At 41.4% G+C, this 144179-nt stretch overlaps 3 protein-coding genes, 1 long non-coding RNA gene and 2 pseudogenes across 5 annotated transcripts in view; 4 read left to right on the top strand and 2 right to left on the bottom strand.

The window, feature by feature from the left end:
- The window catches only part of LOC132099119 (gastrula zinc finger protein XlCGF8.2DB-like), a 7399-nt gene extending 7042 nt beyond the window's left edge, over positions 1 to 357 (top strand). For both annotated transcript variants that reach the window (XM_059505573.1, XM_059505572.1), the window contains one exon: positions 1 to 357. This exon is cut by the window's left edge and continues 1340 nt beyond it. The gene's annotated coding sequence lies outside the window, so the exon portion shown is untranslated.
- Positions 358 to 61859: 61502 nt separating this feature from the next.
- On the top strand, positions 61860 to 77092 carry LOC132099249 (guanylate-binding protein 4-like; annotated as a pseudogene).
- Positions 77093 to 81250: 4158 nt separating this feature from the next.
- LOC132099122 (guanylate-binding protein 6-like) lies at positions 81251 to 81840 on the top strand. Its single transcript, XM_059505576.1, has one exon. It carries the CDS (start codon positions 81319 to 81321, stop codon positions 81763 to 81765), a length of 447 nt encoding a protein of 148 aa, XP_059361559.1. The 5' UTR covers positions 81251 to 81318; the 3' UTR covers positions 81766 to 81840.
- A 24476-nt stretch (positions 81841 to 106316) lies between these two features.
- On the bottom strand, positions 106317 to 106946 carry LOC132099123 (uncharacterized). Its single transcript, XR_009423021.1, has 3 exons — positions 106844 to 106946; positions 106537 to 106696; positions 106317 to 106454 (listed from the first exon to the last, which is right to left on the bottom strand). It is a non-coding gene; the product is annotated as an uncharacterized LOC132099123 (long non-coding RNA).
- Positions 106947 to 110103: 3157 nt separating this feature from the next.
- LOC132099120 (uncharacterized) lies at positions 110104 to 111091 on the bottom strand. The gene is made up of 2 exons (XM_059505574.1): positions 110723 to 111091; positions 110104 to 110634 (listed from the first exon to the last, which is right to left on the bottom strand). The coding sequence occupies exons 1-2, from the start codon at positions 111060 to 111062 to the stop codon at positions 110276 to 110278; spliced, it is 699 nt and encodes a 232-aa protein (XP_059361557.1). The 5' UTR covers positions 111063 to 111091; the 3' UTR covers positions 110104 to 110275.
- A 17485-nt stretch (positions 111092 to 128576) lies between these two features.
- On the top strand, positions 128577 to 130690 carry LOC132099248 (uncharacterized; annotated as a pseudogene).
- The last annotated feature ends 13489 nt before the right edge of the window (positions 130691 to 144179 follow it).

Below are 144179 nucleotides of genomic sequence, written 5' to 3'. Positions count from 1 at the left end.
GTGTAGTAATAATTTATTTAGCCATCATATTTAGAAATAGACCTAAAATATCATGTGCAAGACCCTATTTTTGTTTTTGTGTGTGTGTAAAGAGTTTTAAATGGTTTTGGACAGACAAAATAGAAACCGTAAAACAGTGATCTGTTATGTTATAACCTCTCTGTTGTAATTGGTCTTGCTTTTAGTTAGTTTGTCCTTTGCTTTGTCTTATGTTCTCATCATTAATTTGTTGCTATGGTTTTTAATTATGTTTTGCACCTGTTTCTAGTCTAACCCTTGTGTATGGTTCAAATTAATAACCCTTTCATTATGTTCGGGATGAAAACATTCACTAAATTAAACTGCTGTTAAAATGTATCAGATAAATATTATTTATTTATTTATTTATTTGTATAAATCTATTAATCAAGCTCAATCCTGATCCATTATAACAAAATTTTTTGATTGCAAAGCCTTGACACCATAAAATAATGCATTCTTGATGGTTGGTGGTTTTCCCTGTTGGGAAGAGGGTAAAATTTGTAATTTTTACAGTTGATCACTAGGTGGGACCAGTAACCCTTTAGATATTCCTGTGAAAAAAAAAAAACGTTTCTGGCTGTTATATGGAGTATAAAAGCATATTATTGTGTGTGTGTGTGTGTGTGTGTGTGTGAGAGAGAGATCTTTGCGCACTAACCTTGATGTATCTGAGAAAATCAAAATATGCACCTCAGCTCTCAGAACTACATGGAGTAAACAATAACTAAGTGTATTTATACATCTACTGCCTTTTGATGGTGAGAAGTACAGACCAAACAAAAACAAGGTATGTGGATTGAAACACTTGCATTGCCATCCTGCTGGTCATTTGATGGTGAGAAGAGCAGCAAGCAACACGAGAAAGGGCATGACTTGTACCAAGGATTTAGAAATAATTATGCAGCTTGCTCCAGCGAGCTGCAGCTTATTTGAAGTTGTTGTTGTTGCAGTTTGGTTCATAATAAATGATGTTCATAAATCTGATACAGAGCAGATATTTTACAGAATATTTGTTTTAAATTGTATCACTAATAGATTTAAAGGTTTTAAACTGGTTTTACCATCAAGAAAAGACAAGCATTTTACACATAGGCCATCCGTACTTCTCACCATAAAAAGGCAACAGGTGCATAAATACACTTTGTTTTCTTTTTTACCCCATGTAGTTCTGAGAGCTGAGGTGCATATTTTCATTTTCTCAGATGCATCAAAATAGGCGGCGCAAATGTCTCTCTCTCTCTCTCTCTCTCTCTCTCTCTCTCACACACACACACACACCTCTGGACCCTTGCAATGTCATAAGGCATGCCTCTGGCAGGCTGAATGAAGTGAGTTGAAAGTGAGTAAAACAGAGAGAGTAAGAGCTAAGGGAGTGGAAAGGTAATGACATCTAGTTTTATCAGCAATTATTATTTAACATCAGCTCTCAACAGGTTTTATTAATTAAAAAAAATGTGGATTCTGATTGATTGGAAGGTGTGCATTAAAAATGAGTGTAATAATGTAGATAATTACAATCAGTTCAATCACCATTCCAAAATTACAGGACTAAATGACTACAGGCCTGTGGCTCTAACGTCTGTAGTCATGAAGTCATTTGAAAAACCAGTGCTGGCCCACCTGAAGGACATCACTGGACCCTTGCTAGATCCTCTTCAGTTTGCCTACAGAGCAAACAGGTCTGTGGACGATGCAGTAAACATTGGACTGCATTATGTTCTGCAACACCTAGACAGACCGGGGACCTATGTGAGGATCCTGTTTGTGGACTTCAGCTCGGCTTTTAACACGATCATGCCAAACCTCCTCCTGCCCAAACTAACTCAGCTCTCCGTGCCCACCTCCGTCTGTCAGTGGATCAACAGCTTCCTGACAGACAGGCAGCAGCTAGTGAGGCTGGGAAAATACACATCCAGCACCCGTACAATCAGCACCGGAGCTCCCCAGGGCTGTGTTCTCTCCCCACTGCTCTTCTCCCTGTACACTAATGACTGCACATCTAAGGACCCCTCTGTCAAGCTCCTGAAGTTTGCAGACGACACCACACTCATCGGCCTCATTCAGGACGGTGACGAGTCTGCTTACAGACAGGAGGTTAAAGAGCTGGCTGTCTGGTGCACTCTCAACAACCTGGAGCTTAACACGCTCAAAACAGTGGAGATGACTTTGGACTTCAGGAGAAACCCCCCTGCACTCCCCCCACTCACCATCATGAACAGCACTGTGACTGCAGTGGAGTCATTCAGGTTCCTGGGCACCACTATCTCTCAGGACCTGAAGTGGGACATTCACATTGACTCCATTGTGAAAAAGGCCCAGCAGAGGTTGTACTTCCTTCGCCAGCTGAGGAAGTTTAACCTGCCACAGGATCTGCTGAAACAGTTCTACTCCACCTCATCGAATCCATCCTCTGCACTTCAGTAACTGTCTGGTTCAGCTCAGCTTCTAAATCTGACCTCAGAAGACTAAAGAGGGTAGTCCGGACTGCTGAGCGAATCATCGGTTCAACTCTCCCATCTATTCAAGAACTGTACTTATCCAGAGTGAGCAAAAGGGCTGTTAAAATCACTCTGGACTCCTCACATCCAGCACACTCCCTCTTTGAACTGTTGCCATCTGGTCGACGCTACAGAGCACTGAGCACCAGAACGACCAGACACAGGAACAGATTCTTCCCTCAGGCAATCCATCTTATGAACAGCTGATACACAATGAACACACTGAACACACTACACTTTATATTTATATACACATACACTTAATTTATCTAACACACATACTTAGTATACACTTAAATTTTGCACATAATATACATGTACATACATAACTGCATTTTTGTAATATACCTGCCTACAATTGTCAATTTGTATATTGTCATTCCTTGTCTACTTATTTGTATTTTTTGTATTTTTATATTCTTTTATTATGTGTTTTATGTTCTGTCGCTGTCATTCTGTTGTACTGCGGAGCTTCTGTCACGAAAACAAATTCCTCGTATGTGTAAACATACCTGGCAATAAAGCTCATTCTGATTCTGATTCATTCTTTTACTGTAGCACACACGTACAGTCAGAATGCTAGATCTAATGATCTGTAAACAAACAAATTCATGAAATTCACTTAGTTCTGCCCTTCCAGTCAAATTGTACTTCACAAACATTAAAGGTTTAGTTCACCCCAAAATTCATTAATTAACCAAAAAACCACACAAGGGTGACTAATTACTGACATAATTTTAAATTTTGAATAAGCTATCTCTTTAAGGGCAGCTTTAACTTAACTTTTTAACACCTGCAAAGGTTTCCTGAGCCTTCAAAATGGTATGGTATATATATATATATGTTTTTTTTTTTTTTTTTTTTTTAATTTCATAATTAACTGGACTGCCAGGGAGCATGCTGCTTATTGATGCTGCTTTTGATTAAAAGCCTACAGCAAAACTGACTTATAGCACTGTAGATAATAGCACAGTTTATTTTGCAACCTCACATAAAAATTATTAATGGAACAAAAACATTTTTGGTGTAATAAAAACTGCAACTTTTTTAAGTTGTTTCTTAAAGGGGTCATATACTTTTACAAGTTGTTTGAACTGAAATGTGTGTTGGCAGTGTGTGTACACAACCACCTTATAATGATAAAAATCCACCAAGTGTTTTTTTTTTTTTTTGTAATCTCATTCAATGTTTTCCCCTTTCTCAAATCGAGCCGTCTGACTGTGTGACGTCACATGGTCGGAGGCCCCTCCCATGATTGTTTGATTGACAGCAGCGTTTCAGCACAGACTGGACTTGTGTCTTACCTCAGACCCGCCCTAAGTGAATCGTCATCAGTCCGAGATGCAGATGAGCATGACTCCTCAGTGATTGAGGTGTTTTGTTGTTGGATGTAATAAACATAACAGTAGTCATTTACTTCCGACATCTGAGCCACTGAAATCGCAGAGGATTAACTTATGTTTGGATCTGAAGGGAATGCTTCCTTGATCTACTTAAATGCGTCTATGTTCGCGCTAATCATTCATGAACCAGCCTCACCTATAAAAGCAGTGAGTATAATGTATTTAAATGAATCAATGCAAATCGCCTTTTCTAATGTGTTAATTAGCAAGTTTCACTATGAGTGTGGCTAAAGTAAACAGTTTCTCAGATATGGAATTAAATTTGTTTTAATAATGATGAACGAAACTTTATAAAACTGAACGTAACTTTTTCAGAAACTATCAAAAATATGCCATTACAAAAGAAGAAAAACAAAATGAAAATGAAAAAAAATGAACTCAGTCGCAGAATTTTAAAAGGCTCTTCAAATATGCTTCATTCTTCGTTAATGTTTTTCAAAGATTCGTTTTCGCTAATCGTGGATTCTGAATGCATTTCCACAGATTTCGCTTACGTTTCGAAGTTTTTCGTTTGGTGTTTTGACACAAACTTCTCGTGGGGGCGGGCTTAACAGTGATCTACTCTGATTGGATAGTGAGCTTTTGATGGACAGGTGCTCTCTGACCGGGAAGTACAGACGTCACTCAGTGGCGCGCATATTGGAAAGACACCAAAATTATGTTTGTAACACACTGAAGTAGGAAACTGTTACAATTATAAGTTAGGTATAGCACTTTCAGCTGTGAGTCCCATAACGGGGGTTCAGGTTAACAGGTTTAAAAAGGCCAGATAACGAATAAGTATGTATGACCTGCTGAAATATGCCAGGAAATTATTAAATGTAATTTTCAAGCCTTGCATGACTTGTGACATTAATGTGACTATAATGCCAAAATATGTGTTCCTGGCCTAACCTATAACATTCCTATGTGAACTTGGCTTAACATATAACACTCAACAATAAGCCACCGTTCAATCATTTAAGTTTTTATGGCATAATGCACACCTCCTTAAATGTAATATAAACATTCCATGTCAATATCCTACTTTTTGTACTATTTCTAGTTTTTCATGCCACAGTTTTAGCTTATTATTCCTGATTCCTCACAAATTATTTTGTTCAAGGTGAGTCAGAGTAAATTGCAATCTCATGAATGTGTAGCCTTGTACAGAGGACCCACGGCCGAGGTCAGGATTTTTTATTCAAAAACTTTCTTTAGACTGTAGATTGAAATGAAACCCACTTAATACCACATAAGGAAATTGTGTAGTTTCAATGGGTTTCATAAAGACTGTTTAATACCCATAACATGCATTAAGAGACTTTATTTAAATATTTATTTATTTTTTTAAGGCTGCAGCCTATACGACTCACATTTTGAAAGTAACTTTCTAAAAATGTATTTTAAATTAAATTTCTAATGATTTTTAAGAATGTTATAATGCTAGATTATAAAGTTCCTCTTCAGGAACTCGAGCTGTGTCGAGAACGAATGGGGAATGCGTCCAGCGTGACGTCTCTGAATAACGTCTATAATCAGTCCAATGGAAGGGTGAGACTTCATAGGCGGGTGGCGTCAGAGACCAGGAAGCATAAAAGCATGAGCGGCGAAGCCGGTAATCAGCCTTCTGTTTTCAGCCAGCGCTTTGTGTGTGTGTCAGTCGCTATCTGTTTGTGAGTCTTATTTAGTGTCGTTTGTCCACTGATAAACTCCATTGTCAAAGCTTCAATCAAGAGAAGTTTTGGACGAGAGCAGGCAGCGTTCAGGCTGTGTGTTTTTCCTGCCAAAAAAAAAAAAGGTAGGGACACATGCAGCTCGTGTGTTGTCTGCTTGAGAGTAAAGCGCAGTGTCAGCTCTCGAGGGAGTTGACGGCTGCGATGCGAGCCTTTGCTTCACTCTCAGAAGGCTCTCTTTGAGGAGAGAGCTTTCACTGGCGTCTCTCGCAGTGCCAGCCCCGCTTTCGCCAAAGCGGAGCGGTGGTTGTGCTCGCGGGATTCGCTTTCGGATCTGCTGAAAGGAATGTAAGACGGGCAAGTCCCTATCTTATTTCTGCCACCAGATCCGGCAGTTCGGAAGCCCACTGTGACGAGTGGGGCGGGCCGAGGGATGTGGGAACACGAGCGAGGCCGGTGGAGTGATTGGGAAATCCGCGACACCTGCGACCCACTGCCGGTCTCGAGTCCCACAGAGGAGATGGAAGGATATAAAACTGGAGCGACGACAGTCAAGGACGAGAGAGGACCAGGCCTGGGCTTTATTTTATGTTTTGGTTTTATTTTGTGCGCATCAGTCGTCCGCGAGGGGCTGATGCGCTGTTTTGTGTTTATGTTGATTATTAAAGTTTAATTTTGCTTGTCCGCCGGTTCCCGCCTCCTTCCCGATGATTATGGAGTTTTTGTCATTACACCCACGTTTGCAGTACTTTCTCCCCGATGAGAGGGCGCGATGTGCTGCCTTTCTTTCTCTGAGGAGATTGATTTGGAAAGGCACCAGCACCAGTTACACAAGCATATTTATGCATAATATTATAATAAGCTGCGGTTTCTTCGTTCTCGGAGGCAGAGCTTGCTGCAGCATTCATCTTTCTCCAAGGAGATTGATGTTGTTTGTGTGACTGAGTAGCATAAAATAAAATATACATAAAAAAAGACATGCGCGCTGCCGAGGCAACACGTGTATACATTGTTTCGTTTTTATGTGAGTTTTTTCTAGAGCAGACCGTGATGACTCGTGTGGTTGTTGACTACATTTAATTCTAAGGAATAAAATGACATATTTATCTGACTATGTGAAGTTAGATGTACAGAGGCTCTAGGGATGTAATTTCTTGTGTGAGAACACGTGTGTACCTCTCTTCCTCTGAGGAGGTTGAGGTGGTCAGGGGCTGCTGGGCGGAGCAGTCCCAACCGTGTTCCAGCCCCTCGTGCCGGGGGTGTCACTTTTGTACTCCGCAGACGCTAGAGTCAGAGTGGCACTCCCAGGCTGAAGGCTTCTAGTGGAAAGCAGTACTGCCGACCGTTGTTTTCGCTGGATAGCCTTCATCATAACGTCCTGACGCCTAAGGCCTAGGACGTTTTGAGGGCCAGCTCCCTCTGGGGAAGAGTGGTGTACACTGCATTACACGGTGCCCGTCTCTCCTCAGTGCCCTCAGGAGATCGTTCTGCCAACCCTGCCGGTGTTCCAGGGCGCAGCGGTCTCCAGCAAGAGCTTCTCTCAGGTACCCCACGGAAACATAGCGGTGCTGAGAGGCTCGCAACCTACTGGGAGGTTTCCAGAGCAGTTAGTTCGGCCGTCTCCTGAACGGTGCGCCTGCCGGCCGTTGTTTTCGCTGGATAGCCTTCATCATAACGTCCTGACGCCTAAGGCCTACGACGTTTTGAGGGCCAGCTCCCTCTGGGGAAGAGTGGTGTACACCGCATTACATGGTGCCCGTCTCTCCTCAGGCTCTGGTAATGGAACAGAAGTAAACTCTCTCTGAGGACGGAGGCCATCGAGGTGGTCCCTCCTTGGGTTGCAGAGTCCGGGTCCTACAGCCGGTACTTCACTGTTCTGAGGAAGGATGAGGTGTTGTGTCCTTTTTTAGATCTGTGCTTTTTGAACCGCTCAGTCAGGGGACTGAAGTTCAGCACGACTGCACAGGCCAAGTCCGAGGACTGGTGTGTCACAATCTATCAAAAAGATGCACTTATCTCCATCCTTCTTCATCGGAAGTTCCTGTGGTTTGCTTTTGGGGGAAAAAGCCTACCAATACGGATCGTCCACTGGCCTTGCACTCTCACCCCACACTTTCACGACTCAATCACATTGACGATTGGTTGATATCAGCTTAATCTGAGCAGATGACGGTTCGGCACCAAGGTGTCATTCTCGCTCACATGAAAGAGCTGGGATTAAGACTTAACACCAAGAAAAGTGTGCTTTCTCCAGTACAGAGAACCACTTATCTGGGCATGGTGTGTGATTCGACCACGATGCAGGCACATATGTCACCTGCTCGGATCGAGTCGATCCTCACTGCAGTCATGAGAGTGAGAGAAGTCCGGTCACTCACTGTCAAGCAGTCACGGAGATTGCTGGGTCTGATGGCAGCTGCGTCCAACGTGAATACTATTGGCCTGCTGTACATGAGACCCCTACAGTGGTGGCTCAAGACCAAGGGGTTCTCCCTGAGGGGAAACATTTTGAAAATACTTTTGAAGTAGCTAGCTACACTGAAACTACTTTTTCACAACGACATGCAGTAGTTTAAAATAATTGAATAAGTGTTCTTGAGGAATGTTTTAAGTAAAATATTTGGTATTTAAAACAATGCAATTGTCAGGATTATGGACCTGTTTTGTACCCGTTTCAGTGTTCCCTTATTTGGTCATGTTCTCGTTTTCTCATTGATTCCCTGCACCTGTCTGTCCCTCATTAAGTTTAGTTTAAATGTGCAGTTTATCTCTTTTTTTCCGTCGGGTCTTCAGGGTTTTTCCTTATTCAAAATTGGTCTTCGGTGGTGGCTGACTGACATGGTCATCCACACACAGCAAAGAGTACCCTAGTACCCACATGATCCGCAAGTCCAATATTGCCAATAAATGTTAAATTTAAAAATAATATATCGCAGTTCACTTTATTTTGCTATACTCACCTGCATAATTGTATTTTAATGTCCTGCACCTACTAGTAAAAAAATATATATAAAAAAATATATGGTGTCTGAATAATTGCTGGTTTGACTGTGCATTAATTCTTGTTAAAACTACAAAGTAATTCAGTCAAGAGCAGTGTGTGATTTTCTTTCTTTAATTTTATTGGATTAACATTACAGCAGCTATATAGCTAAATTAGGCGCGGTCACTTTAAGAGACAATGAATCCATCCAATATAAAACACGTCAAATTTTTTTCTAAACTTTTTACTTTCATTTAAGACATAACCGACAGTTTTTTACGAACATACTTTCCAAGACGATATGAATTTGACGGTATTTGTATTTGATGGTACAAGAGCAAAATAAGGCAAATTCAGTGTTCAAGCGTTTTGAGACGCCTCTCTCTGCATGAGCTCTGAACACTGCGGTGCTGAAATGGGCTCTTTCACATCCTTTTCTGTTTGTTTAAACTGCGATTTGTAGTTGTATTTTCAGGTGCAGGAGAAAGTTCGAGGAGAACTTCATGAAGGAGAGCTCAGTTCAGTGTTGCTGTCTGTGAGACGCATCTTGTGATTTGCACCGAACACCGCGCGCGAGTAACAGCTGGTAAGTTGAGCTTTTCCGCGTCTTGTGTTTGAATGCTTTAAACTCTTTTTAATGTTTAAATCAACAAGTGGCAATGCTTAAAAACACGTGAAAATGGTCAGCTTTTGTGACCACAAGCAGCAGTGGCCTGTCAACTGTCCTCAGCATCTTTTTAGGCTGGCCTCAGCCAGACGGTTGAGATCGCCAGGGGCACCCCCTCAGCCGTGTGCCCCTAAAATCGTCAACACCTTTCACCCCACTAGCGACGACCCTGGGATCAGCTGATTTTGATGTGAGGGAGAGAGCAAAGACAGAACTGAAGATGGAGAGTGCCGCGTGGGGGTGGGGCGCTGTGCTCATTCTCTCCGTCACTCCGTCAGTAGCCTGCTTCACTCACAAAACCCAATGACAGATCAAATAAGGCTTTGGCGGGACAAAAAAATCGTTTTGACGGCCGCCAAAAATTTTTCTTTTTTTTTTTTTTTTTTTTATAATTTTTATTTTCAAAGGTTTTCTGCATAACAGTCACAGACAGACACAAGCCAACAAGGCAGGACACAACAATACAAAACAAAACAAAAACAATAACAATAACTGCCAGTTCTTATAAAAGATACCAGCATGTATCTATAATCCAGTCCAAGAACTGAAAAAAATGTCCACAGGTTCTGAAGAGTAAGGGTTCCATGGTTTTGGGAAGAAGTGAGGTCAAGGAAGCCCAAAGTTAAGGGCAGAGTCCCAGCACTTGATTGATGGCTTGAAATGAAAACAATTCACATAATGAAAATAGGAAAATAATACATAATAATATCAAACTTCCACCTGAGATTCATCCTGTCTCTTAATATAGTCAGTGAAAGGCCCCCAGATCTTGCAAAACCTGCGCTGGGTGTTTGACAAAGTGTAACGCAGCTCCTCCAAGTATAAACAGGATACCATATCATTCAACCACATCTTAAAGCAGGGAGGGGACACAGATTTCCATTCCCTTAAAATAATCCTCTTTGCTATAACCATACCAAACATGAGGGCCTGCTGTAGGTCTATAGAAAGAGTTAGTGAATATGGGGTACAACCCAATATTGCAAAGAGGCCATCAGGTTTCAATGGAGTTTTATATATGACACTGTACAAGTTAAAGATTTCACCCCAAAAGGCTGTGAGCTTGGGACATGCCCAAAAAAGATGACCCAAGGTCCCATCACTGGCCTTACATTTATCACAAGTGACAGAGACAGAAGGGAAAATCCTATTCAGTTTGGTTTTTGAAAAATGCAGACGATGGATAACTTTAAACTGAATAAGCTGAAGTCGTGCATTGATAGAACATGCTTTGATTCTCTCTAATGCTATTGACCAGAGCCCATCATCAATCTCTTCTCCTGTACCAAAAATTTTTCAATGTAGGAAAAACCCTGGCCTTGAATGCCTTGAATTGTGCTTTGTGTTTCCCTGTTGGAGAATCTCTTCTCCTTCCCTTGCTCCGGCGAATCGTGACAGAAGACCCGACCAAAACAGTTACCGCCGCATGTCTACCCTCCATTTTTGTTCCGGTTATTTTTCCCTTTTTCTGTTTTTTTTTTTTCCGTTGTGTTTGTGGTGTGAGCATGGAGAGGAGCTCCACCCCCTGCAGCATGGTTGAGAGTGAGCTGTGTTTGGCGTGGCTTCTTTTCCTAAGTTCTGGCCTCCACCTCCTCCGCTGTTGTCTGCCATCCCCTTTTCTCGCCCTCAGCCCACCATATGATGTGAACACTGTCTCTGTGGTCCACCTGCTATGCCGCCTTTGGTCGCCCACAACCCCCCCCCCCACCCCCCCGGAGTCAGTGCCATCCCCTCCTCCATGGCTCCTCCCTTTAGTCGGCTCCACCATGTGCTGCTGTTATTGCTGTGGCTTGGGTCCTGCTGTTCTTCTCCTGCCCCAGGCCCGTCCTGTCTCCCTCCTTCATCGCCTCCCTGGTCTCTGTCTGCAGGCCCCCTCCCAGGTGCCTGTACTCCTCCTGAGCCTCCTCTCTAGCTCCCACCCATTCCCCCCTCTGTTGTTCTATGGCACGAGGATGCACCTCAGGGAGGGTCAAGTCAAGTCACCTTTATTTATATAGTGCTTTAAACAAAAAGTATCGCGTCAAAGCAACTGAACCACATTAATTAGGAAAACAGTGTGTCAATAATGCAAAATGACAGTTAAACGCAGTTCATCAATGAATTCAGTGATGTCATCATCTCAGTTCAGTTTAAATAGTATCTGTGCAAACATTTGCAATTAAGTCAATGATATCTCTGTAAATGAAGTGTCCCCAACTTAGCAAGCCAGAGGCGACAGCGGCAAGGAACCAAAACTCAATTGTTGACAGAATGGAGAAAAAACCTTGGGAGAAACCAGGCTCAGTCGGGGGGCCAGTTCTCCTCTGACCAGACGAAACCAGTAGTTCAATTCCAGGCTGCAGCAAAGTCAGATTGTGGAGAAGAATCATCTGTTTCCTGTGGTCTTGTCCTGGTGGTCCTCTGAGACAAGGTCTTTACAGGGTATCTGTATCTGGGTCTCTAGTTGTCCTGGTCTCTGCTGATTTTCAGGGCTGTAGAGGTCCTTTCTAGGTGCTGATCCACCATCTGGTCTGGATACGTACTGGATCCGGGTGACTGCAGTAACCCTCTGATCTGGATACAGACTGGATCTGGTGGCTACAGTACATCAGGTGTTATGGGAAGTGTTTCCGGTTCCAGTTTACCTTATTAATCCAGCCTAAAGGGCCGTACATACCGGGACGAACATCAGCGTGCGTTATTCGCCAGCGTTTTTCAATGTGTTTTTTGTGTTCACACCCAAGCGATTTTTACTGAAGATGAGCTGAGTGAACATGTAAATTTATTCCCTGACATTAGATGGCACTTAATGTAAAACAGAAATACCCCGGTACACAAGGTGGCACAGCGCAACTTTATGCTTCTGACATTCGCTTGTCACTCAGAGGAAGAGAGCAAGTATTTACGTGCTTGTTGAGATCATACAAAGAAAACATGGATATTTCAAGCACCAGTAGCTCCAGCTCCAGCGATGAAGAAATTATTGGTCCATTGAATGAGGAAAAAAGACGCCGGAAAAGACGCCAATATTGGATACATCCCATAGTTATGAGAAGAGAAGAACATGGGGAGTTTTATCGACTGGTACAAGAGCTGAAAATGTATCATGAGCATTTTCAGGGGTATTTAAAGGGTTAGTTCACCCAAATAGCAAAATTATGTCATTAATAACTTACCCTCATGTTGTTCAAAACCCGTGAGACCTCCGTTTATCTTCAGAACACAGTTTAAGATATTTTAGATTTAGTCAGAGAGCTCTCAGTCCCTCCATTGAAGCTGTGTGAACAGTATACTGTCCATGTCCAGAAAGATAAGAAAAACATCATCAAAGTAGTCCATGTGACATCAGAGGGTCCATTCCATAACAGTTCTCTTTTATCAAGATTTGTGTAGACGCTGTCGCATTTGTCATATAGTTCTTTATGTTTTTCCGACACCAGCGAAACCAGCAGCTCTGTACTCACCTTGCCTTGCATCTCCCTCGTCTTATTTCTTCCCGGCAGTGTAGATGCTACTTGGCATATATCTTCTTCGCCGTTACGTAAAACACAAGTTGTGTTTTACTGTAACTTCTGAAGTTCCAGACACATGAGCAAAAGCCCCAATCTCTTTGGTCAGATAGTTTTTGACGTGGCGCGTCAAACCAAAAAAACAAACCTCAGGCATTTAAAAAAAAATAACGCTTTTACGAGTGCCGTTTTTCGCGTGGGTGTGCAAATTGCCTGAGTTTTGAGAACACAGTGGACGTGGAGGATTATAATATAACCAGAGCTCATTCCAAAAACTGAGGTGATAAACCATTCAGGGCTTTATAAGTAATAAGCAAGATTTTAAAACCTACACAATGTTTAATAGGAAGTCAGTGCAGTGTGGACAGAACAGGGCTAATATGGTCATACTTCATGGTTCTAGTAAGAACTCTAGCTGCTGCATTTTGGACTAGCTGTAGTTTGTTTACCAACCATGCAGAACAACCACCCAATAAAGCATTACAATAATCTAACCTTGAGGTCATAAACGCATGGAGTAACATTTCTGCATTTGACATTGAGAGCATAGTCCATAATTTAGATATATTTTTGAAAAATGCCGTTCTACAAATGCTAGAAACATGGCTTTCTAAGGCAAGATTGCTATCAATTAGCACACCTAGGTTCCTAACTGATGATGAAGAATTGACAGAGCAGCCATCAAGTCTTAGACAGTGTTCTAGGTTATTACATGCAGAGTTTTTAGGTCCTATAATTAACACCTCTGTTTTTTCAGAATTTAGCAGTAAGAAATTACTCGTCATACAGTTTTTTTATATCGACTATGCATCTTGTTAGTTTTTCAAATTAGTATATTTCACCAGGCCGCAAAGAAATATAGAGTATCATCAGCATAACACTGAAAGCTAACACTGTGTTTCCTGATGATATCTCCCAAGGGTAACATATAAAGCGTGAAGAGTAGAGGCCCTAGTACTGAGCCTTGAGGTACTCCATACTGCACTTGTGATCGATATGATACATCTTCATTCACTGCTACAAATTGATGGCCGTCATTTAAGTACGATTCAAACCATGCTTATGCACTTCCTTTAATGCCAACAAAGTGTTCAAGTCTATGCAAAAGAATGTTGTGGTCAAAAGTGTCGAATGCAGCACTAAGATCCAATAAAATTAATAGAGAGATACAACCACGTTCAGATGATAAGAGCAGGTCATTTGTAACTCTAAGGAGAGCAGTCTCAGTACTATGATACGGTCTAAATCCAGAATGGAAATCCTCAGAGATACCATTTTTCTCTAAGAAGGAATATAATTGTGAGGATATCACCTTTTCTAGTATCTTGGACAGAAAAGGGAGATTCGAGATTGGTCTATAATTAACTAGTTCTTTGGGGTAAAGTTGTGTTTTTTTGATGAGCGGCTTATTAACAGCCAGTTTGAAGGTTTTGGGGATATATCCTAATGACAATGAGGAATTAATAATAATTAGAAGAGGATCTATGACTTCTGGAAGCACCTCTTTTAGGAGCTTAGATGGTTTAGGGTCTAACATACATGTTGTTGGTTTAGATGATTTAACAAGTTTATACAATTCTTCCTCTCCTATAGTAGAGAATGAATGGAACTGTTCCTCAGGGGGTCAATAGTGCTAGTGTAGTCACAATAGTGTAGTCTGATGTGATACTGTAGCTGATGGCTGAATAGTTACAATTTTAGATTTTAGAAGTAAAGTAGTTCATAAAGTCATTACAGCTGTGATGTTGGGAAATGTCAACACTTGTTGATGCTTTATTTTTCATTAATTTAGCCACTATTGAATAAATACCTGGTGGTTATGTTTGTTTCCTACTAAAAGAGACAAAAAGTAATCAGATTTAGCAGTTTTTAATGTTTTTTTTCTGTAGGATAGATTATAATAAGAAAATAATTAGATAATAATTGTAGCCTGATAACATTAATAATTTTGATTGCCTTTTTGAAGTCTTGACTTCAGGGTTACAGGGTTAGTGTACTGTTGCTCAAGGCCAACCATTTTCACATCATGATGGATGATTTCAATGATAGACATTTCAAAATATTAATCCCAGTGTAATTTGGGTTTATTAATAAAAGTCATATATTATGCAAAAAAAAACTGTCTATTATTTTCAGTTATATAAATAACAAATAAATGCAGTTTGAGTACTGGAGTGGTTACTCGACCTAGCTCTGTTTAATTGATAGAGGAGTGTACAGAGAGACAGAAGAGGGACTGGGACATGATGCAGGTCAGACTCAAACCTGCAGGAGCACAACAACACTTATGTGTCGTGAGCTAGCGCAATACCACTGTTTCCAGTGGTGACTAACCAGGGGAGGCACAATTTCCCCAAAATCTTGAGGTGAAAATGGGAGGAGAACATTTTAATGTTAATAAAATTCACAATTCATTTCAGCTCAAATTGTTTTTTTGTTTTTGTTTGTAATTTCACAACTGTGATTACATAACATGTTACTGAAGTTCAAAAGTGCTGCTTTTCTATTGTGAATGTGCCGAATTTGCCGATGTAATTACAACTGCTAAATGACAGAGAAGGAGACGGGGAGGGCAGAGCTGACCTCTTGTGCCTCCGTTGGTAAATAAAATTAGTCAATCAGCATCGAGTGTTCACTTTAAGTGCTGAGGAGTGTCAAGAAAAGAACCCTCGTAAGGGAGGCTAACCTCCCTTCTGGTATATCAACCAATTATCATAGAGATATAATTATGTGATATTAGTTTGTACATTCCCCGCTGCGCCGATAATGTACTAAGTACTTATGAGTAGCGACATTGAATATTTAATCGTCAACAGATTTACCAAGCTGTCCTTTAAACAGTATATATACAAATTAAAATTAATACTTAATTAAATTAATAATTAAATTATACTAAGCTAAAGTTACAGCAGTCAACTCTTTTAACACAGACTTTTAAGAAGGGATGGATGTTTACTTTAGGTGATAGGCCAGGTAAGTGAAATTATATTATCTTGTCGTTTTCTTTACCTTTTCTGACTAAAAGCAACCAAAGAGTCATTTGAATGACTTTTATAGAGTTTTTGACACACATTGTCACTAGGGGGCATTATTACATGGAAACTGTCTGGAGACACTCTGAAGCTGTTCGCTAATAGTTTCTGCTAAATGCTGTTTGAGATAACACAGGCTTAGAAAACCAAGCATAGACATTAAAGGTGCCATCTGTCATGTCTGGCAAAAAAAATCAAGTCATACTCCACATTCCATACCAGATGGGGGCAGTATGCCTCAATAAAGTGAATTGGTCTACTCTAGAGTAACAAACGAGATACGGCATAGTCTCTATGCTCCGCCCCTACCTTCACAACAACCCTAGAAAGCCTAAGAGGACGTTTTGCCTCCAGAGGAACGTTGGGTGATGTCAAGTGATTTTGAAACATGACATCTTCAAGCTACTCCCCTTCACCTTTACCAGTGAATATGTTCATATTCGTTTTGTTCATATTGCATATTGAGTTGTATATACACATTATTTGAATTAAATTAATTTGACAGACAGCATTCTGTCAACATCAGACATCTGATGTTGACCAAGCTAGCGCCAACCAATGTAACCAGAGCTGCCAAGCATTCACCGTGAGACACGCGCAATTGACTCTTTTCACATGCTTTCACGCCACACATCAATCTTTTCATGCACAGAAAAACCACAAAGCAAAGAGGACACGGAGACCAACAGACTAGACAGAGCAGGTTAGGTATGATATAAAAAAATATCAGATTCTGTCAATTTTATTACGCAATTCAAACAATACCGTTTTGGCACTTGTAAATGTTACACGGCAGATCCCTAGCACACGTGAACCGATCATCTCTACTATAGTAACAAACGCAGCTACGGTTAGCCATCGCTAACATTAGCACGTTTATCGAACAGCCTTCAATACATTTCTATGTTATAACTTCCCGAAATAAATACGCAAACATATAAAACAAATTTCTAGCGAAATACTAACAGCATCTTACTTACCAATCCAAAAGAAATGTTGCAAGTTCGGTGTCGAACCTCATTTCTTTCAGGTGCATCAGTTGTCTACAGTGCGATTGAAAGCTGTGCCGATGTTTACTCTGGTTCGGCTCCTTTTCTTAATGGATGGATTCCCTGTAGCGGGTGGTGGTCTCTTGCCAAGGGCTTCAGTCATCCTTCTGCTCTCTTCCCTGAACTGATATGAAGTAGTGGGCTGTACTTTCCACACGATTGACATCAGGTATAAGTACGCCCACAAGCCGTGCGAGTTATTTGTGTATTGCAGGTTGGCTGGTGGTTATGTTGCCCGCATACGCCTCCCATGGCCGAAACTGGTATTACGACACCTGTCGGGCCGTGGCTAGTAATGCTAATGCTAATTAAGGTTGATATCTCTGCAGCACTATAACTTGACATTTTTTTAATGACATCATCGCCCTTATTTCTTCTCATTCTTTTGGTCATTTTTTGGGATATTTTTACCTCAATTTTTACACATGGCACCTTTTAATCAAACTTTTCAGTTTTCTTTTCAATTTAAAAAAGAACGAAGAAGAAAAAAAAAAAGATAAATAATTTTGAGCCTGAACATTAAATTTCCAAATGTACACAATACACAGTTATAAAATCCTGTCTAAGATCCAAGATTCATCCTCAGAACCAGAATTAGCTTTATTGCCAGGTATGTTAACACATACTAGGATTTTCTTTTTCATGCCAAAAGCTTCCGCAGTGCAACAGAATAACAGCGACAGAACAAAAACAGACAGGAGATTGAAAAAAGGACAAGTAAATAAGGAATAACAATATATAAATTTACATTTGTATGTGCAGGTATATTCCAATACATAGTTTTGTATGTACAGGTAAATTATTTGCACATTTGAAGTGTAGACTAAGTGTTTGTTACGTAAATAAGTGAATAAAACATTCTGCTGATTGGTCCAGCAAAGATGAAACTGGGGGATTGTTTGGTTCCTTTTTTCTTGGTTTTGGCCATTGCCCTTTAAAATGTCTGAGCTTAGCCATTGTCCCATCACCAAAGTCACTGCAAAATCAAAAAAGCCAACAATTAAATTTGGTGACAGAACAAATAAAAAGGTATTTTCAGAAACAGGTGTTGTTGTAGAGGTAAACATAAAGTGTTTTAATAACTATAAATATAGCATTTCAGAAATTGTTCATTCTTCCTCTATATTCTCTGACAAACATAATTTTCTCTGCCTCTGAAAAGCAACATTCTCTGCACGTCCCAACGTGTAAACCATAGCAAACTAAAATGCAAGTCACAATGCAAGTGAGTGCAGGCATACAAAAATGTAAAGACATTTTAGAAGGTGATGGTAAAGAGATAAAAGTCAATTACAAAATGTAAACAGATTGTAGCATGGGTTTTTATTAAGGGTTTTTATTACAGATGTGAAATCATCTTGAGACAAAAAAAAAATGTAAATACAACTAATAGTCACTGGTATGCTGCAAAGATGAAGGTTTATGACGTCTTTAATCCATCACACAGGGCAACGTTAAGGAGACTGGACAAAGGAAACATTAACTAATTTACACCTGATAAGACATGCCTACACAAAATCAAATGAATAACCATGACAACCAATAAACTAGGGCAGGAACGATTAAAAACACAAACAGAGTCCAAACTAACAGAAAATATGACAGTACGCACCTTCCCGGAAGGCACAAACTTACGTCATAGAGTGAAGAATGAGGCAGCGAGGAGGATGAGGAGAGGGTGAAGGGATGGTGAAAGGGGCTGGCAAAGGGATGGCAAACAGGCAGAGTTATGCAGGAGGTGGTTCTGAAGGAAGACAGATAACCGGGAATTGGACGACAAAGTTTGAACATTCCCCGCTGTGCTGATAATGTACCAAGTACTTATGAGTAGCGACGTTGAATATTTGATCGTCAGCAGATTTACCAAGCTGTCATTCAAACAGTATATGTACAAATTAAAAATAAAGGAAGAACACGGCTAAGCTGGATATAGGCTAAAGTTACAGCAGTCAACTCTTTTAACACAGACTTTAAAGAAGAGATGGGTGTTTGTTTTAAGGTGATAGGCCAGGTAAGTGAAATTATATTATCTCGTCGTTTTCTTTACCCTTTCTGACTAAAAGCAACCAAAGAGTCATTTGAATGACTGTTATAGAGTTTTTGACACACATTGTCACTAGGGGGCATTATTACATTGAAACTGTCTGGAGACACTCTGAAGCTGTTCGCTAATAGTTTCTGCTAATATAATAAGAAGTGCTGTTTGAGAAAACACAGGCTTAGAAAACCAAGCATCATTAGCTCTAGACATTAAATCAAACTTTTCAGTTTTCTTTTTAATTTAAAAAAGAACGAAGTAATTTTGACTTGAGTTTACATTTTGAAATTTAGGGGTAGAAATGGATCATCAGTCTGAATATTAAATTTCCAAATGTACACAATACACAGACATAAGATCCTGTCTAAGATCCAAGATCCATCCTCAGAACCAGAATCAGAATTAGCTTTATTGCAAGGTATGTTTACACATACTAGGATTTTCTTTTTCATGCCAAAAGCTTCCGCAGTGCAACAGAATAACAGCGACAGAACAAAAACACACAGGAGATTGAAAAAATGACAAGTAAGGAATAACAATATATAAATGTACAATTGTATGTGCAGGTATATTCCAATACACAGTTTTTTCAGAAACAGGTGTTGTTGTAGAGGGAAACATAAAGTGTTTTAATTACTATAATTATAGCTTTTCAGAAATTGTTCATTCTTCCTCTATATTCTCTGACAAACATAAGTTTCTCTGCCTCTGCAAAGCAACATTCTCTGCACGTCCCAACGTGTAAACCATAGTAAACTGAAATGCAAGTCACAATGCAAGTGAGTGCAGGCATACAAAAATTTAAAGACATTTTAGAAGGTGATGGTAAAGAGATAAAAGGCAATTACAAATGTAGAAAGATAACTTAATACTTCATGTACTAATAACAATTTGTGAGAATCTGAAGCCAGTAAACAGATTGTAGCATGTTAAGGGTTTTTATTACGGATGTGAAATCATCTTGAGACAAAAAAAAAATGTAAATACAAGTAATAGTCACTGGTATGCTGTAAAGAAACTCACAAAGATGAAGGTTTAGAAAGTCTTTAATCCATCACACAGGGCAACATTAATGAGACTGGACAAAGGAAACACAAACTAATTTGAACCTAATGAGACATGCCTACACAAAATCAAATGAATAACCATGACAACCAATAAACTAGGGCAGGAACAATTAAAACACAAACAAACTAAAGTCCAAACTAACAGAAACTGTGACACCTTAGTGTAAAGACATGTCCTCGCATCATAGAGTGAAGGATGAGGCGGTGGGGAGTAGGGATGCAACAATATCATTTTTTCAGAACTGATCCGATCCCGAAAATTCTGAGTATCTGCTGATACCGATCCAATCTGACACCAGCTCAGTTTTTATTTTTAAATCAATGTAGAATTTCTATACTTCTCTGTGTTGACCTGATCATGACTCTTTTGTGTGTTAAACACAATCTACTGCATATACACCATTTCATTTGAATGAAAAGTGACAAATAAAAAAATATATAAAGTACTATTATAAACTAGGTTAGTGGATAACTCAGCAGAACAAATGTATTCTAGATTCTAGAAAAATCACGGGTGCACAATAATTTTATAAAATCTACTAAAATATTTATTTACAAATAAAAGGGAATAAGTCTAAAATCTGGTATAATGTTACACATTGCTCTTTGTATTATTTTAAAATGCATTCAAGAAGAAACAAGTATATACATTTATATAGAAATATAAAAGACGTTTTTAAATATTTAGCACAGTAATTAAGGCAGCAGCATATGATAGATAGGACAGAACAAGAAAGTCTATTATTAATCTTTGATTGTGCATAAAAGTATTATAATACTAAATACACCAGAGCGCTTATGCACATCCTGTGTGTAGAATGATCATCTTGAAACAACACGGAGTCACAGTGTGCAGGCTGAGCAGTCCTCCGAGTCCACATAGAACAGTTAGCATAACACATAAGCTGCTCGGCTCGTGTTCACCTTCAGTTCTCTCTTTACAGCAGTTCAGTCAGTGTAGTGTTTGAGTAAATGAATTAATCTGGGATACTGGTTTATTTAGACTCAGAGAGTGTTAGCCACGTTAAAAAGGTAATTAACCAACTAATTTGTGGATTAATGCTAACTGTGGATGTGAACCGGTTCAAACAATTCAGTCTGATTTGGTTAACTGGTCCACTAAGAAGAACCGGTTAAATCAAACGATTCATTCGCAAACCGGACATCACTAGTACAAAAGGGAAGATAACTTGATACGTATTATTATATCTGTGCGTATATTTATTGAGCCTTTTCTTTGAACAGTTTTAAACCTCAGTTACTGTGTGCTCTTGAAGAGAGTTTCATAGTTTTGACAGTAATAACCGATTGTGACACGCAGTTTGATTGCTGAATGGCGGATGACAGGCAGCCGTAGCAGAGAGAAGACTTAAATATTAATCTGTACCTCACATGAAACTATGGAACAGCTTTAGAAAACATGAAATATGCTCTCAAAAACGATTTGGTGCTTTATAATGTTTTTGTGCCTTCCGTGTGGCTCAACAATAACACAGAATAGTATATGCATAGTATCGTATTTGGAACGATACCCGATCCGCAGAAAATGCCTGGATCGGAGCCGATACCGATCCCGAGTATCAGATTGATGCATCCCTAGTGAGGAGGATGAGGATAGGGTGAAGGAATAGTGAAAGGGGCTGGCAAAGGGATGGCAAACAGGCAGAGATATGCAGGAGGAGGTTCTGGAGGAGGATGGACAACTGGGAATAGGACGACAAACTAAAACCAGGGAGGTGCAGGTGGAGGAGATGACCTTGAGCAGGAGAGGGCAGATGAAAACCCAGGCAACAGCCAGGACTGTGCTCCATGGTGGTGTTGCTGGAGGGAGGGCCCAAGGCATGATCAGAAAACACACTGCCATGTGGATGACTGGAGGTGACAACAGCGATGGAGGTAAAGCCCATGGTGCAGATAGAAACCAGAAGAGGTGGAGCAATGCCAAGGATCCAGACAGATGCAGCGACGATCGCCCGAGATTTAGGTTAGGATGCGGAGGCCAGCGGGTGAGCTGAAGCAACCAAGGAATGAAGTGGAGCCTAAGGGAGGATGGAGTGGAGGGCTGGAGAGCCAAAACTGTGGAGGGCCGGAGAGTAGTAGATGGCCCCCGAGTCCACAGCGGAGGCGTGGCGAAGTCCGACCCAGGTGGAGCTGAATGATGGTCAATGGTCCACGCTGGATTCAAGGGTGGGAGGAGCACAGTGTCTTGGCAGCGGGCTCCTCAGGTCCAGAAGATGAAGACTCCCGGCAGGCCCGAGAGGCAGCCCCACAACTGAGAGAAAATGTAACAGAGGAACAGATGGGGGACAAAGATAACTGGACAAGGCAGAGGAAGGTAATTTGGAGAGAATGTGGGAGACAGAGGCTGGGCGAGACCAGTGGGTCAAACAAATGAACAGAATCAGGCACGCAGTCTTCAACTCTCCACACTAAAAACAATGTTCATGCCAGCACGCTCTCACTCTCGGAGGCAAGAGGGTGGCTGGGCATCCATACCCACAAATTCCATGAGTATTTCCTTGGCAATGGATGAGACAGTCGGCACACACAACTGTTCAGATGCGGTTCCCTCTGGCTCGCTGATGGTGTCAGCTCAGGCTGTCTCTCCTTGCAGCGGGGTGGTGACTGGCTGGGCACTGTATTGGGAGGGGATCTGGCATCTTCATTCATAAGGCCGATGGTGAAGACAGATCTTCATAAGCTCAGCACCCACTCCACATAAGTGACAAAGCAACAACTGCGCTCATGTCGCTATGTTCAGGTTGGCAGGAACATGCAGGAACCAGCAAAGGTGGTCTGAGGGGCAGAAATTCATCCATGAGAGAGTGATCTCCCTGCTTAAAGGGTTAGTTCACCCAATAATCAAAATTATGTTATTAATAACTCACCCTCATGTCGTTCCAAACCAGTGAAACCTCTGTTTATGGAACAGAGTTTAAGATATTTTAGATTTAGTCAGAGAGCTCTCGGTCCCTCCATTGAAGCTGTGTGAACGGTATACTGTCCATGTCCAGAAAGGTAAGAAAAACATCATCAAAGTAGTCCATGTGACATCAGAGGGTCAGTTAGAATTTTTTTAAGCATCGAAAATACATTTTGGTCCAAAAATAGCAAAAACTACGACTTTATTCATCATTGTCTTCTCTTCCGTGTCTGTTGTGAGAAAGTTCAAAACAAAGCAGTTTGTGATATGAATCATTCGATGCAATCGGATCTTTTTGAACCAGTTCACCAAATCGAACTGAATCGTTTTAAACGGTTCGCGTCTCTAATACGCATTAATCCACAAGTGACTTAAGCTGTTAACTTTTTTAATGTGGCTGACACTCCCTCTGAGTTCAAACAAACCAATATCCCGGAGTAATTCATTTACTCAAACAGTACACTGACTGAACTGCTGTGAAGAGAGAACTGAAGATGAACATCGAGCCGAGCCAGATAATGAATGTTGTTGAAGACAACATTGTTCATTCATTCATTTTTAGTAAAGGCCTACTGGATGATTGTTTTAGCTGCAATAGTTACATATCTAATTAAATTTTTAGGATGAAATAGGTACTGTTAAGTGATAAACAATTATTATTTTAGTTAGATTTACTTGTTCTATGTTGTTACTGTGTTCACTCTTTGTCAGTGTAATGCTTTATTTTTATGAATTATTAGTTGTAATTTGCATTTTTTTAATCATTACCAATCTATGTTACATAAATTGTCAATCAATCCAATAACTTTAATTTGAACAATTTTTGATTCATTCAAAGCCTGAGTTGTCTTTTTCCTCTCCTCAGATAATCCAATAGGCCTTTACTTTCTTTAAAGATGTTTCTCAAAATTTCCCAGGCTTATGACTAATAACTGTAATTCGGCTTTATGCAAAATTATGTATCAATCCAGTCAATCAGAGTCTCACTAACATTAAGTACAGGAAAGCAATTACTTTTCTGCATTATCTGCATCAAGCTACTTACAGTTATCCTTAAAAATTACATTTAAATTTACAGGAGAACTATCCCTTTTCACCAACTGTATGTGAGATCAGATGTACCAGATGGCAAAAGTGCCATTAATTTTTACAACAGTTTTTTTTACATTTTAAATGTAGTCTACATTTTAAACAGAATATTGTCAAGTGAAATAATGAAATAATAGTTCCAATGAAGTTTGTATCATCTGGTGTGCATCCCCAAGCAACATACAGTGGTGTTTAGTAAGTGAACAAATCTGTGGCTTTGGATGAATTGGATAGTCGATTAAAAACCCAATCATCACTACAGCATTTTCCTCCGTTAATGAATGAATGAATGACGCAACCCCTGGCTCATTTAGACACTGACTTGCCGCCACATATTTGCGGTTTTATTTTTAAATCTACAAGCATCACTTCGATTTGCTATCATTTATTGCCTTATGTATTCTATTAATAATACACTTAGTGTAATGTTAAGAATATGAATAAGTATTAAAGAATACTTTAATAAATTAATAGAAAAGGTGTGACTGCACTCTAAGTGAAAGAGAGGGGGTATGCAGAAAAATTTTAATAGTTAATAGTAATTTTTTTAGGTTAAAAGTATATTTGGTGATCAGTTTTCTCAGGTGTAAAATTAACTTCCAATTTGCAGCTGTTTTGGTGAAATCATTAATGATAGAGCTCTTATATTTTTATAAATACCTTTTGACAATGTTGAAATGTAATAGAGAGAGAATAAAATATAACAGGATTCAAGAAACAGCATTTTATGTTTAAGAGACTTTTATTTTCTGAGTTGACAGAATAAAACAGCATTTGTTGTCTCTTACGCAGCATAATATGAAAACAAAATCCTTTTTAAAATTTCATGCGTCAAACAGGGGAAATACAATTCCAAATCTGTACTTTATTTCATATATTTACTGATAATGATTACTATAGATGTATAGCCAAAGCCAATTAAATTGTTCAATAAAAAAATCACCACTGTTACAGAATATTTGCCAAATTAACATACACTGTATAACGTCAAACAGATATCTGTAGTTGATAAGGTTGAGTTGAATTGCCTAAAGTTTCTTTGTTATTGTTGGTGTCACAGTCACAGTTTCTTGTCAGGATCAGTCTTTCCCCACGACTTGCCTTGTTCTTTCCAAAAGGGTTCCGGTTCATATTCAGCTGCAGAAAGTGAATTTTGAATGATGCTGTCTATGACTTCGGCAGCAAGGGACGCACATGGCTGGCCATATCATTGAAGGAGAGCGGAACATAGTTAGGAATTTGTTCCCCAGGGAAAGAAATAAGCTGGGAACCCTTACGATTGACATGCTCATAGAGTATCCAGACACCACTTTTCACTCTATGGGAAGATGCGGTGTCACTGAAATTAATCTCGTGAAGATTGGTTTCAACGCGCAGGACCACACTTCTTCCTTGATAGTTCACATGCTCAAACAGCCGGATTTCAGGGTTTTCCAGGTTATCTTTGATCATCTTAAGGGAAGAAAACCTTTTTTTGTCATCAAAAGTAGCATACTCTCCTTCTTGAAACAGTCGTTGCTTTCCACCAAAATTCGTGTCATAATATGCTACCCATGGTGCACCAATGACTTTGAGAGATGAGATGACATTGTTGAAGTTGTCTTCTTCTAAGTCACAGACATCGTTCTTGAATTCAGCTGTTCTGCCCCCGAAGCCCTCTTCGGTAAAAACAACAATCTTGCTCATTTTGAACAACGACTAGAGGAGATCAGAGTCTGGAGGTTTCAAGTGATTGTTAGTAAGCTTCCCGTGGCTCTGCAGGGAAAAGTGACTTAAATGGTGTGCAGAGCTGCCTTTTAAACCCTAAAAACACAAAAGTGGGCGTTGACAAGTTGTAGACATGTAGATCTGGCAGCTGAGTGACACACAGCTCCTAGGCTGAAAAGAAAATGTCATGTGTTCACTTTGATTAGTGCTCTATACAAGTCTCATTCCAAAGCTATATGGTAAAAACAAAAATACTTTTTAATGTGGAAAGTTTGTTTATGCATTACTTATTTGCAGTTTTACTCAACCTAATGTTACCCTAACTTGTGATTGTCATGACAATGGTGAGTTAATGGCAGCTACATGCAAGCTTGTTGGTTCCAGTGAAATAGTCATGCTATTTTACCAGAAATATTTTTGTTTATTACTTTCTGGTGGGGCGTACAAGTTCACAAAAGTAACCATGTTATTATTTATTGTTCCTTTAAAAATAACATATCTCACTTCCTAATCCTTTATATCTTTATGACACTCAAAATTAACACCTTTTGAAATTAAAATAATTATCCCCCTTTTTACGAGGGATTGGACATGAGCTATAAAATATATTTTTAAAGACAAACTTCTTAAATTTTTCATGTTCATTTGTAATTGCATTTTTTCTCTTTACCATCACCTTCTAAAATGTCTTTTACATTTTTGTATGCCTGCACTCAATTGCATTGTGACTTGCATTTTAGTTTGCTATGGTTTACACGTTGGGACGTGCAGAGAATGTTGTTTTTCAGAGGCAGAGAAAATTATGTTTGTCAGAGAATATAGAGGAAGAATGAACATTTCCTGAAATGCTATATTTATAGTTATTAAAACACTTTATGTTTTCCCTTTACAACAACACCTGTTTCTGGAAATACCTTTTTATTTGTCCTGTCACCAAATTTAATTGTTGGCTTTTTTGGTTTTGCAGTGACTTTGGTGTTGGGTCAGGGCTGAGCACAGACATTTGATGGGGCAATGGCCAAAACCAAGAAAAAAGGCACCAAACAATCCCCCAGTTTCATCTTTGCTAGACCAATCAGCAGGATGTTTCATTTCCTTATTTACATAACAAACACTTAGTCTACACTTCAAATGTGAAAATAATTTACCTGTACATACAAAACTGGGTATTGGAATATACCTGCACATACAATTGTAAATTTATATATTGTTATTCCTTATTTACTTATCCTTTTTCTCTCTCTGTGTGTGTTTTCTCAAGCAGCATTTCTTATCATATTAGCAGAAACTTTTAGCGAACAGCTTCAGATTGTGACAATGTGTGTCAAAAACTCTATAACAGAGTCATACAAAGAAATAAGCAGCATTTCTAATCTATTTCATTAACACACTAGTTAACTGTACGTGTTGAACATCAGAACTGGGAAACAGTGGCGACTCGCAGGTTTTAAAATAGAGGAGGCACAGTAGTTGTATTGGTCTGGGGATGCCTGTCGATTATTATTATCATTATTATCATTATTATTTGCTTAACCACTTTGAAATCACTCTTTGGTTGCTTTTAGACAGAAAACGTAAAGGAAACGACAAGATAATATAATTTCACTTACGTGGCCTATCACCTTAAAGCAAACACCCATCTCTTCTTAAAAGTCTATGTTAAAAGAGTTGACTGCTATAACGTTAGCCTATATCCCGCTTAGCTGTGTTCTTCCTTTATTTTTAATTTGTACATATACTGTTTGAATGACAGCTTGGTAAATCTGCTGACGATCAAATATTCAACGTCGCTGCTAATAAGTACTTGGTACATTATCAGCACAGCGGGGTATGTTCAAACTTTGTCGTCCAATTCCCGGTTATCTGTCTTCCTTCAGAACCACCTCCTGCATAACTCTGCCTGTTTGCCATCCCTTTGCCAGTCCCTTTCACCATCCCTTCACCCTCTCCTCATCCTCCTCGCCGCCTCATCCTTCACTCTATGACGTGAGGTCGTGCCTTCCAGGAAGGTGCGTGCTGTCATAGTTTCTGTTAGGTTGGACTATGTTTGGGTTTTCATCGTTCCTGCCCTATTCTATTGGTTGTCATGGTTTTTCATTTGATTTTGTTCAGGCATGTCTTATCAGGTGTAAATTAGTTTGTGTTTCTTTTGTCCAGTCTTGTTAACGTTGACCTGTGTTGGATTAAAGACTTTATAAACCTTCATCTTCATCTTTGTGCGTTTATTGACAGCATAGCGTGACACATATTAGTTGTATTTACAATTTATTTATTTTTTATTTTTTGTCTCAAGATGATTTCAAATCTGTTATAAAAACCCTTAATGTGCTACAATCTGTTTACTGGCTTTACATTCTCACAAGTTGTTATCAGTACATGAAGTTATTTTTATACATTTTGTAATTGACTTTTTTTCTCTTTACCATCACCTTCTAAAATGTCTTTTGCATTTTTTGTATGCCTGCACTCACTTGCATTGTGACTTGCATTTTAGTTTACTATGGTTAACACGTTGGGACGTGCAGAGAATGTTGTTTTTCAGAGGCAGAGAAAATTATGTTTCTCAGATAATATACAGGAAGAATTAACATTTCCTTAAATGCTATAGTTATAGTTCTTAAAATACTTTGTTTACCTCTACAACAACACATATTTCTGAAAATACCTTTTTATTTGTCCTGTCACCAAATGTAATTGTTGGCTTTTTTGGTTTTGCAGTGACTTTGGTATAGGGTCAGGGCTGAGCACAGACATTTTAAGGGGCAATGGCCAAAACCAAGAGAAAAGGCACCAAACAATACCCCAGTTTTATCTTTGCTAGACCAATCAGCAGAATGTTTTATTTACTTATTTACCTAACAAACACTTATTCTACTCTTCAATTGTAACCAATATAACATTTGGAATATACCTGCACATACAAATGTAAATTTGTATATTGTTATTCCTTATTTACTTGTCCTTTTTTTTCTCTCTCTCTGTTTTCTCAAACAGCATTTCTTATCATATTAGCAGAAACTATTAGCAAACAGCTTCAGATTGTCTGCAGACAGTTTCCATGTAATAATGCCCCCTAGTGACAATGTGTCAAAAACTATAACAGAGTCATTCAAAGAAATAAGCAGCATTTCTAATCTATTTCATTAACACACTAGTTAACTGTCAGTGTTGAACATCAGAACTGGGAAACAGTGGCAACTCGCAGGTTTTAAAACAGAGGAGGCACATTAGTTGTATTGGTCTGGGGATCCCTGCCGATTATTATTATCATTATTAATATAATTTTTGGCTTAACCACTTTAAAATGACTCTTTGGTTGCTTTTAGACACAAAACGTGAAGGAAACGACAAGATAATGTGATTTCACTTACGTGGCCTATCACCTTAAAGCAAACACCCATCTCTTCTTAAAAGTCTGTGTTAAAAGAGCTGCTTGCAGTAACGTTAGCCTATATCCCGCTTAGCCGTGTTCTTCTTTTATTTTTAATTTGTACATATACTGTTTGAATGACAGCTTGGTAAATCTGCTGACGATCAAATATTCAACGTCGCTGCTAATAAATACTTGGTACATTATCGGCACAGTGGGGTATTTTCAAACTTTGTCGTCCTATTCCGGGTTATCTGTCTTCCTTCAGAACCACCTCCTGCATATCTCTGCCTGTTTGCCATCCCTTAGCCAGCCCCTTTCACCATCCCTTCACCCTCTCCTCATCCTCCTCGCTGCCTCATTCTTCACTCTATGACGTAAGGTCGTGCCTTCCAGAAAGGTGCATACTGTCACAATTTCTGTTAGTTTTTACTCTGTTTGTCTCAGGTCCCCGTGGACTCTCCAGAGTCGATACAGGTCCACGTGGACCCTCCAGAGTCGAGTCAGGTCCCCGTGGACCCTCCAGAGTCCAGTCAGGTCCCAGTGGACCCTCCAGAGTCCAGTCAGGTCCCCGTGGACTCTCCAGAGTCGAGTCAGGTCCCTGTGGACTCTACAGAGCCGAGTCAGGACCTCGTGGACTCTCCAGAGTCTAGTCAGATCACCATTGACCGTCCAGAGTCAGATCAAGCCACCATTGACCGTCCAGAGTCAGGTAAAGTCACCGGTGATTGTTCAGAGTCAAGTCAAGTCACCATTTACCGTCCAGAGTCAGGTCAAGTCACCATTAACACCCATGAGTCAAGTAAAACCACAGTTAAACCTCATGAGTCAAGTCAAGTCACCGTTGATCGCCGTGAATAAAGTCAGGTCACGTTGATCTCCGTGGACAGGGTCAAGTCACGGTTGGTCTTTATGAGCCCAGTCAGATCATCACCGTTCTTCCAGAACTTCATCACGTCTCAGTAGATCTTCCAGAGCTTCATCATATCACAACAGATCATCCAGAGCCTGGTCACGTCTCAGCTGAACTTCCAGAGCATCGTCACATCCTGTATGTTGCCCCCAGTAATGCTCTCTTAGCCCGTTTTAGTGCTGTCAAGGAGACTGTTACGGCGGTGGAACCTCCAGAGGTGGCGGCAACTGCTGCAGAACCTTCAGAGGCCATCTACCCTCTCGTCATGGCTATGGAGGCCGCTTATGAACTAATTGCCTGTCCTGTTATGGCCATGGAGGCCATCTATGAACTCAGCACCTGCCCTTTCATGGCCATGGAGGCCATCTACCATCTCATCATGTTCAATGTTCAATTTATTTATAAAGCACACAATAATACAACAGAAGTTGACCACAGTGCTGTACAAAGAGTAAGCTAGCAATCATAAAAACACATTTAAATTCTAAACATTGCCATAGACAACCTTATAATCCAAGCGGCATTAATAATTACCTATTACACCACTAGCACAGCACTCATAAATGATCAAATGCCAAAGTGAAAAAGTAAGCTTTCAGTTGTCGTTTAAACTCTGTAAGAGAGGAGCATTCTCTGATATAAGGAGGTAAACTGTTCCACAGCTTGGGAGCAGCGCCTGTAAAAGAGCGATCTCCTCTCATTTTCCTATACGTCCGCGGGACTACCAAGAGGTTTAATGACTCGGAGCGCAGTGCTCTCTTTGGTTTATTCACCTGGATTAGATCAGCTATATATATCGGAACATTACCATGTAAGGCCTTAAAAACAAATAAAAGTATCTTAAAATTAATCCTATAGAAAACCGGCAACCAATGTAGTTCTCTTAATACAGGGGTAATATGCTCATTTTTCCGGGTGCCTGACAGTAACCTTGCGGCCGCATTTTGGACTAGTTGCAGTCTGTTTAAACTTTTATGTTGAATACCATAATACAATGCATTCCCATAGTCCAATCTTGAGAAAATAAATGCATGAACTGTCTTTTCCAGGTCCTTCCGTGTTACAAAGGGCTTAATTTTAGTGATTAATCTTAACTGGAAAAAACTCATTTTGACTACTTGATTTATCTGTTTATCAAATTTCAGTGCACTATCGCAGATTATACCCAAGTTTTTTACTTGAAGCCTCAGATAGGGGGATAGTGTGCCCAATTTAATTTTAGATGTGTCAGTGGACTCTGAGGGACCAAATAAAATCATTTCAGTTTTTGATTCATTTAGACACAAAAAAATTGCAGACATCCACCTTTTAATCTCCCCAAGACACTCTGCCAGTCTTTCAACAGCATCAGGGACAGTTGGTTTTAAGGGTATATACAACTGAGTATCATCTGCGTAGCAGTGAAAGGAGACGTCATATTTACTCATGATCTGACCTACAGGAAGCATATAAAGAGAAAAAAAGACTGGTGCTAAAATAGATCCTTGTGGAATACCGCATGATAAAGGCGCTGAGCTCGATGTACATTCTCCCATTTGCACTGAAAAACTTCTATTTTGGAAGTAGGACTTAATCCAATTTAAGACAATACCTCGAATACCAACATAGTTTTCTAAGCGTGAAATTAAAATGTTGTGGTCAATTGTGTCAAACGCTGCTGTAAGATCTAATAGTAGAAGTAAGGTCACGTCCCCAGTGTCTGTGGCCATAAAAACGTCGTTAAATACTTTTAATAATGCAGATTCTGTACTATGTTGTTTTTTGAACCCCGACTGAAAAACTTCACCGATAGTATTGTCAGTAAGGAAAGACTCAAGTTGGATAAAGACTGTTTTCTCCAGGATCTTAGCTAGATAAGGTAGCTTTGAGATTGGTCTATAATTGCACAGCACACTCTTATCTAAGTTTGCATTTTTCAGCAACGGATGCACTATAGCATGTTTACAATAAGTTGGAACAATTCCAGACAATAGACTCTTATTAATTATTGATAATACAAATGGACCAATCAATTCAAAAACCTTCTTAAATAGTGATGTAGGAACAATATCTTGTGGAGAGACTGTCGGCTTTAACTTACAAACAATATCTAAAAGTGTGGATAAGGAAATAGGCTCAAAATCAGACAACACAGCATGAGTTACAGGTATATCCATAGGCTCATATGAACACTGTTGTATATTCCTTCGGATGTCCGATATACGTCTATCAAAAAAACTCCAAAAGATTTTCACATAAATCCATAGGTATAACTCCAGGGACCTCTAATCTAGGGTTTAGAAATGCATCAATTGTTGAAAAAAGGACTCTTGGGTTTTGACGATTCTTCTCAATAATATCTGAGAAAAATCTGAACCTAACAGTTTTCACAGCCTGTTGGAATTTACCTAAGGAGTCTCTAAACATTTCATATGAAATTTGTCTTTCTTCCATTTACGTTCACATCTTCTACACTCTCTTCGCACCGATTTAACATGTTCATTGTACCAAGGGGGAGACTTATTTATTTTTTTGCTCACCTGTCTCAAAGGTGCAATACAGTCTAGTGTTTCTGTGCATATAATATTGAAACTATAAATAGTTTCTTCTACATCAAGATGTGGAGATACTAGGTCCACTTTCCTATACTGCAGCTTCTCCACAAAAGACACATTAAAATCTACATGTGAATTAGGTATTAGAGGACGATGCAAGGTTTTAGCTGCACAAAATTTTCTTGGCTGACAAGGAAGAGAAACCGTACATAAAATCGGATTATGATCAGATAACACAAAATCATCAATGATAATGTCCTTGACAACTAAGCCAAATGATAATATCAAGTCCAAAGTGTGGCCATGATTGTGAGTAGGGCCATTTACCATTTGTTGAAACCCAAAGGAATCAATGAGATTTATAAAATCTTTTGTTAAAGGGTTTGATGGACAACATACATGAATATTCAAATCCCCCATTACTAGAATATGATCGTATTTTAGTCAGATAAGAAAGCAGCCAGTTCTGAAATACAGTCCTTATTTGCTCTCGGTGGTCGGTAAATAACCGCACACAGAACAGGTGTTGTTGATTGAATTTCAAAGGCTTGAAGTTCAAAGCTTGAAAACTGCTCAAATTGAAGTACGGTACAAATAAAATTGTTCTTAAAAATAGAAGCCAGTCCTCCACCCCTTCCTATTTGTCGAGGAGAATTAAAAACTGAGAAGTTATTTGGTACAGCTTCTCCCAAAACGTATGTATTTTCAGTGTTCATCCAAGTTTCCGTAATAAGAGCAAAATCTAGATCCCGAGTTCTAATAAACTCGTTTAGGATAAAAGACTTGTTTTTCAGAGAGCGTACATTCATCAAAGCCAACCTTATAACTGATCTCTCGACATCCATAATCTCCAACGGCTGTCCACGTCCAAATGGGACAGGGCGAAGATTCTGCACGTCAATTCCATTCCGGTGGAAATATCGTGCACGCCGAAGATGATTCGTCACAGGCCCCTCCGGCGCAATAGGCCGAATCCATCGAGACACCGCGCTTTCCCGCACGCCAACACAGCACCCGACCGCCGCTCCAGCCCCACAGTGGCACATCCGCAAGTCGCGGCACTCCCGGGAAGGAGATCAGGTATGCTTTTAGTTTGACCAACCTTCCTCCTCGCTTTCCACGGCGACGCCATCTTTTTTTCGGCAAAGGGGACCAGGGATTATGTTGCAACCACATAGGAATCCTTAGCGGCGGTTTTATAACAAATGACTGGATTTCCTGCTGAGCTTCCTTGGAATGTTTCTCAAATATATTTCGGATATTTAAAAGTGTAGAACGATCATACACCAGTGCAGTGCTAGAGTCATGTATAAACAAACACATCATGGCCACGGAGGCCGCCATTAACCTGTTCATGTTCTCTCTTTCAGTCCTAGCTGACTAGACTCGCTTTCCTGTGCCATCGACTCCACTGTGGTGGTCCTCTGCTCCGCCCTTGTGGGTTTCTGTCTCATTTCCTTGGCTGTGGTTGTCCTCTGCTCCGCCCTGGTGGGCTTCTGTCTCGTCTGCATGGCTGTGGTTGTCCTCTGCTCCGCCCTTGTGGGTTTCTGTCTCATCTGCTCAGCTGTGATGGTACTCTGCTCCACCCTGGTGGGCTTCTGTCTCGTCTGCATGGCTGTGGTGGTCCTCTGCTCCGCCCTTGTGGGTTTCTGTCTCATCTTCTCAGCTGTGATGGTCCTCTGCTCCACCCTGGTGGGCTTCTGTCTCGTCTGCCTGGCTGTGGTGGTCCTCTGCTCCGCCCTTGTGGGTTTCTGTCTCATCTGCTCAGCTGTGATGGTCCTCTGCTCCACCCTGGTGGGCTTCTGTCTCGTCTGCATGGCTGTGGGGGTCCTCTGCTCTGCCCTGGTGGGCTTTTGTCTCGTCTGCTCGGCTGTGGTGGTCCTCTGCTCCACCTTGGTGGGCTTCTGTCTTGTCTGCTCGGCTGTGGTGGTCCTCTGCTCCACCCTGGTGGGCTTCGGTCCCGTCTGCTCGGCTGTTGTGGGCTCCAGTTCCGCCTGCTCCACCCTGAATTCCTGCTCTGTCGGCACTGCCCTGAACTTTCTGATCCGACCTGGCCCCCTGAACTGTCTGATCCACCCTGGCTACCTGCTAAGATATCACTTTCTGTCCCTGTTACCCTCTATGGACCTGGCCCTCTGTCCCTCCCCCTGATCCTCCACCATTCCACCTCCCTTGTTATCATATGTATATTAGTTTAGTTCTGTTTGTTTCCTTTGCTAATCGTGTTAATGCTAACCCATGTGTTGGATTAAAGACTTTATAAACCTTCATCCCATAGTATGAGAGAAGATCAAACCTTAAAGTATATGTTAAGCAGTGTTTATTTTGTTTATTTTTGTTTTATTCGTTTTCTTTGGCTAGCTTTTTTCCTGCTACGGACCTTTGCCATACTCCTCCTGTGTCTTAAGCAGGGAGATCACTCCCTCATGGAGCACATGGATGAATTCCTGCCCTTCAGACCACCTTCCCGGAAGACTGCCTTTGCTCATTCTTGCGTGCTGGCCTGAACAAAGTTGTCCAGGGAGGGTCCTTGAGGGAGCTTTGTCGTTTATGTGGAGTGGGTGCTGAGCTCCTGAAGATCTGCCTTAACCATCGGCCTCATGGATGAAGATGCCAGATCCCCTCCCAATACAATGCCCAGCCAGTCACCACCCCGCTGCGAGGAGAGACAGCCTGAGCCCACCACAGACGTAGAGAGTGCATCAGCCTCAACATCATGTCCATTTCCAGGAGGAGCGACCAGGCTTGACACCATCAGCGATCCACGGAACTGCATCTGAACAGTTGTGTGTGCCGACTGTCTCATCCATTGCCAAGGGAATACTCATGGAATTTGTGGGAATTAATGCCCACCAACCCTCCTGCCTCTGAGAGTAAGAGCATGAACATTGTTTTTAGTGTGGAGAGTTTAAGACTGCCAGCCTGATTCCTCCTTGACCCTCCTTGACCCACTGGTCCAGCCCAGCCTCTCTCTCCCACATTTTCTCCAAATTGTTTTGCCTCCTCAGCCCTGTCCAGTTACCTTTGTCCCCCATCAGTTCCTGTTTCACCGTCTCTCAGTAGTGGGGCTCCATCTCGGGCCTGCCGGGAGTCTTCATCTCCTGGACCTGAGGAGCCTGTCACCCAGACTCCTTTGCCTGTGCTCCTCCCACCCTTGTTTCCAGCGTGGACCACTGACCATTTGGCCATAATTCAGCTCCACCTGGGTTGGACTTCACCATGCCTCTGCTGTGGACTTGGGGGCCATGTACTAATCTCCAGCCCTCCACAATTTTGGCTACGTCCGCTTAAGGAGGACCCCTCAGGCTCCACCTCCTTCCCTGGTTTCTCCAACTCATCCTCTGGCCTCCAGATCCTAACCTAAATCTCGGGTGATTGTTGCTGCGGCTTTCTGGATCCTTTGCGTCGCTCCGCCTCCTCTGCTTCCTGTCTGCACCGTGGCTCCACCTCCATCGCTGTTGTCACCTCCAGTCATCTCCATGGCAGTGTGTTTTCTGATCACGCCTTGGCCCCTCCCTCCAGCAACACCACCATGGAGCGCAGTCCTGGCTGTTGCCTGGGTTTTCATCTGCCCTCTCCTGCTCAAGGTCATCTCCTCCACCTGCACCTCCCTGATTTTAGTTTGTCGTCCTATTCCCGGTTATCGGGTCTCCTCCAGAACCACCTCCTGTATATCTCTGCCTGTTTTGCATACCTTTGCCAGCCCCTTTCACCATCCCTTCAGCCTCTCCTCATCCTCCTCGCCACCTCATCCTTCACTCTATGACGTAAGTTTGTGCCTTTCCCGGGAAAGTGCGTACTGTCACAATTTCTGTTAGTTTGGACTCTGTTTTCATCGATATTGCCCTAGTTTATTGGTTGTCATGGTTATTCATTTGGTTTTGCTCAGGCATGTCTTATCAGGTGTAAATTAGTTTGTGTTTCCTTTGTCCAGTCTCGTTAACGTTGCCCTGTGTGTTGGATTAAAGAATTTATAAACCTTCATCTTCATCTTTGCGCGTTTATTGACAGCGTAGCATGACAAATATTAGTTTTATATACAGTTTATTTTTATGTCTCAAGATGATTTTACATCTGTATTAAAAACCCTTAACATGCTACAATCCGTTTACTGGCTTTACATTCTCACAAGTTGTTATTAGTACATGAAGTGTTATTATTTTTATACATTTTGTAATTGACGTTTATCTCTTTAACATCACCTTCTAAAATGTCTTTACATTTATGTATGCCTGCACTCACTTGCATTGTGACTTGCATTTTAGTTTGCTATTGTTTACACGTTGGGACATGCAGAGAATGTTGCTTTTCAGAGGCAGAGAAAATTATGTTTGTCATACCTGCACATACAAATGTAAATTAGTATATTGTCATTCAAAGAAATAAGCAGCATTTCTAATTTATTTCATTAACACACTAGTTCACTGTAAGTGTTGAACATCAGAACTGGGAAACAGTGGCGACTCGCAGGTTTTAAAATAGAGGAGGCACACTAATTGTATTGGTCTGGGGATCCCTGCCGATTATTATTATCATTATTATCATTATTATTATTATTTGCTTAAACACTTTAAAACGACTCTTTGGTTGCTTTTAGACAGAAAACGTAAAGGAAACGACAAGATAATATAACTTCACTTACCTGGCCTATTACCTAAAGCAAACATCCATCCCTTCTTAAAAGTCTGTGTTAAAAGAGCTGGCTGCTGTAACGTTAGCCTATATCCAGCTTAGCTGTGTTCTTCTTTTATTCATTAAGTGTTGTTATTTATATACATTTGTAATTGACTTTTATCTCTTTACCATCACCTTCTAAAATGTCTTTACATTTTTGTATGCCTGCACTCACTTGCATTGTGACTTGCATTTTAGTTTACTATGGTTTACACGTTGGGACGTGCAGAGAATGTTGTTTTTCAGAGGCAGAGAAAATTATGTTTGTCAGAGAAAATACAGGAAGAATTAACATTTCCTGAAATTCTATATATATAGTTATTAAAACACTTTATGTTTACCTCTACAACAACACCTGTTTCTGGAAATACCTTTTTATTTGTTCGGTCACCAAATTAAATTGTTGGCTTTTTTGGTTTTGCAGTGACTTTGGTGTTGGGTCAGGGCTTAGCACAGACATTTGAAGGGGCAATTGCGGAAAGCAAGAAAAAAGGCACCAAACAACCCCCCACAGTTTCATCTTTGCTTGTCCATTCAGCAGGATGTTTTATTCACTTATTTACGTAACAAACACTTAGTCTACACTTCAAATGTGCAAATAATTTACCTGTACATACAAAACTGTGTATTGGAATATACCTGCACATACGCATGTAAATTTGTATATTGTTATTCCTTATTTAATTGTCCTTTTTCTCTCTCTCGCTCTGTGTTTTCTCAAACAGCATTTCTTATCATATTAGCAGAAACTATTAGCGAACAGCTTGGTCTGGGGATCCCTGCCGATTATTATTATCATTATTAATATAATTTTTGGCTTAACCACTTTAAAATGACTCTTTGGTTGCTTTTAGACACAAAACGTGAAGGAAACGACAAGATAATGTGATTTCACTTACGTGGCCTATCACCTTAAAGCAAACACCCATCTCTTCTTAAAAGTCTGTGTTAAAAGAGCTGCCTGCTGTAACGTTAGCCTATATCCCGCTTAGCCGTGTTCTTCTTTTATTTTTAATTTGTACATATACTGTTTGAATGACAGCTTGGTAAATCTGCTGACGATCAAATATTCAATGTCGCTACTCATAATTACTTGGTACATTATCAGCACAGCGGGGAATGTTCAAACTTTGTCGTCCTATTCCCGGTTATCTGTCTTCCTTCAGAACCACCTCCTGCATATCTCTGCCTGTTTGCCATCCCTTTGCCAGCCTCTTTCACCATCCCTTCACCCTCTCCTCATCCTCCTCGCTGCCTCATTCTTCACTCTATGACGTAAGGTCGTGCCTTCCGGGAAGGTGCGTACTGGCACAATTTCTGTTAGTTTGGACTCTGTTTGTGTCAGGTCCCCGTAGACTCTCCAGAGTCGATACAGGTCCCCGTGGACCCTCCAGAGTTGAGTCAGGTCCCAGTGGACCCTCCAGAGTCCAGTCAGGTCCCCGTGGACTCTCCAGAGTCGAGTCAGAACCTCATGGACTCTCCAGAGTCTAGTCAGATCACCGTTGACCGTCCAGAGTCAGATCAAGCCACCATTGACCGTCCAGAGTCAGGTAAAGTCACCGGTGACCGTTCGGAGTCAAGTCAAGTCACCATTTACCATCCAGAGTCAGGTCAAGTCACCATTAACACCCATGAGTCAAGTAAAACCACAGTTAAACCTCATGAGTCAAGTCAAGTCACCGTTGATCGCCGTGGACAGGGTCAAGTCACGGTTGGTCTTTATGAGCCCAGTCAGATCATCACCGTTCTTCCAGAACTTCATCACGTCTCAGTAGGTCTTCCAGAGCTTCGTCATATCACAACAGATCATCCAGAGCCTGGTCACGTCTCAGCTGAACTTCCAGAGCATCGTCACATCCTGTCTGTTGCACCCAGCAATGCTTTCTCAGCCCGTTTTATTGCTGTCAAGGAGACTGTTACAGCGGTGGAACCTCCAGAGGTGGCGGCAACTGCTGCAGAACCTTCAGAGGCCATCTACCCTCTCGTCATGGCTAAGGAGGCCACTTATGAACTCATTGCCTGTCCTGTTATGGCCACAGAGGCCATCTATAAACTCAGCGCCTGCCCTGTCATGGCCATGGAGGCCATCTACCATCTCATCATGGCCACGGAGTCCGCCATTGACCTGTTCATGTTCTCTGTTTCAGTCCTGGATGACCAGACTTGCTTTCCTGTGCCATCGACTCCACTGTGGTGGTCCTCTGCTCCACCCTGGTGGGCTTCTGTCTCGTCTGCATGGCTGTGGTGGTCCTCTGCTCCGCCCTGGTGGGCTTTTGTCTCGTCTGCTCGGCTGTGGTGGTCCTCTGCTCCACCTTGGTGGGCTTCTGTCTTGTCTGCTCGGCTGTGGTGGTCCTCTGCTCCACCCTGGTGGGCTTCGGTCCCTTCTACTCGGCTGTGGTGGGCTCCAGTTCCGCCAGCTCCACCCTGGATTCCTGCTCCGATGGCACTGCCCTGAACTTTCTGATCCGACCTGGCCCCCTGAACTGTCTGATCCACCCTGGCTACCTGCTAAGACATCACTTCCTGTCCCTGTTCCCCTCTATGGACCTGGCCCTCCGTCCCTCCCCCTGATCCTCCACCATTCCACCTCCCTCCTGGTTTCCTTGTTTTGTTTTTGTTGTTTTTCGCTTCCTGTCCCTATTCCCCTCCATAGACTTGGCCCCCCATCCCTCCCCCTGATCCTCCACCATTCCACCTCCCTCCTGGTCTCTTTGGTTTGTTTTTTTGTGTTTTCAGAGGAGCACCTGGAAGCTGCTCCTTAGAGGGGGCTGATGTTACAGTGTCTGGTCTGTGTATCCCTGGGTGTCCACTACAGGTCTCACTTCCCCTCATCGTCACCCCACTTCAGTACTGCATTTCTTTACTGTCACTTTGTGACATACGGTCACCGCTTCTGTTAGTTTGGACAGTGTGTTTATTTCATCATTCCTGCCCCTAGTTTATGGTTTGTTTTGGCTTTTAGTTTAATTATGTTCAGGTTTGTTGTTATCATGTGTACATTAGTTTAGTTCTGTTTGTTTCCTTTGCCAGTCGTGTTAATGCTAACCCATGTGTTGGATTAAAGACTTTATAAACCTTCATCCCATAGTGTGAGAGAAGATCAAACCATAAAGTAAATGTAAAGCAGTGTTTATTTTGTTTATTTTTGTTTTATTTGTTTTCTTTGGCTAGCTTTTTTCCTGCCATGGACCTCTGCCATACTCCTCCTGTGTCTTAAGCAGGGAGATCACTCCCTCATGGAGCACATGGATGAATTCCTGCCCCTCAGACCAGCTTCCCGGACAGTGTTGGGGAGTAACTAGTTACATGTAATGGCGTTACGTAATTTAATTACAAAATTAATGTAACTGTAATTAGTTACAGTTACTAAGAAAAAATGAGTAATTAAATTACAGTTACTTATGAATTTTTTAACGATTACAAAGGGGATTACATTTGAATATTTACACACATCCACATACAGATTTAACTGATTTCTTTCCCAAATTGCACTGACTATTATGAGACATACGCCCTAATAATTTCCAGGATGCGGAAATACAGTCTGGTTCATAGAATCCAGTCATAAAAACGGAATGCCTAACGTGGACGGAATGTGTCACATTTTGGATGACTATATCTAAAGTAAGTCAGTACACTTGAATCAAAACATGACATGGACTAGTGTCTGTGAATATTAAGCTCCAAAAATGCAATATATGACTCCTGCACGTTCCGCGTGTCTGTGGAAATCAGGCGCGGACTGGACACCGGGAGAACCGGGACAATTCCCGATGGCCTGGCAGCCGATTTGGCCCTCTATTTTAATATCATTATTGTATAATTGCCTGCCGAATGTACTAAAGCGATCATTTGCGAATCCGCCATTTAATAATTAAATCTCTAAAAAGTCATGAGGTGTTAATCATGACTCGCGCGCTCTCCGCGCCTCCGCCAAACGGTTTGGATCAGACTCAAGAGTAATCAATGGAGAGAGAGAGAATAGAGTGGACTGTGGAAGCGCACAGCTGGAGCAGAGAAGCAGAACTACTGTTCAGGGTTTCAGGTCAGTTTCTTCTGTAAAGATGCTTTTTTGTCTCTGTTTTTTTATTTATTTGATCAAGCAGCAGCACGTTGCTCATTAGTCATCACTCAAAATACTATTTAAAGGACATCATTATTATAATTGTTATTATTAACGTTTTATTATTTTACTATAAATCCAGAGAAAATGTTTACTATTGTTTAACTGTGGTAACCAAAAATTTAAAATTATTTTACAAATTTATTTATTTAAAAATAAATATAAATCCATTTGCAAAACAAAAAACAAAACAAGGTTATTTTATTTTTATATAGGCTAATAAAAGCATGGTCAATTTTTGTAAGGGAAAAACATGACTCGTGTAAAGTATTAGGATTTTTCTATAAACATATTGTTGTTACAGAATGCTGTGTGCTAACGAAGGACAAACGTGCTAGAGGAGGATAGTGATCAAAAAAAGGAGTTTACTGGATGACGAAGAAAATTAAGTTACATTTACATTCAGGATAGGTTACCATAGACATTCACAATACATTCAACAACGATCAACAATCACGGACCAGGGAGAACTAAACAGACCAGGTATTTAAACACACAGGTAATGAGGGAACTGGGGACAGGTGAGGATCAATCAATTAACTAAAACAAGAAAAGGAAGATGACCAAATAAGGGAACCAAAGTTCATTAACGTGACAGTTCGCCCCCTCCCGGAACGGTGCGTCCTCGCACCGCAAGAGGAATACCAGCGGAGGGAGGGTGGGGGTTCTGGAGGTGGGCGAGGAGCAGGCCAGCAGCAGGTGACGAGGGAACATGGAGGTAGGGACCAGGGCGGAGTGGATGGAGGGAGGAGCCCGGAGCAGGAGGAGCCAGATGGTCCACCAGAGACCAGCCAGGATGGAGATCCATGGTGGAGTCAACGGCGGAAGGAGCCATGGTGAAGGGGCCGACAACACCAGGGGGCTGACAGGCAGAGACTGCACCGGTGGGTGAGGAGCCCAAGATGGAGCAGCACAGCCGCAGAGCCAGGGTGACGTCGAGGATCTGGAGGGCCTAGGTGGAGCAGAAGGCTCAGGCGACCAAGGCGGAGGTGGGGTCCTGGGAGACCGCTGTGAAGCCGGAGCGACCGAGGATGGAGGTGGAACCAGAGGGAAGGAAGAGACTGACAGAGCCGGAGGGATGGAGTGACGAGGTGGAACCAGAGGAATGGAGTCCCAAGGCGGCGGATGGTCGACGACTGACCAAGGTGGAGCCGGAGGGACAAGGGAGCCCGGTGGAGCAGGTGGGATGCCAGGCCACGGTGGAGACGAGGGAGCTAAGAGCCAAGGCGGAGCTGCTGGATCGAAGGACCGAGGAGGAGTCCAGGGCTCGGAGGCTGGAGGTGGAGACAGGGCCTTAACACGCCAAGGCGGAGCTGGAGACTGGCAGTCCAGCGGCGAACCATCGCGCCCAGATGGCGCGGACTGAGGGTGAGCTGCGGGACTGACTGGCACCAGCAGGGATGACGAGGAACTGGCTGGTCAAGGAGGAGGAGGAGAGAGAGAAAGGATAGGAGGAAACACAGAAGGATCAGGGCTGGACGGAACCAGTGGAAATGGAGCAGAGGTACCGGCAGGTCCAGGAGGAGGTGGGAGAGGGAGGCCGGGAGGGAACACAGGAGACACAGAAGATTCAGAGCTGGGCGTAACCAGCGGAGACACAGAAGATTCAGAGCTGGGCGGAACCAGCGGAGAAACAGAAAATTCAGGGCTGGAAGGAACCAGCCGAGAAACAGAAAATTCAGGGCTGGGCGGAACCAGCGGAGAAACAGAAAATTCAGGGCTGGGCGGAACCAGTGGAGAAACAGAAAATTCAGGGCTGGGCGGAACCAGCGGAGAAACAGAAAATTCATAGCTGGGCGGAACCAGCGGAGAAACAGAAAATTCAGGGCTGGGCGGAACCAGCGGAGAGACAGAAAATTCAGGGCTGGGCGGAACCAGCGGAGATGGAGCATAGGAACTGACTGGAGGAGGTAGGAGTGGGAGACTGAGAGGGTACACAAGGGGAACCGGGCTGGACGGAACCAGCGGAGAAACAGGAAAATTAGGGATTACCTCCATTGACCAGTCCATAAGATCCATAAGTTGCTCCATATTTCCCGAGACAGAATACAGCTCACCCTCAGTCGCAGGAGTGTGGGCAGGGCTTTCCTCCACGCCCTCGATCTCCACGAGGACTGCCACGATGCACGGTGTTGCAGGTTCGCACACCTGGTCAGTCGCACTCTCAAGATCCTGCTTCCTGTCAGTGGATGGCTCGGGCTCTGCGGCTGCGGTGGGCTCTGGCTCCGTGTGTCGAGATGGTGGCTGGCTGGGCTCTGGGTAAGGAGATCACTCTTCGGCGGTGCTGATGGTCCACGAAGATCCATTTTTCTCCAGCACCCACTCCACAAAAGCGGTGAAATCCTCTCGGGGACCGTTCGCTGGTAGGCGTGCCTTACTTCGCTCGCTCAGGCCGGTATAGAAAAAGTTAGAGAGCGAGCGGTCGGGGAAGTGAGTAAGGCACGCCAGATCTAAAAAGTCCCTGGTGTGGTCCTCCAGCAAACGGTCTAGTTGCTCCAGGCATAGGAGACGGACTGCTGGGATGGCCATTCTGGGAGAGGAGGGAAAAAAAAGCAAAAAACTAAATGAAAGAAAAAACGCCGCTTACTTAACTATACTGTTTAGGTCGGTGATTCTGTTACAGAATGGTGTGTGCTAACGAAGGACAAAAGTGCTACAGGAGGATAGTGATCAAAATAAGGAGTTTACTAGATGACGAAGAAAATTAAGTTACATTTACATTCAGGATAGGTTACCATAGACATTCACAATACATTCAACAACGATCAACAATCACGGACCAGGGAGAACTAAACAGACCAGGTATTTAAACACACAGGTGATGAGGGAAATGGGGACAGGTGAGGATCAATCAATTAACTTAAACAAGAAAAGGAAGATGACCAAATAAGGAAACCAAAGTTTATTAACGTGACAATTGTAGTATTGTAGAGTATTGTATTGTAAAGTATAGTTTTGTTCAATCTTGAGTATTAAAGTCATGAGAGAGATGGATAACAGGGCAAAATAAAGAGACTGAAGAGAAAAATGGAAGTGAAGGTGCAGTTCAGGAGATAACTTTTAATTATTTTGCATGTCCCCAAATTAAAGATTTAAACCTATTTTATGTCAGGTCCATAAAAAAATAGTTTTGTCCATGAATTTTTTGTATGAGTTTGAATTTTCCAGTCTGAATCTTTTTCCCAGTCCGCCCCTCCTGTAAATTAATGGCAAAGACATGGTTTCATTTACTACACATAGGCCTACTGAAGCTCGCAGACCTCTGCCGCCTCAATATAGGAGTACACGAGCACATAAACATAATTTCTAGAACTGCTCTGTGTCACTTCATGCATTTTACTTATTTTGAGAAAACTATCATCATATCATATACAAAGAGACAGCAGCTTAAAAAACCACCAATGTTTCAGGAGTTTATTATACAGAATATGACACATGCTTACTAGATAACTGTATTTGAGTTGATATATATGCTTTTATTTATTATTATTTAATTTTCACAAATTTAGACAAGTAATCAAAAAGTACTCAAAAGCAATTAGTTACATTAATAAAGTAATTGAAAAAGTTACACTACTAATACATTTTCAACAGGGTAACTTGTAATATATAACCTATTACATTTCCAAAGTAACCTTCCCAACACTGTTCCCGGATTACTGCCTTTGCTCATCCTTGCGTGCTGGCCTGAACAAAGTTGTCCAGGGAGGTTCCTGGAGGGAGCTTTGTCGCTTATGTGGAGTGGGTGCTGAGCTCCTGAAGATCTGCCTTCACCATCGGCCTCATGGATGAAGATGCCAGATCCCCTCCCAATACAGTGCCCAGCCAGTCACCACCCAGCTGCGAGGAGAGACAGCCTGAGCCCACCACAGACGTAGAGAGTGCATCAGCCTCAACATCAGGTCCATTTCCAGGAGGAGCGACCAGGCTTGACACCATCAGTGAGCCAGAGGGGACAGCATCTGAAAAGTTGTATGTGCCGACTGTCTCATCCATTGCCAAGGGAATACTCATGGAATTTGTGGGTATGAATGCCCATCCACCCTTATGCCTCTGAGAGTGAGAGCATGCTGGCATGAACATTGTTTTTAGTGTGGAGTGTTAAAGACTGCCAGCCTGATTCCTCCTCGACCCACTGGTCCCGCCCAGCCTCTCTCTCCCACATTCTCTCCAAATTGTTTTGCCTCCTCAGCCCTGTCCAGTTACCTTCTTCCCCCGTCAGTTCCTGTTTCACCTTCTTACAGTAGTGGGGCTCCATCTCGGGCCTGCTGGGAGTCTTTATCTCGTGTACCTGAGGAGCCCGCCGCCAAGACACTGTGCTCCTCCCACCCTTGATTGTAGCGTGGACCATTGACCATCATTCAGCTCCGCCTAGGTTGGACTGTGCCACGCCTCCGCTGTGGACTCGGGGGCCATCTACTACTCTCCAGCCCTCCACAATATTGGTTACGTCCGCTTAGGGTGTACCTCTCAGGCTCCACCTCCTTCCCTGGTTTCTCCAACTCATCCTCTGGCCTCCGGATCCTAACCTAAATCTCGGGCAATCGTCGCAGCGGCTGTCTGGATCCTTGGCATCGCTCTGCCTCCTCTGCTTCCTGTCTGCACCGTGGGCTCCACCTCCATCGCCGTTGTCACCTCCAGTCATCCCCATGGCAGTGTGTTTTCTGATCACGCCTTCGCCCCTCCCTCCAGCAACACCACAATGGAGCGCAGTCCTGGCTGTTGCCTGGGTTTTCATCTGTCCTCCCCTGCTCAAGGTCATCTCCTCCACCTGCATCTCCCTGGATTTTGTTTATCTGGTCTCCTCCAGAACCAAAAAGCCCCTTTTGACCCTGCTTGAGATACGTAATGAAGCCATTCTTTGGTCAATGGAAGAGAGCAGGCCGATTAGAGTTGCAAATAATCGACCCATCCTTTCAGAAGTAATTAGTGAAACTAAGGATAATGCTGCCGGGTCTGAGGCTCAAACATCCACTTTGTTAAATGATATTTTACAAGTGATTACACGGCAGGACAAGCAAATAAGTGAGCAAGAGCAAACCATTTCAGAGCTCATTAAGGCGGTAAAGGAGTTGACTGCACAACGGTCAGTGGCAGTTCCGCAAAATTTTGTGCCCTTATCAAAGTCCCCTCCCAGGTTTACAGAGGAGGGAGAACCTATATGTTTCAGATGCAGTGAGGTTGGGCATATCGCTAGGCACTGCACTATGAGACGGGGTGGGAGTCCCAAGAGTAGTGCCAGGACCAATGAAAGGCAAGAAAACCCAGGTCCTTCCATGGCGCTGAGTCAGGCAACGCAAGGGGCAGTTTCTGGTTCACCGCCTGAGGGAACCAGTCGAGATAGGTTCCTTGAACGAGCAGTTGGAACGTGCCCAATGGTGGACTTGAAAATCAGGGGTGTGCTAGTGTCATGATTGCTTGACACTGGTAGTCAGGTCAGTACTATCACAGAGGGATTCTTCCGAGAGCATCTGTTTGGTAATGAGAGTGATGTGTTGTCAACTTCAGGATGGCTGACGATCACAGCAGCCAACGGTTTAGACATTCCTTGTTTGGGTTACATGGAGCTGGCCGTGGAGGTTATGGGGATGACTTTGCCTGAGTGTGGCTTCTTGATCGTTAAAGAAACTCCTAGTCCATCGTCTATGGCTGTGCTTATCGGAATGAACATTATTAGTAAGTGCCGACAGATCGATCATGCTGAATTTGACACTGCATTAGGTGGGAGACTTGACTCCAGCTGGAGGGTAGCCTTCCAGCAGGCCCAATCGGTTGAGTTAGTGGAGCGAGTTTCATTCGCTCGTGTCGCAGGTAAGACTCCTGCCCATGTGCCTGCTTGGTCTGCAGCCACTGTCCTGATCAAGGGTTTGGAATCTGGAAAAAAAGGGATGGCTCTGCATGGTTGGTTGAACCAGTGAACACACCCTTTCCAGGAGATTTGGTTGTAGTACCTACCTTGGTCACATCAGAGTTACCTTTGTATCCAGTGAGAGTGCTTAACCTGTCTCAGGAAGACCTTTGGCTTCAGCCCAGAGCCCGTATGGGTATGGTGTCTCTGATAGATGGTAGCAATGCGGGTTCATCCTGCGAAGTGAAGTTTCAGCAAATCTCCGCAGACACAGAACGGGTCACTGTTGGTGTCGGTCAGGGTTCTGAACCCCCCATCCAATCGGTCTTGGATCATGTTGACATGGGAGGCACGCCTGAACAGCAGGTTCAGTTAAAAACCGTTCTTGAGAAATATTTAGGTTTATTTGCTTTGGACGATGATAATCTGGGTTATACAAGGATACATTTGACTGATGACGTTCCGGTGAATCAGCCTTATCGACGCATTCCACCCAATCAATACCAAGAGATTAGAGAGCATATCAAAACTGATGGGTCACTACGTTTGTGCGTAGATTATAGGAAGCTCAGTGCAAAGAGAAGGCGTGATGCATTTGCGTTACCTAGAATTGACGAGAGCTTTGATGCCCTCCGGGGAGCAAAGTTTTTCTCAACTGTGGACATGGCCTCTGGTTATCATCAGATTGCAGTGAGTGACCGGGATAGAGCCAAGACTGCGTTCACGACACCCTTTGGTTTATTTGAGTACCGGAGGATGCCGTTTGGGGTCTTTAATTGACCATCGACCTTTCAGCGGCTTATGCAAGCTGTCATGAGCGATCTGATCTTTCAGGTGTTGATAGTGTACTTAGATGACATCTTGTTGTTTTGACAAACATTTGAAGAACATCTAGAAAGACTGGAGATGGTGCTGAAGCGGTTGGCAGAGACCGGTTTAAAGGTGAAGCTGGAGAAGTGTCAATTTATCCAAGACACTGCATTTCCTTGGTCATTAGGTGTCAGTGCAGGGGATTTCTCCTGACCCTGACAAGGTTGCTGCAGTTAGTAATCCCGGAGACTGTCAAGAAGTTGAGGTCATTTCTGGGGTTCTGCAGCTATTATAGGAAGTTTATCGAGGGATTTTCAAGTATAGCTAGACCCTTACATGACCTGGTCAATTTTTGACTGAGGGAAGGCAGGTATGCCAGAAGTGGTCGTCAGTTTAGTACTCTGTGGTCTAGTGAATGTGATTGTGCATTCAATCAGTTAAAGGATAAACTGACAACAGCCCCGGTACTCGGTTTCGCAGATTTCAGTTGTCCTTTCATCCTTGAAACAGACGCGAGCCAGAATGGGTTAGGTGCCATCTTATATCAGAAACAGGGTGATGAGAAGCGGGAAACACTCATATACTTCCTGGCTATACTAGGGAACAGCTGGTTGAGTTTCAGAAAAGCGACCCTGTTCTGAAAGAATTTAGAAGATTCTGGGACAAGAAAACAAGACCAGTGCACCCAGAAAGAAAGTCGTTATCTACAACCCGGATTCCGGAAAAGTTGGGACGTTTTTTAAATTTTGATAAAATGAAAACTAAAGGAATTTCAAATCACATGAGCCAATATTTTATTCACAATAGAACATAGATAATGTAGCAAATGTTTAAACTTATAAATTTTACTTTTTTATCCACATAATTAGCTCATTTAAAATTTAATGCCTGCTACAGGTCTCAAAAAAGTTGGCACGGGGGCAACAAATGGCTAAAAAAGCAAGCAGTTTTGAAAAGATTCAGCTGGGAGAACATCTAGTGATTAATTAAGTTAATTGATATCAGGTCTGTAACTTGATTAGCTATAAAAGCTTTGTCTTAGAGAAGCAGAGTCTCTCAGAAGTAAAGATGGGCAGAGGCTCTCCAATCTGTGAAAGACTGCGTAAAAAAATTGCGGAAAACTTTAAAAACAATGTTCCTCAACGTCAAATTGCAAAGGCTTTGCAAATCTCATCATCTACAGTGCATAACATCATCAAAAGATTCAGAGAAACTGGAGAAATCTCTGTGATTAAGGGACAAGGCCGGAGACCTTTATTGGATGCCCGTGGTCTTCGGGCTCTCAGACGACACTGCATCACTCATCGGCATGATTGTGTCAATGACATTACTAAATGGACCCAGGAATACTTTCAGAAACCACTGTCGGTAAACACAATCAGCCGTGCCATCAGCAGATGCCAACTAAAACTCTATCATGCAAAAAGGAAGCCATATGTGAACATGGTCCAGAAGCGCCGTCGTGTCCTGTGGGCCAAGGCTCATTTAAAATGGACTATTTCAAAGTGGAATAGTGTTTTATGGTCAGACGAGTCCAAATTTGACATTCTTGTTGGAAATCACGGACGCCGTGTCCTCCGGGCTAAAGAGGAGGGAGACCTTCCAGCATATTATCAGCGTTGAGTTCAAAAGCCAGCATCTCTGATGGTATGGGGGTGCATAAGTGCATACGGTATGGGCAGCTTGCATGTTTTGGAAGGCTCTGTGAATACTGAAAGGTATATAAAGGTTTTAGAGCAACATATGCTTCCCTCCAAAAAACGTCTATTTCAGGGAAGGCCTTGTTTATTTCAGCAGGACAATGCAAAACCACATACTGCAGCTATAACAACAGCATGGCTTCGTCGTAAAAGAGTCCGGGTGCTAACCTGGCCTGCCTGCAGTCCAGATCTTTCACCTATAGAGAACATTTGGCGCATCATTAAACGAAAAATACGTCAAAGACGACCATGAACTCTTGGGAATCTATATAAGGCAAGAATGGGACCAAATTCCAACAGCAAAACTCCAGCAACTCATAGCGTCAATGCCCAGACGTCTTCAAACTGTTTTGAAAAGAAAAGGAGATGCTACACCATGGTAAACATGCCCCGTCCCAACTATTTTGAGACCTGTAGCAGAAATCAAAATTGAAATGAGCTCATTTTGTGCATAAAATTGTAAACTTTCTCAGTTTAAACATTTGCTATGTTATCTATGTTCTATTGTGAATAAAATATTGGCTCATGTGATTTGAAAGTCTTTTAGTTTTCATTTTATTCAAATTTTAAAAACGTCCCAACTTTTCCGGAATTCGGGTTGTAAGTCAGCGAAGTCTCCGCTGAAGCAGTGGAGTTTTATCAGAGAACGTAATGGGTTAGTAGATTTTTCTTCTGAGTAGAGCTGTTGGCAGTTGTTGTTGCCAGCGTGTTTGAAAGAACGAGTGCTGCAGAGTGTGCATGACGATATAATAATAATAATAATAATTCATTACATTTATATAGCGCTTTTCTAGGCACTCAAAGCGCTTTACATAGTCTGGGGGTATCTCCTCATCCACCACCAGTGTGCAGCATCCACCTGGATGATGCAACGGCAGCCATAGTGCGCCAGAATGCCCACCACACACCAGCTTACTGGTGGAGAGGAGACAGAGTGGTGAAGCCGATCAGTAGACATGGGGATTGTTAGGAGGCCATGATGGTCGGAGGTCAATGGGCGAATTTAGCCAGGATGCCGAGGTCACACCTCTACTCTTTTCGAAAGACATCCTGGGATTTTTAATGACCACAGAGAGTCAGGACCTCAATTTAACGTCTCATCCGAAGGACAGTGCTTGTTGACAGTATAGTGTCCCCATCACTACACTGGGGTGCTAGGACCCACACAGACCACAGGGTGAGCACACCCTGCTGGCCTCACTAGCACCTCTTCCAGCAGCAACCTAGTTTTCTCAGGAGGTCTCCCATCCAGGTACTGACCAGGCTCAGCCCTGCTTAGCTTCAGTGGGAAACCGGTCTTGGGCTCCAGGGTGATATGGCTGCCGGCTGGGGTTGATATGGGGCACCAGGGCATTGAGTGGACTGTGGGGTTGTTTAAGCAGAGATGCTTTTGGTCTGGTATGCATGAAGATGTGGACGAATGGGTAAAGAAGTGTCAACAGTGCATCCTCACAAAGATGCCGCAACCCAAAGTCCGTGCCCCTGTGAGAGCATTTTTGGCTTCCAGGCCCCTTGAAGTGATTGCGGTGGACTTTACTGTCCTAGAGCCTACTTCTGACGGGCGTGAAAATGTTCTGGTTGTCACAGATGTTTTCACAAAGTTTACACACAGGCATTTCCCACCAAAGATCAAAAGGCCGATACCACAGCAAAGGTCTTGTTGAAGGAGTGGTTTATGAAGTATGGCGTCCCGGAGAGGTTGCACTCCAATCAAGGCCGAAATTTTGAAAGTGAGGTAATTGGTGAGCTGTGCAGACTCTATGGGGTGAAAAAAGACCCGTACAACCCCTTATAGGCCACAGGGAAATGCCCAATGTGAACGATACAACAGAACGCTCCACAACCTGTTACGTACACTACTCCCAGAACGGAAACGGCGTAGGCCAGAGTACTTGCCAGAGTTAGTCCATGCATATAATGTGACGCCACGTGCTACTACCGATTTTTCCCCTTATTATCTTCTTTTTGGGGTACAGCCACATCTGCCCATTGATGCATTGCTGGGTGGTGAGGAAGTCTCTGAGGGGAAGCAAGACTGGTTATTTGTTCATCAGGAGAGGTTGAGGTATGTCCATGAGAAAGCTAGGGAGTACTCAGAGGAAAAAGCTCTAGAGAGAGTGACTCGGTTGAATGAGAAGGCATTTTGTCCCCAGGTCGGTGTGGGTGAGTTGGTGTATTTGCGTCAGCGGTTTCCAGTAGTGGAAATAATAGGCACGACTTACACTGTGGAACCTTTAGAGGGAGGGCCCTCAAAAAGGGTTCACCGGTCAGAGTTGCGTCCAGGTGCTGTGCCTACTCCTAGGCCTAGGAGTAGGGACAGATCTCAGCCAGGTACACAGCAGGTTACCATGTTTGAGAATGACACTTCTGAGCCAGATTTTGTGGTAGTAGAGGAGGTGGTGCAACCTTCTGTAAGAGGGGCCACAAACATTCAAGTTAATTCAGAGGCACCCGGTACTTTGGAGTCGGGGGATGACAGCTCTGAAGGTAACCAAGTACCAGTATCATCTGACACTGGTAGAGATTTTGCAGAATCTGATGGTATGGCCTTAAATGCAGAGGTTACAGATGAGGTTGTTCAGTCTCTGGGTTTTGAAACTGGTCATTTGTGTGACAGAGTTCAGAGAGAAGTACCCGTTCCAGCTGTGCGCAGAAGTAAGCATGCAACTGCTGGTGTTCACACAAATCCTTTCCATGCACCTAGGTCTGCTTGTAATGCAGTAAGTGTCAGCACAGATATGGTGTCGCAAGTGCTGACCAGTATTGGCACTACGTTGTTTGAGAAGGCATTACGAGGTGCCATGAATACTGAATTTATAACGGAGTGAGTCATCGAGGATGCTGACTTATTGCAGGGGAGAATATAACCGAGTGGTAAAAAGTATAATAGTTAATTTCTCCCTTTGCATCGTTAAACTTATTTTATTTTTTATTTTCTGTTTTCTGTAAATTACCATGTCAGAAGAAACAGTGAATACCTGCATTGAGTCGTCAGTAGGTGGTGCTGTGTGCATTATGCATGGGAAATGCGCATGTGCTGTTTTCAGACCTTTTTGGGTGATGCGCAGGGAGTAACGTTGGGGAGATGCGCACTCACTGTAATCAGTGACATATTTAAAACCATCCAAGGTACAGCATTTTGTTGAGGATTTCAGCCCTCATAAAGTGAATGTGAGGTGTAAAATAGGAGCTCATAATTTTTATTCCCACTGCCGTACTGTGTCGTGTAATACCGCATGTGAATTTAGTGTGGTAGTTTCTCTGTAGCGTCTCAACATTTTGTTGTGGTATTCCTTTTGTATTTCATTATTTACCTTTTGTATTTTTGTGTGGCGGCTGTATTTTTGTTGGGCCGTGTTTGCGATGGTTAAGAGTTCGTTTTTGCTTACAGCAGCTGGACTGTGAAACAAAAGCTGCAGAACATCAGGAATAATTATACAGTCGTGGCCAAAAGTTTTGAGAATTACATAAATATTGGAAATTGGAAACGTTGCTGCTTAAGTTTTTATAATAGCAATTTGCATATACTCCAGAATGTTATGAAGAGTGATCAGATGAATTGCATAGTCCTACTTTGCCATGAAAATTAACTTAATCCCAGAAAAACCTTTCCACTGCATTTCATTGCTGTCATTAAAGGACCTGCTAAGATCATTTCAGTAATCGTCTTGTTAACTCAGGTGAGAATGTTGACGAGAACAAGGCTGGAGATCATTATGTCAGGCTGATTGGGTTAGAATGGCAGACTTTACATGTTAAAAGGAGGGTGATGCTTGAAATCATTGTTCTTCCATTGTTAACCATGGTGACCTGCAAAGAAACGCGTGCAGCCATCATTGCTTTGCATAAAAATGGCTTCACAGGCAAGGATATTGTGGCTAGTAAGATTGCACCTAAATGAACAATTTATAGGATCATCAAGAACTTCAAGGAAAGAGGTTCAATTCTTGTAAAGAAGGCTTCAGGGCGTCCAAGAAAGTCCAGCAAGCGCCAGGACCGTCTCCTAAAGAGGATTCAGACTGAACTGTTTCTTGTACACTCTTGTTAAACATTTCAGAACATATCATTCTTTTGAAAATACTAAATGAATAAACTACAAAGTAAGTGAACCCGCCAAAAGTGTTTCTGGTGGTCAATAAAATTCCCCGGTCACATTTAATTGTCTCAAGATGATTTCACATCTGTAATAAAACCCTTTACATGCTACAATCTGTTTACTGGCTCAATTGCATTGTGACTTGCATTTTAGTTTACTATGGTTTACACCAAGGATCCTCAAATCTGGCCCACAAGATCCACTTTCCTGCAGAGTTTAGCTCTAACCCTAATCAAACACACCTGAGTGTGCTAATCAGTGTCTTTAGGATCATTAGAAAATCACAGGTAGGTGAGTTTGATCATGGTTGGAGCTAAACTCTGCAGCGCATTGGCCCTCCAGGTCAAGATTTGAAGAACCCTGGTTTACATGTTGGGACATGCAGAGAATGTTGCTTTTCAGAGGCAGAGAAAATTATGGTTGTCAGAGAAAATACAGGAAGAATGAACAATTCAAGAAATGCTATATTTATAGTTATTAAAACACTTTATTCTTACCTATACCACAACACCTGTTTCTGGAAATAGCTTTTTATTTGTCCTGTCACCACATGTAATTGTTGGCTTTTTTGGTTTTGCAGTGACTTTGGTGTTGGGTCAGGGCTGAGCACAGACATTTGAAGGGGCAATGGCCGAAACCAAGAAAAAAAGCACCAAACAATCCCCCACAGTTTCATCTTCGCTTGACCAATCAGCAGGATGTTTCATTTACTTATTTAGGTAAATTAAATTTGCACATCATTTACCTGTACATACAAAACGTGTATTGGAACATATCAGTCATTCAAAGAAATAAGCAGCATTTCTTATCTATTTCATTAACACAGTAGTTCACTGTAAGTGTTGAACATCAGAACTGGGAAACAGTGGCGACTTGCATGTTTTAAAATAGAGGAGGCACACTTATTGTATTGGTCTGGGGTTCCATGCCAATTACTATTATCATTATTATTATTATTATTTGCTTAAACACTTTAAAATGACTCTTTGGTTGCTTTTAGACAGAAACCGTAAAGAAAACGACAAGATAATATAATTTCACTTACCTGGCCTATCACCTAAAGCAAACATCCATCTCTTCTTTAAAGTCTGTGTTAAAAGAGCTGGCTGCTGTAACGTTAGCCTATATCCAGCTTAGCCGTGTTCTTCCTTTATTTTTAATTTGTACATAGACTGTTTGAATGACAGCTTGGTAAATCTGTTGACGATCAAATATTCAATGTCGCTACTCATAAGTACTTGGTACATTATCGGCACAGCGGGATATGTTCAAACTAATATCACATAATTATATCTCAATGATAATTGGTTGATATACCAGAAGGGAGGTTAGCCTCCCTTACGAGGTTTCTTTTCTCAACACTCCTCAGCGCTTAAAGTGAACACTCGATGCAGATTGGCTAATTTTATTTACCAACAGAGGCACAAGAGGTCAGCTCTGCCCTCCCTGTCTCCTTCTCTATCATTTAGCGGTTGTGATTACATCGGCATATTCGTAATAGAAAAGCAGCACTTTTCAACTTCAGTAACATGTTATGGTATCACAATTGTGAAATTACAAACAAAAAATACACATTATGAGACATGAGCTGAAATTAATTGTGAATTTTATTAACATGTTCTCCTCCCATTTTCACCTCAAGATTTTGGGGAAATTGTGCCTCCCCTGGTTAGTCACCACTGGAAACAGTGGTATTGCGCTAGCTCACGACACATAAGTGTTGTTGTGCTCCTGCAGGTTTGAGTCTGACCTGCATCATGTCCCAGTCCCACCTCTGTCTCTCTGTTCACTCTCCTATCAGTTAAACAGAGCTGGGTCAAGTAACCACTCCAGTACTTAAACTGCATTTTTTCTCATTTATATAACTGAAAATAATAACCAGATTGTTTTCTTTTTGCATATAGAATTTATAAATAAAACCCAAATTACACTTGGATCAATATTTTGAAATGTCTATCATTGAAATCATCCTTCATGATGTGAAAATGGCTGGCCTTGAGCAAAAGTGCTTCAAGTGCGACCCCTGTAACCCTGTAGTCAAGGCTTCAAAAAGGCAATCAAAATGATGAATATTATCAGGCTAAAATTAGGCTATCCAATTTAATATTACAGCTTATTTGTTTAATAATATTTCTTTTTACGCATTTTTATAGTGTTGCATCTTATAACCATTAACCAGTGTTAGGTAAATTACTTTCAAAAAATGATAATTACCTTTACTAATTACATCATCAATATTTTATTTAAATAATTTATTAATTACTCTGTCTGAAAAGGAACTCAAGTAACTTTATTATTCAAATAGCTAATTTGGCTACATCTTAAAATCCCTTTAAACCTTCAAAGAAATGAAACTCTTTATTCTTTCAATTTAAGTCAAACATAGAATAGATTAGTCTTTTACAGTAGTTTTAAAACAACTTTAATACTTAAACATTTTTATAAAAAATTTAATCTTTTTTGGTTAACCAATAGAAACACTCTGAATAACAACATATCTGAATAACAAAAAGGCTTAGGAAAAGTTAAAGAAAACATTTAAAATTGGCAAGAAAATCCCAACTAGTAAAATCTGTACAGGTTTATGTAAAAATAACACTTTAACTAATGCAGGTGAGAATAAATTACATAAATGCCCATTGCATTCCTAAGATTGACAGAATCGTGTGTGATTTGTTATAAGGCAGCAACGCTGTACAAACACGTCTATCTCTGGCTCAGAGCCAATAAAAGTGCAAAAGCAGATTTGAATTTAGCAGCTGATGCTGTGCCGCACTGAACGATCTTAAAACGTATTTGTTTAATCAACACTATGTAATGCCATGCCAGCAGAGAGAGCCCTCACCCAAGTACTGACTGTTCACTGCTCCCTCTGCTTCTTCATTCATTTCCTCTTTGGGACTATATAACACAATTCAGCGTGTTCATACTTTGCAAAGTATTTCCAGTTAACCTGCCTTACCAAGCGTTTATCCATTGTTTATTGTGACTGACTATTTGTGTATGATTCTGCCTGTTTTCACATTCTTCCCTCTTGGATTGCCCCATTGGATTTACTGCCTGATTGGACTGATGTTAGTGTTTGACCTACTCGCCTGCCTTATCGTCTCCGCCTTTTGGATTGCCCCTTTGCATGATGAAAGATCGGATTGCCCTTACGGTGCTGAATATCTGCCTGGTTTTCCTACACTGTCTAAACTGTCGTTCCCTAATAAACTTCTGCAAATAGATTCTAATATTGCTTCAGCCTCCTCGTTTCAGGCTATCACTAATTTACATTGTGTATTAGTCCGTTTTGTTTTCTACAGTAGGTAGACATCCAAAACAGGTGTGTAAAATATGTGCAAGATTTGCACTGCGCGTGTGATGCATGATGTGCATTTATTCTTATTTGTTTTATCTTCATTACAAATCTTGTTTGGTTTTATTTTGGATAATTGCATGTAAAAAATTATTTACGTTGTAATGCATATCCATAATGTTTATTAATATTCATATTCAAGTGTATTTTAAACAAAAACATTGTGTAATCGGTGAAGGTTGCATTTCTTTCGTCGGAAAGAGCCAGCAGTGTGAATTTCATCTTGCAGCCGACAAGAAAACATTTGTTTATTAATAAATAATTAAAATGTCTAATTTTTCACAATTATTAGGCTACTTCTGCATGTGCTTTGTGGCAAACTTAATGCATGTGCTTGAGCGCGGAATATATTGAGACTTTATTATGCAAATTTACTGAACTGTAACTGCAGAAACATGCCTACACTCATAGCAACCTTACACTTGTTATTCATTAGTTTCTCACAGACCATATTATTATTTTCACAAGACCATAATGATAATAACAAATTATAAATTGATAACTAATAATTATTTTATGAAATGCATTGTTATTTGTGACCGTGGGTGTTTGAGTTTGCGGAATCCTCTGTTCCCGCCTCACAGCGTGCGGGACTCCGCTCACTGACGCAGCTTCACCGTCAGCGGTTTGACTTTACTAAATCAGATTGAGGCGAGTACAACTTATTGATCATGAGCCCAACATTTAGCAAGCAGGAAAACATTCAGTTTGAGAGAGAGAGAAAGAGAGAGAGAGAGAGAGAGAGAGAGAGAACCTTAAACTTGTTGCTCATTATAGAAGTACAAATCCGAAACGTTATGCATTTTATGAATAATGAAATGTTATGAAAAGTATTCATTTTATTTATTCACATGCTGTATGGTTGAAATAATATTTTTGTTCACAACTTTAAGTTCCATTGTTTTAAAAAAAATGCTTTATTGGTTAACGTTTCATAAACCTTCAGTTGTTATGCTCTAAAATCCAATGGCATTTGTAATTTCACAGTACTTTCACCTCCTAAATCACTAACCTTTAAAGTCACAATTCTATAATGGTCAAATTTAATTTGATTGGAGACCAACAGCCAATCACAATTGACCTTTAATTTTCCGATTGGTTGATTTTATTACTGCATGTTAATATGGATAATAGCAAACAAGCAAATACATTTATTGAGAACGGAATTGTTTTTTCTCTGCTCAAGCAAATTTTTTTTTTTGCGATTGTTAATTTCTGTTCAAAATATAATTTAATGTGCTTGAAAAATATAGTTCTCTGTGCTCAAAACGTACAATTACTCGCTCAGGATTGAGGCACAAAAATAACGCCATAGAATTCAGGGAACAGGAGATCAAACTGGCTTCCATAGCCATCTGAGGATGTAACGCTTGGCCTAAAATAAGGCTGGCTGCACAAAATTGTTCGGTTACCTCTTAATAGTGGGGTTTGAAGGAATGCAGGCACAATAAATAACCAAAATAAAGAATGGATGCCGACTTTTATCAGAAGCGTCAAATCATCAGATCGATGCGACCTCATGGGTATTCCCTGGCACATCACGAGCAGAAACGGGATCCACAACACTCGACGGGGAAATACAAACAAAGTGATAATAACAGCTGTGACACATCAACAATCACATTAGCCTAAAATCAACAGCTTTATAAATATATCCCTTTTATGTGGCCATGCTACAAGGATAGAGCAGACTCTTTACCCTATACTGGAGCTGGAGTGAACTCATGATCGAACACTGAGACTGGACTGAACTCAGGGACTGGAGCCATCTCTGTACTCCACTGTCGGCATGGTCTCAGTGACAAAAACTGGAGTGAATTCTTGGACTGGAATAACCTATGGAGCATAAGAGATAGTCCAGATGTCCAGGGTAAAAGATGGTTTGGTGGCAAGCTTGGGGTGAGTTAGAATGCCAATGCACTTTCGAGATGGAACTGGATGAGGGCAATTCTTAACTTCTTTAAGAGTTTTCTTTATTTTCATGACTATGAAAATTGTAGAGTCACACTGAAGGCATCAAGGGCTATTTGACCAAGAAGGAGAGTGATGGGGTGCTGCGCCAGATGACCTGGCCTCCACAGTCACCGGACCTGAACCCAATCGAGATGGTTTAGGGGTGAGCTGGACCACAGACTGAAGGCAAAAGGGCCAACAAGTGCTAAGCATCTCTCGGGGAACTCCTTCAAGACTGTTGGAAGACCATTTCAGCTGACTACCTCTTGAAGCTCATCAAGAGAATGCCAAGAGTGTGCAAAGCAGTAATCAAAGCAAAAGGTGGCTACTTTGAAGAACCTAGAATATGACATATTTTCAGTTGTTTCACACTTTTTTGTTATGTATATAATTCCATATATAATTCCACATGTGTTAATTCATAGTTTTGATGCCTTCAGTGTGAATAGTCATGAAAATAAAGAAAACTCTTTGAATGAGAAGGTGTGTCCAAACTTTTGGTCTGTACTGTACATACATACATACATACATACATACATACATACATACATATATATATATATATATATATATATATATATTTGTGTGATGTATTAATGATGAAGCACTAATTTAAGTAATAAATAAGGTAATTTATAATTCTAATATGGTTGTTATTTATGAAAAGTTATTTGTATAAATCATAAAACACTATGACAAGGTCATGTTTAATTTATTACATTATATTTATTTATTACATATATTATCATCTCTAAATGTCTAAATTCTAAATCTAAATACATATCTGATATGACTTGATATAATTAGCATTTAACCTTATAATTCATATTCTTAGGATTAGGATTAAAGGTTGAATGGAAAACAATTATTGCAATACCATCATTTAGGTGGCGATATGCACTAAGCATGTAAATAACCACTGGAGAAAAGAAGAAGAAAGAAACAGCATTTTATTTTCTTAGTGTCCATTTCCATAGTGACTTAGCGATTTCTCACTCTGTTGAGAATGTCTTGAGTCTTATGCTCTGAGTTGAATGAACTTAATCCCAGACGTGTTTTTGGAACCACATACCTGGAGTAAGCAAGGTTTGGGGTTAATCAACTGAAAGTTCAGGGTTTAGCTGACAGTAAGTTAACTGTGCTTTCTGGAATTTCTGGACCGTGTTGCATTCACATTCCATTCAAACTGCTCCAGAGATCATTTGAAAGCAGACAGAGACCCGTCTTTTTAGCCATCTCAGTCGGCTTTTTTTGGTGTGCACCAAGGTTCAAATGGCAGCGTTTACATTTACCTAAATGAACTGCACTAACAGAGTAATTGCAATTGAGTTTGTTTTAATAGAACCAAACAAGACATTTTGCTAGCATGGGTCACATTTAAGGGTGTGTTCAAAACTGAGTCGGAATGAGCATTTCTTCTAAAATGAGTTCTCTTTATTATCACATTCTACATTAAAATACATTAGAAATTATATATAACTTGTTGCAATTGGACAAAAAATGACGTTTGAGGTAAATAGAGTCAGCAAAGTACATTTTGAGAAAAATATTGAGTTATCTGAAGATTCCAAAGCAAAATCAAAGAGCAACCTTGCATATTTTCCTCCAATTCTTTTCTTAATAATAACTACTATATTATAAATCACAATTGAGCTGTTTTTATTTGATCTTTGTTTTTAAAAATTAAGATACAAATAAACTTTAGTTTAATCAAGAGTAGCGAATTATTTAGTCTTTTCTTTTGTTTGATTAATATTAAAACTGATCAATATTGTGACTTATTATATCTAACAATATTGTGATGTCACATATCAGATTTTCCCCCAACCACTAAACATTCATGTAAGACATAACCAATTATGTTTGTTTGAATCTCGCCAAGATAAATTTCGCAAAAATAATGTACTTTATAGGGAGATCACGCGCTGTTGAAGAGACAGGTCTTATCGTTTTGTTTTCATCAGCATGGGTTTGAAAATAATAATTTACTGGTTCAGACTCATGTCATAAAGAATTCGATATGAATATTTATAAAGCTGGAATGCTGCGATTTGCAACAATATATCCTATTTGTGTTGAGAACTTGTGGTGAGAAGCAGCAGCAATGTTCAGAAGTGAGCAGAGAAAAATGTACTTCTTCTTAGAAAACGTACAAATAAAGATCATTTTAGAGGTTTAATTACTATTTGAAGCATTGGGATCACTAGAAGTGGGCTTAAGGAACTAATTTTTGTGAAATCCTCAGATTCGACCAAAACTGTTATTTTTCACTTCTTTTGCCTGTAGCTCAATATTTCAACATTTTGCCAGCACAGGTCACAAACTCTGTCAGTAAGAAATGTTAACATGTTTATCTAGTGAAAAAGATAGATACTGTACATGTATATTTCAAAAACTTGAATACAAAAATAAATATTTGAGATTGTGCTCACTGAAGGAACATAAGTTTAAGAAAGAAAAGGCATTTTCGATAAGAAACTATAAGAAATGAGAAGGTTGTTAAAAAAAACAAAAACAATTTTTGGCAATGAAAGTATAATTCCATTGCCACCCATTAAGAAAAACTGACTGGTTTCATGGGTGTGGTCTTTACCATGAAGGAACTGTTTTAAAACTGTTTACTTCAGTACTAAAGAGAAATCACAGAGAAAGCAGGTAAGCTTGAATAGTGATCTGTGTCTATAAATAAGTATGTTATATATTGAATCAGATCTGTGTGTGTGTGTTTGTGTGAACATTGCTTTGATATACTTTTGAGGTAAAAATGGCCTCATATTTACGTTATGAGAACATCTCGACAGTATTAACTTGTGACTGTGTGTGTGTGTGTGTGTGTGTGTGTGTGTGTTTAAGCTATAACTCCAGTGACCATGCAGAGTCCAGTGTGTTTGATTGACAATGATGTGGATGGGAAGCTGTGTGTCAATGAGTCAGCACTGCAGATCCTGCAGAAGATCGAGCAGCCAGTGGTGGTGGTGGCTGTGGTGGGACTCTACCGCACCGGGAAGTCCTACCTGATGAACCGCCTCGCAGGGAAACAAACAGGTTAGACATAAACAGGCAGCAACATTCAAAGAGCAATTGAATGACAGTTGATGTCTTATCTAGACATCAGCCTCAAACTTCCTTTAGTTCGGCAAGACTGTGATTTAATATAAAATCAAACACAAATTGTCATAGTCTAAACAATTAACTACTCTGCACTAAAATTTACAAAGAATGTTAATGGAATGATGCATGTTATCAGTGTTCCATGTTTCTTTGCTCTTTCTTTAGGATTTGAATTGGGCAGCACTATTGAGTCTAAGACAAAGGGCATCTGGATGTGGTGTTTGCCCCACCCCACTAAAGCAGGGACCACTCTAGTGATGCTGGACACTGAGGGACTCCGAGATGTGGACAAAGTGATGATAATCCACCCCATACTGGTGTAATGTGAAGAATAATTTCAAATCAAAATCATTGCATTCAGAAGGAATAGGAGTCATATGTGCCTGTTAACTGACAAACGAAACTAACTATAACTTAGATAAAAAATATTTAGCCGAATACACAATTAGTTTATTGAAAAGTTTTGGAGCAGTTCATTGCAACAGAGCATTTAATATTTAAATTTCCAGTACATTTTTGCTCCAATCACTAAAACTGTATTCTAACTTTACTTTTGTCCCATCAAATAAAACAGCTCAGGTACTATTTGTAACCTCTGTTCCCAGATGGAGGGAACATGACAAAGTGTTGTATTACTGATACAAGGGGTTACAATTAGGAGCCTTAAGCACCCCTGATGTTTCACTGGTGAGTGGAAATTACATGCCAGCCATTTCACTTTGACATACGGCTAGGCCAACACCATCTCACTGCCAATTCACAAGTATTTTGTGGGGAAGTCATGGCCTAATGGTTAGAGAGTTTGACTCCTAACCATAGGGTTGTGGGTTTGAGTCTCAGGCCGGCAATACCATGACTGAGGTGCCCTTGAGCAAGGCACCGAACCCATAACTGCTCCCCGGGTGCTACAACATAAATGATACTCACTGCTCCGGGTGTGTGTTCACAGTGTGTGTGTTCACAGTGTGTGGGTGTGCACTTTGGATGGGTTAAATGCAGAGCATGAATTCTGAGTATGGGTCACCATACTTGGCTGTACGTCACATCACTTTCATTTTACGAGGTGGCTAATTAGTCCAAATTCATACATGACCTCACTCATACAATTTTGTACGATATCCAATGAATCTACCACCTTGTGAAATTTATACGATTTTTCACGAATCACATGAATTCATAAGGGTGAGGTCATTATTCAAAAATAAGTTAGTTGTTAAATTTAGGTATTGGGTAGGATTAGGGATGTACAATATGGTCATGCAGAATGTGCTTTATAAGTACTAATAAACCACCAATACATTAATGAAGCAGTAAATGACATTTCCCGCTTTCCATGACCTAATCTGAAATGGGAAGATTTATGGTTAATAAAGTTGTTAACAAATCACTTAACTGTACATGAGCAAATTGTTTAATTATGTAGATAATGAGTGAAGAACTATTGTGTTAACTATGGTTTATAAAAAAAAAAAAAAAAGCACTAAATACAAACGTAAAGGAAAGTCCTCCAAGATAAAGTCTCTAAAACCCTTTAAAGAGGTCAAGCTTCAGTGACTGGAGGCTTCTAGGTAGTTCGCAGCAGCGGTCCTCCCTCAACAGTTGAATGGACTCGTCCAGAGGGTCACGGCAGTCATCAGACCCACAGGAGAACTTTCAATACTCTAGGCAGCAAACCTTGACGGAGATTCCGGCATAACAAAAGGCAGTCTTCACAGCAGCACTGAGCCCAGAACCCCAAAATGGAGAAGCCAGAGGCTAGAAAAGAGCACCAACACAGATAGCAGAGGTCACACACTGCAATACGATAAAATAGTTACAGCCCTTCAGGCAACATTAGCAAGCATCGAGTGATGTTTGAGGACAGCACCAGACACTGGAACCACAGGATGGATATTGCGGAGGCTAGAAGCAAACAACCACAATGAACACCAACACATAGATAATAAACCTAAGAACCTGGCCTTCATTTGCAGAACAGGAGAGTCCTTTGAACACAATAACAGCAGATCCACCACCACCAGGCATCTTCTCTTTTTCTCACGTAAAGAACCAGTTTTTATCTCCTTCAACCAAGGCATGGTCACCTGTTAAACAATTAGTTGCTAATTTCAAATCATCAGCAGCAAGGCAGAGGCAATAATAAAGTAACTCAACGACAGGAAGTATCGCCCAAATATGGGCACAAAGGTGGTGCATGGTGACAAGTTCTAATAAACCGATTAAGTCACATTGGCAGGGGAGGAAGCGCAGTCCAAATATGGGCATAGTATTAAAAAAGGAAGCAGGTTGCCAGGTTTGTCCATGAGTGGGTGTCTAAAAAAAGTAGGGCAGATTAAATAATAGCAACAACAAAACCCACTACAAATTTGATGCACACACACACACACACACGGTGAATAACCACTACTATTCAGAGTGCATTTATTCATGCACACAGTAAATACCACCACACATTAAGGCCCTAATGCAGTGGTCTCAAACTCAATTCCTGGAGGGCCACAGCTCTGCAGAGTTTAGCTCCAACCAGCTCCAAATCACACCTGCTTGGAAGTTTCTATTAATCCTGAAGACCTTGATTAGCTGGATCAGGTGTGTTTGATTAGGGTTGGAGCAAAACTGTGCAGAGCTGTGGCCCTCCAGGAATTGAGTTTGAGACCAATGCCCTAATGTCTCTGCTTATTAAAAAAGATTTTAATTCAATTAAAAGATTTAATTGAAGTCCACTGGTGACAATTGTACATACTTTAGTGTATACATCTGAAAAAAGTGTAACCCATTACATGGAGCTTCATCTTTAAAATCTCAGTGCATTCACTGGTTTTTGGTATTGGTTCTCAGTTCAGTGTACTGTTGACATTAGAAATGATGTTGTAGGATAATTGCAAAGAAGAGTTAGCATTAGCATACCTCACTAAGTTTTTGAATTATATTACTGATTTTGAGCTGTAGTGTTGGACTTATTAAAAAAAAGTAGCTCACAGATTGTGTGGTTTGTGGATCAGTGCTGACTCAGGACATAAATCAGGTCCAGTCAGATTTGGTGAATTGGTTCAAATGAATTTTTCATTCACAAACTGGACTTCACTACAGTCATGTGTTAGGTTTTACATATTATGCCATCAGGGTGTGCATGGTTCCAGAATATGCTTATGTAGCGTGGCCACAGAGGAGTAAATGGCACAATGAATAATAAACAAGAATTAATTTAATGCTGACTACGCCACCCCTTTCAAGTAAGGGGAACTAAACACGGACACACAGGTTCGTTACCATGGAGGGCAGAGACATGGGCATCATAATACAAAATGTTTATTAAATTCACAATAATCAGATAAGACACTTTAAAACGACCAGAATAAGATATAACTATGGGTTAAACAACTACAACTCAGTACACCACATACATAACTAAAATGACTAAGGCTTAACTGTAGCAGGGTAGGCCAGCCGTAGAGTGATTATTCTTGACCCACGCACACACAGTGAGATAAGTGATCACACACACGGCAATCCACACTTTGTGCTCCAAACACCACCACCAGGGTACTAGAACTAGCCTCCCTGCTCAGAAGCCTAAAACACAAGAGAAAACAATTAATCAAAATGCAAGCAAAGTTATACCAAAGCCTGATTGGAGACATATGGCATTCTTAAATTACAAATGAACAAGATTCAGCTGAAAATCAATTGTCACTTAAAAAGATACACAAACAGAGGGTTTATAAAAGTAAAATTACAAAATAAGCCAAATCAAATGAAGCAAGAAACAAATCAATAAAGAAACCAATACAATAAACAAAACAAACAGTATAAAGGGAACAAACAAACTCCAAAACCAAAGAAACCATACAAACACGCTTATACAAAGCTGGTAATTCTAGGATGGGAGGGCAGGCCGAAGCACCCAGCCCAACACATACAATGTGGAGTTAGTTGGAGCAGCTACAGCCAAGAATGGGAAGGACAAATAAACAAACACACAGCAAAACAGCAACGTCGTCGTAATCCTGTTTTATGAAGGAAGTGATTGCCCCAACAGGACGGAATGCTCCCAAAGATAGTCCTGCTAAAAACAGTGATTCATTAACTTGTCAAATTCACTCATTAAGAAAGAGTGAAACTATACATACCAGATTTTGGTCATTAGGAGACACAAGTTAAACAGTTGCTCACAGCACAATTCTCAACAGTTTATTTGAAGATGAATGAACTCAAACCCAGCCGGGAATAATGGCAGCCTTACACACCACCGCAAAGCAGATGGAATTCCAGCTACAATAAATGAATTTAGTTAATTGATATGCCATAGCTCTTACAATATTAGCCAAACGGCTAACAACATACCTTTAAGCAGAACCCACACACACCAAGGGCAGAGCTAGCAAATGACGCATCCCAGGTAGCCTAATTGCAGCCTTTATATCAGCAGTACCATGTTCTGATAGGCTGTCGTTCTAATTACAGACGAGGGAACTTATCCAGTCTGCCACACTTAGAAGTAGAAAGTTAGTCCTTGTCACTATGTTGTCAGTGGTTTATGTAATGTCATTCTTTGTCAAATGATTGTATACTTTCTGTTTCAGGGGGACTCAAAGCATGATACCAAGATCTTCTGTCTGGCTGTCCTTCTCAGTAGCACTTTAGTGCTTAACAGCCAAGGTACAATTGACAACAAGGCTATTGAGGAACTGCAGTATCCTTCCATTCCTAGATCATAAAACTGTTGATATTTCATGGTTTGATAAATTGTTTATATGCATTCAAAGCAGTAAGACCAGATTGTAAAGACTAATAAATATTCTGGCAAGTATGGCACACTCTGATACAGCAGATTATCAGTCTTTAAAATTATAGTTCCCCAATTATGCTTTTTCAGAAATGGCATTCAGTGTAGTATGTCTATGTTAAAGGTGTACATAGTTTCAAAGAACAAAAAAAAATACTAAAAAAATTAAAAAAAAAATTTAGAGGAAAGGAAAGGACATCAAAGTCCATGACAAATTTAGTTCCAAAAAAATGTATCAAGAACCATTTCTACTTGAAATTCAATTCCAGTTTTACTTCCTGCACAAACCTGTATTGGTCTTCATTAACAAGTCTGAATTAATTTATAATATATACGTGATATATAAATTATATAAATATAAAAATTATATATATTTTAGTCACATGAACCGCTCGAAGACCAGGAGGGCAAAACATCCATAGAACTGCAGCACAAGCCTATCAATTTTCCATTTGTTTCACAGTTGCAAATAACTAGATTCTCTCAAAAGAAAAAAACAAAGGTATGTGAACAAAATCCATATTAAGTAACCACGGCAATATTTTAATTTAACAAATTTAAATTTTTTATTTAACAAATTTTGGTTGGCGGCTGTACTGCGTTTGAGCTCCGTCACTATATTCTTTTCATTGACTATTTTTAACTCAAAAAACAATTGTATACATCATCGTTTCCGTTTATATAACGTGTGAATATATCCTCTATTGTATTCTACAACAAAAACTATCAGAGCGCCTCGCTATCACTAGTTTTATTTTGATCTCCCGGGTCCGCTATTAGCTTTTAGCCCGTTAGCATCAGCGGCGTGGTTGCAGCTAACTGCGCTAACATTGCTAATACTCTATTCACACACATTACCACTGCTGTACTCACTGTTACTTGCTTTAATGGCGGATGAATGTCTCCACTCTGTGCAGCTCGAGCTCGAGGCCGTGGGAAAGCAGATTCGCGACCTGGAGGTGAGGCAGGCCCAGCTGAGAGAGCGGAGAACCGCGCTGGAATCATCCCGGGCTGACGCTCACAAGTCCGGGGTAAGTATACAGCGATCTGTTAACAGTCCCACCACGTCTACTCCGTGTGTTTCTCTGCACAGGCCCGGTGACAGGCCCGGTGAACCAAGGATGCGATCTTCCCAGATGACGCCAGATGACGCCGGGACACCACGGACCCTGGGTGCATCCACAGCGGAGGACGCGAGCCGGGTCCCGGGCGACGACTTCTCCCCCTCCTGCCTTCGACATCTCCATCCGGAACCGCTTCGCTCCCCTCCGCGAGACAGGACGCGACGCTGTGATCATCGGAGACTCCATCGTCCGACACGTAAGTGCTACGTTAGCCGAAGGTAAAGTGCACACTCATTGTTTGCCTGGTGCTCGTGTTCTCGATGTTTCTGCGCAGATACCCGCGATCCTGAAGGTCGACGAGAGCCCCAGAGCGGTCGTGCTTCACGCCGGGGTTAACGACACCACGCTGCGGCAGACGGAGACGTTGAAGAGGGACTTCAGCAGCCTGATCGAGACGGTTCGCAGCACGACGCCCGCGGCGACGATCGTCGTGTCAGGACCACTGCCCACGTATCGACGAGGACACGAAAGGTTTAGTAGACTTTTTGCTTTAAATGAATGGTTGTTGTCATGGTGTAAAGAACAGAAACTGCTATTTGTTAATAACTGGAATCTTTTCTGGGAGCGTCCTAGGCTGTTTCGCGCTGATGGATTACACCCCAGCAGAATCGGAGCGGAGCTACTCTCTGACAACATCTCCAGGACACTTCGCTCCATGTGACTAGTAAGACAATTCTCTAATAACTATTATGATGAGTTTTGTTCCACCCGCTTAAATGATAAAAGTACTTGTGCTGTAAAAACTATTAAGACTGTGTCTGTTCCCCGAATAGTGAGGTCAAAATATAATGTAGGATCTAGAAAAAATCTTATCGTAATTAAACCAGAAAAATGTAAAGTAAATGAACAAAAACAATTTTTAAAGTTTGGGCTCATAAATATTAGATCACTCACACCCAAAGCAGTTATTGTAAATGAAATGATCACAGAAAATAGTTTTGATGTACTCTGCTTGACTGAAACCTGGCTAAAACCAAATGATTATTTTGGTCTAAATGAGTCTACTCCACCAAACTACTGTTATAAGCATGAGCCCCGTCAGACTGGTCGTGGAGAAGGTGTTGCAACAATATATAGTGATATTCTCAATGTTACCCAGAAAACAGGATACAGGTTTAACTCTTTTGAAATACTTCTGCTAAATGTTACACTGTCAGACATGCAAAAGAAATCTAATGTATCTCTTGCTCTGGCTACTGTGTATAGACCACCAGGGCCGTATACAGAATTCCTAAAAGAATTTGCAGATTTCCTCTCAGACCTTCTAGTTACAGTTGATAAGGCGCTAATCATGGGAGATTTTAATATTCACGTTGATAATACCCCAATGTGATGATATTACAGACCATTTCCTTGTATCGTGCATGCTGCGTATAACTGATATTAACTATATGTCTCAGCGTTACCGTCTGGGCAGAACTATTGTTCCAGCCACCAAAGACAGATTTGCAAATAACCTGCCTGATCTATCTCAACTGCTATTTGTACCCAAAAATACACATGAATTAGACGAAATTACTGACAACATGGGCACTATTTTCTCTAATACATTAGAAGCTGTTGCCCCCATCAAATTGAAAAAGGTTAGAGAAAAACGTACTGTGCCATGGTATAACAGTAATACTCACTCTCTCAAGAAAGTAACTCGTAGTCTTGAACGCAAATGGAGAAAAACTAACTTGGAAGTTTTTAAAATTGCATGGAAAAACAGTATGTCCAGCTATAGACAGGCTCTAAAAACTGCTAGGGCAGAGCATATCCACAAACTCATTGAAAATAACCAAAACAATCCAAGGTTTTTATTTAGCACAGTGGCTAAATTAACAAATTACCAGACGCCACCTGATTCAAATATTCCACCAACGTTAAATAGTAATGACTTTATGAATTTCTTCACTGATAAAATAGATAACATTAGAAATACAATAGCGAATGTAGATTCTACAGCGTCTAACACTTCAGTTTCATCCATCGCACCCAAAGATAAACTGCAGTGCTTTACAAATATAGGACAGGAAGAGCTAAATAAACTTATCACTGTATCTAAACCAACAACATGTTTATTAGATCCTGTACCCACTAAATTACTAAAAGAGCTGTTACCTGTAGCCGAAGAACCGCTTCTCAATATCATTAACTCGTCGTTATCTTTAGGTCACGTCCCAAAACCATTCAAGCTGGCGGTTATCAAGCCTCTTATTAAGAAACCAAAACTAGATCCTAGTGTACTGGCAAATTATAGGCCTATTTCAAATCTTCCATTTATGTCTAAAATTTTAGAAAAAGTTGTGTCTGCTCAATTGAGCACCTTCCTGCATAAAAATGATCTGTATGAAGAATTTCAGTCAGGTTTTAGGCCCCACCATAGCACAGAAACTGCACTTGTTAAAATTACAAATGACCTGCTTCTTGCGTCAGATCAAGGCTGCATCTCATTTCTAGTCTTACTTGATCTTAGTGCTGCGTTCGACACCATAGATCATGACATATTCATAGATCGATTACAAAACTATACAGGTATTCAAGGGCAGGCTCTAAGATGGTTTAGATCCTACCTGTCCGATCGCTACCATTTTGTTTACTTAAATGGGGTGTCATCTCATTTATCATCAGTAAAATATGGAGTGCCACAAGGATCCGTCCTAGGTCCCCTTCTATTTTCAATATACATGTTGCCCCTTGGTAATATTATTAGAAAATACGGAATTAGCTTCCACTGTTATGCTGATGATACTCAGCTATATATTTCAACGAGACCAGATGAAACTTCCCAATTATCTAAGCTAACAGAGTGTGTTAAAAATGTAAAAGATTGGATGACAAATAATTTTCTCCAATTAAATTCGGATAAGACAGAGATATTAATTATTGGACCAAAAAACACCACACAGAATCTTGTAGATTACAATCTGCAACTAGACGGATGTACTGTTACTTCCTCTACAGTCAGAAATCTGGGTGTTATATTAGACAGCAATTTGTCTTTTGAAAATCATATTTCCAATGTTACAAAAACCGCATTCTTCCATCTTAGAAACATTGCCAAGCTACGAAACATGTTATCTGTTTCTGATGCAGAAAAGCTAGTTCATGCTTTCATGACCTCTAGACTGGACTATTGTAATGGACTTCTAGGTGGTTGTCCTGCTTCGTCAATAAACAAGCTACAGGTAGTCCAAAATGCAGCAGCTAGAGTCCTTACCAGGTCAAGAAAATATGATCATATTACCCCAATTTTACAGTCTCTGCACTGGCTACCTATTAAGTTCCGTATCTGTTACAAATTATCATTACTTACCTATAAGGCCCTAAATGGTTTAGCTCCTGCGTACCTAACTAGCCTTCTACCACGCTACAACCCATCACGCACCCTAAGGTCACAAAACGCTGGACTTTTGGTAGTTCCTAGGATAGCAAAGTCCACTAAAGGAGGTAGAGCTTTTTCACATTTGGCTCCCAAACTCTGGAATAGCCTTCCTGATAATGTTCGGGGTTCAGACACACTCTCTCTGTTTAAATCTAGATTAAAAACGCATCTCTTTCGCCAAGCATTCGAATAATGTATCTCTTAAATTGTGAGTGTAGTTGCATCTGCATTTTTATTCTTTAGCTTGGGTTAAACTAATTTTACTTTGTTGGATCAGCAGCTATGCTAATGATGTCTCTATTTTGTTTCTATGTTTTGCCACGGGATTTACATCCCGTGGTAACTAGGATTTACACAAGCTCCAGTCTGGATCCAGAACACCTGAGAAGAGATGATGCTGACCCTCAGAGGACCCCAGATGATCCTAACCTTGAATCAACAAACAGAACTAACAATTATTGCTACATGTGTGACTGCATCATATAATTACTATTAATTAATAATATTGATAGTTCATCATCTAGCTGACTACGTCTTGTATTATTATTATTATTTTTATTTTTCTAAAATCCTGTCAAACGTGCACAAACTACTAGCTACTACTAAATATTGTAGAAACATAATTTTCTGTAAAGTTGCTTTGTAACGATTTGTATTGTAAAAAGCGCTATACAAATAAACTTGAATTTAATCCTTAATCAGTGCGACACAATGTTGCAAAAAAACTTAAACTGCCTTAATATATTTAAAACAGTTATATTAAAAGATCAAATTCAGTAGTCACTATATTAATGATGCATAGTTTACATAGGCAGGCAGATGAGGTCGGAATATGAATGCAATCTGCTTAAAGGTGATTTGAGTCAACAGATCCTTGAGTGAATCGCTCTAGACCAGAGGTCTCCAACCCTGCTCCAACACACCTGTCTGTACTTATAGAGTTACCCTGAATTCCTTCAGGAGCCAGTTCCGACGTGTTTGATTGGGGTTGGAGCTAAAATCTGGTGGACAGCAGCTCTCTAGCAGCAGAGATGGAGACCCCGTTTTAGACACTGCAATGCATATTATCAGATTTGTATTTATTTATTTATTTATTTTAATTGGATGCATGCTAGATAAAAATTAGGAAACAATACAGTAGCATGATGGGGGCACTTTAAGTGCAGTGGGCACTAATTATACAAGTTACTCACCCCAAATAGCGAGGCTGCACCAACAGGTAAGGGCCACCTTACACTTGACATATGAAGCTCACCAGGAGTCAAAGAATAAATCATTCTTCTTTAAAACACTTTAAAACACCACAGTGTTTCTATAAATGACCATGCATTAAGAAGTTCTCTGTTTGCTGAATGTTCAAACCTAAACTATCTCCAGATATGTAACAGAGTTGACTGAGTATATCAAGGTCAAATCATCTGATGATGAAGATGACACTGAGTTTGTTAAGTTCTTCCCTAGTTTCATCTGGGTTGTGAGGGACTTCACCCTGGAAGAAAAAAATCAAAGGCAATCATTCTCTATATGAATCAGTGTCTCAAAACAAGCCATTCAGGAATGTGGTCAGTTGTGATGTCACAATGGAATAGCTCCTGCCTTCAACCGGTGATGGATAGCTGCCCTATTTGTTTAGATCCTCCCCCAAGTTTATCAACTCACTAGAACATTTAAGAGCAGCATTCAAGTAAAAAAGTCTGCATGTATCTTTGTGAATGAATGGCCTGTTTTGATTTACTACACATACTGAAGCAAACATAATGCTTGTGTTGTTTCCAATGCCTGCCATATGAGGATAGGAACACATGAACCTTCTCCCCAGAGTTTTACTTCATAAAATGTTACAATTTCATTGGACAAAAACTATTTTCTTATCATATACATACAGAAACCTAAAAATCTTCATGGCAACCCATCAAAAAACTCCTGTTTTATCAATTTGACTTTGGTCAAGTCTTTTCTATAGAAGCAAACTAACTGTGAGTGGCTTTGAACAGTGCTTTGGACAGTGTAGTATGGGAAACTTTCCTACCTATTTTTCATCACTTATGCTCAACCAATTACCACTTAATTAATCACTTCATCTAGTGAATTTAAATACTTAAATTCACCTACTCTGTAGTGTAGATTATATAAGCGCTTCAACCCTGTTCCTGGAGCCCCCAAACCAAGAGCTGATTTAGGTCATCAGCTCATTAGAAGAGATACCAAGATCTTAAATGGATGTATCGGACAAATGAGATATTCATAGTTTGCAGTGCTGGTGGTATTCCAGGATCATGGTTTACCACCTCCTGACAAGTAATTTTGCTCTGAAGCAAAGGAGTAATTACAAACAATGCTGTATTTTGCTAATCTCTTTAACAAAAAGCTGTTTTGTATCTTTTAAAGGCAATTCAAGACCAGTTAAAGAGTTCAACCTTGCAAGAGAATGCATCCGAAATTATTTCCCATCCCGGAAGTGTTTTACATTCCCATTTCCAACCACCTCAGAGAAAGTGTCTCGTTTGGAGAGCTTGGATTCTGCTGACCTTTCCCCTGAGTTCCTTGAGGTCACAGATAGTTTCTGCAAGTTTATCTTTGACAAGAGTGAAATGAAAAAGCTGAAAGATGGATACATAGTCACAGGCAGAGGTGATTCAAGAAAATATATGAGATATAAATAAAGAAAAAATACTTTAATACAGAATATGATAATTTTTACAATATTAATTCAGTGAATGTCCCAACACAGTAGTAGAAATAAGAGCCATGTCTTTTTGCTTCAGTTGTTAGTTGAACCATGTTTAGGTTTGAATACCTAAGCAACTTTTTTTAGGTTGTATCCACTTTGCACAATAATGCCAATATAACCCTAGGGAGACATAATGGTTTCTAAATCAAATATTTGTGATCTAATAGTGCAAAACTGAGAAAAGGGAGACACAATGTAATCTTATAATCTTTTATTGTTAAATGTTAGAAATTCCAGTTAAAAAAAAGAGCTACCAATTCAGTAATGACCATGTTTATGGCACTTTCTGAACAACATGTTATTAATATCCCTGCGTTTGACCCTTCTCTTTCCCTGAAGTACTCGGCCAGCTGGTGAAGACATATGTAGAAACAATTTCCAGTGGTCAAGTACCATTTCTGGAGAATGCTGTGCTGACTGTGTCAGTGATTGAGAATGAGGCTGCAGTGAAGGAGGGCCTTCAGGTGTACCAGAGTGGAATGGAGAAGCTGAAGGACTCCTTCCCTCTGGAACTGAGTGATGTGTGTGCAGAACACCAACGTCTTAGCAGCAGGGCGTCACAAACCTTCATGAAACGTTCCTTTAAGGACAGTGAGGGGACATACATGAAATGTCTAGAGGTGATGCCCAGTAAATAACATATTTTGATTGTGCCTTTAGCACATACTGTTATCTATGAGTAACGTTGCACCTACATGTCTAATAACTCTGAGTGTTAGAAGACTATTAGGTGACTGGTAGGATTAGGGTTAGAATAAGTTGGTGTTCTTGCATAGTTATTTATAGTCAGTAGAATGTCTGCTGGGAGATCATCACAATAAAGAGTTAGCAGATATTAGACAGTCTACTCATACTCTTTTGAAAGTTAGTAGACATGTAGGTGCAATGGTACTTATTTTTAACAGAATGTTTAAAAGGGACCATCAAAAAAAATTGTTACCACAATATCTTTTTTTTCAAGAATATGTATTTTATATCACAAAATATATAATTTTTTGTGACTTGCACATCTACCCACATCGCAGTGTGCAACCACCCTCTAGTTAAAAGATTGGTTTGAAGATGAAGATTGGTGAGTTCTATTTCGATGCCAAGTCATTTCCCCGGACAAGCAAGCCTCACTCATTCAAGGTTATATTGAAGATTTGAGCTGAGGCTTCAGCAGGTAGTTCAGGGTTGTGGCAGGAAGAACAATCATGATCCTGATCTTTGATTCTTTGAAGATTTTTGAATAACTGGCCCATGGATCTTCCCAGCTTTGTAATGGCAGTGAATAGTGTCTGAGATTTTGAAGCTCCAAAAAGCCTGTACATCCATCAAAAAAGTAATCTATATGACTCCAGTGGGTTAATGAATGCCTTATGATGCACGACGGACCCCTCATCTCGGCCAGGTTGAGTTGGAGATGTCATTCCTGGACCACCATGATGGACACTGCCTGGCCCAGGGGCCGACACAGTGATATTAGTTGCCCAGAGGCCACAGCCGGTGTGCAAAACATGCATCAACCCTGGCTTAGAACTACCCTTGCAGAATTTTTTCAGTACTTTTGACTGATGTACCTGCAGGATGGCCATCGTATGAAGGGCAGCCTGTCCAATGGAACTGTAAGCCTTATTAGTGAATGCTGATCTCAGCTTACAAGGCTTGGATGGTAGCCACGGGCGATTCCACTGGTAGTGGTGTTTTGCAAACACTCTCTTCAGCTGAGAAACCTCCACGTAGTCTCTGGCCACTCCACCACTCGAGAGTAGTGAAGATAGAAGAGGTCATAGATCTGTTTTGGGCAGTAAAATGATCCTTCCAGGATATTCTGATCTCCGTATGCACCTCTGGGAATAAATGGACTGGGGCAGAGTGTGCATTGTGTCCCGGCTAAGCAACCAATCATTCAGCCACAAGGGTTCAAAGCAAGCAGTGGATTCATCTCCAGCTCTATTCTCACGGATTCCCGGGCAAGCATCGCTGTTAACTTCAAGTATAACTCCGATTGAGCAACCAACGCAGACGAGGGAAACACAACAGGGTCATCATTATCAGAGGACTTTAGGCCATCCCTGATGCAAATTAAACACTATGTCCACCATGAAATGCATGCAAATGCCACTCGCCAATCTTCATTTGCCATTTTTCTATTACTCAGAGGTGATTGGGCCTCCCAAGTGAGACCTCAAATGTTAGTATCAACATAACATCAACGTGACTGACAAAAAGAGAAAATATATACAGTGTTGGGAAGGATACTTTGGAAATGTAATATGTTACAGATTACAAGTTACTCTATTTTAAATATAATAAGTAGTGTTACTATTCCAATTACGTTATTTATGTAACTGATTATATTTTTAATACTTTTCTTCACTTGAATTAAGATTACAATAATTTAATTTTAAAGCATAGCACTGGAACATTTTAAAGCACTGGAATGCATTTTTATCACTCTCCATGGTGGCAACTTATCAACGGCAATGTGAATTGATGTGATTAGCGATGTGCTTGTATTTTATTATTTAAATTTTTGCATTTAACAGTTTCTGTAACTTATTACACAAAGGGCAACGCTGTTTAGCTTTGTTAACTAGATGTTAGGGCTGTGCAAAAAACCAAATGTGATTTCATGCGCATCTCGTCAGTAAAAATGCTCCTGTGATTTTAAGTACATCTCCAGCACATGCTCCTGGGACCTTTAAATTGGCATTAAAGAGTTTTCTGTGTCTGCTACTTTGTGTTACGTTACAGGAAGAAATGAATAAACTCTTTGATGGATACCTGCACCAAAATGAGGAGGCTTCAAAGAAAAGATGTGAGAATCTCCTGACAACCCTCTCTGCACCAATGACAGAAAACCTCAAGAAAGGTTTTTATGCTATAGCTGGTGGTTATGTTCTCTTCTCCCAGGATCTCAAAGACATTGTAAAAAAAATACAAAACCCAAGCCAACAAGGGAGTCAAAGTGAGTATCAGTATTTGAAAAAACTGCTGCAACACCACACCTGTTTTATTTTTCAGTCTATAAGAGGGCTTTCTTGTTTTCCTATAATATTCATAGTGTTTATAGAATGTGGAATACAGTGTCTTAGGAGTAGAGAAATCAAGTTTAAATAGTTTCCTGGTTTGAATCCTGGTTCCTTCTGGCTAAATACTGATGAGTCCTTATTCAAGACATTATGTGCATCCCAATTTCCATACTTATGCACCATTCTAAGCCATTTTGTTGAAAAAGTGCACTTTAAAGAGTCAGAATTGAGAAAGACTCAAGAAATGGGCATGAAAATATGGTATAAAAGTTTGGAGAGTGGGAAGATGGGAGAAAACAACCAGTAAAGAGGCCCTGAAGTCAATGTTGAAGGTTGTTAATCTGGAACTCAAAGATAAAAGTACATTGAAATGAAGTCCGGCTCGTCAGAACTTAATCTTGTTACAAATGTCCTTTGCCACTCTGGGCCAGAAACTTATGGTCAGACCGCTTTTGTCTCTCTGGGATAGAGACTTAGAATATGCTGCACATGTTGTTGTCCAGCTCGATGAAGACTCTGAACGCAGGGTATTGCGTATCTTTGCTCTTTGTTTAAAAGTTTTTATCTGCGTTTTGTTATGGTCAGATATGTACAAAGAAGAGCAGCAGAAATGCATCAAGTCCTGCCCCATCACCCTGTGATGCGTTTCCTGTGCTCTCCCTTGTACATATCTAATAACTAATAATATTGGCATCTTCACCAACAAATTGCCTTTCTCTGTGAGTCATAGCATGAGCACGGAAGAGTAAACACAGAGAGACAGCCCAGGGAGTGGCTAAGTTTCATCAAATCACATAAATCAGTGGAAAATGAATAGAAATTATGATTCTGTCTAAAGAAATATTAAGTAAACGTTTTAATATATCTATATATGTCCATGTATATGCATCTTTTGACTAGAAGTCAGTGAATCTGTGAATACAAATATACTACTGCAGACATGACTGAATATGAATACGTCATGAATTTCTATTCCAAAAATTACACAAAGATTTATTATTTTGCACTCCTGACATAAATTACTAAATTAATGTTATTGCAACAATGTTTCATTAAAACATTGGTCAAATATTGAAGCTAGAGTCTTTCTACTAGGGGTGTAACGGTTCACAAAATTCACGGTTCGGTTCGATACAATACACTGGTGTCACGGTTCTGTTCGGTACGGTTCGGTACGTTTTAGATACAGCAAAAAGAAAAAATTAGCAGATAAATTTCCTTGATTTTTATAAAAAAGTTTTATTTATTAAAACTAACAAAGTGTGTTTTTTTTTTTTACATTGAACAATGATGGAGCTTTTCTTTACCCATCTTCTATGGTGTTTTCTTAGCAGCATACTGTATAAAACAAAAACAGCTCCTTATAAAAAAAAAATTGAAAATGTTATATTAGTTATGAACAAATACAAAGATGTAACTTTTTATATGGAACTCTATAACTCTTTATATTGAGTGTGTTTTTACTCAATTGGTTCTCTATAGGGCTTATGTTTTTTGGAACAAAGCAGGAATTATGGTCTGTCTGAAATGAGCTCGTGAAGGAATATTGTAACGGGGCTCAATTACATTAAGCATGTTCTTAAAACCTACGTTTTCCACTACAGCACAGTTACTCATTGCGCGCCTCGTGAGCCGCATGCGGCTCGTCAAGCTATAACTGGCGGCTCGCATAGTAGCTTACAGTATCACACTGCCACTTGCCTTCAGAGCATGCGAGGCGGGAGCGAGCGGGGAGCGCGAGCGGGCGGATCTTGGACAGAGCGCAGAGCGGCAATTTCAAAAGGATGGTGGACGGAGCGTCGCATTTCCCGCTCCAATTTTGCTCTGCTCACACCACGAGTCTGAAGCATGCTCATTCAAGCCTGACCCTGAATCCATTAGTCTTGCACAGTCATCAACAGTAGACTATTTTCAAGCAAAACTCGGCTCAATAATGGAGTTCAAAAAGTAAAATGAGAATTCATACAGGTGTAGCCTATCAATATAAGTCGCTCCGGAGTAGCCTATAAGGCGAATCAGTCAAAAAATGCGCCACGAAGAAGAAATAACATATAGGCCTAGCCTCGCACTGGACTATAAGTCGCATTTATTTAGAAATGTATAAAAAAAACTAAAAATAAAAATAAAAAAATCTTATGGACGGGACAGTTCTCCGTTACGGATGTGAGCGCTCTGACAACGGCACTAAGACTGCTTTAAAACTTTCACTGAGACCTCAAACAGAAAGCACAAAGCCTGTCTTTAAATTTGATTTCGTTTTGTATTAATTGTATCTTAATTTTAATCAAGGTTTCATCAACCAATTGTCTGGAATTAATAAGAAGTAAATAGAAAATAGATAACCACGATACGAAGGAGCCGGAGTGAACCTGGAGTTTGTCTCATGAATGAACCGAAACTCAGCGTATAGCTTACTTGCCTCACAGACCCGACAAATAGGCTATATATAAGGATTGAAATGTCTACTTTTAAACAAAACAATTCAAAACGAAAGAAAACAGACTGCTCTCCCTCCCGTATGAAATGTGCATTTCTCTCAGGCGCGTTCACTACTGCGAAGATCACGAGTCAGCATCTTTCTAACCGACAGACATAAAAAAAAATTAAATGTCTTCTGCTATATTTTACATATTCATAATCATTAATTTTGCCTGTTCGTTGTGACAGCTTTTAGGTGCCCTTAAATGTTACATGAATGCATTGTTTTTTTCTTTTGGGGGCATTTTGTTTGACATGCATGCCAGCTTTCGCTCATCCCACTATTAAAGGAAATCTGTTCTTAAACGAAAATGTATTGGCCGTGTTATTTTTTTTTTGTGGGATGTCCAATTTATATGTAGAAATGCACATTTGGAAATGTGACTTAGTATGTTGTCGTAAAAGTGGCTCGCCTTTTGATTTTGCTCTGCCAATGTGGCTCTTGTGAAAAAAATAGTGAAAAAAATACACTCAAGTGTAAATACAGACTCAAGTCAATAACTGGACAAAAAAATATTAATACGAGTTGAAATTAGTTATTGGCTCACTAATCGCAAAAACCCAGTTCTTAGCAAGCAGTTTTTAGCCTATAGCCTGTAGTTCTATATATTTCTATATATGACAACAAATTGCTAATTATTTGCAATATAAAATGATTAAATTGGAATGAAATGAGTTATATATATACATACCAGAGTTTCCGCTAGAAAAAAATGGTGCCGGAGGTTTTGTTTTCCGGACATTTTGATGATATGCCGGTCAAGTATCGCCTCTTAATTAGTCAAGTTGAGGAAAACTATATATATATATACATACATATATATATATATATATATATATATATATATATATTTTTTTTTTTTTTTTTTTTTTAGAATTCCAGTCTCGCTCGAGAACTCCAATCTTATGCATGTTATTACCTTTGCGTGTGTTTTCTTGTGAAAGTTTGCGGACCAGACAGAACTGTCGGCGATGCTTCCTATTTTGAAGTCGTGCAATGTGAAACCCCCTGTCTCTGAGGAGTTTGAAAACTGCAGTGTGAACTCAACATAAGTTAAAATAACATAGGTTTTCCCCACTTGATATGGATTTACTTGTTAGAATGACAATATTTGTTGACTAGGAAACAATACTTTAGACTTAATACTTTGACTTATTTCACTCCAATGTTAATTAAAATGTTAATGCATCTAGGTTTAATTTTTTTTCCTAATATGAGTTATTTTATTGTTTATTGTCAAGGTAAATGTTAATTTTAAGGCAGCAGAATAACAAGGTTTAAGTTGACTCAACAAATTGTTTTCTGTACACTGCTCAGAAATATCTTTTTTTTCTATATAATGTGCTGATAAATGTTATGACTTTAAATATGATCAGACAATTGCATGTTATTAACATTGTATAAAAACTTTATTTAGTGTTTGTGTAAACTACATTCAGATTCTGAACTAACTCAGTCCGATTGAAACAAAAAAGTTAACATATCTTGCAAAATGTATTTCCAACCTGCTTCACACACCTGCCTATGACTTTCAAGTGATTCTGAGCTGGTTCAGGTGTGTTTGTTTAAGGCTGGAGCTAAACACGGGAGAGTACAATATTGTTTTGTTGTTGTTTTTTTCCAGAAGAACAAGAGAAGGCTGTTCTCCTTGCTCAAGAGATAAACACCAAGGATCAGAAACAGCGACAGTTAGTGGAGAAAATGGAAGCACAGAGACAGAGTAATGAAGAGAGGATGAGACAGATGAAGAAGAAGATGGATGAGGAGATGAAACGTCAGAGAGAGGAGGCTGAGCGTGGTATGGACAGTAAACTGAGGGAGCAGGCTGCTCTTTTGGAGAAGGGCTTTAAGGAGAAGGCTGACAGGATGACTAAAGAGATAGAAGACTTTAAGAGGAAAAATAAGGAAGCAGAAAAGGAAAGTGACAAGCTTTTTAAAAGGCTGATAGAAAACATGAACAAAAGACATGATGAAACTGTGAATTTGATGATGAAGCAACACAGCGAGCAGATGAATACAATCATGAGCATGCAGAGACCTTCATCAGACTCTTCCGCTCTACTCTTAGGTCTGCTACTTGGTGGTCTCACTGGTGGCTCAGACTCAAGCACATGCTCATACTCATGCTGTTCACGTCCCTGTTGTTAACCCTTGTGCACTCCTCATTTGGGAGTCACACTCATGGTCTTTACTCATGGACACCTGAAATGTAACTTTCTTTTTCTCAGTAAAATCAATCTAATATGTTTATATCTAATAAATCTCTGATGTTTATTAATATTTTTTCTTTTGTATTTTGAGATAATTTAATGGTACTAATTAATATTAATGCAACAATTATGATACATTTTCTCTATTGAAAATAGTACCAATTTTGTTCATTTTTTTATTTTAATTTTTTGATTAAAATAGACACTAGGCATTTAAAGTGAAGGCAGAATAGCACCTCCTGGTGAGAGCAAAAAGAAAAAAGTAAAACTTGTAATTTCATGGTGTAACCACTAGATGCCTGTATGGCACTCTATAGAGAGGCTTGTGAATTAGTTGTTTTTATGCATAATTGTTTACTTTTATCAGTTTGTGGATTTAAATATATATTAAGGCATTCTAAATAGGTTTATATGTTTTGTTGTTTTAAATGTTGCTTTGAATGGTAGGTTTTTGCATTATTATTACTACATTCAAACTTGAACACAGAAAGCATTTTGTTACACAAAACATAACAATTCTATAAAAATGTAACAATCCTTGTAACGAAATCCTTCGAGGTCTGTTCTGATTTGAATCTCTTTTTTCAGTCTTCTGACTCATTTTGGCTATATGATTAAATGTATGTTATGTATGGCACCAATTCATTTGATTATGTTTAATTATGTATGGTGTTTCTGTGAGTATATTATGTATGTGTTTTTCTGTGAGTGTAAGTAAGTGTGTGTGAATGTATGTAACTTTTTTACATTGTTTTCATTGTTTGACCAAAGACCGCACAAGGGTTAATGAAGCTGTAAGCCATTGTAGCATATGCTATTGTCACGGAGTGACTTTGTAAGGGCGTAACTAAAGGGACGGAGATTGGTTCTGCCCGGACCATAATCCTCAAACACCGATCACTTCCGGGAACTCCGGGGAAGGAAATCAGGGTTTAATTGAACTAGGGCTGTGACGGTTGCCGTGACAACCACATCACCGCGGTGGTCGGTTGCTACCGCGGTTGTGTACTGCCACCGGCGGTAGTGCATGTGACGTCACAAACTCTATAGCAAGCATAATACAAAGTTTTGTATAGGCCTATAAGTGTAATAACTGTAATAGTTGCAAATTCTAAATCTATGGTAATTAACAAATTACCTCAAACACAGAGTTTCCTTTAGATTGGAAAATACAGTTTATGCATTCAGCAAATTAATTTAGTGTTGGGCGATGGATCTTGTTGGGAAAGCAAATACCACATCGCCGATCTGGAGTCATCTGCATTCATGTCACCCATCAGTGTTTGCACAAGTTCTCGTGATCGCAAACGCTGGCTGGTCAGGTACGGTGAGGCTTTCTCCAAACTGGACAAATACAAACGAGACAGCGATACATGAAAGATGAACGATTCCTATTTCAAAGAGAGCGCGTGCAGATGAGGAGTTAATGAGCTCGCTTGGTGGCGGAAAAGTAAACCGGACGTAACACAACCGCGTTGCGACAGGTTTAGTGTCTATACAGGACATTTGAACTCTGTGTCAGTACCTCACAGACCGGACGGGGGATTTATCATGTCGTGTTGTGCTGCATCCAGTATAGCATCACTGATTATGATGAGTATTTTCTCGCGCTTCGTCGCTCGCGTCCGTTAGACAGGGTGTATTTAACTTTCTTATTTAGGCTACTTTCTTGTTTAACTGCATTATTTCTTTGATATTTATTTTAGTGTTTTGCAGGCGGCATTTACTGACAGAAGTGCTCAAATATACACGAACTGATGAGTTAAATATGATGTGTTAGATGAGTGAGACAGTGCTGGGCTGATTTCATAGACATGTGCATACATATAAATATATCCTGTATATAATATATATAAAAAATATTACATGCATGCAGAGTTTAAGTCAGCTTTAATCACCTTTTTTTTGGTAATTCCATGAATTAACTGACCACGACACTGCTTGCACATAGTTTATTTCGCAGTTTGATATGAAAGGATATGCACAAAGGAGGCGCACCGGCGACTTTGATCATAGGACCTTCCGCGATTGCTTAACTTGCACCTGATAATAAAGTGAGTGGAGCGCGTGTCTGAAACGTCTCCTGTTCAGTCATTCTGCGACTGAATAAATTCACTTCTTGTCATGAGAAAAAGTGACAGAAGCAGCAGATGTGAGTGGGTGGCCATCTCCGCCCCTATATGTTAAATATTTTGAAAACGTTAAACTGGAAAAAATTATCGCCTTCGTTAACTTTTGACACTCATACATATATATATATATATATATATATATATTTATAATATTATTATTATAATATTATTATTATTATTATTTTTTTTTTTTTTATCAACACCACGCCACCGGCGGTTGTTGGTCCATGACTACCGCGGTGGTAAAAATCAGCCACCGTCACAGCCCTAAATTGAACGCAGGTGGATAGATGAATGGGGCGATCGTGGATTGGGCAGTGGGAAGAGGAGGAGGAGTATAAAGAGGGCCTCAGAAACTGCAGAGGACAGTTGTTTATTTCCAGCCCATACGGCGAGTGAGTTGGAGTGTTTGGGCGAGGGCAGCGGAAAGAAGGCGGAGGAATATTGTTGGCTGGGCGAAGACAGAGACAAGGGTTTGGCAGAAACAGAAACCGGGCTGAGTATATTGGGATGTCTATCTAACTGTGAAATGCTCTATGGACATATGTAACGAATTCTGAGTGGTTGAGAACAGGAAGACTCACCGGAAATATCGCTGAAGGAGGCCCTTTTTGGACAGGTCACGTGGCAGCAGGAGAAATATCCAGGAGCTAGAAAGAAGAGGGAAAAGAGACCTCGTGTTAGTATGGTGTGAGTACTCCAAACCATCGTACAGCAGCATAATTATCTGGAGTGAACTATCTGTGAGCCTTTTTGTGAGTGTTTGGCATAGTAAGTGAGCGGCCCCACCGTGGAGGAGGATTGTGGGTGAGCCGGGACCAGGAGCGAGAGAAGACGTTGGGGTGTTGTGGTGGCGACGTTTAAATCTGAATATTCTTTGCATCAGTGTTCTCACGATTCCAGGACGAGTCTTTGGTCAGACGGGGGGGTTTGACCCTAAATTCACCAAGAGTGTGTGGAGTGCAGTGGGTGAGCCTTTGTCCTTTGCTGTGAGTGTATACACTAGAAAATTGCAGTGTTGTGCTGTATTTGTGTCGTCAAAAACCACCTTTCAGGCTCGACGAAATCCTGTGGAGGAAGTGAGTACTGAGGCGGGCGAAGACAAACATAATTATATGCCGTCGATGACATCCTGACCCTTCTACCCCACGTAACGGAGGTGGGAAACAAATTCAAGTAAGAACAGTGTGGATATAGTGGGAAGTATTAATGGTGAGGAGTTGGCTGCTGGAGAAGGAAATCAGCTGTGCGTGTATTATTACCTGCTGTGGAGTTCTTCAAAGGTTCGCCCCTGTCTAGATCTCTCACCCTGTTGGTTGGCAGAAAGGAGAGGGAAGCGTCTGACTCACCCAGTGTAGCACACCCTGGGTGAAACAACTTACCTGTGTGTGACCTCAGCGGAGGCCGTGTTCGGCCCAACGCAGCAGCAGCTTTCGACCCGCATCTCTATCAGCAGTTGGTAAACCTCAGAAAAGGAACGCCTGACGTCTATTTCCCCAAAAGGTGTGAGTAACATCCCTTTCTGCTTCCCTGTATATTCACCGTAAGCTATTGCCCAAAGCTAAAGCCAGCATATTGTGTTGTACATTCGCCTGAATGCCCAGAGTGAAGTCCCAGTTACCTTTGATGTACTTACCTTATGCCCAAAGCTAAAGCCAGCATATTGTGTTGTACACTCGCCTGTATGCCCCAGTGAAGTCCTAGTTACATTGATGTACTTACCTTATGCCCAAAGCTAAAGCCAGCATATTGTGTTGTACATTCGCCTGTATGCCCAGAGTGAAGTCCCAGATACCTTTGATGTACTTACCTTATGCCCAAAGCTAAAGCCAGCATATTGTGTTGTACATTCCCCTGTATGCCCAGAGTGAAGTCCCAGCTGCCTTTGATGTACTTACCCTATGCCCAAAGCTAAAGCCAGCATATTGTGTTGTACGTTTGCCTGTATGCCCAAGTGAAGCCTCAGTTGTCTTTCCTACAGACTTACCTGTGCCCCGAGCGAAGAGCCAGTGGCCCCTCTGTCCACCGTCCATGTCCAGTCCTGTCATACTTACTTGTATGTTCTTGTGCAGATCTAGCAGGTCCCTTTGAGGTGTCTACCTGCACGTCGACCCGTTACTCAGGATACAGAAACCACGAACACCTCCCGTACACTTATCAGCACGGTTTCAGTCGGGTCCCGACAGCCGTTGTGCAGCTCCACCAGCATCTGGACGACCGGGAGTCCAACCCGCTGGGCCGCCTCGGAGTTCGCCACGAGAAGCAGCAGGTACCCATCGTGCATTCAAACTCTAAATACTTACCACTTGTATCTGATACGTCCAGGAAAAGGAGAGGGCCCTGGGCAGCTGTCCTGCAAGCTAGAACAAAGGGGCACTTGTGAATAAGCTGATTGTCGTCACATGGGCAGAAGGAAAGAGGAGTGAAGGACTTACCGGAGATCTCCCGTGACGGAGTCTAAGAGACTCGAGACTGATACTCCCCCAATTGGAGAGTTGGATTTTAGCCTCCCTCCCCCTCCCGTCCCTATACCTTTTTAGTAATTTAATAAAGCTGTTTTAATACTTGCTTACCATCTCTCGTGTGTCTGGTCATTGGGGTGTTCTTGGGACCTCCTCGAGGTGGAAACTAGGAAGGGGCGTGACTCACGACATCTGTGGTCCGCTCCGACCTGTGACACTATCAAAGCTTTAACTGTGGTGTACTCCGTGTTTAAAGTGAAAAAATGTTTCTCCAAAAAGAGTACATTTTAAATCTGCAGAGTTATTGAAATATACTTTATGAACTTATGTAAAAAAACAAAAACTTAGGTAAAATTACCAGGTACAATATGAAATGAAAGTGGATCTAAATTACTACTTTTAGTTATTATGACAATGGTGCAATAGCAATCCTAGGTTAAAACCATTAAAGATATGAACAACAAACAGGTTTGATTCATTTAACTTGGATATCTTGATATTGATGAAACTCTGATTTTGTGGTCTTGTTGATAAAACAGTTGCCCATTTATTTTGTGATTGTAGTATAACATCGCAGGTTACGAATGTAACCATGGTTCCCTGAGTAGGGAACGAGACACTGCGTCCTCTAGAGGGCGCTATGGGGAACACCTCGTCATGACCTGTGTCTGAAGCATACATTGAAAAAACACCAACTTGTTGGCCGGCAACAGCCTCTGACGTCACTACCGGCGCGACCTCACGTCATAGAGTGAAGGATGAGGTGGCGAGGAAGATGAGGAGAGGGTGAAGGGATGGTGAAAGGGGCTGGCAAAGGTATGCAAACAGGCAGAGTTATGCAGGAGGTGGTTCTGGAGGAGACCAGATAGCCGGGAATAGGACGACAAAGTTTGAACATTCCCCGCTGTGCTGATAATGTACCAAGTACTTATGAGTAGCGACGTTGAATATTTGATCGTCAGCAGATTTAACAAGCTGTCATTCAAACAGTATATGTACAAATTAAAAATAAAGGAAGAACACAGCTAAGCGGGATATAGGCCATTGTCCCATCACCAAAGTCACTGCAAAATCAAAAAAGCCAACAATTAAATTTGGTGACAGGACAAATAAAAAGGTATTTTTAGAAACAGGTGTTGTTGTAGAGGTTAACATAAAGTGTTTTAATAACTATAAATATAGCATTTCAGAAACTGTTCATTCTTCCTGTATTTTCTCTGACAAACATAATTTTCTCTGCCTCTGAAAAACAACATTCTCTGCACGTCCCAACGTGTAAACCATAGCAAACTAAAATGCAAGTCACAATGCAAGTGAGTGCAGGCATACAAAAATGTAAAGACATTTTAGAAGGTGATGGTAAAGAGATAAAAGTCAATTACAAAATGTAAACAGATTGTAGCACGTTAAGGGTTTTTATTACAGATGTGAAATCATCTTGAGACAAAAAAATAAATGTAAATACAACTAATAGTCACTGGTATGCTGTAAAGAAACGCACAAAGATGAAGGTTTATGAAGTCTTTAATCCATCACACAGGGCAACGTTAAGGAGACTGGACAAAGGAAACATTAACTAATTAACACCTGATAAGACATGCCTACACAAAATCAAATGAATAACCATGACAACCAATAAACTAGGGCAGGAACGATTAAAAACACAAACAGAGTCCAAACTAACAGAAACTATGACAGTACGCACCTTCCAGGAAGGCACGACCTCACGTCATAGAGTGAAAGGATGAGGCGGCGAGGAGGATGAGGAGAGGGTGAAGGGATGGTGAAAGGGGCTGGCAAAGGTATGCAAACAGGCAGAGTTATGCAGGAGGTGGTTCTGAAGGAAGACAGATAACCGGGAATAGGACGACAAAGTTTGAACATACCCCACTGTGCTGATAATGTACCAAGTACTTATGAGTAGCGACGTTGAATATTTGATCGTCAGCAGATTTAACAAGCTGTCATTCAAACAGTATATGTACAAATTAAAAATAAAAGAAGAACACAGCTAAGCGGGATATAGGCTAACGTTACAGCAGGTAACTGTGCTCTTTTAACACAGACTTTAAAGAAGAGATGGGTGTTTGTTTTAAGGTGATAGGCCAGGTAAGTGAAATTATATTATCTTGTCGTTTTCTTTATCTTTTCTGACTAAAAGTAACCAAAGAGTCATTTGAATGACTGTTATAGAGTTTTTGACACACATCGTCACTAGGGGGCATTATTACATGGAAACTGTCTGGAGACAATCTGAAGCTGTTCGCTAATAGTTTCTGCTAATATAATAAGAAGTGCTGTTTGAGAAAACACAGGCTTAGAAAACCAAGCATCATTAGCTCTAGACATTAAATCAAACTTTTCAGTTTTCTTTTCAATTTAAAAAAGAACGAAGTAATTTTGACTTGAGTTTACATTTTGAAATTTAGGGGTAGAAATGGATCATCAGTCTGAATATTAAATTTCCAAATGTACACAATACACAGACATAAGATCCTGTCTAAGATCCAAGATCCATCCTCAGAACCAGAATCAGAATTAGCTTTATTGCGAGGTATGTTTACACATACTAGGATTTTCTTTTTCATGCCAAAAGCTTCCGCAGTGCAACAGAATAACAGCGACAGAACAAAAACACACAGGAGATTGAAAAAATGACAAGTAAGGAATAACAATATATAAATGTACAATTGTATGTGCAGGTATATTCCAATACACAGTTTTTTCAGAAACAGGTGTTGTTGTAGAGGGAAACATAAAGTGTTTTAATTACTATAATTATAGCTTTTCAGAAATTGTTCATTCTTCCTCTATATTCTCTGACAAACATAAGTTTCTCTGCCTCTGCAAAGCAACATTCTCTGCACGTCCCAACGTGTAAACCATAGTAAACTGAAATGCAAGTCACAATGCAAGTGAGTGCAGGCATACAAAAATTTAAAGACATTTTAGAAGGTGATGGTAAAGAGATAAAAGGCAATTACAAATGTAGAAAGATAACTTAATACTTCATGTACTAATAACAATTTGTGAGAATCTGAAGCCAGTAAACAGATTGTAGCATGTTAAGGGTTTTTATTACGGATGTGAAATCATCTTGAGACAAAAAAAAAATGTAAATACAAGTAATAGTCACTGGTATGCTGTAAAGAAACTCACAAAGATGAAGGTTTAGAAAGTCTTTAATCCATCACACAGGGCAACATTAATGAGACTGGACAAAGGAAACACAAACTAATTTGAACCTAATGAGACATGCCTACACAAAATCAAATGAATAACCATGACAACCAATAAACTAGGGCAGGAACAATTAAAACACAAACAAACTAAAGTCCAAACTAACAGAAACTGTGACACCTTAGTGTAAGACATGTCCTCGCATCATAGAGTGAAGGATGAGGCGGTGGGGAGTAGGGATGCAACAATATCATTTTTTCAGAACTGATCCGATCCCGAAAATTCTGAGTATCTGCTGATACCGATCCAATCTGACACCAGCTCAGTTTTTATTTTTAAATCAATGTAGAATTTCTATACTTCTCTGTGTTGACCTGATCATGACTCTTTTGTGTGTTAAACACAATCTACTGCATATACACCATTTCATTTGAATTAAAAGTGACAAATAAAAAATATATATAAAGTACTATTATAAACTAGGTTACTGGATAACTCAGCAGAACAAATGTATTCTAGATTCTAGAAAAATCACGGGTGCACAATAATTTTATAAAATCTACTAAAATATTTATTTACAAATAAAAGGGAATAAGACTCAAATCTGGTATAATGTTACACATTGCTCTTTGTATTATTTTAAAATGCATTCAAGAAGAAACAAGTATATACATTTATATAGAAATATAAAAGACGTTTTTAAATGTTTAGCACAGTAATTAAGGCAGCAGCATATGATAGATAGGACAGAACAAGAAAGTCTATTATTAATCTTTGATTGTGCATAAAAGTATTATAATACTAAATACACCAGAGCGCTTATGCACATCCTGTGTGCAGAATGATCATCTTGAAACAACACGGAGTCACAGTGTGCAGGCTGAGCAGTCCTCCGAGTCCACATAGAACAGTTAGCATAACACATAAGCTGCTCGGCTCGTGTTCACCTTCAGTTCTCTCTTTACAGCAGTTCAGTCAGTGTAGTGTTTGAGTAAATGAATTAATCTGGGATACTGGTTTATTTAGACTCAGAGAGTGTTAGCCACGTTAAAAAGGTAATTAACCAACTAATTTGTGGATTAATGCTAACTGTGGATGTGAACCGGTTCAAACAATTCAGTCTGATTTGGTTAACTGGTCCACTAAGAAGAACCGGTTAAATCAAACGATTCATTCGCAAACCGGACATCACTAGTACAAAAGGGAAGATAACTTGATACGTATTATTATATCTGTGCGTATATTTATTGAGCCTTTTCTTTGAACAGTTTTAAACCTCAGTTACTGTGTGCTCTTGAAGAGAGTTTCATAATTTTGACAGTAATAACCGATTGTGACACGCAGTTTGATTGCTGAATGGCGGATGACAGACAGCCGCAGCGGAGAGAAGACTTAAATATTAATCTGTACCTCACATGAAACTATGGAACAGCTTTAGAAAACATGAAATATGCTCTCGAAAACGATTTGGTGCTTTATAATGTTTTTGTGCCTTCCGTGTGGCTCAACAATAACACAGAATAGTATATGCATAGTATCGTATTTGGATCGGTCTCGTCTGAACGATACCCGATCCGCAGAAAATGCCTGGATCGGAGCCGATACCGGTCCCGAGTATCAGATTGATGCATCCCTAGTGAGGAGGATGAGGATAGGGTGAAGGAATAGTGAAAGGGGCTGGCAAAGGGATGGCAAACAGGCAGAGATATGCAGGAGGAGGTTCTGGAGGAGGATGGACAACTGGGAATAGGACGACAAACTAAAACCAGGGAGGTGCAGGTGGAGGAGATGACCTTGAGCAGGAGAGGGCAGATGAAAACCCAGGCAACAGCCAGGACTGCGCTCCATGGTGGTGTTGCTGGAGGGAGGGCCCAAGGCGTGATCAGAAAACACACTGCCATGGGGATGACTGGAGGTGACAACAGCGATGGAGGTAAAGCCCATGGTGCAGATAGAAACCAGAAGAGGTGGAGCAATGCCAAGGATCCAGACAGATGCAGCGACGATCGCCCGAGATTTAGGTTAGGATGCGGAGGCCAGCGGGTGAGCTGAAGCAACCAAGGAATGAAGTGGAGCCTGAGGGAGGATGGAGTGGAGGGCTGGAGAGCCAAAACTGTGGAGGGCCGGAGAGTAGTACATGGCCCCCGAGTCCACAGCGGAGGCGTGGCGAAGTCCGACCCAGGTGGAGCTGAATGATGGTCAATGGTCCACGCTGGATTCAAGGGTGGGAGGAGCACAGTGTCTTGGCAGCGGGCTCCTCAGGTCCAGAAGATGAAGACTCCCGGCAGGCCCGAGAGGCAGCCCCACAACTGAGAGAAAATGTAACAGAGGAACTGATGGGGGACAAAGATAACTGGACAAGGAAGAGGAAGGTAATTTGGAGAGAATGTGGGAGACAGAGGCTGGGCGGGACCAGTGGGTCAAACAAATGAACAGAATCAGGCACGCAGTCTTCAACTCTCCACACTAAAAACAATGTTCATGCCAGCACGCTCTCACTCTCGGAGGCAAGAGGGTGGCTGGGCATCCATACCCACAAATTCCATGAGTATTTCCTTGGCAATGGATGAGACAGTCGGCACACACAACTGTTCAGATGCGGTTCCCTCTGGCTCGCTGATGGTGTCAGCTCAGGCTGTCTCTCCTTGCAGCGGGGTGGTGACTGGCTGGGCACTGTATTGGGAGGGGATCTGGCATCTTCATTCATAAGGCCGATGGTGAAGACAGATCTTCATAAGCTCAGCACCCACTCCACATAAGTGACAAAGCAACAACTGCGCTCATGTTGCTATGTTCAGGTTGGCAGGAACACGCAGGAACGAGCAAAGGTGGTCTGAGGGGCAGGAATTCATCCATGTGCTCCATGAGAGAGTGATCTCCCTGCTTAAAGGGTTAGTTCACCCAATAATTAAAATTATGTTATTAATAACTCACCCTCATGTCGTTCCAAACCAGTGAAACCTCTGTTTATCTTTGGAACAGAGTTTAAGATATTTTAGATTTAGTCAGAGAGCTCTCAGTCCCTCCATTGAAGCTGTGTGTACGGTCTACTGTCCATGTCCAGAGAGGTAAGAAAAACATCATCAAAGTAGTCCATGTGACATCAGATGGTTAGTTAGAATTTTTTTAAGCATCGAAAATACATTTTGGTCCAAAAATAGCAAAAACTACGACTTTATTCATCATTGTCTTCTCTTCCGTGTCTGTTGTGAGAAAGTTCAAAACAAAGCAGTTTGTGATATGAATCATTCGATGCAACCGGATCTTTTTGAACCAGTTCACCAAATCGAACTGAATCGTTTTAAACGGTTCGCGTCTCTAATACGCATTAATCCACAAGTGACTTAAGCTGTTAACTTTTTTAATGTGGCTGACACTCCCTCTGAGTTCAAACAAACCAATATCCCGGAGTAATTCATTTACTCAAACAGTACACTGACTGAACTGCTGTGAAGAGAGAACTGAAGATGAACATCGAGCCGAGCCAGATAATGAATGTTGTTGAAGACAACATTGTTCTTTCATTCATTTTTAGTAAAGGCCTACTGGATGATTGTTTTAGCTGCAATAGTTACATATCTAATTAAATTTTTAGGATGAAACAGGTACTGTTAAATGATAAACAATTATTATTTTAGTTAGATTTACTTGTTCTATGTTGTTACTGTGTTCACTCTTTGTCAGTGTAATGCTTTATTTTTATGAATTATTAGTTGTAATTGTCATTTTTTTTTATCATTACCAATCTATGTTACATAAATTGTCAATCAGTCCAATAACTTTAATTTGAACAATTTTTCGATTCATTCAAAGCCTGAGTTGTCTTTTTCCTCTCCTCAGATAATCCAATAGGCCTTTACTTTCTTTAAAGATGTTTCTCAAAATTTCCCAGGCTTATGACTAATAACTGTAATTCGGCTTTATGCAAAATTATGTATCAATCCAGTCAATCAGAGTCTCACTAACATTAAGTACAGGAAAGCAATTACTTTTCTGCATTATCTGCATCAAGCTACTTACAGTTATCCTTAAAAATTACATTTAAAGGGGCTGTAAGTAGGAATTACTCCCATCTAGTGGTGAAATTGTATTTTGCATTCAAACTAATTTTGCTCTCCAGCGCCTCGCTTTTTCAAATGCGCGTTGCATCTACGGTAGGCGATATGTACCAAAAAGCTTTGACAGGATGTCTTCTAATAGCACTTTGTTTTGGCGACGATTTTTTCTTCTTCTGTGGCGCGGCATATGTATGGTCCATAATAAGAATGCAATCCAGACTTTTAAACTTGCCGGTGCAGTTTCAAGCGCCTCTCACTGCTCTGCACCTGCGTTTCTGGCTCTGACCGAAAACGCGTTGTGGAAACGCGTTGGCTTAGTACTTTTTGTCCCTCTCTGCTATTATAGTTTTGCAAGATGGCGGAACTACATGGAAGCCTCCGTCGACCTACCCGTCCCATGTATATAAAGATAATAAATTCTTCATTTACGAGGATTAGTTTAAACATTGGCATAGGTATTTGTACACCATTGAGGGCATATTTATGAATAAAAATATTTATTTTAGATAATAAAATACCTAAAAAGTTACTTATTGTCCCTTTAAATTTACGGGAGAACTATCCCTTTTCACCAACTGTATGTGAGATCAGATGTACCATATGGCATGTAGTAAAATTTCTTGTAGCTCAAATATGGAGCATGGCATGCATGAGCACCATCAAGGTCATGGGCTTTGATTCCTACTGTAGGTAATGACTGACCTGATAAAATGCACATCTTCAATGTGACGTAAACCGCTGTAGATAGAAGGATCTTCTGAATACATAAATGTAAATGGATATGCAAATTTGCCAATTTAATGATTGTGATTTTCAGTTGACCCTTTTATATTTATTAAATTTCATGTCTACATGTTGTATTCAGAAATTATACAAGCAGTTTACTAACATGTCGCAGTTTCAACAGTAGTGGTTCTCAAACTGGGTTATGCGTACCCCTGATGGTACGTGAAGTAACGGAGGGGGAACGCAACCAAAAATATGAGTTTTGACATACATTAAATGTACCCCAACTTAAAGTAACTTTAAAACCGAACATGTATTTCTGACAAGCAGAAGACCACTTCTAATGTATAAGAAGGAAAACGGGAGTGCCGTAAACAGTCAAGTTCATGATATCCAGTCAGCTTACCTCATCATTTGCGGTTAAAACGGACTGCATTTACACAACCAGCATGCATATGACACTGCTGTTCATAGCCTTTAATAGTATAAAGAGCAGATATTGACATTTTAAACTCTTTTCGATAAAGACACACCCTGTGCGAATGATTGTTTTTGTGTTAAGATATACAAACAAGAATAAAGAATTTCCCTGAATATCCAAAAGATGGCAAAAGTGCCATTAATTTTTACAACAGTTTTTTTTACATTTTAAATGTAGTCTACATTTTAAACAGAATATTGTCAAGTGAAATAATGAAATAATAGTTCCAATGAAGTTTGTATCATCTGGTGTGCATCCCCAAGCAACATACAGCGGTGTTTAGTAAGTGAACAAATCTGTGGCTTTGGATGAATTGGATAGTCGATTAAAAACCCAATCATCACTACAGCATTTTCCTCCGTTAATGAATGAATGAATGACGCAACCCCTGGCTCATTTAGACACTGACTTGCCGCCACATATTTGCGGTTTTATTTTTAAATCTACAAGCATCACTTCGATTTGCTATCATTTATTGCCTTATGTATTCTATTAATAATACACTTAGTGTAATGTTAAGAATATGAATAAGTATTAAAGAATACTTTAATAAATTAATAGAAAAGGTGTGACTGCAGTCTAAGTGAAAGAGAGGAGGTATGCAGAAAAATTTTAATAGTTAATAGTAATTTTTTTAGGTTAAAAGTATATTTGGTGATCAGTTTTCTCAGGTGTAAAATTAACTTCCAATTTGCAGCTGTTTTGGTGAAATCATTAATGATAGAGCTCTTATATTTTTATAAATACCTTTTGACAATGTTGAAATGTAATAGAGAGAGAATAAAATATAACAGGATTCAAGAAACAGTATTTTATGTTTAAGACTCTTTTATTTTCTGAGTTGACAGAATAAAACAGCATTTGTTGTCTCTTACGCAGCATAATATGAAAACAAAATCCTTTTTAAAATTTCACGCGTCAAACAGGGGAAATACAATTCCAAATCTGTACTTTATTTCATATATTTACTGATAATGATTACTATAGATGTATAGCCAAAGCCAATTAAATTGTTCAATAAAAAAAAAAATCACCACTGTTACAGAATATTTGCCAAATTAACATACACTGTATAACGTCAAACAGATATCTGTAGTTGATAAGGTTGAGTTGAATTGCCTAAAGTTTCTTTGTTATTGTTGGTGTCACAGTCACAGTTTCTTGTCAGTATCAGTCTTTCCCCACGACTTGCCTTGTTCTTTCCAAAAGGGTTCCGGTTCATATTCAGCTGCAGAAAGTGAATTTTGAATGATGCTGTCTATGACTTCGGCAGCAAGGGACGCGCATGGCTGGCCATATCGTTGAAGGAGAGCGGAACATAGTTAGGAATTTGTTCCCCAGGGAAAGAAATAAGCTGGGAACCCTTACGATTGACATGCTCATAGAGTATCCAGACACCACTTTTCACTCTATGGGAAGATGCGGTGTCACTGAAATTAATCTCGTGAAGATTGGTTTCAACGCGCAGGACCACACTTCTTCCTTGATAGTTCACATGCTCAAACAGCCGGATTTCAGGGTTTTCCAGGTTATCTTTGATCATCTTAAGGGAAGAAAACCTTTTTTTGTCATCAAAAGTAGCATACTCTCCTTCTTGAAACAGTCGTTGCTTTCCACCAAAATTCGTGTCATAATATGCTACCCATGGTGCACCAATGACTTTGAGAGATGAGATGACATTGTTGAAGTTGTCTTCTTCTAAGTCACAGACATCGTTCTTGAATTCAGCTGTTCTGCCCCCGAAGCCCTCTTCGGTAAAAACAACAATCTTGCTCATTTTGAACAATGACTAGAGGAGATCAGAGTCTGGAGGTTTCAAGTGATTGTTAGTAAGCTTCCCGTGGCTCTGCAGGGAAAAGTGACTTAAATGGTGTGCAGAGCTGCCTTTTAAACCCTAAAAACACAAAAGTGGGCGTTGACAAGTTGTAGACATGTAGATCTGGCAGCTGAGTGACACACAGCTCCTAGGCTGAAAAGAAAATGTCATGTGTTCACTTTGATTAGTGCTCTATACAAGTCTCATTCCAAAGCTATATGGTAAAAACAAAAATACTTTTTAATGTGGAAAGTTTGTTTATGCATTACTTATTTGCAGTTTTACTTAACCTAATGTTACCCTAACTTGTGATTGTCATGACAATGGTGAGTTAATGGCAGCTACATGCAAGCTTGTTGGTTCCAGTGAAATAGTCATGCTATTTTACCAGAAATATTTTTGTTTATTACTTTCTGGTGGGGCGTATAAGTTCACAAAAGTAACCATGTTATTATTTATTGTTCCTTTAAAAATAACATATCTCACTTCCTAATCCTTTATATCTTTATGACACTCAAAATTAACACCTTTTGAAATTAAAATAATTATCCCCCTTTTTACGAGGGATTGGACATGAGCTATAAAATATATTTTTAAAGACAAACTTCTTAAATTTTTCATGTTCATTTGTAATTGCATTTTTTCTCTTTACCATCACCTTCTAAAATGTCTTTTACATTTTATGTATGCCTGCACTCAATTGCATTGTGACTTGCATTTTAGTTTGCTATGGTTTACACGTTGGGACGTGCAGAGAATGTTGTTTTTCAGAGGCAGAGAAAATTATGTTTGTCAGAGAATATAGAGGAAGAATGAACATTTCCTGAAATGCTATATTTATAGTTATTAAAACACTTTATGTTTCCCTCTACAACAACACCTGTTTCTGGAAATACCTTTTTATTTGTCCTGTCACCAAATTTAATTGTTGGCTTTTTTGGTTTTGCAGTGACTTTGGTGTTGGGTCAGGGCTGAGCACAGACATTTGATGGGGCAATGGCCAAAACCAAGAAAAAAGGCACCAAACAATCCCCCAGTTTCATCTTTGCTAGACCAATCAGCAGGATGTTTCATTTCCTTATTTACATAACAAACACTTAGTCTACACTTCAAATGTGAAAATAATTTACCTGTACATACAAAACTGGGTATTGGAATATACCTGCACATACAATTGTAAATTTATATATTGTTATTCCTTATTTACTTATCCTTTTTTTCTCTCTCTCTCTCTCTCTCTGTGTGTTTTCTCAAGCAGCATTTCTTATCATATTAGCAGAAACTATTAGCAAACAGCTTCAGATTGTCTCCTGGCAGTTTCCATGTAATAATGCCCCCTAGTGACAATGTGTGTCAAAAACTCTATAACAGAGTCATACAGAGAAATAAGCAGCATTTCTAATCTATTTAATTAACACACTAGTTAACTGTACGTGTTGAACATCAGAACTGGGAAACAGTGGCGACTCGCAGGTTTTAAAATAGAGGAGGCACAGTAGTTGTATTGGTCTGGGGATGCCTGTCGATTATTATTATCATTATTATCATTATTATTTGCTTAACCACTTTGAAATGACTCTTTGGTTGCTTTTAGACAGAAAACGTAAAGGAAACGACAAGATAATATAATTTCACTTACGTGGCCTATCACCTTAAAGCAAACACCCATCTCTTCTTAAAAGTCTGTGTTAAAAGAGTTGACTGCTGTAACGTTAGCCTATATCCCGCTTAGCCGTGTTCTTCTTTTATTTTTAATTTGTACATATACTGTTTGAATGACAGCTTGGTAAATCTGCTGACGATCAAATATTCAACGTCGCTGCTAATAAGTACTTGGTACATTATCAGCACAGCGGGGTATGTTCAAACTTTGTCGTCCTATTCCCGGTTATCTGTCTTCCTTCAGAACCACCTCCTGCATAACTCTGCCTGTTTGCCATCCCTTTGCCAGTCCCTTTCACCATCCCTTCACCCTCTCCTCATCCTCCTCGCCGCCTCATCCTTCACTCTATGACGTGAGGTCGTGCCTTCCTAGAAGGTGCGTACTGTCATAGTTTCTGTTAGGTTGGACTATGTTTGGGTTTTCATCGTTCCTGCCCTATTCTATTGGTTGTCATGGTTTTTCATTTGATTTTGTTCAGGCATGTCTTATCAGGTGTAAATTAGTTTGTGTTTCTTTTGTCCAGTCTTGTTAACGTTGCCCTGTGTTGTGGATTAAAGACTTTATAAACCTTCATCTTCATCTTTGTGCGTTTATTGACAGTGTAGCGTGACACATATTAGTTGTATTTACAATTTATTTATTTTTTATTTTTTGTCTCAAGATGATTTCAAATCTGTTATAAAAACCCTTAACGTGCTACAATCTGTTTACTGGCTTTACATTCTCACAAGTTGTTATAAGTACATGAAGTTATTTTTATACATTTTGTAATTGAGTTTTTTCTCTTTACCATCACCTTCTAAAATGTCTTTTGCATTTTTTTTATGCCTGCACTCACTTGCATTGTGACTTGCATTTTAGTTTACTATGGTTTACACGTTGGGACGTGCAGAGAATGTTGTTTTTCAGAGGCAGAGACAATTATTTTTCTCAGAGAATATATAGGAAGAATTAACATTTCCTTAAATGCTATAGTTATAGTTCTTAAAATACTTTGTTTACCTCTACAACAACACATATTTCTGAAAATACCTTTTTATTTGTCCTGTCACCAAATGTAATTGTTGGCTTTTTTGGTTTTGCAGTGGCTTTGGTATAGGGTCAGGGCTGAGTACAGACATTTTAAGGGGCAATGGCCAAAACCAAGATAAAAGGCACCAAACAATACCCCAGTTTTATCTTTGCTAGACCAATCAGCAGAATGTTTTATTTACTTATTTACCTAACAAACACTTAGTCTACTCTTCAATTGTAACCAATATAACATTTGGAATATACCTGCACTTACAAATGTAAATTTGTATATTGTTATTCCTTATTTACTTGTCCTTTTTTTCTCTCTCTCTGTTTTCTCAAACAGCATTTCTTATCATATTAGCAGAAACTATTAGCAAACAGCTTCAGATTGTCTGCAGACAGTTTCCATGTAATAATGCCCCCTAGTGACAATGTGTCAAAAACTATCAGTCATTCAAAGAAATAAGCAGCATTTCTAATCTATTTCATTAACACACTAGTTAACTGTAAGTGTTGAACATCAGAACTGGGAAACAGTGGCAACTCGCAGGTTTTAAAACAGAGGAGGCACATTAGTTGTATTGGTCTGGGGATCCCTGCCGATTATTATTATCATTATTAATATAATTTTTGGCTTAACCACTTTAAAATGACTCTTTGGTTGCTTTTAGACACAAAACGTGAAGGAAACGACAAGATAATGTGATTTCACTTACGTGGCCTATCACCTTAAAGCAAACACCCATCTCTTCTTAAAAGTCTGTGTTAAAAGAGCTGCTTGCAGTAACGTTAGCATATATCCCGCTTAGCCGTGTTCTTCTTTTATTTTTAATTTGTACATATACTGTTTGAATGACAGCTTGGTAAATCTGCTGACGATCAAATATTCAACGTCGCTGCTAATAAGTACTTGGTACATTATCGGCACAGTGGGGTATGTTCAAACTTTGTCGTCCTATTCCCGGTTATCTGTCTTCCTTCAGAACCACCTCCTGCATATCTCTGCCTGTTTGCCATCCCTTTGCCAGCCCCTTTCACCATCCCTTCACCCTCTCCTCATCCTCCTCGCTGCCTCATTCTTCACTCTATGACGTAAGGTCGTGCCTTCCAGAAAGGTGCGTACTGTCACAATTTCTGTTAGTTTTTACTCTGTTTGTCTCAGGTCCCCATGGACTCTCCAGAGTCGATACAGGTCCACGTGGACCCTCCAGAGTCGAGTCAGGTCCCCGTGGACCCTCCAGAATCCAGTCAGGTCCCCGTGGACTCTACAGAGCCGAGTCAGGACCTCGTGGACTCTCCAGAGTCTAGTCAGATCACCGTTGACCATCCAGAGTCAGATCAAGCCACCATTGACGGTCCAGAGTCGGGTAAAGTCACCGGTGACCGTTCAGAGTCAAGTCAAGTCACCATTTACCGTCCAGAGTCAGGTCAAGTCACCATTAACACCCATGAGTCAAGTAAAACCACAGTTAAACCTCATGAGTCAAGTCAAGTCACCGTTGATCGCCGTGAATAAAGTCAGGTCACAGTTGATCTCCGTGGACAGGGTCAAGTCACGGTTGGTCTTTATGAGCCCAGTCAGATCATCACCGTTCTTCCAGAACTTCATCACGTCTCAGTAGATCTTCCAGAGCTTCATCATATCACAACAGATCATCCAGAGCCTGGTCATGTCTCAGCTGAACTTCCAGAGCATCGTCACATCCTGTCTGTTGCACCCAGTAATGCTCTCTTAGCCCGTTTTATTGCTGTCAAGGAGACTGTTACGGCGGTGGAACCTCCAGAGGTGGCGGCAACTGCTGCAGAACCTTCAGAGGCCATCTACCCTCTCGTCATGGCTATGGAGGCCGCTTATGAACTAATTGCCTGTCCTGTTATGGCCATGGAGGCCATCTATGAACTCAGCGCCTGCCCTTTCATGGCCATGGAGGCCATGTACCATCTCATCATGGCCACGGAGGCTGCCATTAACCTGTTCATGTTCTCTGTTTCAGTCCTAGCTGACCAGGCTCGCTTTCCTGTGCCATCGACTCCACTGTGGTGGTCCTCTGCTCCGCCCTTGTGGGTTTCTGTCTCATTTGCTCGGCTGTGGTTGTCCTCTGCTCCGCCCTGGTGGGCTTCTGTCTCGTCTGCATGGCTGTGGTGGTCCTCTGCTCCGCCCTTGTGGGTTTCTGTCTCATCTACTCAGCTGTGATGGTCCTCTGCTCCACCCTGGTGGGCTTCTGTCTCGTCTGCATGGCTGTGGTGGTCCTCTGCTCCGCCCTTGTGGGTTTCTGTCTCATCTGCTCAGCTGTGATGGTCCTCTGCTCCAGCCTGGTGGGCTTCTGTCTCGTCTGCCTGGCTGTGGTGGTCCTCTGCTCCGCCCTTGTGGGTTTCTGTCTCATCTGCTCAGCTGTGATGGTCCTCTGCTCCACCCTGGTGGGCTTCTGTCTCGTCTGCATGGCTGTGGTGGTCCTCTGCTCTGCCCTGGTGGGCTTTTGTCTCGTCTGCTCGGCTGTGGTGGTCCTCTGCTCCACCTTGGTGGGCTTCTGTCTTGTCTGCTCGGCTGTGGTGGTCCTCTGCTCCACCCTGGTGGGCTTCGGTCCCGTCTGCTCGGCTGTGGTGGGCTCCTGTTCCGCCTGCTCCACCCTGGATTCCTGCTCTGTCGGCACTGCCCTGAACTTTCTGATGCGACCGGGCCCCCTGAACTGTCTGATCCACCCTGGCTACCTGCTAAGATATCACTTCCTGTCCCTGTTCCCCTCTATGGACCTGGCCCTCCGTCCCTCCCCCTGATCCTCCACCATTCCACCTCCCTTGTTATCATATGTATATTAGTTTAGTTCTGTTTGTTTCCTTTGCCAGTCGTGTTAATGCTAACCCATGTGTTGGATTAAAGACTTTATAAACCTTCATCCCGTAGTGTGAGAGAAGATCAAACCTTAAAGTAAATGTAAAGCAGTGTTTATTTTGTTTATTGTTGTTTTATTCGTTTTCTTTGGCTAGCTTTTTTCCTGCCATGGACCTTTGCCATACTCCTCCTGTGTCTTAAGCAGGGAGATCACTCCCTCATGGAGCACATGGATGAATTCCTGCCCTTCAGACCACCTTCCCGGATGACTGCCTTTGCTCATTCTTGCGTGCTGGCCTGAACAAAGTTGTCCAGGGAGGGTCCTGGAGGGAGCTTTTTCATTTTTATGTGGAGTGGGTGCTGAGCTCCTGAAGATCTGTCTTAACCATCGGCCTCATGGATGAAGATGCCAGATCCCCTCCCAATACAATGCCCAGCAAGTCACCACCCCGCTGCGAGGAGAGACAGCCTGAGCCCACCACAGACGTAGAGAGTGCATCAGCCTCAACATCATGTCCATTTCCAGGAGGAGCGTTCAGGCTTGACACCATCAGCGAGCCAGGGAATCGCATCTGAACAGTTGTGTGTGCCGACTGTCTCATCCATTGCCAAGGGAATACTCATGGAATTTGTGGGAATTAATGCCCACCAACCCTCCTGCCTCTGAGAGTAAGAGCATGAACATTGTTTTTAGTGTGGAGAGTTTAAGACTGCCAGCCTGATTCCTCCTTGACCCACTGGTCCAGCCCAGCCTCTCTCTCCCACATTTTCTCCAAATTGTTTTGCCTTCTCAGCCCTGTCCAATTACCTTTGTCCCCCATCAGTTCCTGTTTCACCTTCTCTCAGTAGTGGGGCTCCATCTCGGGCCTGCCGGGAGTCTTCATCTCCTGGACCTGAGGAGCCTGTCACCCAGACTCCTTTGCCTGTGCTCCTCCCACCCTTGTTTCCAGCGTGGACCACTGACCATTTGGCCATAATTCAGCTCCACCTGGGTTGGACTTCACCATGCCTCTGCTGTGGACTTGGGGGCCATGTACTAATCTCCAGCCCTCCACAATTTTGGCTACGTCCGCTTAGGGAGGACCCCTCAGGCTCCACCTCCTTCCCTGGTTTCTCCAACTCATCCTCTGGCCTCCAGATCTTAACCTAAATCTCAGGTGATTGTTGCTGCGGCTTTCTGGATCCTTTGCGTCACTCCGCCTCCTCTGCTTCCTGTCTGCACCGTGGGCTCCACCTCCATCGCTGTTGTCACCTCCAGTCATCCCGATGGCAGTGTGTTTTCTGATCACGCCTTGGCCCCTCCCTCCAGCAACACCACCATGGAGCGCAGTCCTGGCTGTTGCCTGGGTTTTCATCTGCCCTCTCCTGCTCAAGGTCATCTCCTCCACCTGCACCTCCCTGATTTTAGTTTGTCGTCCTATTCCCGGTTATCTGGTCTCCTCCAGAACCACATCCTGTATATCTCTGCCTGTTTTGCATACCTTTGCCAGCCCCTTTCACCATCCCTTCACCCTCTCCTCATCCTCCTCGCCACCTCATCCTTCACTCTATGACGTAAGTTTGTGCCTTCCGGGAAGGTGCGTATTGTCACAATTTCTGTTAGTTTGGACTCTGTTTTCATCGATCCTGCCCTAGTTTATTGGTTGTCATTGTTATTCATTTGGTTTTGCTCAGGCATGTCTTATCAGGTGTAAATTAGTTTGTGTTTCCTTTGTCCAGTCTCGTTAACGTTGCCCTGTGTGTTGGATTAAAGAATTTATAAACCTTCATCTTCATCTTTGCACGTTTATTGACAGCGTAGCAGACAAATATTAGTTGTATTTACAGTTTATTTTTATGTCTCAAGATGATTTCTTATGATATCTGTAATAAAAACCCTTAACGTGCTACAATCCGTTTACTGGCTTTCTCATTCTCACAAGTTGTTATTAGTACATGAAGTGTTATTATTTTTATACATTTTGTAATTGACGTTTATCTCTTTAACATCACCTTCTAAAATGTCTTTACATTTATGTATGCCTGCACTCACTTGCATTGTGACTTGCATTTTAGTTTGCTATTGTTTACATGTTGGGACATGCAGAGAATGTTGCTTTTCAGAGGCAGAGAAAATTATGTTTGTCATATCTGCACATACAAATGTAAGTTAGTATATTGTCATTCAAAGAAATAAGCAGCATTTCTAATTTATTTCATTAACACACTAGTTCACTGTAAGTGTTGAACATCAGAACTGGGAAACAATGGCGACTCGCAGGTTTTAAAATAGAGGAGGCACACTAATTGTATTGGTCTAGGGATCCCTGCCGATTATTATTATCATTATTAGCATTATTATTATTATTTGCTTAAACACTTTAAAACGACTCTTTGGTTGCTTTTAGACAGAAAACGTAAAGGAAACGACAAGATAATATAACTTCACTTACCTGGCCTATTACCTAAAGCAAACATCCATCCCTTCTTAAAAGTCTGTGTTAAAAGAGCTGGCTGCTGTAACATTAGCCTATATCCAGCTTAGCTGTGTTCTTCTTTTATTCATTAAGTGTTGTTATTTTTATACATTTGTAATTGACTTTTATCTCTTTACCATCACCTTCTAAAATGTCTTTACATTTTTGTATGCCTGCACGCACTTGCATTGTGACTTGCATTTTAGTTTACATGTTGGGACGTGCAGAGAATGTTGTTTTTCAGAGGCAGAGAAAATTATGTTTGTCAGAGAAAATACAGGAAGAATTAACATTTCCTGAAATTCTATATTTATAGTTATTAAAACACTTTATGTTTACCTCTACAACAACACCTGTTTCTGGAAATACCTTTTTATTTGTCCTGTCACCAAATTTAATTGTTGGCTTTTTTGGTTTTGCAGTGACTTTGGTGTTGGGTCAAGGCTTAGCACAGACATTTGAAGGGGCAATGGCCGAAACCAAGAAAAAAGGCACCAAACAACCCCCCACAGTTTCATCTTTGCCTGTCCATTCAGCAGGATGTTTTATTCACTTATTTACGTAACAAACACTTAGTCTACACTTCAAATGTGCAAATAATTTACCTGTACATACAAAACTGTGTATTGGAATATACCTGCACATACGAATGTAAATTTGTATATCCCCATTTAACAATTTGATCTCACAATGATGTCACTATGAGCTCACAATATTCTCATGGTGCGGTCATAATGTGAGTGTCACAGTGAACTAAAAGTGTAACCACACAGAGCTCTCACTGTGTGCTCATACTTTGTTCACAACATGAGGTCACTGCACAATCACAGTGCATTCATACTGTGGTCGAAATATGAGGTCACATCACACTCACTGTGTGCTCATACTGTGATCACTGTGTGCTCATACTGTGGTCACTGTGTGCTCATACTGTGGTCACTGTGTGCTCATACTGTGATCACTGTGTGCTCATACTGTGGTCACTGTGTGCTCATACTGTGGTCACTGTGTCCTCATACTGTGATCACTGTGTGCTCATACTGTGGTCACTGTGTCCTCATACTGTGGTCACTGTGTCCTCATACTGTGATCACTGTGTGCTCATACTGTGGTCACTGTGTCCTCATACTGTGATCACTGTGTGCTCATACTGTGGTCACTGTGTGCCCATACTGTGGTCACTGTGTGCTCATACTGTGATCACTGTGTCCTCATACTGTGGTCACTGTGTGCTCATACTGTGGTCACTGTGTGCTCATACTGTGATCACTGTGTGCTCATACTGTGGTCACTGTGTGCCCATACTGTGGTCACTGTGTGCTCATACTGTGATCACTGTGTCCTCATACTGTGGTCACTGTGTGCTCATACTGTGGTCACTGTGTGCTCATACTGTGGTCACTGTGTGCTCATACTGTGATCACTGTGTGCTCATACTGTGGTCACTGTGTGCTCATACTGTGATCACTGTGTCCTCATACTGTGGTCACTGTGTGCTCATACTGTGGTCACTGTGTGCTCATACTGTGAGATCACCATATAACACCACTATGCAATAATTGTGTTAGTTCACTGTTATCTAAAATGATTCACTTTTACACCCACATTCTTTATTTCCATCAATAAAAACAATCAAACAAAAAAGTCAGCTTTTTCCTTTATTTGCTTTCCTTTTCAGCCTGGTGTTGGTGTTGGACAAAAAAAATTCTACTTGGCAAATACATTCCGCGTCTGGTGTTGTTCTGGTGGTTACTTTTAGCTTCTTCAGCTCTATTTCATTTTGTTTGTGAAAAGACCTGACACATTCTAAAAACACAAAGAGCAAGGTGTTAACATTACAATTTCTATAGCAGCATCCAGATGCACAAACCAAAACTTAAACACTTACTTTTCAAACATGTCAGGAGCACAGGTGGCAACACCTTCTTCCCATCTTTCCCCGTTCTGTTATACAGACAGAGAACATTGTCTGACGCTATGCTTTTTAAAGCCTGTCTCACCATCTCATCTATATTTGAGCTGCCGTGAGTATGGATGAGATAGTGTACCTGACAAAAACATACATAATATTGTCATGATTAAAATATACCAGGCTTCAACATTTCTTTTAAATGGTATCGGCTCCAAAAAAATAAAAAAATAAAACTGTGGCTTTATTGTAAAAATAAACGCTAAATTTATATAGTAGTACTAACATAAAGCTCTCGATAATTTTTGTCTTCTTCAAGCCTCTGACAGAAGGCTTCAAACGTTTCAAAGCTGGAGCACTGTTGTTGTTTAAAAAGTTCCTCATGGGCACACACACACACACACACACACACACACACACACACACACACACACACACACAATAAATTATATTAAATTATAACTCACCTGAAGAAGCAGAGCTTTTAGGATGATCATCCTCATGCATTGCCACATTTCCCTGAAGAGTATCTGTGAGAGTCATGACACAAAATTCTCTTATAAGGTACCTTGTGATGTGTTTGCATGTGTTAAAGGGAATATCTATTGTCTCACCTAAGAATACTGGGTTGGGCTGGCTTGAGTTTAAATAACTGTCATCAGGGCTTTCATTGTTATCATCCAGACAGTCACCTGAACAATGTGAATTAGAATGATCAAATTAGCTTAACCAGATTCAATTTAAGAGAAAAAGTGTTTCATACTCAGCAGATGTTTTGACACACAGAGCTTTCTGAATAAGTGGACTCTTGACTACTTTCAAGAAAAGACATAAGACATTCAAAATCTGCAAATAAAATGATAACGCTGATTCTGCTAAGTTCCTTAGATAAGTTAAAACAAAAGCTTACCATGATATCTGGGAGTTTTGGCCAGCTGAACATTCTTTGTCTTCAGACCAACTCGCTTCATTGCATTTCTTGACTTCTTTAAATGCACATCATCTGTTTATCACATTAAAATTAGTATAATCCCCTAATCTTCTGCCATAACAAACCTTGTATACACAATGAATAAACAATGTATACACACCTGGTATCCTGGTTTGCACTGTAATTTCTTTATAAGTCATGTGATGTTGTTGACGATCATGAAATTCTGAGAGGAAGATATAGAAGTAAGTGGCTTAATGTACATCAATACATGAATGCATGGGTTTTCTAACCGGGGTCAGGGGACCCACAACAGGCCTCCAGAGGGTTGTAAGGGTCTTCATAAAATTCATAAAAAACATATGGTGGGTTTTGGCAATATAAAGTGTAAAAACCTCTGCATAGTAGCACATTATACACACCATTAATACATGAATTTATCTTTTGTATATGTGTGTATATGTTTAAATCACCTGAGACATCAGAGCTTGTGGGCTTGGGATCATCCTCATCTTTTTTCCCACTTCTCTGAAGAGTATCTTTAAAGATAGATCATGCAGAAGAAAATATTTTTTATTAAATAAAAGTTTAGTTAAAAAACACTGTCACACTGAACTTTCTGAATGAGCTGAATATTGACTAATGTTCAAAAGAAGAAAAAAACAAACTAATAAAAAATGGATTGAAAAAACATAAAAGTGCTTTAGCAAGTTCAAAGTTCTACATCAAAGTTAAAACAGGCTAACCATGGTATATAGGAGGTTTGGGCAGTGGGACTTTTCTTGACTTCAGACCAGATTGCTTCACTTCATTTCCTGACTGCTTCAAGTTCATATCATCTGTTTAGTATATACAAATAAAGAATGATCACAGAGTTATGGCTAAATTGTTTTCTGCATACCAATCATTTCAATATATACAGACCTTCACAGGAAGATGTCTCTGAATTGCTGTCACTTTCATCACCAAGCTTATTTTTCCTTTTTCTCTTCTCAGGTAATTCCACAACTGCAGGGTCTGTCATTGAATAAGTAATTGAGTCCTCTGCTGCTGAGACCCCCGTTGTGTAATCTGAGATGTATTGATTTGCTTGATCATAGCCTCCTGTAAGTGGTAAATTTATGTATACTATGTGTATAATGGAATTTCAGTCAACTATTTATTCATCATAGAATACATAAATATATTATGATTAGTAAATTTATAAGACCACCTATCATAATATTAAGAAAAAAAATCTTCCAGAAATGTTAAATACTTATGTAAAACTAAAATTGTGATTGGCTTATATTAGGCACAACAACTTGAATTTGTGTTCTTATACCCACATTTCAGCATCACATTCATTTTCAATTCAAATGCACCATTATTGCAATTTCTTACCAATTGATGGTCCAACGATCTTCACAATGTTATAAACCTTCCAGTTAGGGTTTGGTGGAGAATTGTTTTTAATGTTTGAGAGTGATGATGTCCATCGACACTTCAATGTTCCATTGTCATCAAAAATCCAACTGATTGGTACAACAGATGTCTGTCCATCACCGAATAAACAAATTCGATACTGAAAGACGCACGCACACGCACACACACACACACACACACACATTATTCATAGTCTTTGGATCAAAATCAGGATAACATGCAATAAAAAAGGCAAAAACCCTGCCTTACTGACTTACTTGACTAATAAATCAAACTGAATGCATGAGCGGTATAAGCGCTACCGCATTGTATTCATCTTTATCAATCAATGACAAAGGTATCATGATTGCTTTATGTCTCAGTTGAGTGGTGTCCGTATGTAACATTTTAGTGTGATTCCGAAATCCTTTGAATATGCCAATTATTCTGGAGTCACATGGCTTAGTGTACAAAGGTTCCATTCTGCAAAAAACCTCACAAAAATCAGATTTTCTTGAACTCCATGTATAAGGCAGTAGCTATCATTGGTCATTCTGTAACATTATTTTGTCTTTGGCGTACCAGAGTTAACATTTGATTTCTTAGAACTTGATATTGCTTGCCTCTCTGCCAATCTGTTAGCTACTTGAATCAGTGGATCACTTGAACCACGGATAAACCTCTTGATTTGACCCATATTGTTCTCAAACTTGTACGCTGAACAATAGTGTAATGATCTGTTGTAATTTGCAACATCAGTGAGATGTAGCAAGCAATGCACATTATATGAGATGAAACTCATGCTATACAGGCTGCTACCTTTTTCAACAAAATATGTTAACAGCTCATCTGCATAATCACGATGCTCCATTAGGTTTTCACTGTACAAGATGCGCATTCCAATACTAAGTGAAAGGAAGTGAATATACTTCTCCTTATCGAGAACATATTTCAAAATCACTGGTACAGTATAAAGCAAAAATGTTCGGAATTCAGTTGCTTTCCAGTGCTTCAGTTCATCTAACCCCCTGGGTTTCCTATTGAATTCAGGAGGTATGTGATGTCGGACAGCTTGATGAAAATAAGTAATGGGGCTAAGATGTCCAGCTGATAATCTATGGGCCAAAGGTCCTTCTTTCCACAGCTTAAACATTAGCTTAGTCACTCCTAGATCTACACAATGCATGGGATCTATTGGCAACTGCCTGATCATATCAATGTCCAGATTCAAAAGAATGCTATCTGTTTTGTGATGTTCAGGATTTGTCTTCTGTCTAAATGACTCATTGGTTCTGAGATTTCCTTTATACAAAAAAAGCATTTTGCTCTCATGAACTCCCTTTAGATCACAAAAGTCACAGCCATAGCGGCCATTAAACTGAACTATTCCTTTGATGAGGGCTCGTGCTGGTGCATCACATATGATGTTTTTAGGACAATTCTCTTCCTTTTAAAGCCTGTTTCCATCAGTTCTTGCAGCTCCTCCATAAAATCCCTCAAAAACTCCAAATCATTTGGTTTCTTTGCTCCAGAAAACAGAGCAACAACAAAAGGACTGTTTTTCACTTCATCAATGTTGATGACAGCACACTGAAGTGGCCACATTGTGAGGTTTTTGGACTTGAAAATGGGTAGGCCATCAATATTCAAAGAAATCTCAAAGTGGTCGTATTTTGAAGTGTCTTGCTCAGACAGAGTATGCGTAAGACCTTCCTTTAATCCAAAATATGTGTATTTGCCACCTATCAAAAACAAGATTTTACAGTTCAGTGAAATTTCTGAATAATATTGCCAAATGAGTGCATGGACATTTTCAAAGTTAAAATGTACATGATTTTTCAGTTATTCTCAAACTGCCAGAACGAGGTGTTTTCAATAGTGTTCGTCCGTCTGCTGGAACATCAATGTCATGTTCCTTCAAAATCTTAAGCAAATGAGTGAGAGAGGTCATGGAGATGTTGAATTTCATTGCCCACTCAGACAGCTTTTTCTCCAGAGACAAAACTAGCTCTGAGTTACTTTCACTGGTAACATCCATGGAATCATTTAGTCTATCAATTTCATACCATAGCACTTGATCTTGCATATTAATTATGGTATTCTGTTGTGATTCTGAATCATACTGTTCTTGCAAGTCTTCATTTAGATGCTGCTCCACAACATTCAGCATATTTCCTGAGTCGTCTGATGAGTAGTCTAATTCAAGTTCTCTGGAGGAGTGTTCACTATCAGAAGAAAATTATCTTTTTTTGATTTTCTACGAGCTTTTTGTTGCTGTCTTTTCAATGCTTTAATTTTTGTTTCCATATCCTAACAGGCCAAAAAGAACTTCTTGTAACCCATGTTAAAATATGACATAAATAATTAAAATGTTAATTAAAGTTAATTAAATTTAGTTAATTAAAAATGTTAATACGACAATTTAATGTTAAGATTAAAAGTATGCTGACAGAAAATTAATGTCACTGCCCCTTTAAGGGACTAGTGACGCTAGATACAGCACTTCAGTGACGTTGCAGCAGAGGAGAAATCGGAGAGAACGAGCTGTTTAATAAGCCGAGAAAAGAGTGAAAAAGTTGATTTTGCAGTTGAAAAAACATAACTTACCTGGTCGGGAACTGACAGGGATTTTATGGGAACTAAGCCACACCAGTTTTGGTGAGTTTGAGTTGTTTTCTCACATTTTGCCGTGAGGTACTTTTTTTTTTTTCTTTTTTTTCTCCGGCGGAGAGCTAACGTTAGAACGTAGCTGTTTACAAGGAAATGCTTCGCCATAAACTGTTTACCAGTTAATATTTTAGGCTTATGGAAACTGTGAATGTTATAAATGTGAATGTATGCTTTGTAAATGAGAGATGTGTACGGTAGTTGTGTGAGGAACGGAGCTGTGAGTTAAAAGAGATCGCTCCGTCACCATTTTTGAGGTGAAAAAGCACTGTAGCAGTAACGTTACAACTCAGAGACTGAAACATTCATTTGTATTATTTGAGGATTTAAAAAGAGATTTATTGTGTTTATGACCTGTTACACAGGTCAGGTTTTTCTGCTTGGTTTGAAGCTTGGTCGGAGCGAAGATTGGTCTGCAGTGTGCAGGCGTGCACATGCACAGACGGGATTCAAGATGGCGAGCCAGACCCAGACTTTCAACTCATCTTCTCCATTGCATCAGTGAGGAAATCTCCTGTGTATGGTAGCTCGCTGCCAGAGTGGTAGGAGAATCAGGAATTGGTTTTGAATTGAACTGGAAACCGATTGAACTATTATTTTTGGACTGAATCGAACTGAAACTTTTCATTGAACTGAATAATTGAACTCACATTTGGACTTGAACTTATGTTAAAGTGTCATACTTTTATTTTCATGTTGAGTTCATATGTTTGAATGTGATTTGAAATGCTTGTGGTCCACTTTGATTTGGTTGTGTAAACTGAAGGTATTTTCTTACCTGTAAAAGAAAGGGAAAAAGAGTTAACTCAGGAAAAAAATAGGAATTCTAAAATAAGTTTAACCTAGGAAAAGACTTCTCTAACTAAGATTAGCCTGATTAAAATAACTTAGGTGAACTAAAGAACAAAAAGAAAGTGAAATACCTTTTCATTTATAATACTTACCTAAATACAAAGAATCTGCAGGGTATTTTTTTGTTTTGTTTGTTTGTTTACTGTATATTCTATGTGAATTTTGCATTCAGTAAATTGCCGGCCTTTTGTATTTAAAGCAACGGTCTCTGGTGTAATTATTTTTATTTATTTTTTTGCTCCCCACTCCTTAGAACCTAGAACTGGTCCGGTGGCACTGTAAGTGGTGTGATTCCGGTGTTACAAACTTGGCGAGCCAGCCAGGAGTGGCTTAAAGCATTTAAAATTAGAAACCAGAGGCCGTATAGTATTGTTACCAGTGATTCATTATGGATATTATTCAAAGGAGTAGTGTGAAGATCCCTAACTCGGTTATAGTTAGTGATATAGCTGGTACAGAAACTGATGAGGAACTATACGATTTCCTGAAACAATATGGTTCCATTCAAAGGGTAGTTCCAGTAGATTTCGTTGAGCCAGTTTCAGAAAAACAGGTTGTAGTAGAGTATGTATATGGTACAGCTATGCAGTCTCTCTTACCTTCATTGCCACACAGACTCAACAGTAAGACCCGGACTGATGTAACTTATCACATTAGAGCCTTAGCCAGTGTCTACACACCTGTAGCTAGCAAAACAGCTACACAGACTTACCTCTCAGAGTTAAAGGACATTGCAAAACAGACTGGCAAAGACTTTGCAGCTGTCCTCAGAGAAGAGCTCTCCGTCATCAGTGAGAGTGTCGAACTAGATCAATCCAAAACCCAAGAGGAAGATATAGAACAGAACTCACCTGATACCCCAGGACAATATGGCCCTGAAAACGCTGCACAAATAAGCCCCTTACCTAGTACGGCCACAGGGCAGCATGTTCAACATCATTGGTCTCCACCACCATCTAGAGAAAAGACACAGCCTGCTCTGAAACTTTCTGACGTCAACCCACCTGACATACAAAAAGTAATAGTCGAGCATATAGTGAGAAATGAAGATTCTGCTCTGCAGGTGCAGACTTCTTTGAGACTCAGACCTTTCTCTGGGCGGTTCCCACGATCCAACAATGAAGTGGATTATGAGACATGGCGTTCCAATGTGGAACTTCTCCTTAAAGACACAACACAGTCTGATCTTTACAGGTCACGGAAGCTTCTTGAAAGTCTCTTATCACCTGCTATCGATATTGTGAAGCACCTGACACCTGAATCTCCTCTTAAAGCATACTTGGAGATCTTGGACTCCGCTTTTGGCACTGTCGAGGACGGAGATGACCTCTTCGCAAAGTATCTTAACACAATGCAAGATAACGGTGAGAAACCCTCAGCTTATCTACAACGGCTGCAGGTCATGCTGAACACCACCCTAAGGAGGGGAGGTGTAACTGCAAGTGACCTTGACCGCCATCTTCTCAAACAGTTTGTCAGAGGCTGCTGGGACAACCTCTTGATAGCTGAACTCCAGCTAGAACAAAAGAAACAAAACCCACCTACCTTTGCTGAACTTCTCTTGTTACTACGCACAGCAGAAGATAAGCGTACTTCCAAAGCATCCCGCATGAAACAGCACTTCAATATTGCAAAGCCAAAAGTGTCTTCTTATTATCAAGGTATTTATGTGCAGAGTGAAGACTGCAATCCATCTCAGTCAGCGCTTGATCACAGGTCCGAAATCCAAGACCTAAAGAAACAAATAGCTGATTTACAATCCCAGCTTACACGTATCACACAGAAAGACGGCAGAAAGGCTAAATCAGCTGCCAGACCAGTAGCTCCCCAAACAGCTATCACTCCAGCATCTCCAAGGCTGCACCACAGCCGAGATGTAAACAACAACACAAGCAATAGACCAAGGCCCTGGTATTGCTTTAGATGTGGAGAGGACGGACACATTAAGCCTCAGTGTGAAAGTGAGCCGAACCCATGTCTCGTAGCTGAGAAGAGGAAGCAGCTAAAAGAAAAGCAGTTAGCATGGGACATTGCAAATGGCGCTTCAAAGCCTGATCATTTAAACTAGACCCAGTTCCGGTTGTGGGACAAACGGGGACTGGAACACAGACAAAGTGTCCCAAAAAGAAGCTGCACAGAGCCTGTGTGTACTCCCACACACAAAAACAGACAGTGACCCTGCCAAAAGGGCTGATTGGAGCCAAGTGCACTGCACAAGTGACCATAGGTGACAAAGACTGCAGATGCTTGTTGGATTCAGGCTCTCAAGTAACAACGATCCCCAACTCTTTGGGAGAGTCTCACTTACTTATGAATTCCTATGAATTCATAGGTCTCACTTACCTATGAATTCCTTGAATAACCTGCTTGAGGTGGAAGGAGCCAACGGCCAAAGTGTTCCTTACCTTGGCTATGTTGAGGTCCCCATCAAATTCCCAAAGAGCTTGCTTGGAGCGGACATTGAGGTGCCCACACTAGTTTTGGTTGTACCTGACATGCGCTCCACCTTGTCATCAGTGCTTATAGGCACAAATACTTTGGATGTTCTTTGTGAAGAGTATGCAGATATTGCACCTCAGAACTATGAGTCTCTCCCTTACGGCTACAAAGTTGTCTTAAAGACCCTTGAAATCAGGAAAAGGCAGTCTGTTGATTCCAGTCTAGGAGAGGTGAGGCTTCATTGTAGGGACTTTGAGACTATTGCAGCTGGACAGACCAAAGTCCTTGAAGGATCAGTGAGCCGCAGGACAACTGATGTTGGAAAATGGGTGATGGTAGAGTCATCAAAGTCATCTTCCCTGCCAGGTGGCATTCTGGTGACAGATAGCTTGGTAAGCCTTACACCAAAACTATCACGCTACATACCAGTCATGCTCAAGAATGAGTCACATCATGACATCACTCTATCTCCAAAGACTGTAATAGCAGAGATACACGCTGTCAAGAGCGTTCAATCAATTAAGACCCCTGACCCAGACCTTCCCACAAAACCTGACCAAAAATTAAATCTCAACCTTGACTTCACTGGCTCTCCTGTACCCAATGAGTGGAAAGAGAGGATAACTGAGAAATTAAGTTCCATGCCGGAGGTGTTTGCACTGCACGAGCTTGATTTTGGTCGCACTGACAAAATAAAACACCATATAACCCTCCGTGACGAGACAACATTCAAACATAGACCAAGACCTATACACCCTCAAGATATAGAGGCTGTGCGTAACCATCTCCAGCAACTCCTGGATGCAGAGGTCATCCGTGAATCGGAATCGCCCTTCTCCTCGCCGATTGTTGTCGTCAGGAAAAAGAATGGCGACGTCAGACTCTGCATAGACTACAGAAAGTTGAACACCCAAACAGTAAAAGATTCATATGCCTTACCCAATCTTGAGGAGTCATTCTCGGCGTTGACTGGGTCCAGGTGGTTCTCAGTACTCGATCTCAAATCAGGATTCTATCAAATAGAGATGGAGGAAGCAGACAAACACAAAACCGCCTTCGTCTGCCCACTAGGATTCTTCGAGTTCAACAGGATGCCTCAGGGGATAACTAACACCCCTAGTACGTTCCAGAGGCTTATGGAGCGCTGTATGGGAGAGTTTAACTTGAAGCAAGTCCTAGTTTTTCTTGATGACCTCATCATCTTCTCCTCGACACTGGAGGAACACGAGGAAAGGTTGATGCACGTGCTCAACCAATTGAAAGAGTTTGGCTTGAAACTGTCTCCAGGGAAGTGCAAGTTCTTCCAAACTTCTGTGAAGTACCTCGGCCACATCGTGTCTGAAAAGGGCATCGAAACTGATCCAGACAAAGTAGCAGCATTAAAAACCTGGCCAAAACCAAACAACCTTAAAGAACTAAGAACCTTCCTGGGTTTCTGTGGTTATTACCGCCGGTTCGTAAAAGACTACTCAAAGATTGTGAAGCCACTCAACGAGCTCACTGCTGGCTATCCGCCGTTGAGAAAGCGCAGTAAAACCACAGAGAACCGTGAGAAATACTACAACCCAAAGGACCTCTTTGGTGACAGATGGACGCCTGCTTGTCAGGCAGCGTTCGACACCATTATTGAAAAACTGACAACAGCACCCATCCTCGGGTTTGCTGATCCCAAGCTCCCCTACATTTTACACACAGATGCGAGCACCTCGGGACTCGGTGCTGCCCTTTACCAGGAGCAAGAGGGACGGAAGCGAGTTGTTGCCTATGCAAGTCGAGGTCTGTCGAATTGTGAGTCCAGGTATCCTGCACACAAATTAGAATTCCTTGCCCTTAAATGGGCAGTGACAGAGAAATTCCAGGATTACCTATACGGGAACACATTCCTTGCTGTCACCGATAGCAATCCATTAACATATATTCTTACCTCTGCTAAGCTCGATGCCACGAGTTATAGATGGTTAGCTGCTCTGTCGACATTTGATTTCCAGCTACAATACAGAGCCGGTAAGCAAAATCAAGACGCAGACGGGCTGTCCAGGCGTCCCCACGGCAGATTACCTGATGACATATCATCACAAAAAGAGTTTGAGAGGATACAACAATTCACACAAAGACACTTGTCAGAGGCTGATTATGCACACCTAGATGAAAACACCATCAAAGCTATCTGTGAGAAGCATTTGGTTCGCCAAGTGATCAACAATCACTCTGGGGAAACATCACCCAACACCACCTTGGTTGTGTCACTTGCCCATCATCCAAAGGCTCTCCCACAAAGCTTTGAAGAAGAGGATCAGCTTGGTGGCTTACCTGTTATCCCCTCACTGACACCAGCTGAGTTAAAAGATAAGCAAAATGCCGATCCCTGTATCCGTGAAGTACTCAGGCAAGTGGAATTAGAAGAGAAACCCCCACCATCCTTGAGGAAGGAACTTCCTGAGCTTGGTCTCTTATTAAGAGAGTGGGACAAACTTACGGTCTTAAATGGTGTCTTGTATCGCAAGCGGCAAGAGGGTGCTCAGACTCACTACCAGCTAGTGCTCCCTGAAGTCCTGAGATCCTTAGTCCTCAAGAGTCTCCATGACGACATGGGCCACATGGGCGCAGAGCGCACCCTAGATCTCGTCCGGAAGCGTTTTTATTGGCCCAAAATGTCAGCCGAGGTGGAAACTAAGGTCAAAACCTGCAACCGGTGCACACGACGTAAGACTATGCCCGAAAAAGCCGCACCACTAATCAACATCACCGCTACAAGACCACTCGAACTTGTATTCATGGATTTTCTCAGTGTGGAGCCGGACTCCAGTAACACCAAAGACATTTTGGTCATTACCGACCATTTTACAAAATATGCAGTGGCCGTCCCCACCCCGAATCAGAAAGCCAGGACAGTGGCCAAGAGCCTGTGGGACCACTTTTTCGTCCATTATGGCATCCCTGAAAAACTCCACAGTGACCAAGGTCCCGACTTTGAGTCCCGAACAATAAAAGAACTGTGTGAGCTCATTGGCACTCAAAAGATAAGAACCACCCCTTACCATCCGAGAGGGAACCCTGTAGAACGTTTCAACAGGACCCTGCTCAACATGTTGGGGACCCTCGAGAATCAGAAAAAGAGTCACTGGCGGGATTACGTCAAACCATTAGTACATGCTTATAAATGTACTAAAAATGAGACAACTGGTTTTACCCCTTATGAGTTAATGTTCGGGCGTCAGCCAAGATTGCCAGTTGACCTAGCCTTTGGCCTACCAGTCAATCACCAGCCAGGCTCACACTCGCAATATGTTCGCAACCTGAAATCTCAACTTGAAGACAGTTACAAATTAGCAACTGAGAATGCTAAAAAGACAGCCAGTCGCAACAAAGCGAGGTTTGACAAGCATGTTGTTGACTCCACCTTGAAGGAAGGCGACAGAGTCTTGGTTCGAAACGTCCGCCTTAGAGGCAAGCACAAGCTAGCCGACAGGTGGGAATCCGATGTGTATATTGTCCAGAGACAATCTGGAGATATCCCAGTATATGTTGTGAGGCCTGAGACAAGAGATGGTCCACAAAGAACTCTTCATCGTGACCTCCTGCTACCATGCGGTTTCCTTCCTGTGACCTCGATCGAAAGTGAAACTAACCCATCAATGGCAGTGAGAAGACCAAGAACTCGACAACATCCTAAAAATGACAGTTTAGATGGAGCTGATGAGGATGAATCCCAATCTGACTCTGAGGAATATCATTATGATAGACACAGAAACCTAAGAGTGGAAATGCTGGGTTTTGACCCGACCCCTGAACCCATAGAACACTTATCAGAAAGGATTGAACCGGAACCCTCAAAAAAGTTTGCTGCTGTTAAGCAAGATCCTTTAGATATAACCAAAGCTTTTCCTGAGGATGTTCCAGTAGAGACTTGTGACTTGAACTTACCTGATCCTGCAGATTATGACTTACCCGATCCTGCAGACTATGACTTACCTGATCCTGGAAATAATGACTTACCTGACACTGAAGAAAGCAGCTCAACCGCTGGACAGGAAACTGGAAACCTACATGAGGAAGGCCTGGATAATGTCCATCTTTCTACTCAACCTGTTCAGGAGGGCAAAGAAAACTCCAGTGTTATGGACCAAACTGACATCAAGAAACAAGGTGACAGTTCTAGAAGACCTATCAGAGACAGAAAAGCGACTGAAAGACTGACTTACCCTGAGCTAGGGAACCCATTGGTTACAATAGTTCAGTCTTTATTTCAAACCTTGAGTGATGTGTTTACAGATTCCCTTAAAGAGCCTAGTTTTCCAAAAACCCCTAGTGTTATGACAGTATAGATTCAGAATGCACAGGGACGTGCATTAGGTAAAGAGGGGAGGATGTAACCCATGTTAAAATATGACATAAATAATTAAAATGTTAATTAAAGTTAATTAAATTTAGTTAATTAAAAATGTTAATACGACAATTTAATGTTAAGATTAAAAGTATGCTGACAGAAAATTAATGTCACTGCCCCTTTAAGGGACTAGTGACGCTAGATACAGCACTTCAGTGACGTTGCAGCAGAGGAGAAATCGGAGAGAACGAGCTGTTTAATAAGCAGAGAAAAGAGTGAAAAAGTTGATTTTGCAGTTGAAAAAACATAACTTACCTGGTCGGGAACTGACAGGGATTTTATGGGAACTAAGCCACACCAGTTTTGGTGAGTTTGAGTTGTTTTCTCACATTTTGCCGTGAGGTACTTTTTTTTTTTTCTTTTTTTTCTCCGGCGGAGAGCTAACGTTAGAACGTAGCTGTTTACAAGGAAATGCTTCGCCATAAACTGTTTACCAGTTAATATTTTAGGCTTATGGAAACTGTGAATGTTATAAATGTGAATGTATGCTTTGTAAATGAGAGATCTGTACGGTAGTTGTGTGAGGAACGGAGCTGTGAGTTAAAAGAGATCGCTCCGTCACCATTTTTGAGGTGAAAAAGCACTGTAGCAGTAACGTTACAACTCAGAGACTGAAACATTCATTTGTATTATTTGAGGATTTAAAAAGAGATTTATTGTGTTTATGACCTGTTACACAGGTCAGGTTTTTCTGCTTGGTTTGAAGCTTGGTCGGAGCGAAGATTGGTCTGCAGTGTGCAGGCGTGCACATGCACAGACGGGATTCAAGATGGCGAGCCAGACCCAGACTTTCAACTCATCTTCTCCATTGCATCAGTGAGGAAATCTCCTGTGTATGGTAGCTCGCTGCCAGAGTGGTAGGAGAATCAGGAATTGGTTTTGAATTGAACTGGAAACCGATTGAACTATTATTTTTGGACTGAATCGAACTGAAACTTTTCATTGAACTGAATAATTGAACTCACATTTGGACTTGAACTTATGTTAAAGTGTCATACTTTTATTTTCATGTTGAGTTCATATGTTTGAATGTGATTTGAAATGCTTGTGGTCCACTTTGATTTGGTTGTGTAAACTGAAGGTATTTTCTTACCTGTAAAAGAAAGGGAAAAAGAGTTAACTCAGGAAAAAAATAGGAATTCTAAAATAAGTTTAACCTAGGAAAAGACTTCTCTAACTAAGATTAGCCTGATTAAAATAACTTAGGTGAACTAAAGAACAAAAAGAAAGTGAAATACCTTTTCATTTATAATACTTACCTAAATACAAAGAATCTGCAGGGTATTTTTTTGTTTTGTTTGTTTGTTTACTGTATATTCTATGTGAATTTTGCATTCAGTAAATTGCCGGCCTTTTGTATTTAAAGCAACGGTCTCTGGTGTAATTATTTTTATTTATTTTAATATCCTTAGAACCTAGAACTGGTCCGGTGGCACTGTAAGTGGTGTGATTCCGGTGTTACATTCTGTATTAGTAAAACATTATGTAAAACATCAAAAGAGCAATGATAGTTTACGCTATTCCACCAGTGCAGCATTCTTGCTTACTGTTGTTTTACAGCGCTTGTTAATTATTGAAATATACGTATAAATAAAAACAATTTATATATTGAAATATAAAGTTAGTAATGTTGTAATGATCTGACATAACAGGCCTAACAATTCACAAATACTGATATGCAAACTAGCTGCAGCTAGCAATTTTGGTGTGATTACTGAAGGTAAAATGGCCGGTGCACATTTTTCTTCTTCTTCTTTACATGTTTTATGGTGGTTGGAAGACCAGCTTAGATGGTGCATTTACCACCGCCAACTGGACCGGAGTGTGAAGCATTCACAATGAGCTCACGCTTTACACACATGCTGAGGATCACAGTATGAGGATCAGATGAACTCACGTTGAGCTCACGCTTTACACACATGCTGAGGATCACAGTATGAGGATCAGATGAACTCACCTTGAGCTCACGCTTTACACACATGCTGAGGATCACAGTATGAGGATCAGATGAACTCACCTTGAGCTCACGCTTTACACACATGCTGAGGATCACAGTATGAGGATCAGATGAACTCACGTTGAGCTCACGCTTTACACACATGCTGAGGATCACAGTATGAGGATCAGATGAACTCACCTTGAGCTCACGGTTTACACACATGCTGAGGATCACAGTATGAGGATCAGATGAACTCACCTTGAGCTCACGCTTTACACACATGCTGAGGATCACAGTATGAGGATCAGATGAACTCACGTTGAGCTCACGCTTTACACACATGCTGAGGATCACAGTATGAGGATCAGATGAACTCACCTTGAGCTCACGCTTTACACACATGCTGAGGATCACAGTATGAGGATCAGATGAACTCACCTTGAGCTCACGCTTTACACACATGCTGAGGATCACAGTATGAGGATCAGATGAACTCACGTTGAGCTCACGCTTTACACACATGCTGAGGATCACAGTATGAGGATCAGATGAACTCACGTTGAGCTCACGCTTTACACACATGCTGAGGATCACAGTATCAGGATCAGATGAACTCACGTTGAGCTCACGCTTTACACACATGCTGAGGATCACAGTATGAGGATCAGATGGACTCACCTTGAGCTCACGCTTTACACACATGCTGAGGATCACAGTATGAGGATCAGATGAACTCACCTTGAGCTCACGCTTTACAAACATGCTGAGGATCACAGTATGAGGATCAGATGAACTCACCTTGAGCTCACGCTTTACACACATGCTGAGGATCACAGTATGAGGATCAGATGAACTCACCTTGAGCTCACGCTTTACACACATGCTGAGGATCACAGTATGAGGATCAGATGAACTCACCTTGAGCTCACGCTTTACACACATGCTGAGGATCTCAGAATGAGGATCAGATGAACTCACCTTGAGCTCACGCTTTACACACATGCTGAGGATCACAGTATGAGGATCAGATGAACTTACGTTGAGCTCACGCTTTACACACATGCTGAGGATCACAGTATGAGGATTGTGTGATGTCACTGTGATAATCGCATGATCTCACGTGTTGACTGGGTTTTTATTCCTTATTTAATTGTCCTTTTTCTCTCTCTCGCTCTGTGTTTTCTCAAACAGCATTTCTTATCATATTAGCAGAAACTATTAGCGAACAGCTTGGTCTGGGGATCCCTGCCGACTATTATTATCATTATTAATATAATTTTTGGCTTAACCACTTTAAAATGACTCTTTGGTTGCTTTTAGACACAAAACGTGAAGGAAACGACAAGATAATGTGATTTCACTTACATGGCCTATCACCTTAAAGCAAACACCCATCTCTTCTTAAAAGTATGTGTTAAAAGAGCTGCCTGCTGTAACGTTAGCCTATATCCCGCTTAGCCGTGTTCTTCTTTTATTTTTAATTTGTACATATACTGTTTGAATGACAGCTTGGTAAATCTGCTGACGATCAAATATTCAATGTCGCTACTCATAATTACTTGGTACATTATCAGCACAGCGGGGAATGTTCAAACTTTGTCGTCCAATTCCCGGTTATCTGTCTTCCTTCAGAACCACCTCCTGCATAACTCTGCCTGTTTGCCATCCCTTTGCCAGCCCCTTTCACCATCCCTTCACCCTCTCCTCATCCTCCTCGCTGCCTCATTCTTCACTCTATGACATAAGGTCGTGCCTTCCGGGAAGGTGCGTACTGTCACAATTTCTGTTAGTTTGGACTCTGTTTGTGTCAGGTCCCCATGGACTCTCCAGAGTCGATACAGGTCCCCGTGGACCCTCCAGAGTCGAGTCAGGTCCCCGTGGACCCTCCAGAGTCCAGTCAGGTCCCAGTGGACCCTCCAGAGTTCAGTCAGGTCCCAGTGGACCCTCCAGAGTCCAGTCAGTCCTCTGCTCTGCCCTAGTGGGCTTCTGTCTCATCTGCATGGCTGTGGTGGTCCTTTGCTCCGCCCTTGTGGGTTTCTGTCTCATCTGCTCAGCTGTGATGGTCCTCTGCTCCACCCTGGTGGGCTTCTGTCTCGTCTGCATGGCTGTGGTGGTCCTCTGCTCTGCCCTTGTGGGTTTCTGTCTCATCTACTCAGCTGTGATGGTCCTCTGCTCCACCCTGGTGGGCTTCTGTCTCGTCTGCCTGGCTGTGGTGGTCCTCTGCTCCGCCCTTGTGGGTTTCTGTCTCATCTGCTCAGCTGTGATGGTCCTCTGCTCCACCCTGGTGGGCTTCTGTCTCGTCTGCATGGCTGTGGTGGTCATCTGCTCCGCCCTGGTGGGCTTTTGTCTCGTCTGCTCGACTGTGGTGGTCCTCTGCTCCACCTTGGTGGGCTTCTGTCTTGTCTGCTCGGCTGTGGTGGTCCTCTGCTCCACGCTGGTGGGCTTCGGTCCCGTCTGCTCGGCTGTGGTGGGCTCCAGTTCCGCCTGCTCCACCCTGGATTCCTGCTCTGTTGGCACTGCCCTGAACTTTCTGATCCGACCTGGCCCCCTGAACTGTCTGATCCACCCTGGCTACCTGCTAAGACATCACTTCCTGTCCCTGTTCCCCTCTATGGACCTGGCCCTCCGTCCCTACCCCTGATCCTCCACCATTCCACCTCCCTCCTGGTCTCCTTGTTTTGTTTTTGTTGTTTTTTCGCTTCCTGTCCCTGTTCCCCTCCATAGACTTGGCCCCCCATCCCTCCCCCTGATCCTCCACCATTCCACCTCCCTCCTGGTCTCTTTGGTTTGTTTTTTTGTGTTTTCAGAGGAGCACCTGGAAGCTGCTCCTTAGAGGGGGCTGATGTCACAGTGTCTGGTCTGTGTATCCCTGGGTGTCCACTAGAGGTCTCACTTCCCCATATTGTCACCCCACTTCAGTACTGCATTTCTTTACTGTCACTTCGTGACATACGGTCACCGCTTCTGTTAGTTTGGACAGTGTGTTTATTTCATCATTCCTGACCCTAGTTTATGTTTTTTTTATGGTTTTTAGTTTAATTATGTTCAGGTTTGTTGTTATCATGTGTACATTAGTTTAGTTCTGTTTGTTTCCTTTGCCAGTCGTGTTAATGCTAACCCATGTGTTGGATTAAAGACTTTATAAACCTTCATCCCATAGTGTGAGAGAAGATCAATCCTTAACGTAAATGTAAAGCAGTGTTTATTTTGTTTATTTTTGTTTTATTCGTTTTCTTTGGCTAGCTTTTTTCCTGCCATGGACCTTTGCCATACTCCTCCTGTGTCTTATGCAGGGAGATCACTCCCTCATGGAGCACATGGATGAATTCCTGCCCTTCAGACCACCTTCCCGGATGACTGCCTTTGCTCATTCTTGCGTGCTGGCCTGAACAAAGTTGTCCAGGGAGGGTCCTGGAGGGAGCTTTGTTGTTTATGTGGAGTGGGTGCTGAGCTCCTGAAGATCTGCCTTAACCATCGGCCTCACGGATGAAGATGCCAGATCCCCTCCCAATACAATGCCCAGCCAGTCACCACCCCGCTGCGAGGAGAGACAACCTGAGCCCACCACAGACGTAGAGAGTGCATCAGCCTCAACATCATGTCCATTTCCAGGAGGAGCGACCAGGCTTGACACCATCAGCGAGCCAGGGAACCACATCTGAAAAGTTGTGTGTGCCGACTGTTTCATCCATTGCCAAGGGAATACTCATGGAATTTGTGGGAATTAATGCCCACCAACCCTCCTGCCTCTGAGAGTGAGAGCATGCTGGCATGAACATTGTTTTTAGTGTGGAGAGTTTAAGACTGCCAGCCTGATTCCTTCTTGACCCACTGGTCCAGCCCAGCCTCTCTCTCCCACATTTTCTCCAAATTGTTTTGCCTACTCAGCCCTGATTAGTTACCTTTGTCCCCCATCAGTTCCTGTTTCACCTTCTCTCAATAGTGGGGCTCCATCTCGGGCCTGCCGGGAGTCTTCATCTCCTGGACATGAGGAGCCTGTCACCCAGACTCCTTTGCCTGTGCTCCTCCCACCCTTGTTTCCAGCGTGGACCACTGACCATTTGGCCATAATTCAGCTCCACCTGGGTTGGACTTTACCATGCCTCTGCTGTGGACTTGGGGGCCATGTACTAATCTCCAGCCCTCCACAATTTTGGCTACGTCCGCTTAAGGAGGACCCCTCAGGCTCCACCTCCTTCCCTGGTTTCTCCAACTCATCCTCTGGCCTCCAAATCTCGGGTGATTGTTGCTGCGGCTTTCTGGATCCTTTGCGTCGCTCCGCCTCCTCTGCTTCCTGTCTGCACCGTGGGCTCCACCTCCATCGCTGTTGTCACCTCCAGTCATCCCCATGGTAGTGTGTTTTCTGATCACGCCTTGGCCCCTCCCTCCAGCAACACCACCATGGAGCGCAGTCCTGGCTGTTGCCTGGGTTTTCATCTGCCCTCTCCTGCTCAAGGTCATCTCCTCCACCTGCACCTCCCTGATTTTAGTTTGTCGTCCTATTCCCGGTTATCTGGTCTCCTCCAGAACCACCTCCTGTATATCTCTGCCTGTTTTGCATACCTTTGCCAGCCCCTTTCACCATCCCTTCACCCTCTCCTCATCCTCCTCGCCACCTCATCCTTCACTCTATGACGTAAGTAAGTTTGTGCCTTCCGGGGGGGTGCGTACTGTCATAATTTCTGTCAGTTTGGACTCTGTTTTCATCGATCCTGCCCTAGTTTATTGGTTGTCATGGTTATTCATTTGGTTTTGCTCAGGCATGTCTTATCAGGTGTAAATTAGTTTGTGTTTCCTTTGTCCAGTCTCGTTAACGTTGCCCTGTGTGTTGGATTAAAGAATTTATAAACCTTCATCTTCATCTTTGCGCGTTTATTGACAGCATAGCATGACAAATATTAGTTGTATTTACAGTTTATTTTTATGTCTCAAGATGATTTCACATCTGTAATAAAAACCCTTAATGTGCTACAATCCGTTTACTGGCTTCACATTCTCACAAGTTGTTATTAGTACATTAAGTGTTATTATTTTTATACATTTTGTAATTGACGTTTATCTCTTTAACATCACCTTCTAAAATGTCTTTACATTTTTGTATGCCTGCACTCACTTGCATTGTGACTTGCATTTTAGTTTACTATGGTTTACACGTTGGGACGTGCAGAGAATGTTGTTTTTCAGAGGCAGAGAAAATTATGTTTTTCAGAGAAAATACAGGAAGAATTAACATTTCCTGAAATTCTATATTTATAGTTATTAAAACACTTTATGTTTACCTCTACAACAACACTTGTTTCTGGAAATACCTTTTTATTTGTCCTGTCACCAAATTTAATTGTTGGCTTTTTTGGTTTTGCAGTGACTTTGGTGTTGGGTCAGGGCTTAGCACAGACATTTGAAGGGGCAATGGCCGAAACCAAGAAAAAAGGCACCAAACAACCCCCCACAGTTTCATCTTTGCTTGTCCATTCAGCAGGATGTTTTATTCACTTATTTACGTAACAAACACTTAGTCTACACTTCAAATGTGCAAATAATTTACCTGTACATACAAAACTGTGTATTGGAATATACCTGCACATACGAATGTAAATTTGTATATTGTTATTCCTTATTTAATTGTCCTTTTTCTCTCTCTCGCTCTGTGTTTTCTCAAACAGCATTTCTTATCATATTATCAGAAACTATTAGGGAGGGGGGGGGGGTCAATGGAAGTCTTTAACTCTCATGGGTTTACATGTGATGTCCAGCGTTGCATTTCAATTACGAACAACAAATTTGACAAATCTCTTCTCCGAATTGAAATTGTCAATAACTGTTCTAGTGGTGTTAATGTTGAAAACTGTTCTGTGAAAGCTTTGGTTGGTTGGTTATCATGCTTGGGACTTGTGGCACAGAATGTTTTATGGCTTCCTGAGGAATTTTGGCTCATGTTTCAAACACAGCCCTGATCGACTCTTTAATTAATATAAACAAACTCCACGGTGTTGCTAAGCTAATGAAACCGTTGCATTTACATTGAAGACTATTCTAAAGCCACTAGCCTCAAAGGTTAGCAGTTAGCATTACCATCCAGTGGATGAATAGTGTGTGTTTGGGCAACGCTGACGTGATTTAACCCTTTAAACATCTTAACTAGCACTTGTTAGTCTCTTTCTCTTTTATTGCTCTTTTCTCACTATACCACTTATTTTCATTTTACTAGAAAGGGAAATACCGACTCACAATTATTAATTGTCAAATTGAAATTTAATTGAAACATTACATTTATTGTGAATCATTCAAAATTTCCCTCTCAGATCATTTCATATGATCCTTTATTTCTAGTATTCTCTTTTGGGCCTAATTATTTTAGGAATGAATAAGCCTTGAACTTGAAAGTTTAAGTAAACTTATTCTACCTAATTTATTTATTACCCATCTGAATATATGCTATTCAGACCTTTACTTATTTGATTGCGTTTTACCCCTCTTCCTGTTTTGGTTATACACTTAACCACTATTGTTTTACTTATTGATTTCCTCTATTTAATTTCATTTTTGCATATTTTGCCCATTTATTATTATTTTTTTTAAATTTTACTTTTTCTTACCATTTCTTTACTTAGTGTATCCTAGCTTGGGAACGACACACCTGAGCCCTAAAAGGAGACATTGTTATCCCTCACTACAAGTTCAAATAAATTAGAAAGACAACTCTCTTTCACTTAAAGTTTATTTTGTTTGATTAGTTGTGCAGCAACTAAAACAACGCTCTCCTTGAAGTTGAGATAACTGCTACTGAGACTTACCATCTCCGTCCTCTCTCTCCTTTCCTTTCCTCTTCACTTTTAACATTTGTAGGACATGTAAGAACCATCAATCAATTCTAAGTGAATTAAATACACAATCATGTCAAAGACGACGAATCATCCTTATGAATTTGATTGTAATCATCCTCTCCCTTGTTCTTCCTAACCTCCCTACATTTGGAAACGCAATCCAAGTTTAGCATCTCATCCAACATTGAGATAAATTTAATAGAGATACGTGCTGAACATCTGTTGCCTTCGCAGCCTCCCTGGTGAGCGGTCCAACTGTAAGGTGTACGGTGTAAATCCTGTCAGACTAAGGAAAGAGATATCAGCATTATTATTGTATTCTTTTGTCCAAAACAAGAAATATAATAATATTGTTTACCTTTTTGATAACATTTAATTGGAAAAAAAATATTTTCCTAATTTGAAAAACATAAATTTGTGCTTGTCATTGAATTTGTTTTTCACCTTTCTCTTTTTTCCTCTTCCTCATTAGAGTGACAAAGTCTTCACATCTCTAGTCTACTTAGACACCCTGAGACCAACACCGTCATCATCACACTTCACTAGTGGTTCACAATCACTGATACAACACTTAGTTGTCCTGCAACACATAGGCTTTTACTCCACACAGATCTGTGTCAGTCTCTCTTCTCCCTAGCGTGCCAACATGCCGCAGACTGCAGACCCCATTGCCCATGGGGATGATGTGAACACTTGGCTGAGAGGCATGACAGACAGCCTCACTCCAAAGACATTTGAACTGTTATTATTTTTAATAATAATCCTAATCCTGAGAAGATTCTTGACACAAGATTCAAGCCAGAACAACAACCACGAGGAGCTAGTCAAGATCACGAGCTCAACTAAGCTATGCCTTCACAACCCAGCTGAAACTGAGCGACAAGCACATCACCCACCTTCAAGAGGAGCTGACACGTGCTCAACGTCGCATAGACAAGCTGGAAGTGAAAGTTCAAGATCAACTCAAAGCACCCAGCAAGAGGGAGCAGGAAACAACGGAACATGTTAAGCTCCAAGCAGCCCTGGAAGCAGCTCAGCTCGACCAGCAACATGCAACGGCTGCTCAGAAAGACCTGGTAAACAGACTCCAGTATGCAGAACAGCTACTAGAGAAAGCCAAGATAGACATCAGAAACAAGAATTCTGAAATCAGTGCTTTGAAAGACCACCTTGAAATGTACAGAACTGAAACGGACAATCTGACCCAACAACTAGACGATATTAATGATGAGCTCTACATGGTCAGAAAAGAACTCCAATGTGCTTACAAGCAGAAACAAGAGCCAAGAAAAGAGAAACCTCTCCTAGCCTCATCACTGCTGAGCAGAACCGAGTCCCACGTCAAAGAACTGGCATATGATGAAAGGAGCGAAAGGCCACAACCTAAAACCTCACCTGCCTTCGCCACACAACCCTTTCCTGCCAACGAAAGAAAACCTCCCGTCCAAGACCTTGGAGCTGCACACGGGATGACCATCAAAGACCTCAACAAGCTGTCTAAAAACATCAGAAGGTTCAACCCGGACTCCACAGAGAGCCCCGTCATCCAGGCTTACCTGCGAGATATCGAATTTCATCTGGAAATGAGCCCTCATGTGACTGACAGAGACTGGTTATACCTCCTTAGAGTCACATCCAGTCCCGAGGTACGAAACTTTCTAGATCGACAGCCCAGTCAAACCAAGTCAAACTATCAGCGACTTCGTGAGGTCCTGATTAAAGAGTTGACAGACCCAGAGTCTGAACATGGACTGTTAACTGCCTTGGAAACCAAACAAGGTCGACAAGAGACTCCACAAGCTTACTACAACCGACTCCGACAAGCCTACTTTGGTGCACACAACAACCCTGACCGTGAAGAGGATGTGAACTTCAAAAGCCTCTTTCTAAGAAATCTGCACCCTGGAGTCAGTCACCATCTAGGTGTCATGACCTGTCCGAACTCCATGACCATCCAACAGTTGCGTGACCTAACACAGAAGGCCTATAACAAGCAGAAGATGGCCTCAAAGAAAGGTAACAGATCCTCCACACTCTTGAACTCTGTCAACAAAGACTCAAGCCTTGCACTGGACGACACCCAGTGGCATCACAACGCCAGAGGCTTCCATCAAGAGCACAGAGAGCGTGACGCCCATATCCACGACCGTTTTCAGCCCAACTGCTGGAAAAATTCATAGGACCAGCCACGCCTCTCAAGAAACCAAAACGATAACATCTGGAAACCTAACCAGATATCCAAAGGTAATCACCTGACTCATCCAAGAACAACTCGTGTGGGTAAGCGACAACAAAACCCACCTCAGCACCACTCAGACATGCACAGTGCTGAGTACTCACAAGAACATGACAGCTTACAGTCAGAAGACATGAAACAAGTCATGAAACAACTGAGAGAGTTCCTTCAAGACAATTCACATGCATATGTCCACAAAGTTGAGTCGTGCTCGCTGTGACCAGCGACAGAACGGAAGGCCGGTGATCACCTGGTGCACCACATCAGAGATGACAAGCACCTGTTCAACAACGACCCAGAACGAACAAGTCTTCACGTCCAACCGTTGATGAAAAATCTGAGGTACCAAAGGACATCACCTCAGTCACTAACAAACTGTCAAATGAACTCCAACTCCAAGAACCACATTCCCTGTCTGTGCAACAGCAACCACCAGAGCACAGAAGGTCAGAAAGTCTGCTACAGCAAGAAGGCACCACAAGAAGAATGCACACATAGGAGACAAAGTTTTGCACCTTTGACTATCATGTTATAATCACTTATTGTGTATGTCTTTTAATAACTATGGGATAACTTAAGGATTCATAATCATGTTTGGTATGTTTGTGATGGAAACTGCTTGCTTTAATTAGTCCAGACAATCAAAAATTTATCAAATGTATCATATTTGTGTTATAAGAATCATGTCCAAAATTATACCCTACAAGAGCGGGAAAATTCGAAGATAAACATATGATTTATGATGCCCCCGAGCCAAGACAATATCTGATTGGTCAAGACAACATTTGAGGTGTGGCCAACAGTCCAGTTTAAATACACAGGACACCATAAAATATCGGCTTTTAGTTGTAAGCTTTTAGTATCTAGCTTTGCTTCTGCTACTAGTCATGCCAGCTTTTAGTCTCTAGCTAGCTAGGCTTTTAGTCTGTAGCTATGCTTCTGCTACTAGTCATGCCAGCTTTGTAGTTCTAGCCTTGCTTTGGCTATCAGTCATGCCAGCTTTTAGCTTTGCTTCTTAGCTTTAGCTTTTAGCCATGCTGTTTGTCATCACTGTTCTTTGAGCGCGGTTCCAGCGTGCTTCAGCCTGCATGCCTGCTGCTACTTAGCCACGATGAGAAGAAACACCACCTATAGTCTCGTCAAACTTTACTTTCTTTTCTTTACCTTTTGAGAGTTTCGTGTTCTGAGTTAAGTTTTGTAACGTTGAGTCTCCGACGCCTGACCTCGGGTGCCCGTTCAACTTCAACCAGACACACAACCGTCTTCAGCCAACCCTCAACCAGGGTTTCCCAAGACGTCACTTCAACGACTACTGAACTTCCAGCCAATCAGCGACATCGGGAAAATCCCCTTTCAACGACAACAAAGGGGACTCCCTTTTCACAGGAGACGCAAGTAACCTCCAGACTGTGACCTTTACTGGTGTATCTAATATAATTTTAACCTCATTGAGGAACTCAATGCGAGGGCTAATTATGTGATTGATGGTTGTTCATGTCTATGCAATTTAACCTATTGCTGTAAACTTGGGATTCCATATTTCCATTCTCTTAAACTCATATTTTCCTAACTTTCGATCTTCCTGCAACTTGTGTGAATGTGTGAGTGTGTGCGTTTATGTGTTAGATTAGTTTACATGTCTTAGATATCTAATAAAGCCTTATTCATATTGAAAAGAGAAGTATCTTGTGTTTTGTGCTTACAAGTTAATGCCTTAAACTGCCGATCTTGTTACTGTGCTAATTGATAGTGTTTTCACTATACTTTGGATATTAATATCCAGCGCAGATTTGATGTTAAACGGCTCGTTCAGTGAATCGCAGGGCGTCTCAGTGATCAGCCGTGAAACAGTGATTCTGTTCAAATTCCCTTTAAAATCTTAAATGATTCCCTTTGAGCTAAATTGACCCGTTTCCTTTACAAAGCAAACACCCATCTCTTCTTAAAAGTATGTGTTAAAAGAGCTGCCTGCTGTAACGTTAGCCTATATCCCGCTTAGCCGTGTTCTTCTTTTATTTTTAATTTGTACATATACTGTTTGAATGACAGCTTGGTAAATCTGCTGACGATCAAATATTCAACGTCGCTACTCATAATTACTTGGTACATTATCAGCACAGCGGGGAATGTTCAAACTTTGTCGTCCTATTCCCGGTTATCTGTCTTCCTTTAGAACCACCACCTGCATAACTCTGCCTGTTTGCCATCCCTTTGCCAGCCCCTTTCACCATCCCGTCACCCTCTCCTCATCCTCCTCGCTGCCTCATTCTTCACTCTGTGACGTAAGGTCGTGCCTTCCGGGAAGGTGCGTACTATCACAATTTCTGTTAGTTATGACTCTGTTTGTGTCAGGTCCCCGTGGACTCTCCAGAGTCGATACAGGTCCCCGTGGACCCACAAGAAGTCGAGTCAGGTCCCAGTGGACCCTCCAGAGTCCAGTCAGGTCCCAGTGGACTCTCCAGAGTCGAGTCAGGTCCCCGTGGACTCTCCAGAGCCGAGTCAGGACCTCGTGGACTCTCCAGAGTCTAGTCAGATCACCGCTGACCATCCAGAGTCAGATCAAGCCACCATTGACCGTCCAGAGTCAGGTAAAGTCACCGGTGACCGTTCAGAGTCAAGTCAAGTCACCATTAACACCCATGAGTGAAGTAAAACCACAGTTAAACCTCATGAGTCAAGTCAAGTCACCATTGATCGCCGTGAATAAAGTCAGGTCACCGTTGATCTCCATGGACAGGGTCAAGTCATGGTTGGTCTTTATGAGCCCAGTCAGATCATCACCGTTCTTCCAGAACTTCATCATATCTCAGTAGATCTTCCAGAGCTTCGTCATATCACAACAGATCATCCAGAGCCTGGTCACGTCTCAGCTGAAATTCCAGAGCATCGTCACATCCTGTCTGTTGCACCCAGCAATGCTCTCTCAGCCCGTTTTATTGCTGTCAAGGAGACTGTTACGGCGGTGGAACCTCCAGAGGTGGCGGCAACTGCTGCAGAACCTTCAGAGGCCATCTACCCTCTCGTCATGGCTATGGAGTCCGCTTATGAACTCATTGCCTGTCTTGTTATGGCCATGGAGGCCATCTATGAACTCAGCGCCTGCCCTTTCATGGCCATGGAGGCCATCTACCATCTCATCATGGCCACGGAGGCCGCCATTAACCTGTTCATGTTCTCTGTTTCAGTCCTAGCTGACCAGACTCGCTTTCCTGTGCCATCGACTCCACTGAGGTGGTCCTCTGCTCCGCCCTTGTGGGTTTCTGTCTCATTTGCTCGGCTGTGGTTGTCCTCTGCTCCGCCCTGGTGGGCTTCTGTCTCGTCTGCATGGCTGTGGTGGTCCTCTGCTCCGCCCTTGTGGGTTTCTGTCTCATCTGCTCAGCTGTGATGGTCCTCTGCTCCACCCTGGTGGGCTTCTGTCTCATCTGCATGGCTGTTGTGGTCCTCTGCTCCGCCCTTGTGGGTTTCTGTCTCATCTGCTCAGGTGTGATGGTCCTCTGCTCCACCCTGGTGGGCTTCTGTCTCGTCTGCCTGGCTGTGGTGGTCCTCTGCTCCGCCCTGGTGGGCTTTTGTCTCGTCTGCTCGGCTGTGGTGGTCCTCTGCTCCACCTTGGTGGGCTTCTGTATTGTCTGCTCGGCTGTGGTGGTCCTCTGCTCCACCCTGGTGGGCTTCGGTCCCATCTGCTCGGCTGTGGTGGGCTCCAGTTCCGCCTGCTCCACCCTGGATTCCTGCTCTGTCGGCATTGCCCTGAACTTTCTGATCCGACCTGGCCCCCTGAACTGTCTGATTCACCCTGGCTACCTGCTAAGAAATCACTTCCTGTCCCTGTTCCCCTCTATGGACCTGGCCCTCCGTCCCTCCCCCTGATCCTCCACCATTCCACCTCCCTACTGGTCTCCTTGTTTTGTTTTTGTTGTTTTTTCGCTTCCTGTCCCTGTTCCCCTCCATAGACTTGGCCCCCCATCCCTCCCCCTGATCCTCCACCATTCCACCTCCCTCCTGGTCTCTTTGGTTTGTTTATTGTGTTTTCAGAGGAGCACCTGGAAGCTGCTCCTTAGAGGGGGCTGATGTCACAGTGTCTGGTCTGTGTATCCCTGAGTGTCCACTAGAGGTCTCTCTTCCCCATATTGTCACCCCACTTCAGTACTGCATTTCTTTACTGTCACTTCGTGACATACGTTCATCGCTTCTGTTAGTTTGGACAGTGTGTTTATTTCATCATTCCTGCCCCTAGTTTATGGTTTTTAGTTTAATTATGTTCAGGTTTGTTGTTACCATATGTATATTAGTTTAGTTCTGTTTGTTTCCTTTGCCAGTCGTGTTAATGCTAACTCATGTGTTGGATTAAAGACTTTATAAACCTTCATCCCATAGTGTGAGAGAAGATCAAACCTTAAAGTAAGTGTAAAGCAGTGTTTATTTTGTTTATTTTTGTTTTATTCGTTTTCTTTGGCTAGCTTTTTTCCTGCCATGGACCTTTGCCATACTCCTCCTGTGTCTTAAGCAGGGAGATCACTCCCTCATGGAGCACATGGATGAATTCCTGCCCTTCAGACCACCTTCCCGGATGACTGCCTTTGCTCATTCTTGCGTGCTGGCCTGAACAAAGTTGTCCATGGAGGGTCCTGGAGGGAGCTTTGTCGTTTATGTGGAGGGGGTGCTGAGCTCCTGAAGATCTGCCTTAACCATCGGCCTCACGGATGAAGATGCCAGATCCCCTCCCAATACAATGCCCAGCCAGTCACCACCCCGCTGCGAGGAGAGACAGCCTGAGCCCACCACAGACGTAGAGAGTGCATCAGCCTCAACATCAAGTCCATTTCCAGGAGGAGCGACCAGGCTTGACACCATCAGTGAGCCAGGGAACCGCATCTGAACAGTTGAGTACGCTGACTGTCTCATCCATTGCCAAGGGAATACTCATGGAATTTGTGGGAATTAATGCCCACCAACCCTCCTGCCTCTGAGAGTGAGAGCATGCTGGCATGAACATTGTTTTTAGTGTGGAGAGTTTAAGACTGCCAGCCTGATTCCTTCTTGACCCACTGGTCCAGCCCATCCTCTCTCACTCACATTTTCTCCAAATTGTTTTGCCTACTCAGCCCTGTTCAGTTACCTTTGTACCCCATCAGTTCCTGTTTCCTGTGAGGCTCCATCTCGGGCCTGCCAGGAGTCTTCATCTCCTGGACCTGAGGAGCCTGTCACCCAGACTCCTTTGCCTGTGCTCCTCCCACCCTTGTTTCCAGCATGGACCACTGACCATTTGGCCATTATTCAGCTCCACCTGGGTTGGACTTCACCATGCCTCTGCTGTGGACTTGGGGGCCATGTACTAATCTCCAGCCCTCCACAATTTTGGCTACGTCCGCTTAAGGAGGACCCCTCAGGCTCCACCTCCTTCCCTGGTTTCTCCAACTCATCCTCTGGCCTCCAGATCCTAACCTAAATCTCGGGTGATTGTTGCTGCGGCTTTCTGGATCCTTTGCGTCGCTCCGCCTCCTCTGCTTCCTGTCTGGACCGTGGGCTCCACCTCCATTGCTGTTGTCACCTCCAGTCATCCCCATGGCAGTGTGTTTTGTGCCTTCCGGGAAGGTGCGTATTGTTACAATTTTTGTTAGTTTGGACTCTTTTTTCATCGATCCTGCCCTAGTTTATTGGTTGTCATGGTTATTAATTTGGTTTTGCTCAGGCATGTCTTATCAGGTGTAAATTAGTTTGTGTTTCCTTTGTCCAGTCTCGTTAACGTTGCCCTGTGTTGTGGATTAAAGAATTTATAAACCTTCATCTTCATCTTTGCACGTTTATTGACAGCGTAGCATGACAAATATTAGTTGTATTTACAGTTTATTTTTATGTCTCAAGATGATTTCACATCTGTAATAAAAACCCTTAACGTGCTACAATCCGTTTACTGGCTTTACATTCTCACAAGTTGTTATTAGTACATGAAGTGTTATTACTTTTATACATTTTGTAATTGACGTTTATCTCTTTAACATCACCTTCTACAATGTCTTTACATTTATGTATGCCTGCACTCACTTGCATTGTGACTTGCATTTTAGTTTGCTATTGTTTACACGTTGGGACATGCAGAGAATGTTGCTTTTCAGAGGCAGAGAAAATTATGTTTGTCATACCTGCACATGCAAATGTAAATTAGTATATTGTCATTCAAAGAAATAAGCAGCATTTCTAATTTATTTCATTAACACACTAGTTCACTTTAAGTGTTGAACATCAGAACTGGGAAACAGTGGCGACTCGCAGCTTTTAAAATACAGGAGGCATACTAATTGTATTGGTCTGGGGATCCCTGCCGATTATTATTATCATTATTATCATTATTATTATTATTTGCTTAAACACTTTAAAACGACTCTTTGGTTGCTTTTAGACAGAAAACGTAAAGGAAACGACAAGATAATATAACTTCACTTACCTGGCCTATTACGTAAAGCAAACATCCATCCCTTATTAAAAGTCTGTGTTAAAAGAGCTGACTGCTGTAACGTTAGCCTATATCCAGCTTAGCTGAGTTCTTCTTTTATTCATTAAGTGTTGTTATTTTTATACATTTGTAATTGACTTTTATCTCTTTACCATCACCTTCTAAAATGTCTTTACATTTTTGTATGCCTGCACTCACTTGCATTGTGACTTGCATTTTAGTTTACTATGGTTTACACGTTGGGACGTGCAGAGAATGTTGTTTTTCAGAGGCAGAGAAAATACAGGAAGAATTAACATTTCCTGAAATTCTATATTTATAGTTATTAAAACACTTTATGTTTACCTCTACAACAACACCTGTTTCTGGAAATACCTTTTTATTTGTCCTGTCACCAAATTTAATTGTTGGCTTTTTTGGTTTTGCAGTGACTTTGGTGTTGGGTCAGGGCTTAGCACAGACATTTGAAGGGGCAATGGCCGAAACCAAGAAAAAAGGCACCAAACCACCCCCCACAGTTTCATCTTTGCTTGTCCATTCAGTAGGATGTTTTATTCACTTATTTACGTAAAAACACTTAGTCTACACTACAAATGTGCAAATAATTTACCTGTACATACAAAACTGTGTATTGGAATATACCTGCACATACAAATGTAAATTTGTATATCGTTATTCCTTATTTAATTGTCCTTTTTCTCTCTCTCTTTCTCTGTTTTCTCAAACAGCATTTCTTATCATATTAGCAGAAACTATTAGCGAACAGCTTCGTCTGGGGATCCCTGCCGACTATTATTATCATTATTAATATAATTTTTGGCTTAACCACTTTAAAATGACTCTTTGGTTGCTTTTAGACACAAAACGTGAAGGAAACGACAAGATAATGTGATTTCACTTACGTGGCCTATCACCTTAAAGCAAACACCCATCTCTTCTTAAAAGTCTGTGTTAAAAGAGCTGCCTGCTGTAACGTTAGCCTATATCCCGCTTAGCCGTGTTCTTCTTTTATTTTTAATTTGTACATATACTGTTTGAATGACAGCTTGGTAAATCTGCTGACGATCAAATATTCAACGTCGCTACTCATAATTACTTGATACATTATCAGCACAGCGGGGAATGTTCAAACTTTGTCGTCCTATTCCCGGTTATCTGTCTTCGTTCAGAACCACCTCCTGCATAACTCTGCCTGTTTGCCATCCCTTTGCCAGCCCCTTTCACCATCCCTTCACCCTCTCCTCATCCTCCTCGCTGCCTCATTCTTCACTCTATGACATAAGGTCGCGCCTTCCGGGAAGGTGCGTACTGTCACAATTTCTGTTAGTTTGGACTCTGTTTGTGTCAGGTCCCCGTGGACTCTCCAGAGTCGATACAGGTCCCCGTGGACCCTCCAGAGTCCAGTCAGGTCCCCGTGGACCCTCCAGAGTCCAGTCAGGTCCCAGTGGACCCTCCAGAGTCCAGTCAGGTCCCAGTGGACCCTCCAGAGTCCAGTCAGGTCTCCGTGGACTCTCCAGAGTCGAGTCAGGTCCCCGTGGACTCTCCAGAGCCGAGTCAGGACCTCGTGGACTCTCCAGAGTCTAGTCAGATCACCGTTGACCGTCCAGAGTCAGATCAAGCCACCATTGACCGTCCAGAGTCAGGTAAAGTCACCATTAACACCCATGAGTCAAGTAAAACCACAGTTAAACCTCATGAGTCAAGTCAAGTCACCGTTGATCGCCGTGAATAAAGTCAGGTCACCGTTGATCTCCGTGGACAGGGTCAAGTCATGGTTGGTCTTTATGAGCCCAGTCAGATCATCACCATTCTTCCAGAACTTCATCACATCTCAGTAGATCTTCCAGAGCTTCGTCATATCACAACAGATCATCCAGAGCCTGGTCACGTCTCAGCTGAAATTCCAGAGCATCGTCACATCCTGTCTGTTGCACCCAGCAATGCTCTCTCAGCCCGTTTTATTGCTGTCAAGGAGACTGTTATGGCGGTGGAACCTCCAGAGGTGGCGGCAACTGCTGCAGAACCTTCAGAGGCCATCTACCTTCTCGTCATGGCTATGGAGGCAGCTTATGAACTCATTGCCTGTCCTGTTATGGCCATGGAGGCCATCTATGAACTCAGCGCCTGCCCTGTCATGGCCATGGAGGCCATCTACCATCTCATCATGGCCACGGAGGCCGCCATTAACCTGTTCATGTTCTCTGTTTCAGTCCTAGCTGACCAGACTCGCTTTCCTGTGCCATCGACTCCACTGTGGTGGTCCTCTGCTCCGCCCTTGTGGGTTTCTGTCTCATCTGCTCAGCTGTGATGGTCCTCTGCTCCACCCTGGTGGGCTTCTGTCTCGTCTGCATGGCTGTGGTGGTCCTCTGCTCCGCCCTTGTGGGTTTCTGTCTCATCTACTCAGCTGTGATGGTCCTCTGCTCAACCCTGGTGGGCTTCTGTCTCGTCTGCCTGGCTGTGGTGGTCCTCTGCTCTGCCCTGGTGGGCTTTTGTCTCGTCTGCTCGACTGTGGTGGTCCTCTGCTCCACCTTGGTGGGCTTCTGTCTCGTCTGCTCGGCTGTGGTGGTCCTCTGCTCCACCCTGGTGGGCTTCGGTCCCGTCTGCTCGGCTGTGGTGGGCTCCAGTTCCGCCTGCTCCACCCTGGATTCCTGCTCTGTCAGCACTGCCCTGAACTTTCTGATCCGACCTGGCCCCCTGAACTGTTTGATCCACCCTGGCTACCTGCTAAGACATCACTTCCTGTCCCTGTTCCCCTCTATGGACCTGGCCCTCCGTCCCTCCCCCTGATCCTCCACAATTCCACCTCTCTCCTAGTCTCCTTGTTTTGTTTTTGTTGTTTTTTTGCTTCCTGTCCCTGTTCCCCTCCATAGACTTGGCCCCCATCCCTCCCCCTTATCCTCCACCATTCCACCTCCCTCCTGGTCTCTTTGGTTTGTTTTTTTGTGTTTTCAGAGGAGCACCTGGAAGCTGCTCCTTAGAGGGGGCTGATGTCACAGTGTCTGGTCTGTGTATCCCTGGGTGTCCACTAGAGGTCTCACTTCCTCATATTGTCACCCCGCTTCAGTACTGCATTTCTTTACTGTCACTTCGTGACATACGGTCACCGCTTCTGTTAGTTTGGACAGTGTGTTTATTTCATCATTCCTGCCCCTAGTTTAAGGTTTGTTATGGTTTTTAGTTTAATTATGTTCAGGTTTGTTGTTATCATTTGTATATTAGTTTAGTTCTGTTTGTTTCCTTTGCCAGTCGTGTTAATGCTAACCCATGTGTGGGATTAAAGCCTTTATAAACCTTCATCCCATAGTGTGAGAGAAGATCAAACCTTAAAGTAAATGTAAAGCAGTGTTTATTTTGTTTATTTTTGTTTTATTCGTTTTCTTTGGCTAGCTTTTTTCCTGTCGTGGACCTTTGCCATACTCCCCCTGTGTCTTAAGCAGGGAGATCACTCCCTCATGGAGCACATGGATGAATTCCTGCCCTTCAGACCACCTTCCCGGATGACTGCCTTTGCTCATTCTTGCGTGCTGGCCTGAACAAAGTTCTCCAGGGAGGGTCCTGGAGGGAGCTTTGTCGTTTATGTGGAGTGGGTGCTGAGCTCCTGAAGATCTGCCTTAACCATCGGCCTCACGGATGAAGATGCCAGATCCCCTCCCAATACAATGCCCAGCCAGTCACCACCCCGCTGCGAGGAGAGACAGCCTGAGCCCACCACAGACGTAGAGAGTGTATCAGCCTCAACATCATGTCCATTTCCAGGAGGAGCGACCAGGCTTGACACCATCAGCGAGCCAGGGAACCGCATCTGATCAGTTGTGTGCGCCGACTTTCTCATCCATTGCCAAGGGAATACTCATGGAATTTGTGGGAATTAATGCCCACCAACCCTCCTGCCTCTGAGAGTGAGAGCATGCTGGCATGAACATTGTTTTTAGTGTGGAGAGTTTAAGACTGCCAGCCTGATTCCTTCTTGACCCACTGGTCCAGCCCAGCCTCTCTCTCCCACATTTTCTCCAAATTGTTTTGCCTACTCAGCCCTGTTCAGTTACCTTTGTCCCCCATCAGTTCCTGTTTCACCTTCTCTCAATAGTGGGGCTCCATCTCGGGCCTGCCGGGAGTCTTCATCTCCTGGTCCTGAGGAGCCTGTCACCCAGACTCCTTTGCCTGTGCTCCTCCCACCCTTGTTTCCAGCGTGGACCACTGACCATTTGGCCATAATTCAGCTCCACCTGGGTTGGACTTCACCATGCCTCTGCTGTGGACTTGGGGGCCATGTACTAATCTCCAGCCCTCCACAATTTTGGCTACATCCGCTTAAGGAGGACCCCTCAGGCTCCACCTCCTTCCCTGGTTTCTCCAACTCATCCTCTGGCCTCCAGATCCTAACCTAAATCTCAGGTGATTGTTGCTGCGGCTTTCTGGATCCTTGCGTCGCTCCGCCTCCTCTGCTTCCTGTCTGCACCGTGGGCTCCACCTCCATCGCTGTTGTCACCTCCAGTCATCCCCATGGCAGTGTGTTTTCTGATCACGCCTTGGCCCCTCCCTCCAGCAACACCACCATGGAGCACAGTCCTGGCTGTTGCCTGGGTTTTCATCTGCCCTCTCCTGCTCAAGGTCATCTCCTCCACCTGCACCTCCCTGATTTTAGTTTGTCGTCCTATTCCCGGTTATCTGGTCTCCTCCAGAACCACCTCCTGTATATCTCTGCCTGTTTTGCATACCTTTGCCAGCCCCTTTCACCATCCCTTTCACCCTCTCCTCATCCTCCTCGCCACCTCATCCTTCACTCTATGACGTAAGTTTGTGCCTTCCGGGAAGGTGCGTACTGTCACAATTTCTGTCAGTTTGGACTCTGTTTTCATCGATCCTGCCCTAGTTTATTGGTTGTCATGGTTATTCATTTGGTTTTGCTCAGGCATGTCTTATCAGGTGTAAATTAGTTTGTGTTTCCTTTGTCCAGTCTCGTTAACGTTGCCCTGTGTGTTGGATTAAAGAATTTATAAACCTTCATCTTCATTTTTGCACGTTTATTGACAGCGTAGCAGACAAATATTAGTTGTATTTACAGTTTATTTTTATGTCTCAGGATGATTTCACATCTGTAATAAAAACCCTAAACGTGCTACAATCCGTTTACTGGCTTTACATTCTCACAAGTTGTTATTAGTACATGAAGTGTTATTACTTTTATACATTTTGTAATTGACGTTTATCTCTTTAACATCACCTTCTAAAATTTCTTTACATTTATGTATGCCTGCACTCACTTGCATTGTGACTTGCATTTTAGTTTGCTATTGTTTACACGTTGGGACATGCAGAGAATGTTGCTTTTCAGAGGCAGAGAAAATTATGTTTGTCATACCTGCACATGCAAATGTAAATTAGTATATTGTCATTCAAAGAAATAAGCAGCATTTCTAATTTATTTCATTAACACACTAGTTCACTTTAAGTGTTGAACATCAGAACTGGGAAACAGTGGCGACTCGCAGCTTTTAAAATACAGGAGGCATACTAATTGTATTGGTCTGGGGATCCCTGCCGATTATTATTATCATTATTATCATTATTATTATTATTTGCTTAAACACTTTAAAACGACTCATTGGTTGCTTTTAGACAGAAAACGTAAAGGAAACGACAAGATAATATAACTTCACTTACCTGGCCTATTACCTAAAGCAAACATCCATCCCTTATTAAAAGTCTGTGTTAAAAGAGCTGACTGCTGTAACGTTAGCCTATATCCAGCTTAGCTGAGTTCTTCTTTTATTCATTAAGTGTTGTTATTTTTATACATTTGTAATTGACTTTTATCTCTTTACCATCACCTTCTAAAATGTCTTTACATTTTTGTATGCCTGCAATCACTTGCATTGTGACTTGCATTTTAGTTTACTATGGTTTACACGTTGGGACGTGCAGAGAATGTTGTTTTTCAGAGGCAGAGAAAATTATGTTTGTCAGAGAAAATACAGGAAGAATTAACATTTCCTGAAATTCTATATTTATAGTTATTAAAGCACTTTATGTTTACCTCTACAACAACACCTGTTTCTGGAAATACCTTTTTATTTGTCCTGTCACCAAATTTAATTGTTGGCTTTTTTGGTTTTGCAGTGACTTTGGTGTTGGGTCAGGGCTTAGCACAGACATTTGAAGGGGCAATGGCCGAAACCAAGAAAAAAGGCACCAAACAACCCCCCACAGTTTCATCTTTGCTTGTCCATTCAGCAGGATGTTTTATTCACTTATTTACATAACAAACACTTAGTCTACACTACAAATGTGCAAATAATTTACCTGTACATACAAAACTGTGTATTGGAATATACCTGCACATACAAATGTAAATTTGTATATTGTTATTCCTTATTTAATTGTCCTTTTTCTCTCTCTCTTTCTCTGTTTTCTCAAACAGCATTTCTTATCATATTAGCAGAAACTATTTGCGAACAGCTTGGTCTGGGGATCCCTGCCGACTATTATTATCATTATTAATATAATTTTTGGCTTAACCACTTTAAAATGACTCTTTGGTTGCTTTTAGACACAAAACGTGAAGGAAACGACAAGATAATGTGATTTCACTTACGTGGCCTATCACCTTAAAGCAAACACCCATCTCTTCTTAAAAGTCTGTGTTAAAAGAGCTGCCTGCTGTAACGTTAGCCTATATCCCGCTTAGCCGTGTTCTTCTTTTATTTTTAATTTGTACATATACTGTTTGAATGACATCTTGGTAAATCTGCTGACGATCAAATATTCAACGTCGCTACTCATAATTACTTGATACATTATCAGCACGGCGGGGAATGTTCAAACTTTGTCGTCCTATTCCCGGTTATCTGTCTTCGTTCAGAACCACCTCCTGCATAACTCTGCCTGTTTGCCATCCCTTTGCCAGCCCTTTTCACCATCCCTTCACCCTCTCCTCATCCTCCTCGCTGCCTCATTCTTCACTCTATGACATAAGGTCGTGCCTTCCGGGAAGGTGCGTACTGTCACAATTTCTGTTAGTTTGGACTCTGTTTGTGTCAGGTCCCCGTGGACTCTCCAGAGTCGATACAGGTCCCCGCGGACCCTCCAGAGTCCAGTCAGGTCCCCGTGGACCCTCCAGAGTCCAGTCAGGTCCCAGTGGACCCTCCAGAGTCCAGTCAGGTCCCAGTGGACCCTCCAGAGTCGAGTCAGGTCCCCGTGGACTCTCCAGAGCCGAGTCAGGACCTCGTGGACTCTCCAGAGTCTAGTCAGATCACCGTTGACCGTCCAGAGTCAGATCAAGCCACCATTGACCGTCCAGAGTCAGGTAAAGTCACCATTAACACCCATGAGTCAAGTAAAACCACAGTTAAACCTCATGAGTCAAGTCAAGTCACCGTTGATCGCCGTGAATAAAGTCAGGTCACCGTTGATCTCCGTGGACAGGGTCAAGTCATGGTTGGTCTTTATGAGCCCAGTCAGATCATCACCGTTCTTCCAGAACTTCATCACATCT

Source organism: Carassius carassius, chromosome 22, assembly GCF_963082965.1.
Source record: "Carassius carassius chromosome 22, fCarCar2.1, whole genome shotgun sequence".
Classification (NCBI taxonomy): Eukaryota; Metazoa; Chordata; class Actinopteri; order Cypriniformes; family Cyprinidae; genus Carassius; species Carassius carassius.
Note: the sequence above shows the minus strand (reverse complement) of the source record. Positions and strands in the feature narration are given on the sequence as shown.

Bases quoted from the DNA above. Each gene is read 5' to 3' on its own strand.
- LOC132099122 (XM_059505576.1), top strand. From the start codon at position 81,319: ATGGAAGCACAGAGACAGAGTAATGAAGAGAGGATGAGACAGATGAAG.
- LOC132099120 (XM_059505574.1), bottom strand. From the start codon at position 111,062: ATGCTGAATGTTGTGGAGCAGCATCTAAATGAAGACTTGCAAGAACAG. The intron at 110,635-110,722 runs GTACATTTTAAC...TGTTTTTGATAG, and splicing joins GAGAATAACTGAAAAATCAT to GTGGCAAATACACATATTTT.